The 144,179-nt window shown below is 40.6% G+C and overlaps 3 protein-coding genes, 1 long non-coding RNA gene, 1 other non-coding gene and 2 pseudogenes across 6 annotated transcripts in view; 3 read left to right on the plus strand and 4 right to left on the minus strand.

Annotated features, from left to right (window-relative positions):
* LOC129083846 (uncharacterized) overlaps positions 1 to 5,793 on the plus strand; it is a 5,915-nt gene extending 122 nt beyond the window's left edge. Inside the window, exons 1-3 of the long non-coding RNA XR_008530508.1 lie at positions 1 to 28; positions 4,883 to 5,022; positions 5,415 to 5,793. The exon at positions 1 to 28 is cut by the window's left edge and continues 122 nt beyond it. This is a non-coding gene — a long non-coding RNA (uncharacterized LOC129083846). The remainder of the gene's footprint in view (positions 29 to 4,882; positions 5,023 to 5,414) is intronic.
* On the minus strand, positions 626 to 6,494 carry LOC129083841 (zinc-alpha-2-glycoprotein-like; annotated as a pseudogene).
* A 19,529-nt stretch (positions 6,495 to 26,023) lies between these two features.
* LOC129083346 (gap junction gamma-3 protein-like) lies at positions 26,024 to 26,923 on the plus strand. The gene has a single exon (XM_054589171.1). The coding sequence runs from the start codon at positions 26,024 to 26,026 to the stop codon at positions 26,921 to 26,923; it is 900 nt and encodes a 299-aa protein (XP_054445146.1).
* A 5,706-nt stretch (positions 26,924 to 32,629) lies between these two features.
* TRIM4 (tripartite motif containing 4) lies at positions 32,630 to 54,015 on the plus strand. Of its 2 annotated transcripts, XM_054589843.1 has the most exons (8): positions 32,636 to 33,108; positions 34,115 to 34,125; positions 34,687 to 34,753; positions 40,029 to 40,124; positions 40,783 to 41,013; positions 44,552 to 44,574; positions 44,832 to 44,929; positions 52,056 to 54,015. In XM_054589843.1, the coding sequence occupies exons 1-8, from the start codon at positions 32,716 to 32,718 to the stop codon at positions 52,640 to 52,642; spliced, it is 1,506 nt and encodes a 501-aa protein (XP_054445818.1). In that variant the 5' UTR covers positions 32,636 to 32,715; the 3' UTR covers positions 52,643 to 54,015. The 2 variants fall into 2 exon arrangements, with proteins under 2 accessions (XP_054445817.1, XP_054445818.1); XM_054589842.1 differs by lacking the exons at positions 34,115 to 34,125; positions 34,687 to 34,753 and having other exon boundaries at positions 32,630 to 33,108.
* A 4,314-nt stretch (positions 54,016 to 58,329) lies between these two features.
* On the minus strand, positions 58,330 to 58,836 carry LOC129083843 (DAZ-associated protein 2-like; annotated as a pseudogene).
* A 12,911-nt stretch (positions 58,837 to 71,747) lies between these two features.
* Positions 71,748 to 103,577, minus strand: LOC129083833 (cytochrome P450 3A12-like). The gene is made up of 13 exons (XM_054589836.1): positions 103,393 to 103,577; positions 99,709 to 99,802; positions 97,519 to 97,571; positions 95,892 to 95,991; positions 89,648 to 89,761; positions 89,302 to 89,390; positions 87,523 to 87,671; positions 83,133 to 83,260; positions 82,065 to 82,131; positions 79,831 to 79,991; positions 76,714 to 76,940; positions 74,169 to 74,331; positions 71,748 to 71,962 (listed from the first exon to the last, which is right to left on the minus strand). The coding sequence occupies exons 1-13, from the start codon at positions 103,461 to 103,463 to the stop codon at positions 71,867 to 71,869; spliced, it is 1,512 nt and encodes a 503-aa protein (XP_054445811.1). The 5' UTR covers positions 103,464 to 103,577; the 3' UTR covers positions 71,748 to 71,866.
* On the minus strand, positions 75,076 to 75,216 carry LOC129083970 (U4 spliceosomal RNA). Its single transcript, XR_008530536.1, has one exon. It is a non-coding gene; the product is annotated as a U4 spliceosomal RNA (small nuclear RNA).
* Positions 103,578 to 144,179: the final 40,602 nt, after the last annotated feature.

A 144,179-nucleotide genomic window follows, 5' to 3' on the forward strand; every position in this document is an offset into this window, starting at 1 on the left:
AGTTGTAAGAGACTGAGGAATTTTGAAGGTAATTTGTGGCACCAAGGCTTAAAAACTGTCACATCTACGATCTCTGTTCTGGTCTTCTCATTTTTTGTTTTTTTGTTTTTTGGGGTTTTTTTGCTTTGACCTGTGCATAGCGGCAGGTGACTCAGTGAGACTCTCTCTCTCTCTCTCTCTCAATCAAATGAATCTGGGAGGAGTCTGAGAACCTCCAGCGGATTCTTGCTCCCCTGGGAGTGCATCCTGGAGGGATGGAACCTCCCAAATAAGCTGTGGTTGTGTGTGGCCCCAAGGCCAACGTGGTGTGGAATTGGTGGAGTAGCTGGAGTGGAGGGCAGCGTCACAGGGACGCAAGCAGATGCCAGAAAAACTGAGGTAGAGAAGAGGCTTCAGATTGTACTAAAGAGGCTGCAGAGTTCTGTGACCTTACAAGCGGGGCGGACCTCAGCAGTGAGCACCTGAACAATGCTCAAGGTACCGGGTGGTCCTGCCACGGTAGAGTGGGGGCCCGTGGTCAAGATGGCCAGGACATATTGCTTCCCGTGGATACCACGAATTTCAGATGATTCAAGTGCTTGGGGGCCGCGTGAATGATAGACCCTCTGCTGACATTTCTACAACATTTAACAGCTGAGCAATCTGATTTATTTTGAACATTGACTAGTTGATTAGTGTTGCTACGCCTTCGCAGCCTAGATAATGGGTTCGGGGGGCGGGGGGAGTGCAGCAGTGAGTCAGCACAGTGCCCGGCATTCAAGCCTTGTGTCTCCAAATTCAGCACCTCTGTTCCCTCATGCCTCTCTGGGCCTTGCTGATGGCGATGTCAGTCACTGTGGAGATCATGCCTCTGCTGTCCCAAGGGAGGGGCGGCTCCTGGCCTCCAGACGCCGAGGCGCCTGCAGCCCCTCATTCCTGCCCCTCATTCCATGGGACAGTGAGGGGCTGGGCCACGCTGCTGTGTTGCACGTGGCAGGTGTAGGGGCCTCTGTCCGAAGAGGGGACTTTCACTGTCACCCAGGAGTGGTATGTGCCATTTTCACTAAGCACAATGTCTCCCCATTCATCAGTCTCCACTGGGCTGCCTGCCTGAGTCCAGTACATGCTGACTGGTCGTGGGTAGAAGTTGTAGGCCAGGCACTTGAGAGTCCTGCTGTTTCCTGGGCCCACCTGGCTGGTGATTGACACAGAGGGAGTGTCTGTGGAGAGACAAAGCATGGAGGTGAGGGTCTGGAGGTGATGTTTCCCTGCTGAGTGCCTCCCCAGGCAAACTTCGAGGAGATCGGGGAAGCCGAGGCTTTCCTTGAGCTTTCCCTGTGGGACAATGGAATGTCTGTGGCCCCTTTCTTGCCTCCCAGCAGCCACCCTGCCCACGCACTGCGTATCGACTTCTGATGCAGAGAAACTGTGGGCTTTGGGGTGCCTGTCTCCTGCAGCCTGAGCCCTGCCCCTTAGATCTGCCTGCTGCTCTGCCACGGAGACCCCTCCCTCCTCCCCCCGACGTGGCCCTCTTTCCCATTGTTTCTCACTAAAGTGAAACAGTCCTGCTCACACTTACTCATCTTCACCCTTCCTGGGCAGACATTGTACGCACCACAGCCAAGCCAGGAGGCATATCATACAGAGAAATGACTGCAGGATTTGCCTGAAATGTTCCCCTGAGCTCCTGGCTTGGGATTAGCTTGGTGTTTCTGAGCTCAGTGTGGGGAAGCAGGACAGAGAGAGCACTTGGTACCTTTATGGTCCAGGATTTTCTTGGTGCATTGCAGGTAGTTCTGCAACGTCTGGGGCAGTCCTTTCTGGGTAGGGTTTGGCCCACTGCACAGAGCCTTCCATTTCCCACTTTGGCTTGGTTTTCAGAGGTTCTGGATTCAGGGGTATCCAAACTGGTATTTCCGTGTTAGACTTGATATAGGTTGTCTATCATAGGCAATCATCCAGAATGCCCCGCAGTAGCTGTTATTCCTGAGTTCACAACCAATGTTTTCCTGCATGATGTGGTTTCTCCATCTACCCGGACACCCCAGAAATCTGTCAATCTGGCCAATAATTCTTACTTTTACACAGTTTGCAACCTAATAGGTAGACGTGGTTTTGAAATCTGAACATTCTACCCCTTTTATCTTGGCAATTGGGTTATTAGCTAGTCATAGAGCAGGCAGAGAGAGGGAAACTTAGCATGCTTTAGTGTTTTAGGCCAGTCTGAGATGAGATGCTACCTAGCCAGAGGACTTCAGAGAGCTACAGACTGGGGACAGATCTTCTAGCCCCATGCAGCTTCTCTTTAAATAACTTTGTTTCACTATAGTGTGAGGTCTTAGGAACTGGACACAAGCACATGGAAGTGTGTTGACCAGTTAAATAAAAATTATTTGTAGTTTAAAAAAGATTGTGCAGTCTGTCCTTTTTTCTCATTCTACGTGGACTTGATGTCCCCAATTGAGTCAACATAAGTTGATCAGTTCTTCCCTCTATTGTGGTGTTCGATATGTTCATTAGAAATCTTTAATACTTGTCTCCTTTCCCAACTGGCAACACCTCTTCAAAATTGACCTACTGAGGAAAGGGGGACCAAACCACTTTATTTTGATTATAAAAGTAGGTGTTTACCCAATATTGATTAGTGCTATTGGTACAGGCTCTGATCTCAACCTACTGGGGCTCAAATCCTAGGTCTGTCTTCACCCTTACCTGCCTGTTGCATAACCTTCAGCCAATAACCTGTTTTGCTTCAATATTCTCATTTCTAAAATGGCATTGGCAACTGCACTGTGTTAGAGTGTTATTGTGATCATTGCATGCATTAATACATGTGTCTGGCACATAGCGGTCAGTAAATGTCAAGTCTTATTATTTCCTGATACCCTTGTATTCATCTCTTTATTCTCTTTACTCCTGGTTACTCACATCAACATTTCTGTTCCAGTCAATTAAACTTTGTTCCGGTGTCCTTCCTGGACACCGGTGCCATTCCCTTTCCTACTTCTGAGCACAACTCAGGCTGTTTTCTCGCAAGGGCTTCCCATTCCACACTCTTCAGACTTCTGAGTAACCTTTCTCTTCTTTTGGAAACTTTCAGTTTCATGTAACTTCTTGGGTATATTTATACTCAGAAACACATCTTTTGACACTTGCCCTATACTAACTTTAAAATCACCAGTTAGCCAGGCCTGCGATTGTCTGGCTTGGAGGTTAGGCAGTGTGGTTCAGGAGAAAGAATGTTGGGCTGGGAAACATAAGAAATAGTCTCTGTGCTCCACTTTGCCCTGGCTCCTCACACCTCAAGTCCAGATGACCCCTCCACCCAAGTCTCCTCCTTATGAACAGGAGGGTCTTTATGATTTTATGCACCTTTGACAGTTTGTAGTTTTCAATTCAATCCTTCCTGAGCTGCTAGTATGAGCCATGGTTCATACTAGGCACTTTCTCTCAATCATTCAGCATATTCATTGCCTGTCTTATATTATGGGGCTCCAAGGGAGATCAAGAGAGGCTATGTTCTAGCTTTCACAGAACTTGCCTAGATAAATTTTATGGAATGTCTTGGAGGCAGGACTCGATGCTCCAATCTTTGCAGATTCAGACCAGATAATTAAGTACATGTTCACTGTCAAACAGCCGGTAAAAGGCAGAGTCAGCACCTGAACACTGGTCAAAATGATGCCAAGGTTAGCTCACTCCCCATCCAGCATCCCCTGCATGGGGATAAGTCTGAGACCTTCTAAAAGTGGGATTGACCTCAGACAGGTGGGGGCATGGAGCTGAGAGGTCAGATGTACCTCAGGAAGGTCTGATATTGCCTTGACTGGTGTGGCTTAGTTGGTTGGAGCAACGTTCTGTAAACTGAAAGGTTGTGCATTCAATCCCCGGTGGGAGTGCATACAGGAGGCAACTGATTGATGTTTCTCTCTCACATCGATGTTTCTTTCCCTCTGTCTCTCTCAAACCAGTTAAAAAGTGGTGACAATAAAAAAATAATACAAAGGGCTCACAGGCTCACACTGACTTCACTTGATGTGAGATTAAGGCCTGGGAGTGAGGATGGGGAAAGTAATGGTGAAGGAGGAAAAAACAGGTAAGTTGTGGGGCAGAAAGGTCTGTGGGATGCAGAAATGTCTGTGAATCTCTGAATGTGCTGCTGGCTTCCCTTATGGCATGAGAGTATTTCTAGCCTGCAGATGCCTTTACACTCACAATTGCAAGGCTTCCTCTTTAGCTGTGACCTTCCACCCCAGCTGCCTGTAAGCCACTGACCTCTGTCCTTGTAAGAGTCCATGATGTCTTTCAGATTCTTCAGAAAGAAGTCCCCCCTGGCCTTCTGATGTTACTTTCTTCCTCCCAGTTCTCCATTTCTTCCACTTGTCTCCGCAGGCCCCAGGGCTCAGCCTTTCTGCTTTCACTATCACAGTGGAAGAAGGCCTGGTCATTGAGGTAGCCAGTGGCCTGAAAACTGGGGAAGCCTGGTTTGGGCCTAGACAGCCCTATGGAATGGAAGGCCAGAGAATAGGGCCCTGCAAAAGAGAAGAAGAGATTCAGATGTTGGGTCCACACAAGGGAGTCCCAATATGGGACAACAGAGGACAAGGAAGGGAGATCTGGTCACTGGGCTTCTCCCTTCCCAGCGCTCTCCACCATGATCTCAGCCACATACTATTGGAAGCTTGCTTGAGAGAATGGGTCCTAATTCTATTCTAGGGATATTTCAGAGACTATTTTGTTTCCTCTCTTGGCACACCAAAAAATTGATATTTCTCAGCCTTCTTGTAGGTGTATTGGGACCATGACTGAGTTCTGTCAAAAAGGAATGTGAGGGGAAGTGATGCCTTCCTTCTGGTGAGAGGCTTGAAAGCTTGTTTGAACCCTTTGTCTCTCTTCTATTTAGGTGAGGACTCTGGAGGCCACAGGATGAAGCAGAAGAGACCGAAAATGCACACCGCCTGGATCCTTGAGTCACCATGGAGCACAAAAAAGTTGCCTGATCTGTATTCATCTTTACATGAGCAAGAAATAAACATTTGCTCAGTTAAGTCACTAAAAACTTCCCTTGTTACTGAAGCATTATCTAGTTCAACATGATAAATATATTCAGTTAGAAAGTGTAGGAAGTGTAGGAAGAAGAATTGACTAGAAACCTCAGAAAGTGACTTACGATTGGATCAATATAAGGTAAGAACATGATGGAGTTCAGATAAGCCGGTGCTGTCCCTGCTCCTTTTTAAGAAGAGCCCCTGCGATTTTGTGTGAGTAAGGGAGTGGTAGATGGTTGGAGCATTTTCATAATTAATTTCAAAATGTATTCCCGATATAACTCTCATGGGTATTACTAATGTTAGAGGTCATATAGCAGATTTCCAGTTCCAGTACTGAAGTTAATATCGTTAGTTTCTAAATGTGATTATCTTTTCACTCAGTAGACATCAGGGAAGCAGGTCCTACTTCATAATGTGAGTGAGCCTCCTCTAATCAGTTGAAGACCACAAGAGAAAAGACTGAAGTGTCCAAAAGAAGAAATTCTGCCTCCAGACTACCTTTGGACTTAAGACTGCAACGTCATCTCTTCTCTAGGTCTCCAGTGTGCTGATCAACCCTGCAGATTTCAGACTTCCCAACCCACAATGCTGTGAGCCATATCCTTAAAATGAATCTCTCTTTCTGTACATATATATGTCATTCATTCTGTTTCTCTAAAGAACCCTGACTAAATTACATTTCGGTGGAGAATGTAACAATCTAAATATGATCAATTGTTATAGAACATATATCTGACAGTTTGTGAATGTAATAAATTCTAAACTTGCACAGTTTAGCTTATATCATCATGAAATTTTGTATGCCAAAAAACAAACAAAGGAACAAACAAAAAAACACCTCATTACTCTGTTGTGAAATTGACCCTAGTTCTGCCCAACCTCCATCTGGCTTCTTTCCCAATCACTAGCCTTCCAGGCCCTCTGTCATAGTGTCTAACTGTGGAGTGAGGGAATGGCTTTGTTCCTAGAAGCATTCTTCCGTTCATATGCCTTTACAAGAGCTCTTTGGAGTTGCTGTCTTTCTTCCCGAGAATCAGAGGTATACGTCCAACTACTGGAGAAGGAGAGAGGAACGAAAAGTTCCAGCTGTGTGGCCCCCGCCCTGTCCTGGCTCTGACCCTGGTCAGGTCACTTCACTTGTCTAAGTCTTAGTTTTGTTCATTTGCCTACTAAAAATTTTTAGTTCTAACTTTTTAAGGTCTTATTTAACATGGGTCGAGAGGCTCTCTAAATCCTTCTAGAAATATGTGAGCTGAGTTAGCAGGCAGCCAAGAACATTCCTTTGTATTGGACATTGGGAATCCAGGTTTCATCTGGGTCCCTCTCCCAGCCCGTCTATCCTGTTCATTACCTCCCCTCTGTTCTTCTCCATACCCAACCCTTGCCTCCCAACTTAGCACCTTGGGTTTCTCGGGGGACTGTAGGACCCAGAACAAGCAGGAGGGACAGCAGGAAAGGCAACATCGTGCTCACTGTGTCTGGGTGGAAGGTTCTGGACTTCCCATGTCCTGGAGCTGACTACTTGGAGGGAATGCCAAGTGTAGTTTTGGGAATGGCTTGGCTTTGACCCCTTCCCTGTGAGGTGCAAGGATGGGCTCCTCTCCTGACTGTAACAAAACAGGATACATGGGCCAGGCTGGGTGGGTGATTTTCTCAGCAAGTCTACAGACAGTCTGCCACTGGCGAGCTGAGATACAATCTCGTGTTGGGACTTTGTCATGGGTCCATGTGGTAGCATCTCTGGCCCTGTTGGCAGCAGCATATGTTCACAGAATTAGTTCCATTGTGTGATTTGGTCATGCTTAATTCTGAGTCTGTCCATTGATTCTGAGACCTAACTGGTAATTCTGTGTAAAGTCAGAATAAGGACTGTTTCAGAAACTAATGATGTCACGGCTACCAAAATTGGGACAGGATGTTTTCAGGCAACAGCCACTCAGAAATGGAGGTAGGGGAACCAAGGTTGGTTATGGGGCCAGACTGAGGCTAAAGGCAGTTTAAAAATTTATATTTCATATGTTCTTACAGGCCTGCTAAACAGTGGAGGGTCAAACAGGTGACAGTGATTGACGAGAATAAAATGCTCAGGAAGGCAAAATATTAGGTGCCAGGCAGCTGCTACCGTAAGACAGTGTGAAGGACTTGAGAAATGCAAGAACAAAGTCTGTGATAATCGAGTCCATAGGGCTGGAGAGCTTACAGAAGTACAAAATCAACTCAAAAGGAGAAAGTATTGACACAAAGCACAGTCTGAAAATCAGGTGATTTCTGTAATAGTGCCAAAAGAATCTTTTGGCTTTTCTAGCTTTAAGGATGAAACAGACAAAAACTTAATAGTGCCTAATGATTTAAACCTAAGAATAAGAGAGGAGTTTTCATAGCTTAATTACAAAAACCTAAAATGTCTAATAGCCAAGTGTGATCAAGACGTTCCTTCAAATCTTGCATGATTGATACTAATGGTGGGTGACAGCAAGAGTTTCATCAGAGAAGGAAGTCAAGTATGGAATGGTGTCCAAAAAAAGGCCTCATGAGAGATGTGATTAAGCAAGACATTGACAGGGATGGAATTTTTGTTGGCAGCAGGGGGCAAATTTTAGAAGGACAGCGATAGTATGTGTTATGTTCATTTCTCTGTCCCTAGTGCTTTGCCCAGCTCCTGGAAGAAAGAAGACAATGAATAAACAATAAACGCCTACAAAAATAGATTAATGAATAAATGAGCATCAATCAAAAGGGACAGCACCGGACCTATCTGAGGGTCATTGAGGCCAATATGGAGGAAACAGAGTTCAGGAAGAAGATTGAGGGGATGGCAGGTGGGGTGATATATTCCAAGGGAGTTGGAGTCAGATCCTGGAGGGCCCCTGTCCAAAGAACATCCAGTGTCTTTCAATGAAGGAGGCACATTTTATTCTTGTGCCTTTTCCTTCACAGCCTATATTCTCTACATACCCCATCGCTTTAGATCACCAGTTCTTAGTCTTTTGGTCCATCTAGTCAGTTGCTGAGACAAATTTTATTTTTTCTTAATTTTAAAAGTGTGTTTATTTATGTTTTCCTTATGTTTATCTTTATGGTTTCAAGATAATTTTAATCCTTTATAAATAAAACACATAGAATAAAGAGGGAGCCAGTTACTTGGAAATGTAGGCCTTTCTGTGCATCTTTGTGGCCTGATGGGTTGATTGTAGAGGGGTCCCCCAGATACAGAGCAACATGCTATCTTAAAGTTATTGAGCAATTGTTAAGGAGATAATTTTTGGCAGAGAGGCCCTCCTGGAGTGGGGTCTCCTGAAATTACACTTGAAGTTGGTCCTGTCTGCAGAGGAAGCTAGTCCTGGTGTTCTTTGTTGGAAGGGGGGGAGGTGAGTTTGGAAAGACCCACATTTGGTTCTCTAGACCCCTTTCTCCCTCCTGATATAACCACTAGATCCCCATGGCCTAGTCCCAAATTCAGGTAGCATCCCTGTCAGGACCATGTGACCTTCCCCTCTCAGCTGCCTCACACCCTCCTGTTCAGTAACACTCTTTCTACCTCTTTTTGGCAAGCTATTCTAGACCTTCACACCTCCTCTGAGATTTCAGTACTTTCAGAAAGTTTCTCTGGGTGTGTAAGTGGCTATGTGACGTCTCCTCCTCTCCCATAGCCTGCCAGGACTCCAGTCATTTGAGGTTTCCTCCCTCTTGTCCATGTCTACCCTGCCTCTCCTCTTATAAGTGGGATGAGATCTCGCATTCTAATCTGCCTTAGCCTTGGGCTGCTCATGTGGACTTTTGGTTTCTTCATTGATCTGAAAATGTTCTTTCTTGTGACATTTATCTTTATTTGTTCAAAAGGTTCAAAGTTTTGTTTCGCTTTTTGAAATACCAGTGGCTAGTTTATTTTCTTCTGAGTTATTTGTTTTTCCTCGTTTTCTGTCTTGTTCATGGCATTTTTTTCATCTGTGTTTTTTTAAATTTTAATGTTTCATTTTTAGTATTTATTTTGTCCTATAAAGCTTTAAAAGTAGTTGAGCCTTGAATCAATTCTTTTTATTTTAGATAAACTTCCACATTGTTACTTCCAACTTCCACATTGTTACTCAGCAACTGACTAGATGGACCAAAAGGCTAAGAACTGGTGATCTAGAGCGATGGGGTATACTGTAGAGAACCACCTTATGTGCAAAAGACATAATCTTTTTGCAGTTCCTCCCTTTTCTGTGAATCATTTCCCAGTGAAAATTCTTCGCTTAAGACAGTAAGTATTCTTTTTTACAATGCCTGGTTTATGCAAAGTAATGTGGTTTCCAGACCATTTTTTAAAATTATCTTTCACATCTTTTAGCTGGTTATTTTGGAGCTATTTGCCTCCATGTCTCTAAATAAAATGTTTTCTTGACTTTTCAGTGCTATACATTATAAAACCAATACTTTGGATGATGTTTTACCTTCTTTCCTTTCCCAACCTCCACCTCACATGCCCATTTCCCATGTTCCATCTGCCTAATATAAACACTATATATGAGAAGTTATGTTAGATCTATATTCATTGTTTTCATTATTATTATATATAATTAATACCTTTATAGCTCTGCTATGTAGTAAACTATAATTATTTTACTTTTCCACATAACCTTTTATTTTCAATAGAGCTAATAGTTATTACTTTTTAATGTTTTTGTTCAATTACAAAATCTTCACCAACCATATTATTCTCATTGCAAGACATTCAGAAATCTCAGACTTAGACAGACTGCTCTCCACACCTTCCTTGGATCTCCTTTTCTTATCATCCTGGGAATTCCATATATATAAAATCTTCCTGTCTTAGCTTATATTTCATTTTGATGGACCACATTATCAGGAAGCTTCTGGAGGTGAAATTGTTGAGTGTTTGTATATCTGAAAATGTCTTCATTATACCCTCACACTTGATTGAAAGTTTGGCTAGGTATAGAATTTTAGCTTAGGAATAATTTTCTTGAGAGGTTGAAGGCATGTCTCTGTTGTCTTCTAGTTTTCATTAGTACTTTTGGAATGTCTAGAGCCTTTCTGATTTCTGATTCTTTCATGTGCGATCTGTTGTTTTTTTTTCTGTCCTCTCCAGAAGCTTGTAAAATATTTATTTTTTTCTCTAACTTTTGAAATTTCCTAACAATATGCTTTGGTATGAATCTATTCCTTCTCAATTCTTTATTTATTTTTTAAAAATTATTTATTTATTTTTATACAGAGGGGAAAGGAGGGAGAGAGGGAAACATCAATATGTGGTTGCCTCTCGCGTGCCCCCTACTGGGGACATGGCCCCCAACTGGGGAATTGTACTGGTGACCCTTTGGTTTGCAGGCCAGTGCTCAATCCACTGAGCCACTCCAGCCAGGGCTCAATTTTTTCTTTATGGAACTCCTATTATATAGCTGTTAGAACTGCTGGTCATTAATTTTCTTATCTGTTCTTCCCTACTCTCTCTTTTTCTTTTTACGATAGCTTTGGGGGGATTTCCTGAACTAAGGAAACTTCCCTCCCCTTGGCTGAGGGACTCCACAAACAGAAAGACCCATCCCTCTGCTCCTGTACCTGATGAAAAACCTGGAGCTTTCCAGGGCCAGTGAGAAGGGCTGGAGGGGGATGCCCAATGGCAGGAGGACCCTCCCATCCCTTGGCAGAGAGGGCTACCCACAAGAGACAGAGGGAACCTGGGGAAGGTTGGGGGGGCACCTCAGTGTTCCTTGACTGCACTGCAAGCCTACTGCCTGTATAGCATCAACCTGTGTCCTTTGGAATTACTGTCATGGAGTTAGGGGCCCAGAACAACCCTGGCCAACATGATGCTCATGCTGCTTGTTGTGCCATGATCACCAGCCCTTTGTCTCTATCCCAGAGCTCTCCTATCTTCTGCCAGCATCCACGAAACAGCAGCAGATTAATTTCTTGGCTTGAAAGTAGGGTTAAATTCCAGACGTTGACAAAGTATCTGCACCTCCTCTATCTGCTTTTGGTTCCCCACTAACAAGGGGATTTGGTGTGCCAAGCTGATCAACCCGCCTACGGGTGTATCAAGCTGATCAACCAGCCACGGGGAGAAGGCATTGAGCAATGACAGCCTCTCTTGTATAGATGTGCTGGTGCAATTTTGGGACCCCTGATCAACCACTGCAGGGAAAACAGGATGATTCAGCTCTCGCTGCCAGCCTCCTGGAACTCTGTGGCAGACACCATACTCCTAAGGTCCTCTCTTCAGTAAGGTCCAAGCCAGACATTGACATTTGTGTTTGTGTTTCTTGAGTCTTAGCTGTAATATCCCATTGTGTCACAAGAGGGAACCTATCAGTGGACTGAGAGAGGAAAATCAGATCTGCTGACTCTCCAGAGTCAGCTGAATAGTTTATTATTTTAGTATCTTGTGAATACTGAGGTAACAGACACAACAACACTCACAGCTATTTGAAAACCAAGTAAAAATGACTTTTAATTTTTATATTATTTACAACTTTTCTTTCCACCCAACTTAACAGTTCAACTGCCCAGTCCAGTGACTGACTGTAGAGTGATTATATCTGCTCCTTTATCTTGCTTTTATTATTCTCATCCCAAATTCGTGATGTCCCCATCTCCCTCACCCATTTTCAATAATTCCTTTTTGTTTCCCCTCCCTGAACACCCAGTTTATGGGATCAGTGTAATCCCTATTTAGGGCTTTGACCTTTTTCTGATTATTCAAAGCAGGAATCACTAACTAGGATTTTACCCAATATAGTAAGCGTTATGGTTAATGATCCAGATTTTATAGACCTTGAGCAAACTACTGAATTCTTGTGTGTTTCAGTTTCCTCATTGCTAAACTGTATATTATCTTATACCACCTACTTAATTAACTAGTGTCTCCCTCTTTCTGTCATTTACTCATTACTCCTGTTACTTACAACTTCTGACTACAGCCTTTCTGTTCCAGCCAATGTCCTTCCTAGTCCTCTGTGCCTTAATCACTCCTATTTAGGAGACATAGTCCAGGCTATTTTCCCGATCTCTCCTCCTGGAGATTCCAGATTCTCTGCAGCTTTGGGCAGGGGTGGGGGAGCATTTTGTTTTCTAATCTCATTTTTTATCCCTTATTTTATCAACAGTTCACCAGCTCTGAGGAACTGGCCTCTTGTTTTGCCTCTTGCAGTCTGTATGTCTCATGTAAATTACTTGAGTTTGTTTTCTCCTGTATAAAATAGGGGATCCTTAGTGTCTCATGTAGTTGTAACAGCCTATGGAAAGAAAAAACACATTTAGTGAGCACCCAGCATGAACTATGACCTATGGACTATATTTACTGAGAAAGTTCTAAATGTTGAACAATGTCCTTGGCAGGGTATAGCATAGATCAAGAGGTACACTGTCTCTACCCTCATGAAGTTTACATAGACTAGTTTTTAAAAACTGAATTCTCATGACAGCTATGAGAGGACTGATTGATGCAATGTAGCCTTGATGATTATGTCACTTTATTAAGTCCCTGTGAAACAGTTAGTGACTAGTGGAGCCACCACATGAACCCAATTTTGACTGACCCCAAAGTTGGCTTGCTTTCCACCCAATGTCCCTGAGCATGGGTGAGCCTGATATGTTCTTAAGTAAGATCAGCCTCAGACAAGTGGGGCTGTGGAACTGAGAGATCAGATATGCCTGATGAACAGCTGATTCTGAAATCATTTCCTGTGAGAGCCGAAGCCTGTGAGTGAAGATGCAGAAGTGGTGGGGAAAGAGAAAGCAGCTGTGTTGTAGGGGTAAGGGAATGCAGAAATGTCTGTGTATTTCTGTTTGTATCTTTTGTTGATCTTTTAGGGATCTGATACTTCCTTCCCATTAATTACTCTTTTCACTCCTGTTTGAGACTGCCCCTTGGTCTTGTGAAAACAACAAATATATATGGGCAAAAGTAGGTTAACAGCCATGAGTGCGCAAAACACAGAGTTTATGCTTGTATTACATATTTTTCCATATAAAAAACTGTAAACCTACTTTTGCCCACCACTGTATGTACATTATATCCACAACACTCAGTTCAGTCCACGGGTTTTCTCTGTCTTTGAAATAGTCCACGATACCTTTCAAAGTCACCATGACGATGTCCTCCCTGGTCTTCTTAACTTGGCTTTCCTCCTATCCTCTGTTTCCATCATTGGTCTCTAGGGTCCCAGGGACTTACTACCTTCACAATCAAAGGAAAAGAAGACTTAATTATTAGGGTGGGAAGTGGCCTAAAACCTGGGGAAGACTTGACTGGGTATGGAAAATCTGGTATAAAGGAAGTCAAAGAGCAAGGACCTACAAAAGTGGGAACTACTTTGAGGAGAGGGTCAACCGCAAATCTCACTGTGGGGCAGGAGAGGGTCAAGAATGAATACCTGGTCATCAGGATTAATAGCTGCTTCACAGCAATGCATGCTAACAGAGGCAGAAGGACTTGCTTTTATTTGGTAGAAAATGCAGGAAAGATGATCTTCTAGAAATTCAGATAATGAATCAGATGGCATCAGTATGGAATAAAAGCAGGATGCTGTCTCTTAAGCACTAGTTCTGTGAGTTAAATTGTTGCTAAGTTGGATCTTTCCCATACTGGTGAGAAATGCCTTTTCTGACTATTTGTAAATGTTACTAATTTTAAACTCACACAATCTTAAGAAATTATTAGCTTATATTTTTGTTTCCTCCAGATTTTCATGTGATGATGGGCCCAGGGTTACCTTAGCTCCCCTCTCTCCAAGTCATGTAGTATATCCCAGGCCCAGTACCATTATATCCTTCTCTGGGGTGTATTTTCTTTCTTATTCTTATACTTTCCTTCTGTTGACCCCCCTCAACCCTTGTTCCAGGTGGTGTCTCACTCTCCCCCAAACCAGAGAGGTACATCCACCTGTGGAAAAGAGGGAGAGACAGAGGAATGATATTACTTCCCACTATTGTGGGGTACAGAGATGTCAGGCCTCTGCACTTCTTTTTACTCTGTAACCTTGGGTGATCTTTGCACGCTGGATATCTTGGTGCCCCAGGTCTTGGCACACACCATTAACATATGGCTGTGGGAGGAGGCTGGTCTCATCTGGTGGGTAGAGGAGAGACAAAGAGGGTATTGTCTGGTGGACTAAAGAAGTGGGATGAGAGTTCTCTTTACCCTTTGGGGCTCCTTTCCTGGCACCAGTCCTCAGAAACTTATTGTGAAAGAGAAGTTTGTCTTGGTGTTTTAGGGTCCTGTCAGAAGCTTAGAAATAATTAGGCAGAAATGTCCTCCCCGCAGCCCCCAGCACCAACCTTGGCCTCCTCCCCTGATACCCACACTGACTCGGGCACTGTGGACATTTATAAATGGGGCCATTGAATAATCAGAAGAAATTCATGCAACTTTGAAAAGTATCCTTATTCCCTGGGCCCTGTGCATCTCTCCACTTTCCACCCCCGCTTCAGACATTTGCACAAGGACTTTGGTCACTCTGGCTGGACCATCTGTATAGCCCTGAATGGTGGAGTCAGTGCTCTTGGTTTCCAAAGAGAGTTGTTAGTTTTAAGTAAGTTAGACTGAGAGCCCATCAATTAAAATGTTGAATCTCCATCTGGAAGTACCCTGCAACACCATGTGAAGTGCAAGCAGTAGTGATTTCCTGAGTTCTTCCCCAAAGTAACCCACAGCCATTTATTCAAATAGCCATCCAATGGGGAAGGGGAATACTGAGATCCTTTGAGGCTGCATACATGATTTGAACCGGCACTGAGAACCCTGAGGATCCAAAGCTTCATCATAGCACATGTGGAGGTTTGGTAATAAATTGAGCCCCATTCCAGCTCCCCCTCACAATTATAGCTTACATTTACTGCCTCTAGAGATCCATCTGGTATTCATTTCCCATGTTCTAGAATGTACAGTCAGAATGGACAAACTTAGCAGATGGCTCAATCCCACATAGATTCCTTGACCACTGAAGTAAAGTTATTACATATCAAAGGGCAAGGGAGATCTCTCTGTTCCCCATCACCCACTAGACTAAGAGAATAAATAAAAAACTATATTGCACCTTAGGAAAAAAGCTAGAAATCAGTGGCATCTTCAAATAATTAAGGAATGCTTGGCAGTGGTCTCCAGCATATCTCCAATTAATTCACCAGCCAGGGCCTTGCAAAACAGAATGGATCATGGTAGATGGATTACTGAAATATTAACCAAGTAAGAGCCCCAATGTTTAGTCACTGAGCCAGAGGTAGTATATTTAGTAGAGGAAAATAGCATAGCCTTTGTTATATAGTAAGTAGCTATTTATCTGATCGATGGGCATACTGATTCACTGTTAGAACAATGTGTAAAATTATTATTATTTATTTGTATTTCAAAAAGCTTAAATTTCAACACTAATTCTCATATCTGTCTGTTTACTTCACAAAAAAGTTCTTTTCCTTGGAGCTTCAAATTTACTTTGTTCATCTTAAGTGTGTTATTAGTGAAGAATTGTAAATTACACTGCAAATTCTTGGGGTCTTTGGTTATGAGCCCTTGGTAAGCATTAATTTTGTTTCAGGAAAATCTTGCATAGGAGCTACCAGTAGAGTAATTCTGAGCAAAACTCTTCCACAACTCAATAAACAAGCATTGGTAAAGAACACAAGATCATTAGTTGTTCTCTATTTTTTTCAGCAGTTTCACAAATTGGTGATGACTTATAGTATTTGCAAATATATATTCAATGATTTTAATCAACCAAATTTGTAACAATTTTCTTAGAGTCTGCTGGCACTTGCATAAAGGATTAAATCAGACTTATAAATCCACCAGATAGTAGAAGGCAGTTAAATAATATCTTTAAAGTCAGGAGGGAAAATGACTGTCAATCTAGAGTTCTATGCCCAACGAAATAACAATTCAAGATTGAGGATATATTAAAAGCTTTTTAAGACCAAAGAGGACCAAGAGTTTTCCCTTAACAATTCCCAGTAGAGGAATTACTGAAGGTTGTACTCCAACAAGGAGAAAATTTAACACACCCATGTTAATAACATTTTTTACAATGTCCAAGAGGTGAAAGCAACCTAAATATCCATCAATGGATGAATGGATAAACAAAACATGGTACATGCATACATATATACATACAATGGAATATTATTTGATCTTAAAAGGAAATAAAGTTCTGATAGATGTTAAGACATGGATGAACCTTGAGGACATTATACTAAGCAAAAAAAGCCATTCACACACACAAAAAAATGCTGTATGATTCCACTGATATGAGGTATCTAAATAGTCAACTTCACAGAAACAAAGTAGAACAGTGGTTTTCAGGGGCTAAGGGGAGGGAAAAATGGGTACAAAATTTCAGTTTTGCTAGATGAAAGACTTGTGGAGATCTCTGCACAACGATGTGAATAAACTTAACACTACACATGTAAAAAAGTGGTCGATGGTTAAAAAAATAAAAAAGAAGAAAATTTAACCCTGAAGTAAGGTATGGGGTCCAAGAAGCAACACTGAGCAAAGAAGCTGATAAACATGTTGGTAAATCTAAATAAGAATTGAGTTAGGAATCAAGATGGTGGAGGAGTGAGTGGAAGTCACACTGACCTCCTCCCAGGACCAACCTGGAATTACAATTAAATTGTGGAGAAATCACCGGAAAACACAACTGAACAATAGCGAGAGAGGAACCTTTTAACTGCAGACAGACAGAAGAAGGCTTTAGCACAACCTAACTGGTAAGGAGTCTAGCAGAGACTTGAGAAGGCTGGCAGGGCACCCACAGGCAGCAGCACCAGAAGGATATTGAAACAGCCAATTGTATCCCCCTGAGATGAGCAAGATCTAAACCATAAGCAGGGATCTCCAGGCTACAACACTAGAGCAGAGCCCCAAACGTACACAGATAACAGCCAGCTGTGAAAAGCAGCAGGGTTGCTCTCTGCCAGAGACAGGTGGCTGGAGAGGCAAAGAGCTGTTTAAAGGGCCACTGCATAAATTTTTGTTTGCGGCCACTTATCCAGGTCTCCAACAAAGGCGGGGGCAGAGTGGGCTGGGGATGCCTGAGGAGAGATGGGAAGGCGGCTTTGGGGAGAGAACTGAGAGAGGAGCCACTGGGATCATTCTCCATACGGCAGCAACCATATTGCTCAGGCAGACCACTCCCCTGCATGGCAGCAGTGGGAGATGACCCAATAGTCCTGCCCCCAGGAGGCTCGGCCTAGGCCTTGTAGTGCTAAAACCTGACGGCTGAGTACAGAGTGGCAGCCACAGATAGTGGATACCTGGCTAAAGGGGGCACAGAGTGGTCTGGAAACACTTGCGGAGAGACTGGAGATGGAGGCTCTGGGGAAGAGAATGGAGAGAGTAGCCAGGAGGATCCCAGTGCTGAGTCATCCCCCATACGGCATCAGCCATCTGGCTCAGGCAGACCACTTCCCTGAGTGACAGCAGCGTGAGAGGACCCAATAACCCTGCCCCTAGGAGGGACTCTGCCCTGCCCTAAGGTGTCTCTAAGCCTGATTGCTGAGTGCAGAGTGACTAGATTAACAGCTGAAGGAGACAGCCACAAACAGTAGATTACTGGAACTCTCCAACAGACTGCCTAAGGTCAGACAGGGCCAAAATCTGACATCATTAGAGGCAGATCCAGAAATAAAAAAAAAAACCAACAACACAACAACAAAAACAGCGATCTCCCACCATAGAAGTTCACACCACTAAATCAGGAAGTCAAGACAGATCAATTGAAGAAGCAGAAGCGAAAGAGAAGAGCCCCACAAATAATGGGAAGGCAAAGAAATACTCCTCAGCCAAAGGGAAAGGAGGAATCCCCAGAAAGAGAACTAAATGAAATAGAGGCAAGTAAACTATCAGATACTGAGTTCAAAACAATGGTTCTAAGGTGAGCTCAGAGAGAATTACAAAAACTACAGGGAAACTACAAGTAACTTACTGCAAACTATATCAGCATAAAAAAAGGACATAGAAACTATCAATAAGAGACAAGAGGAAATGAAGAATACAATTTCTAAATTGAAGAACACAGTAGAAGGAATTAAAAGCAGGCTAGATGAAGCAGAGGATTGAATTGACACGCTGGAAGATAAGGTAGGAAAAAGCTCCCAGAAAGAGCAAGAAAATGAAAAAAGACTAAAAAAGAATGAAGAGGTGTTGAGGGAAATGCAGGATAAACTGAAACATAATAATACCCATATAATAGGAATACCAGAAGGAGAAGAAGAGGAGGAAGGGATAGAGAACCTGTTTGAAAAAGTAATGATGGAAAACTTCCCTAATTGGAGAAGAGAAAAAGTCACACAAGTCCAGGAAGCACAGAGGCTCCCATTTAAGAGGAACCCAATGAAGCCCACTCCAAGACACATCATCATTAAAATGGCAAATATCAAAGACAAACAGAGAATCCTAAAGGCAGCGAGGGAGAAAGAGGCAGTAACATTTAAGGGAGCCCCGATACGGCTAACATCTGACTTCTCAACAGAAACAGTACAAGCCAGAAGGGAATGGCAAGAAATATTCCAAATCATGAAAAGCAAAGGCCTGCAACCAAGACTACTCTACCCAGCAAGGCTCTCAATTAAAATGGAAGGTGAAATAAGGAGCTTCTCAGACAAAAGAAGACTAAAAGAATGCACCTCCACCAAACCAGCACTGCAAAATATGCTAAAGGGACTGCTTTAAGAGGATGAAGAAAAAGAGTCTATGAATGCCCAGTTCCTTTCACAGTCACCAATACTTGATATTACCAATATTTTTAATACTTATTAATCTAATTGTGACAATGATGTGTTATTTTAATTGTGACTTTATTATTTGTTGAAACTAAACCTGTTTTTGTATATTTCTTGCCTATTCTATTATTTTTTAAAAAAAGCTTTAAATGACTTTTTGGTATTCTTTATCCATTTTTTGATTAAATGCTTGTAGAATTTTTTTCCCTAAAAAAACAAAGAAAGAAAACCCCAAAACAACTATGAACCCTTTTATAGATGTGTTGCAAATACTTTCCTATTCTATTACTTGTCCTTTAACTTTTTAATATGTATATTACTGTATAGTCTTAAATGTTTAATATAGTCGTATTATCAATATTTTACTTTATGGCTTCTGTGTTTGAATGTGTTACTTCAGGGTAAGAAAAATATTATTTTGTATTTTTGCCTAAAACTCCTTAGATTTTACATATTGATTTTTAACTCACCTGAATATTTCTTGTATAATGTGTGAAATAGGGCGCTATATTTGTTTTATTTCAAGTAATAGTGATCCATGCACATTATATGCCTTATTTTCCCCACTGATTTGAAATATCAATTTAATCATATATTACATTGTTAGACAGATATATACATTTGTTTCTAGAGTGCTCATTTTATTTCATTGATCTACTTGATTATTTCTGTGCAGTTGTCATGTTGTTTTAATTGCTGAGACTTTATAATGGATTTACATTTTTAATATTTTATAATGGATCTTAACATAAAAAATAAACACATAAAATCAATCTGCATAAAAAGAAAGAAAGAAAGAACAAAAGAAAGAATGAAAGAAAGAACTCCTATCTTTTGCGACAACATGGATGGAACTTGGAGAACATTATGCTAAGTGAAATAAGCCAGTCAGTGACAGACAAATACCATATGATCTCACCTATAATTGGAATCTATTCAACAAAATGAACTAATGATCAAAGTAAACCACAGGCAAGGAAACATGGAGCAGACTGAAAGTGATCAGAGGGGATGGGGAAGGAGGACAGTGGTGGAAAGAAGGAGAAGGAACTAAGCAAAGAACATGTATGAATGATCCCTGGACATGGACAGCAGAGTGGGAATTAACTGGGGGAATAGGGGGCTGCGTGGGATGGACAGAGGAAGGCAAAGGCGGATAACTGTAAGAGAATAAATATGATTTAAAAATAAAAACATAAATTTAAAAAAAGAATTGGGTTATTCTTCCTGAAATGCAGAGACTGAATTAGGTGGACAAGCCTAGAAGCAGAGACACTAGGATGGCATTTCATTAATTCAGCCTTGATCTATGGCACCTTCTAAATTCAAGGGACAGTATCGGTACAGCTGGTAGACTGATAAGATGTGGTCATTGGAGGAGATGTCAGTGATGACACCCAAGTATTTTAGTTGGGATCCAGAGTGGATAATGGAGTTAGTCATTAAAATGTGGAACATGTAAGCAGAGAATTTTTATTTTCTTGAGAGTATAAAATTAAAATGGGTTTACAGTCAAAAGCTTTTTAAAGACTAGTAATTTAGATAATGGGGAAGCTAACAGTATAATGGTGTTTTGAGTTTGCCATCTGCAGATTGCTTGTTAATATCCCAGCTTCTCTACTCACTAGCTGGTTAAACTTGATTAGGTTACTTAGCTTCTCTGTTCTTCATTTCTCTCCTTTGTGATAGTACTTACATCAAAAGTTGTTAAGAGGGGTAAGTGAAACAATAGCTGTAGAGAACTTAGAATATCCCTCATTTATTAAGCACTGAGTAAATGTTAGTGTAACAAAATATTAAATTGGAAATCTTGACTGAGATTTTGAGATGCAATGTTTTAAGAATATATAACACAAATAACATTCTAAAGGTTTTGTTAGTCAGAGATGCACTGCTTCAAAGGAAAAGCAAGTTATGTCACTCTTAAACAGTACACCCACATCCAAATTGTATAAAATGGCAGAGTTGTTGAAAATTAGAGGGCAAGAGGATTAGCTTGGGAGAGAGACTATCTTTATAAAGAGATGTGCTGTTAGTTCTCCCCAAGAGAAAAGAATGAGGGTGCTGCCTCCTGCCTCTTGAGCCCAGTGAGAGGAGCTCCAGTGTGCCCATTGACTCCTGCTTGATGAGCCAAAAAGACAAAAGATAGCATATCTAGCAAATGAATGGAAAGAGATATGGCTGCATTGAAATAGGCCTGCATGCCCAAAGTTTGTTGGCCCTAAGGATGCATATACTTCTGATGGACCAGATGTGAACATGCCCAGGTGACCCAATGTGAGGTTATTTTTTTCTGTTGCGCTTAACAGAATCCCCTGGAGAAGTGAACAGGCTTCAAAAATTAAAAAGAAAAAAGAACCCATTTGACAAGCTCTCAAAAAGATCAAATCACTTAAATGGTGAAAGAAGACTATCCAGCTGGACTAAGACTTACGACAATATTAAATGCTAGAAAACAGTGGAATGATGCCCCAAATATTCACAGGGACAGAATCTAGAACAGAGGTTCCCTCCAACTCTCCACCTTGAGGAGTGCAATGTTGGCTCTGGGAGCTGAAACAGGGTGAACAGATCCTGCATTCTGCACTTATGAATTACTCTCCCACCCACCCACCCACCTGTTCTCCCGGCCTTGCCCCTTACCATTCTTCGGAGGGATCCTGGATCTATAAATGGGGGCAGGAATGGGGATGGGGCAAGTGTCACAGTTCTCATTGGGCCAGGTGGAGAGGAGTTGGGCTCCTGGAGTTGCTGAGGGGACAGGAGCAGGAGCCCCACTGTGTTGTGGGGAGAAGACTGTGCTATTTCTCCCAGCCAACCGGAGAGGACATTCTGAGATAAACTTAAGGAAGTTCTATCTGTTGTTGCTGGGAAGCCCTCATGTTGGAAACATGCTGAAGTCATTGCTTACTTTCTGACAATCTGAAAATCCCTGTTTCAGTTCACTTAGGACACATATCCTCATCCTTAACAACAGAGAGTTATTCTCCACAGCCCATTCTTTAACAGCAGGGCTGCCTGCTCCTCCAGCTGCAATTCTTTTACCCTTCACTAAGGCTGCCAGGAATGGAAAGGGGAGGGGGAGAGGTGGGTGGTGGCAGGAGGCAGGGCCTGGGGTAGAGCTGGGACCCTGTGAGCTCAGGCCTGAGGCTGATTTGGTCTCCTCCTCCCGTTGCTGCTTCTGCTCAGAGCTGCCAGGTGAGTGCTCTTGCTGGGACAGGAGCAGCTGGGCTGGCAGGGCTTGGGGTCAGAGGTGGTGGGGGTTGCTTGGGGCTCTACTGCTGCCTTCTCCAACTCCAACGTGCATACCATTGACCTGGGGATGTCATTAAAATTCAGACTTGATTTGCCAAGCTGGGTATGTGGCCTGATTCTGCATATTGGGTGATGCCTGTTTTGCTTCACATGGACCACACTTTGAATAAAAGAATCTAGAATGTTTTCCAGGCCAGGTGGGGTGAGATGGGACCAGTAAGCCAGATCCAGCACTACCCTCATTGGACATCCTTCAGTCACACCTTAACTGTTGGAGATGTATTCTGCCACCAATGGAATCCTGAATTTTTTCTCCAAAAGAATAGAGATACTTAGAAAAAGTCTTACCATAATCATGATAAATTAAAAAAAAATCTATTTACATATTTGAAAATCCCCTTAAACTCTCAGCTTTCCTCCCCCTCTCAACTGTTGAGCTCACAAGTATTGCTCCACTGACTAAAATCTTAACAGGGCTCAGATCCTACCAGTTTTTCCCCAGACAGACTTATCTGCAAACTATTTCTCCAGTCCTGGAAACAGAGATGTGTCCCTTGAGCTGAATTTTACCAGCAATGCTGCGCCCTCAGCCCCCTAGGTCCCAAAGTTCAGCCTGCAGGCTCTAGTCCGTTTATAGCTGTAGACCTGTTTATAGGAGGAGGGTGTGGGTCTCAGAGAATGAGACAGGAGGGCTGGGGATGGCTGGAACAGATAGGGGAGGGGAACCACAGAATCACAGAACGCAGGGGATGAAGGAGGAGGGGCTATGTTCAGGCTCTGGCCTGTAGGAAACTCCCTTTGGTCTTCAGACTTTGGGAGAAAATTTTGTCTGAACATGATGCCCTGGAATGTGTGGAATAAATATTGTTTTGGTGATAACAGCCAGGGGCAAAGGACAGGAAGGTCACTCAGAATTAGATATGGGGGTTCTAAACTAAGGGGTTCTCTGGCAAGTCCTCTTACTCTCTTTTTTCTCCTGTCCCTTCCAAACCGCTAAAGCTCTATGGTGAGCTCTGGAGACCTGAGTTCAGTTCCTAGAGCCTGTCAGAAGACATTTGGTTGTCTGGCTGTGGGTCTGGGTGGGCACAGAGCAGAGAGAGAAGAACTAGAGACAGGGCCTCTGGAAACCACTTGAGTATCCAACACTTAAAATATGCCAGGCTTGCTCTGTGTTAAATTGCAATTCTGCTAGGAATGTGCTAGAATTCTTTAGAGGGTGCTGGGCCTGCACTTTGACATGAGGAGGCTGAGAGCAAGACTTGAGAATTTACCAAATAGAATTTAGCCTGATAACACTCCAAGAGAGCCAGGGCAGAAACTCTCAGAACTCCAGGGCTGCCTCTCCAGGGCAGATCCCTCCCCCCACCCCAATACCACCGCTGACTTATGAGGCAGGGAGGGGCTGCGGGCATCCTCACAGAAGCGGCTGGTTGAAGGAGCATGGCAACCAGCACAGAAATGGGTAGATCATCATGTTCCACTCAACAAAAGCCCTTTGAGATGCTCTGGTATAGAAGTCTTGCCTTACAGAGCTGGTAACTGAAGCCAAAAGTGGAGAGGTGATGCGTCAGTGCTACCCTAAAGCAATGGTTCTTAACCAGGGTGAATTTGACCCCAAGGGACATTTAGCAATATCTGAAGACATCTGTGGTTGAGAGGAAAGTGTGCTACTGGCATCTAAAGGATAGAGGCTGGGAATATTACTAAACATCTTAGAACATGCAGGGCAGCAGTCCCCCACCCCCGCACCCGTGCCCCCAAACAAAAATTATCAGGCACCAGCTGTCAACACTGCCAAGGTTGAGAAACCCCAAACCAGCATTGGAACTTGACATTCCTTTTGGTCCTCGGTGGAGCTCAATACCTCTCCAAACGAAATTTAATTAAACATGGATTGAGAAACTGTTTCTTTCCCCTGGGCACTTCACTAAATGCTTTTTTTATCCAATAGGTAAGCTAATGATTTTGTTTTACTGTCGTCTTGCTTTTCAAATTAGAAAATAGATTTGTTTCCTTATCTATTTACCTTTTATTATCTTAAATTATCCTCTTCTCCTGAATTCTGAAGAATCACCCAATGTTCTTTTAGCACCGCAATTTGATTTTGCTCAGAATCTGTCCTATTGTCTTCAATGTAGATTTTAGTTGTGCTGCTCACAATCTTTCTCCTGCTCTATTTGTGGTGGGTTTAAACATTTAAAGATCCATTTACTCTCACTTTTGAAGAGTCTTGGCAATGAGAGGAGATAAATCTCTATCTTCAATTTGCCATCTTTATTGATGAGGGCAATTTTGCATCTTTCTAAGGACTGAAATAGGTTTCTTCTAAAAATTTTAACCCAATTTTATAGGAAAGAAATTTCAGTGGACTGATATACTTCCGAGTCTTCACAATCTTTGATGGGGATAGAAAGATAGGGACTGAGGAGCAGGCAGAGATTCAAAATCTTGATTTCTAGTGGCTCAAAATATGGTTTCTCACAGTTGGTGATTGGGGACATATTTCTCTGGTCAACTGAAACCTTTGGAAGCGCCTTAATCCGTCCCTTCCGATTATACAGAAGGGACAATTCTGTCTAAGTTTTGGCATATGGCCTGTTCTTATCTATAGTTTATTACACTAACGCCCATTTAAAAATGTTTTATGCATCTTTGTGGGTATCATAATTGGAAAGTTGGTACAGGACAAATTAAGCATGTTTCATTTGCTGCCATAATAACTTAGAAATTCAGGTTACCATTATTGGAGTTAAAAAGGGAAAAACCTAAACAAGTTCACAGTCAGAGAGGAAATAAGGGTGGTCCAAATTAGAGGAAAGGTAATTTAGGGATCAAATCCTTGAAGAAACCAGAAAGGAGAGACCCAAAGACACAGATTTGCAAGGGAGAGTAGACTTGGACAAGTGTAGGGCCACTTCTTTCTCTGAGATGCTATAGAAAGAAGTGACTGTGAAGACGAGAGAAGCTGTAGCCTTGAGGATTCACATCATAGAGTCTATTTTCCCTGGAGAATAAGAGGTTTGTGTGGTCTTATAAGAGCAAGGGGAACCAGGTGTGTAAGAGTTTGGGTTTAATGGTGATGGTTAGAAAAAGTGGCTGAGCATTGAAGAAGACTGCTAATTGGAACAAAGATAAAGATGACAAACTGGGCTGGTAGCATGATGACATTTTATCCAGAGAATAGAGAAATTGCTGAAGTTTGTTCCCAACCATGATCACCTCTCACCGTGAAGGGGACATGAGCCCAAGTAATAATGGCAAAGGAAAATCAAATTTAAATTTTTTCTGATAAATTCTGGCTTTGATCAAACCCCATTACATTTAAGTAGTAGATTTTGCTGTGTTTTCTTTTTTAAAAAGCTGTCCTTTTCCTAGGCTAAAGACCATTAGACTAAAGCAAGCTGTGATGCTCACTCTCTTCATTTGATCCCTATGGAGCACCCTAATGTAACCACATCTCAGTTTTACTTTGTGGTGGGCGCAGAGGCCAGCCTGACGCACCTGTGAGCACCTGAAGGCAATGAGCTGGGGAAAGGCAGAAAACAAGAGAATGCCCATTCCCCCCAAGGTCAGCACTGATTTTGTTCAGATGATGCTGACAGTAGCCTCAGAGCGGGCAGTCATCACCTGAGGAAGTATGTTTTCAGAGGACACTGGCCTCTTACTATTCAGCCTATTTAGAGTGAGAGGGAAGGAGGGAAAGAGAGATAAGACAGACAGTGGTCTCTACCCAACGCTGAGAGTTCCTCTCCCCTGCAGTGGGGAACAGGGGAGGACAGAAGGGAGAGCCACACCCACACTTATTCACTATTATTATTTTACAAAGATGATCCAGTTAATTATATAAATAGGTGCAATCAGAGTTTCATTATTTGATCAACCAGGTCCTTGGAGAAGAACGAGAAGGCTTGCCCTACCCATCTTTGAATTAGGAGTGAAAAGGTGGCCTACGGCTCCTCCTAAAGGACAGTGAGCAACACATCTACACTTATCATTGTCCTGTGCTCCATAGCAGGATGTGTGGCAGTTTCCTGAGGCGGCTGGTGGCTGAGGAGAGCTGGCACTCCACCCCTGTGGGGCGCCTCCTTCTTCCTGTGCTCCTGGGGTTCCGCCTTGTGCTGCTGGCTGCCAGTGGGACCGGGGTCTATGGCGATGAGCAGAGCGAATTCGTGTGTCACACCCAGCAGCCAGGTTGCAAGGCTGCCTGCTACGATGCCTTCCACCCCCTCTCCCCACTGCGCTTCTGGGCCTTCCAGGTCATCTTGGTGGCTGTGCCCAGTGTCCTCTACATGGGTTGCACCATGTATCATGGCATCTGGCATTGGGAAGACTCAGGAAAGGTGAAGAAGGAAGAGGAGACCCTGGTTCGACAAGGACACGGCAGCGCAGATGCCTCAGGGGCTGGAAGGCCCAGGCTGCTCTGGGCCTATGTGGCACAGCTGGGGGTGCGACTGGTCCTTGAGGGTGCAGCTTTGGGAGGGCAGTACCATCTCTATGGCTTCAAGATGCCCAGCTCCTTCGCATGTCGTCGAGAGCCTTGCCTTGGTAGTATAACCTGTAATCTGTCCCGCCCCACTGAGAAGTCCATTTTCCTAAAGACCATGTTTGGGGTCAGTGGACTCTGTCTCTTCTTTACTCTTTTGGAGCTTGTACTTTTGGGCCTGGGGAGATGGTGGCAGACCTGGAAGCAAAAATCTTCCTCTTCTAACTACTTTCCAACTTCAGAGAGCACCAGAAAACACAAGGAACCAAATGATAACTTCCCAGTGGTGGAATCAAAAGACCAGTTCCGAGTAGCAGGTGAGAAAGGTATTGATCTCCCTTTTTTTTCTTTGCCTAATGTCTCTGTCCTGATGATCCCCCTTGGCAAGTCCCTTACCTTCTGGGAAGTCCAACTCCCACATGTTACAAAGTAGAAAAAGGTGAAGGGATTAAGCAAAACCAACCAACCAAACAAAAAACCCTCATAGACACATACAACAACATGGTGATTACCAGAGGGAAAAGGGGGTGGGGAAAGGTAGAAGTGGGTATCGTGGGTATAAATGGTGATGGAAGGAGGCTGAACTTGGGTTGGTGAACATACAATACAATATACAGATGATGTATTATAGAACCGTACATTTGAAACCTATATAATTTTATTAACCAATGTCACTCCTATAAATTCAATTTAAAAAGTAGAAAACCAGTTTCTAGGTAGATGTTTGGTCCACTGCTCCCAGCCCAACCCCCATCTCTGTCAATTTGATGACTCCTTCTGAACCATGACCAGAGTGCTCAGTCAGTTGTAACTCCTTGTCCTTCCACTGAACTCTCTTACCATTTAGAAAAAGTCTCAGCTTCTGCTCGATTCTCTACTTTGCAGAGTTATAAAGACACCTGGCTCGACTCTGAAGGAAACCCTATGACTGGATCTTCTCTCCAACATCCAGTGTGTGGAGATTTACCTCTGTGACAAGTTAGAGGCTATTGAAGCATCTCTAAGGGCCATAGTGGACCATGCTGCCTAAAGCATTTCCTTAAGAACTGCTTGTGCCTTCTCGCCAGAATTCTCTGGTGTCAGCATCACAATTTTTATGGGCTTTGTTCCAGAGTCAGCCAGCAGAAACCTCCATAAAACCATGTTTCTCCTTTGTCCTGCACAATAAAGATTGACTATTGTTGGCGGTATTCTTGCTGCTAAAGACAATTCTCCTTCCTGTCTCAGTGACTCTACTTATCTCTCTCCTGTCATTCCACATTCTCTGCTCCCCCAAATTCAAAGCCCTGTAACCCTGAATATCCCCAAGTCATTGTATATATCTTATCCAGAAACTCTGGCCTTCCAAGCATATATAACACAGTGCCCTTTAATATATAGATTAGATTTATTCAAATACTTCGCCACGACCTTTAGGAAGATTACCGTGAATTCAGAGGATTATGTCCCCTGGACCACTGACAGCTCTGATTTCTGCTCAATTCTCAATCTCTTCTTGTTTCATGACAGCTGATCCCCTGGCTCCAGCACAGCAGCACCTTCTATGTGGTGTTAAGTCTCTACCTTTTCAACTCATCCCCCTCCATACCACACTAAGAAAAGACAAAGTTCTATTGCTGATTCAGGGCTAACAATAAGGGATGTTTACATCACCGTGTGTTTGGCATGTAATTTAAAGCTGAATGAATAGCAGGTTTCTCTTTTCTTGAGTCTTTCAGTCATTTCTGTCCAAGAGTGTTCTAGCCTCCCACCTTTCTGCAGAAACACCTCTCCTCAGTTCTTCCTTGTCCTCAAATTCTCAACAAAGAGCAGTTATCTAGTTCTGTTTTCTCCTTCTCAATCCGAAATTATCCCCAAGTAAATTCAGAAGGTGCATCCCAAAGGAAAGATATTTGGTTCCCCAAGAGACACTTTGGCAATAGCTAGTAAAATAATAATTTTTTTCTGCTACATAAGTGTTTCATAAAGAATCCCCTTATCCGCTATAGTCAGAGCCCAGCCAAGTAACTAAGAATGGAAAAAAAGCAAATGTCACCATTTGTAATTCCTCCTTGCTAGTATCCCTTTTTAAACAGCTTTATTGATATGTATATATTTCAGGTATCATATAATTCATCCATCTAAACTATACAATTCAGTGCCTTTTAGTATAGTCACAGAGTTGTATATCCATTGACACAGTTTTAGAACATTTTCATCAACTCAAAAGGAAACACTATACCGCCCAAAACTCCATAACCCCAAACATTACTTTGGCACCCTTGCGGAAAATCAATGGCTTGTATATATGAGACATCTTTTCTGGATTCTCAATTTGATTTGTGGAGAAGAGAATGTCCCATATGTGACCGCTGTGGACCCTTAAACTAGATCTAGCTAGATCTGGGCCAGAACAGAGATAGCCTCCCATAAATCCCCTCAGAAAACGTCCAGTCAACCCCTACCCTATGCCCCAGGCATGCTGGTTTCTTGAACACGCCTTTGTCCTGCTCTGAGCAAGCCTGTAAGATGGTTTCCCCTTATCTGGGGCTTGTTGCACCCCAGTACTGCCCTGTGCCATAAAACCCTTCAGTGCCTGCCATGTGGCATGGAGGATATCCATGTTGTCTTGCTGCTGTCCAAGGCATGCCTCATATGTAAGTTCTTTTTAAAAACTCTTGATGTAATGCTGGAGTTGTCAGCCGCTTTCTTCAGCCTCCTGGCCCCAGGAAATTTTCCTAACATTATTTCACCGATGTATATTCTATCTTTATGCCAGTACCACATGTTTTGATTACTGTAGCTTTGTAATAAATTTGAAATTGGGAAGTGTGAGTCCTTCTATTTTGTTCTTATCTTTCAAGATTGTTTGGCTATCTGTGGTTCCCTGAAATTCCAGATGAATAAAATTGTGAATTGGAGAGCCTCAATATTTTCAGTAAAGAAGGGCCTTCATCTTAGCAGTACAGTAGGATTGAAGACCTAGGACCTTAATGAGACATAGGGCCTCATTTCTGGTCGCACAGTACACAGGCAGACACACAGACACACACTCATACCACAAACAGTCATGGCAAACATGATAAAGATGAACTGATAAGAACATTTCTTCCTCCTTGGTCCGAATTAAGACTCAAAGTCCTTCTCAATATAGAACATATAGAAGGACTCTGAGTCCTTCTCAATTAAGAATTCTTTCCTAGCCAATTGACAAAGAAATGCATTTCTTAGTTGTATAACTTAAACATTTTAAAACTAGATATTCTGTAGGACTTTTATTAAAAACCCCAAAACAGAAATTGCAGAAACTCCCTTTCCAATCATTTAATCGTACATTCAGTAAATACTCATTGAGCATATTATGGGAAAGGCAGTGTTTGATACTGGGACACGAGAGGAACTAAAGACTTCATTCATAAGAAAAGGAACAATGTGGGAAGAAAAAACCAAAAACGAAGCACCTCAGAAACACAAGATTAAAAATCCATTGAAGAGAAAGAGATAATTCCCTGAAACAGACAAGCATATCATTTGTTGAAAGCCTCAGTGGATGTTGCTTGGGATAGCAAAATGGTGCTGTCTTCAAGCTGGGTACCAGAAGGCAATGCATTTGTGCTTCTGAATCTTAACCATTCCAACGTAAAAAACTTCATTTCCTTTTTACCCACTCTCCAGGTCCTATCAGGTCTTTCACAATGTCCTACACAGCTGCAGCTTCCGCTCCAATCTCCAACCATTGCTCTCACGTGCTAGTCATGACCTACTCCGGGAGGAGGAACAAAAACTGCTCCAGCACCATCAGCTGCAGGATTTGCCCCTTTCCAGCATCTCAGACAACTGCCACTCGCAGCAGATCTCCCAGAGTTGGTTTAGAGCGTCTCATTGCCTGCAGACCTTCTGGGAATTGAACTGCTTAAAACACTGATGGGAAGACAAATCCGGGGAAAACCACCTAACCCTAGATTCCTTCCCCTAATTTAACTACTAGAACCCCTTTTGGCATTTGGTGAATGTGCCCCATGTCCTAAGAATGGATTTCCACTACCTAGAACTTCCTATGCTTGGTAAGAAAGAGAGGGAAATCAGAGTGGCAGGAGATGAGGCTAACCACTCCCTTTCTTGCTTACATCATGGAAAGCTGGCTCTCAGGTTCACTGGACTCCAGAGAGTTGGTGGTTTTTGTTGGTGGAGCAGGATATCTTGCTTTTCTAGGAACTCAACTAGACCCTTGAATCGGATGCTGAGAACAGGTTCCTTTCCCTGGAGGATGAAGCTGAAAAAGAGGGACTTCAGGGATAGTAAACCTAATGGGCCCAGCGCCTCCTTAGTCCCACTCCCGGCCCAGCTACACAGATACATCTAGTCCTCCTGGAGGGCCCACAATGCCCGCCTAGGTGCAGCTTGCTTAGGACTCCAGCACTTAAATCACCAAAGCAGCTAGCGACTCTTAAGCTGACCTCTAAGAACCTGATGGACAGCTAAGACATTTGGAAAGAGAAAATTCAACTGCAATCGTCAAAGCCAAGTTGGTTTCAAATATTTTTATTTAGACATTATTTGGCTGTTACACTTTTCATTTAAAACTGCAATAATTTATATATTTGTATTGCTCTGCTTTGGAACTGTAACTGTGGTAGGTAATTAGACAGACATGAGCAGAGCAAAGACAATGGGTCAGGTACAGAGGGCCACCAGGGCAGAAAGTCCCAGGTGCCTAGCGATGGTCAAAACTCAGAAAATAAGGACTTTGCCCAACAGGGTGATCTTTCCTCCCCATGCACATAGTTGGTTATATGGTTTCGACCTATGAACTTTCTTCCCTAGAGATGACATCTAGGCCTCAATTGTATTTCAGCTCCAGGCTTCAAAAAGCAGTAAAACCAGGCAAGCCACACCATGGCTGACCTCAGGACAAGCTGCACTGACTAATGCCCCCCTGCCCTGGTGCTGACCCATCAGTGGAGACTAGGACCCTGAAAGGACACACCTGGAAAGCTGATGAATATTTCTGGGACCTCCCCTAAGATTTCCACCCTTAAAAGCCCTAAGAAGGACCCAATGCTCTTGTTCTCCTTTCCAGAGCAGTGCTCCACCTCTTGCCTGTCTCTCCCTCTAGACAAGTTACCTTTACCTTCCTCTCTTAAATTCCAAGGGCCTTTCTTTTGCCTCTGTAATTTGTTTCCTGAACTCATTTCTTCTACCTCTGTGACTTACTAAATAATTTTTTTTCTTATAATTTGAGTCTTGGCTCTGAATTCTTTCCTAGCCAGAACTCTGTATGGAAGTAGAGGCTGACCCCACAGGTCTAACACCTGGTGCTGATCTCCTCGGTGCCAACATAGCTATTTATGCTTGCTACTATGTTTTAATTTTACAACAGTAAAATAAATATTTTATTGTATGTTAAATAAAAACTTGATGGACAAGTTAAATCCGTTAGCGCCTCCGGGTTTAGCTGCACTAGCTGTGGCAGCACAGGCTAGTCGCGGCACTGGGCGCCCTCCCCAAACTTAACCATTCCTTGCTTTCTCTATAGGCTTCCCAGGGGGATTTTCTGCAGCTCTATTTTTTTAAAAATACTATTAGACACTTAGCTCCCCCCCCACCCCCCATCGACTTCACTATAGTGTTTGTCTCCTTAAACTATGCATTATTTACTTATGCATGGTTTGGAACTTTATAGAACTGTTAAACATACTGCAGCATTATGTTCCAAAGAATCAGTTAAGTTTTCGCTTCAAGTTACAATACATTCATTTTCTTTGTCTTTTTCCAGCTTTTATTTTTTTGATATTTATTGTATTTTTTCTATTACCAGTCACCTTATACCCCCTCCCCCCAGCAATCACCCCAGTTATCCATGTCCATGAGTCCTTTTTCCTTTTTCCTCAACCCCTCCACCCCCTAATTTCCCCCCATCCTCTGCCCCCCAACTAGCTGTCGCCCTGCTCTCCATCTAGGGGTCTGGCCACCTCTCTATTATTGAAGGGAGGAAGTGCCCATGTCCGGCTATGCCCGGTGTCCAGGCCTGGAGAGCCCCGCACCAACACCCCGCGGCTCCAGAGCCCGAGCGCCGCTGCCCCGCCACACCTGTGCGGGGAAGGGCCGCCTCCGAGCCGGAAAGAGCTGGGACTAAGGCCCTATCCCGGAAGTGCGGCCTCCGGGTTCCCCCACTCGCCTGCAGCTTGCAGGCCACTCTCGCGCCTCAAGGCGGGGCCGACTCTGGCTCTGGAGAAGAGAAGCGTCATGGCTGCGGAAGACCTCCAAGAGGAGCTGACCTGCTCCATCTGCTTGGAGTATTTCCAGGATCCGGTGTCCATAGAGTGCGGCCACAACTTCTGTCGCGGCTGCCTGCGCCGCAGCTTGGAACAGGGCCGCAGCCGGCTGTCCTGCCCCGAGTGCCGGCAGCCGTCGTCGCCCTCCGCACTGCGGCCCAACTGGGCCTTGTCCCAGCTGGCGGAGAAGGCGCGGCGCCGGCGCCGGGTTCCCAAGACCGATGGCCTGTGCGACCGCCACGGGGAGCCCCTGCGGCTCTTCTGCGAGGACGACCAGCGGCCCGTGTGCTTGGTGTGTAGGGAGTCCCAGGACCACCAGAACCACACCATGGCGCCCGTGGACGAGGCCTTCGAGAGCTACAGGGTGAGCTGGCTATGATGGGGCTGCCGGTATTGCCCGGGAATGTTGACCGTTTACTTTATTATAATTTGAGCCCCATGAAGTGCCTGCTAGTCCCATTGGAAGCATGAACCCCCTCCGTGAGGCTCAAAAACGTTATGCCACACGGATCTTAGAGCTCAAGTTAAAACTGGGAGTGGGATGGGGCGGTCCAAGACTCCTCGTCACGGAGAAACTTTCAGGGAACGTTCCTGGGAAGCTTCTAGTTTAAGACAAACACACTGAGACGGCGTTTGTATACCAGTGCTGTCCAGTGGAAACATAAGGCAAACCACATGTGTAATTAAACATTTGTATAGTGTTAAAAAGAACAGGTAATGTTAATTTTTCATAATATATTTTATTTAACCTAATTATCCAAAATGCTGTTTAACATTGTTGTGAAGGATTACCAGTGAGATATTTTTCATAGTAGGTCTTTAAAATCTGTGTGTACTGCATTCATTGCACATATTCAATTCCAGCTCTCACATTTCAGGCACCCCTGTGGCAATTGACAGTGCAGGTCCATCCTATAGGTGTCATTGACCGCTGATGATCTGGGAAAGCATAGGGTGGAGCGATGAGGCTGGATTTTAGTAGCTTCCTTCATCAGTTGGGAAAATCACTTAATGTTTGAATTGTAGATTATTTGTTGTATCTCATGCATTAGTTAAGATTCAGTTGAATAAATCAGTTTATGCTACTCTGCTCCAGCCACACTGGCCTTCTTGCTTTTGTTTCAAGGCTCTTCTCTTTCTTTACCCACACCTTCCATTCTTTAGAGCTTACTTGCGTTTAGCTTCAAGACCTTCCTTGATCATCCTTTCCTGGGTTGCCCGACCCCCTATCATTATGGACGGTGTAACTCCAGTGGTCTCCCGCAGAATTGGTATCTAGTAATTACTGGTCAAATGCATTAATTTAATGATACAAGTTAAAGTATTTTGTAAACTATGAAATGCTGTACAGTTTTATCAGCCAACTGCAGACAGGAAACATGTAAAGCTAGACAATGAAGTATACATTAATTCCTTCATTCAATAACATTTATTAATGCTTACTGTATGCCAACCATTGTTCTAGAGTCTGGACATAAACAAATGAGAAAGATATGGGCCTTGTCTTGTAGGGTATGTAAGCATGTACACCAATAATTTCAGTGTGAGAGTTACCTAGGTTTGTACCAAGTACACAGAAAGTCTGAGGTCAGAGTGCTCAGTGAGGAGTAAGGAGTAGCTTCACAGAGATGTTAAAAATGAGTTCAGTCCTGAAGGATGAATGCAGCAAGGGAGGGAAGGGAGGATATTCAAGCCAAGGGACCAGCATATTCAGTGTGGCAGTGTGGAGTAACGTGTGGTATGTAAGAGGACTGGAGGTTGCTTGGTACTTCTGCAGTGTAGGACATGGGAGGGGGGATGGTGGGAGTTGAGGTTGAAGAGAAAGTCAAGGGCCAGGTCATGAAGGATCCTCTTCACAGCTTTCTCTTTGAGGCCGTAGGGAATCATCGAGGGGTTGATTTAAAGGTAGGGAACGCCTCCGTCAGTGTTTTGTTTTAGAAAGATCACTTTGGTATCTATGGGGATGGAGAAGACCAATTAGACTGCTGTTGCGCCATTTCAAGCAGGAGGCAATAAGGGCCTGAATTTGTGTGGGGCAGGGATGATGGAGAAGAGGGGATGGATTCATTGTGACCTGGAATTGAATGACTTGCTGACCAACCGAACTTGGTAGGTGAGGGGGAGAGAGGGTTCTAGGATGGCAGTCCAGGTTTCTAGTACTCATTTTGGGACATGTAGAGTGCGAAGTAACTGTGACAGGAAGTCCAAGGAAGAGGAACAGGAGGCAGAAGGCATCAGAGGCTTGAAACATTATTTTAGAATTGTCAGCATATCCTTAAAATTGTAGAGAAGTAAGCAGATCAGATCCCCTAGGGGAACCATATAGAGGGCAAGAAAAAGGGGGCATGAAGAGCAGCTTGGGAAATATCAGTGCTTAGTAACCAGCAAAAGAGGTTGAAAGGACCCATCAGAGAAATGGAAGGGAAAACACATTTGTGGGTGAGGGCTGAGGCAAATAAAGTGGATGAGTATGAAAGGGGAACATAGCCCTTAAATCTTAAATCTTCAGCAATAACAATAATATTAATAGTATTAATAATAATATTAATTCATTAATAATATAATAACATAATAATTAATAATAAATATAATAAGTATATAATAATAATGAGGCAACTGAGACGCAGAGAGGTCACTTGCCCAAGGTCACAGAGCTAGGAAGTAGGGAACTTTAAATTGGGATTCTCTAACTCCTGATCCATTGTACTATCCACTATGCCACATCTAATCCAGTCAACAAGACTTCTTGAGAGAGGTGGGATTTCAGGATTAAATAGTATGTCCAACAGGTGGGGAGTGAGTAGAGAAGAGTAACATTAGGATGGCTATCACAGGGTTGACTGGGTGGGTGTTCAGGAGTCGCATCATTAGGCTGAATTCCTTGCTATTTACCCTGCTCTGCACTTTCTGTCCCTACCCCCAGTTGTTAGAAAAACACGAAGTTGCTCTTGGGTGGAGCTACCCTGTTGCCAAGCATACCGTTTCCAGCATATACTCAGATGGGTGGGCTGTGTCCTAAAAGTTGACATTTCCTTAATCCGTGGAAAATATCCCCCATCCTACTCCTACACCTGAGCCTGGCAAACAGTGTGCCAGGTGCTTTCTCTCAGGATCTGAGCTACAGAGCACTGCATCCAGAAAACCGCCTTTGATGAATTCCTAGTCCACTCTGCTTGCTCTCTTTGGGCCATACCATTGGCTCAGGACACACAATAGGATGGCCTGGGAGAATTTTTAAGAAATACCCAAGCCAGGCCTCACCCCCTGCTCCCCTCCCCGTCCACCTCCTAGGCATTTTGATTCACTTGGTGGGGTCCTTGGCATCAGCATTGTTTAAAAGTTCTTTCTAGGTGATTCTAATGTACATGCAGGATAGAGAACCATACACCTACATCTTAATACTTTCACAGAGGGAAATCTCAGAAAGTCTTTTGGAACACAAGTTGTTTTTAAGAGAGGCGTTGGTGGAGGAGGAAAAAAAGAGGGAACAGAAAAAAAGAAATAACTTCATAAACTTGAGGGAGCAGATTGTTTGCCAGAAAAGGCTTCCAAGCACTGCCTTCCTTACCATCGTGCTGCTATTTAGTATGCTGATTCTCAGAGCTAATCCCTCCATTGCTATTAATTCATTTAACAGATATTTCTTGAATGCCTGTTTTGTGTCAGACACTGTACTACAGCACCAGTCATAGCACTGGGAACACAATGGTGAACAAGACAGGTAAAGACTGTTTTCATAAAATGCATAGTCTAGTTGAGGTCAGAGTGGGAGATAGACAAAAGACAGACAAGTAAGTGTATGAACTTTTATTATACTTAAGGTCTATATACAATTTTCTGATGTTAAATGAAGAGAAAATGCTTTTAGAAAAAAGGCCTTCCCAGCTTTGAAATGCTTGGTTTTGCCATCCTGCCATATCCTGGCAGTTTCTGTTATTGCAGGGAAGGAGTTTTCTAATCTACCTGAAGGGTTCCCAAGTTTACTCAGGGACTATTTATATAACAAATGTGGCAAGATTCAGAAAGACTTACTGTATTTTGCCATGTATAATGCGCTCCCGTGTATAATACATACTCACGTTTTTGGCCCAAACTTTCAGGAAAAAAACATCTTTCATTTTAATTTTTTAATTCAGTTATTTATTTATATTTAAATACTTGTTTTTTATATTATAAAGGAATTTAGCATTTATTTTTGAACATATTATGGTACAAGAAATTTTATATAACAAATAATTACAAAACACAAGAGCAGATACAAGGCATTTCAGGGACTGCCAATGTGTAATTGTGCATCCTTATTTTTCCCTCAAAAATTCGGGCAAAAAAGTGCCCATTATACATGGCAAAATATGGTAGTGAGAGTCTTGGGTAATAGAACCAACCATGCAGGATAATTCATGCATACTAGAATTGTTAAAAGCTTTAAAAAGTTGAAAAATTCTATTTAAAAGATTATTTAATTTTTCTCATTATCAAACAAAAGTGAAAACTAAAAAATATCTTGGTCACATTCATAGGAGCTGTTTACCTCGTTACAAGCCTCATGTATACATCAAATTTGACAGTGATCACAAAGTGGCAGTTATATAATTGAATAAAGGAATCAAATTATTTGAGATAATTACTTAGCTTACTGAGTAGCAGGATCATATAACTATTTAGGTGAACAACTAGGGATAATAAATAGATTTTACAATGCTAGAAAACATTGTGTCAGAAAATAGCACAGGTGATTTTGTGATACATAACACAGAACTACTGTATAAACCCCTTTATAGCCTAACGTTATTTTCCCCAACATTTTACTGTGCAATTTTCAAACATATATCAAAGTTGGAAGAATTTTATAGTAACTATACCCACATCTAGATTCTACCATTAACATTTCATTCTACTTACCACCTATTCATCTGTCTATATCCTCTCTGCATCCGTCAATTCTTATTTCCTTTTGACACATTTTAAAGTTAATTGCAGACAGTACACTTCTATATTTTAGTGTGCCTATCATTCACCAGAGTTAACATTTGTTTATGGTATTTTTTGAGGTAAAATTTAATACATTTAAATACACACATCTTAAGTGTATATTTGCTGAGCTTTGACAAATTGCATACCGCCAAGCCCTTCCCAAGATAAAGAACATTACCATCACCCTAAATGGCTCCTTCATGCTCTTTTCCAGTTAGTCTCTGTTCCTTTCCCCTTCTCAATGCAACTAACTACTTTTCTGTGTTTTTTTTCCCCCACCACAGATTAATTTTGCCTGTTCTAGAACTTAATGTAAATGGAATTATATAGTCTGCACTTTTCTATATAGGCTCCTTTTGCTTAGCACATTGATTTTGAAATTCATCCCTTTGTGCATATCAGTACTGCTACTTTTTACCGCTGAGTAGTGTTCCTCATATGACCATACCTCAGTTTGTTTATCTGTTTTCCTACCAGTAGATTCCTGGGCTATTTATAGTTTTTGGCTCTCCTGAATGAAGTTGTTATGAATATTCTCATACAGGTATTTTTGTAGACACGTTTTAATTTTTCTTGGGAGAAGGAGTTGAATTGCTGGACTCTAGGATTAATGTATGTTTAGTTTTATGCTAGACCTTTTTCTGAAGTGGTTGTACTATTTCACATACCCACCAACATTGTATGAGAGTCCTGGTTGCACCACATTCTTGGCACCTTTGGTGTTGTATTTTCAATGATCTAACTTTAAGCATTGTCATTTATAAATAATTGGAAGAAAAGTGATGCCTATTAGTTTTTATTATTCTCCTAAATAAGAATTAAAAAATTAATTATACTGCTTATATCTTTGTTCTATTCATTTTTTTTCTTCTAAGCTTTTAATTTTGATATACATACAAACTTACAGAAAGTTGCCCTAGACCGTTCTTCAGCATTTGACAGTTTTCACCAGTTTTTAATTTAAATATTCTTTTCCTTTGTGTATAAGAAGCCATTATCCCATGGTTTTTCACCAACCACTGATTGCGGCTTCTCTACATGATTTTCATTCTCTGCAGATTCCATGTAGTTGTTCCCAATTTTAGCCTTAATACTTTTTTTTTTTTTTTTAAATGAGGTAGAATTCTCCTGCGTGATTTTTCTCACACCCATGGCTTCAACTGCTTCCTGTGCCCTAATCCCTAAATCTGCTTGTGTAGTTCAGATATCTTTCTTCACTCTTAACTGCAAACTCTATCTGTCTATTTGGATGATCCACAGATATCTCAAACTCAGTTTATTCAAGCTGAATTTATTTTCTTTCCTTCCATTTACATATTGCTCATCTCCCTATGTTTTCTAATTTGGTATATGACCTACAGTCCACCTAGTTACTCAAGCCAGAACCCGGAGGTTTGACTCCTGGGTGCTCCTTCTGGACCCCTTCTTCCTGCAGCCATTTGGTCTCTTGTCTGCCTGCTCTGTCTCCAGTGTCATGTCTGATCTTCTGCTCCCAGGTGCTTCCCTTCGGTAGCCCACTTGGTTAATGCTGACTGAGTCATTTTATTTTTTAGTCCCTTATTCAGGTTTTTAAATTACAAAAATGTCATATGAGTCTTGTAGAAATTCAAACGAAACAAATTTGTAAAATTTCTTGTCTCCCCTTCCCCCAACTTTCAAGGCATTTCTATCCTCCAGAAATAACCAGTGTTAATAATACTTTGTTGTATATTCTCCCATATTTTCCTTGTGTTCAAACACACATTCTTTGCAAAACAGAATGATACAATACTGTTGTTTTACAGCTTAGTTTTAACTTAATGTAACATGTCAATATAGAGAGCGCTAACTGAAATTGATGTAGAGTATCAATATATCATAATTTCTTTAATAATTTCCCATTAAGGATAATAAATAACGCTTCAGTGAATATTTGAATATATATATTGATTATTTTAGGTAGTGTTTTGTTGCAAAGATTATTAAAAGTAGGATTATACACATTGTAAATTTTGTTAAATCTTGCCAGTGCCCTTCAAAAAGATGGCAACTTTAGACTTTCCTGTTATGGTGCTAGAGGCTTTCTCCCTTGCGATGTTGGGTATTTATTAATCCTCTAACAATTTTTAGTTTTTACCAACTTAATAGGAAAACTCTATACAGTGTTGTGACTATTTAAGACCAGAATATTTCTTATTCTGAAGATGCCCTGTGACCATCTTCAACATTTTCTCAATATAATTTCCTGTTTGGATTAGGTGACTTCTGGCTCTTGAACAAAGAAGATGCTTGGAAAGATGATTTCTTTCTGATATGTGTTTCTGCTGACAGGAGAAACTCCTTAAGACTAAACACAGTCTAACGGACAAGATGGAGAAAGCCATGCAGTTACAGGACACGGAAATGAAGAATGCTGCAGAATGGAAGGTAACAGCAGAAGTGGTTGGACATTTCTTGCCTCTGAGGCTCTTTCAGTCTGCAGTTGCATATGTAATTTCTCTGGGATGAGCTTGTAGGATGCTATCCATTGTCAGGCCCCTTGCAGATACGGTGACAGAACAGGAAGTACAGACCTGTGAGTTCCATACACTTCATCCCCATCTCTACTTTAAGGTGGTGCCCCTTCCCTCCTTTTTCCTAAGGCTGGAATTGGTTTGGGTCCATGACATGGTAGAAAGTAAATGGACTTTGCTTTCACAGATGCTGATCTAGTTGGGAGGCATGATTGTGTATGCACACACATATCTAAAGATGATTTAACAAAACTGAACAGTAGATCTTCTGAGGTCTAAACTAAATAGTAGATGTGAACATCCTTTTTGGTTTAGAAAGTATACAAACAAGGCATTACTAGCAATAGGAGAGACTCAGATGTTACAAAGAATGAATTAATGCTATAAAGACAAGTATAAAGATATTAAGTGTAAATAGAGGAGTAGTGGAAATTTGTGGGGACTGGGCAGGAGCTTTTCTGGAGGAGGTGATTAAAATGAAGGAACATGAGTTATTGGGGAGTCATGTGCAAGTAATTTAGAAGTATGGACTAGGCAGAAACAGAAACTGAGCAAATCTCATGTGGCTCTAGGACAAGATGAATAGTCAGCAGTTGACAGTCAGTGCACAGTTCGCAAAGCTACACCACTTCCTGGCTGAAGAAGAGCAACAGTTTCTTCAGAGGATAAGCGAAGAAGAAAAAGAGGCAAAAAAGAAACAGGCTGAGAACACATTAAGGCTCAACGAGATAATCACTTCCTTAAAGAAGCTCATCTTAGAGGTAGAGAAGAAGAGCCAGGGCTCCATCCTGGAGTTGCTTCAGGTGAGACAGGCCCGGGGAAGGTTAGTTAACAACTCTAACTGAACTCTCTTGTCTTTAGAGCCGGATGTCTTGGATTTAATAGAAGAAATGTTTTCTCTCTGTTGATGATTGTATTACTATTGGCATTATACAATTAAATAATCAAAGATTTACTATTTAAAGGAAATTCATGTAAAATGTAGATACTATTTACTTGGTCTAATATCTGAAGATCTTATCTAAGATCTGAAGCACATCTAAGACTTTTCTATTTGTTTTATTTATACACTTGTACAGGGTGGGGCAGAAGTAGGTTTACAGTTGTTCATATGGAAAATAATATAGTAGTTAAGAAATAATAATGCAAGGATAAATTCTGCATTTTGCCTACTCACAACTGTTAACCTACTTTTGTCCCACCCTGTGTATACCAGCAGACAAAAGGGTAAATACTCGTATAAATGAGCTAACCATGCCAACTCAAGAAGGGGGTAAAGAGCTACAGAGCAAAGCCAAGAACTAGTAAGGAAAAAGAGTAATGATAACGGCAGATAATGATTTCACTGTAGCATTATCTGTAGTGGTGATGATGTTGGGGACGGACCACTTCGGTGTCCATTACCGAAAGAGGGAACTGGCAAAAAGTGGACACATGGATTAAATATATACATAGCAACAGAAATGGATGTTAAAAACATAATGCCTAAGAAAAAAAGGAAGAAGCAGAATGCAACAAGAACTCTTAATCATTGCATAAATTAAAAATACATAAACCTGAATAATACTATATATTTTGCAGGAACACATTTCGAATTAAAAAGAATTAAGCTATACAGAATTTTTCTTTATTTTTAGTGTTTCTTTGTTTTTTAAGAAGAATGGAAGTAAGTTTTGAGCTAAAAGTGAAGGAATAAATGAATAAAAGGATGGAAGGACACATATATTAGTAAAATAAGTTCTCTGAGGTTTCGATATTCTATGATACGGTTCCCTCTGCTTTAATCATTTGCCTAACCTCACACTTATGCTGGCTGATACATTTTTTTGTAAGCATTCTAGACATTAAATCTGTATTTTTAAAAGTGTTTAAATGCGTTATTTCAAAGATTCTGCTAGAGCATATATTCAGGTATGTGATTGGAACTTCATTGCCCAAATTGTAAAAGTTCTAAGACAATTCTTGGAAATTATTACATTTAGATACCATATGTATATTTAAGCTATACTTTCATCTTTAAGTATAGCTTAACTGTGTCCACAGATTTTGACAATATTTTTATTATAGTAAAATAAACATGTTTAAAAACATTTTAAGTATAAAATCCATAGAGAAAAGTATATAAATCATAAGCTTGACAAATTATTATGAAGTGACCCACCCATGTAACCACCACCCAAGCCAAGAAGTACAGCACAAGTAGCATCCCAGAAGCCCTCCTCGTGCCCTCAGTCATTGTCCCTTCCCTCCTCCTTAAAGCTAGTCTCCTTTCAGACTTTTCACACTGTTTTGTTTTGCTTGTTTTTGAATAAGATTCTTTCAGTATGCACTCTTCTTGTGTCTGGCTTCTTTTGCTCAGCATTATATTTGTGAGATTAATCCATAGTGTTGTAGGTAGCAGTAGATCATTTGTTTTCATCACTGCAGAGCAGTAATTCTCAACCAGGAGTGATTTTTGCTCCCTGAGTAAGCAGTGTGTTAGAGACACTTGTGGTTGTCTCACCTCAGAGATGGCTACAGTAGTATCGCGTGCGTAGAGGCCATGGATACTGCTAAACATCCTATAATGCACAGAACATGCCTTGCTCTTCAGCTCCCAGCAAAGACTCATCCATTGCAAAGTGCTGATGTTGAAAACCCTGTTGTGTAGTATGTTATCCCTTGGTATCCATGGGATCCCACCCCCATGGATACCAGTATCCATGGATGCTCAACTCCCTATTATAAAATGGCATAGTATCTGTATATAACCTATGCAAAGCCTCCTATATACTGTAAATCATCTATAGGTTACTTATAATACCTAATACAATGTAAATAGTTATTCTGTATTTTTTAGGGAATGGGGAATGATAACAAGAAAAAATGTAAGTGTTTAGTACAGATATATAACCATGTTAGGCTTAATTACATAGTCAGCAACAGTGTAACATTTTTCATCTGTTCATCTGTAGTTGGTCAAATCTATAGATACAACCAACTGCATGCAGATGAACTGTGGACTCAGAAGGGGCAAAAGTATTCCATTATATCAATATATGAAAACATATTATTCATTTTACTGTTAGCAAAATTTGGGTGGTTTCTAGTGTTTACTGTTACAAAAAAGCAGTTTTGAACATGTCTTTTTTGGTGCACATATGTATATATTTTCTGTCAGTTACGGACCAAGGAGAGCAATTCCAGATCACAGAAGTTGTACCAGTTTACACCATAGCTAGCAATGTGTGAGAGATCCAGCTCTCTATGTTCTCATCAATACTTAGAATCCTCAGTTCTTTAATTTTAGCCATCCTAAATGATGTATAATGTTATCTCATGCCTTCAATCAGCACCTCTTCCCTTTTCCCGAAAGGTAGATGGCATTTGATGAATAATGAGGTCCTTTTTCAAATGCTAATTAACCATTTTGATATATTCCTTTAAAAAACCAACTTTCTTGAGATATAATTCACCCATTTTAAGTGTACAATTGAGTGATATTTATAATTTTATCAAATTGTGCAATCCTTACCACAGTCCAGTTTTAGAGCATTTCTGTAAGATCCCTTTGTGTTTGTTTATATTAATCTCTGTTCTTACCCTCAGCCTCAGACAACCTAGTTTCTGACCCTATAGATTTTCCTTTTTTGACTACATCACACAATCATATGATTGTGGTCTTTTGTGTATGTATTTCATCTAGTATAATGTGTATGAGGTTCATTCATGTTGTAGTATATATTAGTATTGCATTTGCATTTCTTACTTTAATTCTTGAATAGTATTCCATTGTAGAATATGCCACCTTTTGTTCATGTTTTCACCAGTTGATGGGCATTTGGGTTGTTTTTGCCTTTTGGCTATTATGAATGATGCTGTCATGAACTTTGTTTGCCGTTGTTTGTGTGGACATTTGTTTTAATTTATGAATTAAAGAGGGCAGCAGGATTGCTGGGATGTATGGTGTATTTATATTTAACTTTTTAAGAAACTGCCAAACTCTTTTCCAAAGTGGCTAAACCATTTTATATTATCACCACGTCCTCAACAACATTTGTTATTGTCTATGATTGAAAGAGAATAGGTGGAGAAGTTGGCAAAAGCAGGAGAGAGTTAACGTTCATAGTGCTAAAGGAGGAAGAAAAGGATTTCAAGAAAAGGATTGATGGACATTGTCAGATAGCACAGAGGGGTCGTGTGAGAAAAAAGGCTGCATTGTGTCAAGTCATTGGCTTTGGCAGCATTAGATCATATGTAACATAAACAAAAGTAACTGACAAAAATATCTGCTCACAAAGTTGAGTACCAGATCTCTAGAGGAAGGTACATAACTTACTTATTTCTTTCTTCTCTTAACAGAATCCGAAAGGTCTTTTGACCAGGTATGAACTCCTTACTTATGGGGATCTGAATGGAATAGTAAAGATACAACTTGAGCAGAACGGAATCAAGGCCAGGCTCCACGGATCAATCTGGGCACATGCCAAGGGGTCTGTGGAGGAGGAATTCTGTTCAATTTTGCAAAGAGAAATAGAAGAGAAGTTGTCTAAGCTTTGGGCTTGGAATCTTCACATGGAGTTGGGGTCTTAGCTGCCCTAGTTGTCTATTAAGAAGAGCTGTCTTCTTTACTTTTTTTTAGGAGTGAGAACCAGGATGTAGACTATTCCCTTGAAGTTCTACAGGTGAAGGTTGAGTGCCCTGTACCAATGATGAAGGAAATGCTGAAGCGATTCCAAGGTGAGCAGAATTTCTAGGAGTTGGAACTCCTTACAAGTCTTTCAAATAAGAGAATAAACAGAAGTCTGGAAAGAAGAGGAAACAGCATATGCAGCTAACAGGAGGGCAGTTACTTAGGAAAAAACAGATTTATGTTTCATTCAAGGAGATTTCTTGAGTTGAGCAGTGGAACTGAGAGTCCAGGGAGGGCAAAAAAAGTGAGAGTTTGCGAAATACTGGAGAGGAGAGAGCTGTACAGAGAGAGAACCCTGATGTTCCACAGAGGCACATCCTGAGTTTTTCAGCAGAGTACCTATCCACACATGCTTGTGAAGAACTGCCTGAGGTTGAGGAAGTTTCGAAATGATTATAAGGAACAGTTCCTGGGGCTCAGCTAGGAACAGTGCCTGTCCCTGCCAGCCAGACTGGAACACTCCTTAATTCATGGGGTACCGGTCACTCAGGGAAATCTTGACTCATTATTGGGGAATAATTAACCCTACACCGATGAGTGCTTTGGAGTCATCTTAAAAATCATGAAAGAAGGTCCCAAATGATCAAATTATTCCCTAGTAACTGCATCCCAGGACAAACTCAAGAGGATAGATTGGAACTTTAAAAAATGAGTACGTACTCAACAATGTAAATGCACAATGTTTCACATCTAATCAAAGATCACCAGGCATACAAAATGGTAGGAAAACATGACCCATAGTGAGAATAATCAATCAAAACTAACCCAAACTTGACCAGAATAAACATAGGGGGACAGTAATACAGTTATAACTGTTCTATAAATGTAAAGGGACATAGAAGATATTAAAAAAGCCCTAGGTCAGACCTCTAGAGATGAAAACTACAGTGACTGGGGTGAAGAAATACACTGATTTGGATTAACAGGTGATTAGATATTGCAGTAGAAAAGATTAATGAACTTGAAAATGGAACGGGAAACTTTGCATAATGAAACACACAGAAAAACTTTAAAAATGAAAAGAGCATCAGTGAGCTGTGGGACAACTACATGCAGCATTATATGTGGTAGTGAGGGTTCTTGAAGGAGAGAAGTGGGATGGGATGAAACAGAAGTATTTGAAAAAATAATGGCCAAAAATTTTCCAACTTGAAAATTGAAAACTGTAAGTACACAGATCCAATGATTCAACAAACCCTAAGCACAAGAAATATGGTGAAAACTACACCAAAACCAGTGATGAAAGAGAAAATTTTAAATGGAATAGGATAAAGATGTCATCACACTTCTCATTGAAAACAATGTAAGTGAGCAAAATCTTTAAAGAACCGAAAGGAAAAACCTAGGATTAAAAGATTGACTGAAATGATAATGACATAACAAATATATACAGGGTCAGGTACAGGTAATACCCCTTTTTATTAAAAAATGGTTTATTACAAAATCATAAGCATGTGATTCTATAACAAAAACACACTCAAGCACACCATATGACATTTAAGATGGAATGTTCAAATTAAAACTATAAATTATTACATTCATATTATTACCCTACCAACCACACTCAAGCAGGGGTTACTTCTGCTTTTGTGTGTGTGTGTGTGTGTGTATGTGTGTGTGTATGTTCAATTATTAAAAGTTAATAGTGATGGTTAATATATGTGTGAACTTGACTGGATCACAAGGTGCCCAGATACTTGGTCAAACATCATTTTGGTTGTTGCTCTGAGTGTTTTGGATGAGATTAACATTTAAGTTGAGACACTTGAGTAAGGCAGGTTGTCCTCCATAATGTTTGTAGGCCTCATCAGATCATTTGAAGGCCTAACTGGAACAAAGGGCTAAACCACCTTTCCCCACCCCGAATAAGAGGAAAGTGCTTTTGAAACATCGTCTGCAGCTTTGGCTTTTCCTGCCTAATGGCCTTTCAGCTGGAGCATCAGTTTTCCCTGGGTCTTGAGCCTGCTCACACATAGCAGATTGGGACTTGCCAGTCACCAGATTCATGTGAGCCAATATCTTATAATCTCTTTTTCTGTGAATACACACACATTCTATTTGTTGTGTCTTCTGGGAATCCTGACTAATACAGTAATTGAATATGTAAAAAGACAAAAATAATATTGTGGAGTTTGTAATGTATTACAAGTAAAATACACAACAACAACATGAATGTTGGAAGGGGAGAATGGAAATGTACTATTAAACAGTTACTATATGTGAAATGGTATGTCAGCTGAAGCTAGATTCTGATAAGCCTCACAGCAAACACTAAAAACAGTTAAAGGAGATAAAGTGGAGTTATAAACAATATTTGATAAATAAAAATGCAGAAAGAGGAACAAGTAGGACAAATAGAAAATATATTGGAGATATACTACCTGATAATCAAACTGTACTACCAGGGCATAGTAAAAACAGTATGATACTGGCATGAAAACAGACATATAGATCAATGGAACAGAACAAGAGAGGCCAGAAAGAAACCCATGCCTATATGGGCAATTAAAATTTCACAGAGGAGGCAAGAATATTCAATGGGGTAGAGGCAGTTCAGTTGATAAATGGTGTTGGGAAAATTGGACAGATACATGGGAAAAAAACTAGACCACCTTCTTACCCCATATACAATAATAAGTTCAAAGTGGATTAAAGACTTAAATAAAAGATGTGAAACCATAAAATCCTGAAAGAAAATATAAGTAGTAAAATGTTTGGCATCCTCTTAGCAACATTATTCTTCCTGATATATCTCCTCAGGCAAGGAAAATGAACAAATGGGACTACGTCAAACTAAAAAGTTTTTGCATAACAAAGGAAATCATCAATGAAACATAACCTACTGAATGGGAGAAAATATTTGCCAATGATACATCCAATAAGGGGTTAATACCAAAATTTATAAGGAGCTCATACAACTCAGCACAAATAAATACCCCAAACAATCCAATTAAAAAATGGGCAGGGGACTTGAATAGACACTACTTGAAAGAGGACATACAGATAGCCAATAGATGTATGAAAAGATATTCATGTCATTAATTGTTAGAGATATGCAAATTAAAGCCATTATCATCTGTACCTGTCAGAATGGTTATCAATGAATCAACAAACAGCAGGTGTTGGAGAGGATGTGGAGAGGAGAAAACCCTCATGCACTGTTTGTGGGAATGCAAATTGGTGCTTTGGAAAACTGGAGGGTCCTCAAAAAATCAAGAATAGAACTTGTCTTAGGACCCAGCAATTCCACTTCTGGGTATATATATCCAAAGAAACCCAGAACACAAAGTTGAAAGAATACATGCACCCCTATGTTCTTTGCAGCATTATTTACAATAGCCAAGATTTTGAAACAAATGAAATGCCCATCAGTAGATGAGTGGATGAAAAAGTAGTGGAATATCACTTGGCTAGAAAAAGAATGAAACCTTACCATTTTGCAACAGCATGAATGGACCTAGAGGATATTACCCTAGGAGAAATAAGTCACTCAGAGAAAGACAAATACTATTAGATTGCACTTATATGTGGAATCTAAAGAACAAAAGAAAAAAATTGAAATGCACTCATAGACACAGAGAACAGAGTGATAGTTGCTAGAGGGGAGGGTGTTCAGGACTGGGTGAAGGGATTAAGAAGTACAAATTGATAGTTACAAAATAGTCATGGGGATGTAAGCTACAGCATAGGGAATATAGTCAGTAAGACTGTATAAGTTTAGCTGTATGGTGCCAGGTGGATATTGGAATGTCAGGGAACACTTTGTAAAGTATATGATTATTTAACCACTATACTGTACTCCTGAAACTAATACAAAATAATACTGAATGTCAACTGTAATTAAAAGGTAAAAGAAAACATATAGCAAGATGATGATTATTATTAATCATATTAAATATGTCATCTGCCGTAGCTGGGTGGCTCAGTTGGTTGGAGCATTATCTGGTACACTGAAAAGGTTGCAGGTTTGATTCCTCGTTAGGGCACATACCTGGGTTGCAGGTTTGAACTCCAGTAAGAAAACCTCAAATTAGAAAACATGGGAGGCGATCAATCAATGTTTCTCACATTGGTGTTTTTCTCTCTCTCTCCACCCCCCGCCCCCGGCCCACAGTCAATAAACATATCCTTGGGTGAGGATTAAGAAATGTGTGTGTGTATATATACACACGCTTCATATATATATAAAATATGTGTATATTAAATTTATATATAAATTGAACATCCTAATTAAAAGATAAAAGTTAATTGGATAAAAAAGCAAGACTCACCTATATTCTGCAAGAAATGCCCTAAATATAAAGATCTGTATATGTTAAAAGTAAAACAATGGAGAAAGATACACCATGCTAACATTAGGCAAAAGAAATTTGGAGTGGCTATATTTATAAGAGGGCAAAGAATATTATCAGAGATAAAAAAAAAAAGGTTATTTCCTAATGACAAAGGGGTTAATTCATCAGGAATACATAAGAATTCTGAATATTTGTACACCTAATTTACAGCTTTAAAATATATTAAGCAAAAATATAATAGAGCTGCAAGGAGGAATAGACTAATCCACAATTATAGCTAGATTTTTAATACTTTTTTCCAATAATTTTTAGAAAAATTAGGCAGAAAATTAACAAGGATATAGTAGGCTTTAAGACGACTAGTAACCAACTTTACCTCACTGATAGAACACCAGAGTACACATTTAAAAAAAGTGTCCATGGAATCCTGGCCAGGGGGCTCAGTTGGTTGGAGCATTGTCCTATACACAAAAGGTGGTGTGTTTGATTCCCATGCAGGGCATGTACCTAGGTGGTGAATTTGATCCCCTATTCAGGCATGCATGGGAGGCAACCGATGGATGTTTCTCTCTCACATCTCTCTCTCTCTCTCCCCCCCCCCTTCCCCACCCTCTCCCACCTTCTCTCCCTCCCTCCCTCCCTCCCTCCTTTCCCCTCCCTCTCTAAAGTCAATAAACATATCCTTGGGTGAGGATTTGGGAAAAAAGTATACGTGGGACTTTTTACTAGATAAAACAAGGGAGGCCATAAAACAAATCTCATTAAATTCAAAAGAATTTAAGTTATACACAGTGTGTTTTCTGATCATAATGCATTTAAGATAGATATTAGTAACAAAAATACTCTTGGAAAATTCCCAAGTGTCAGGAAACTAAACATACTTCTCAATAACCCTAGAATTAAAGGAGAAATCAAAAGGGAAATTACTTTGAACTGAATGAAAAGGAAAACAACATACCAGAATTTGTGGGATGCAGCTAAAGCAATCCTTAAGGAGAAATTAATAGCACTAACCTGTATTAGAGAAGAAGGTTCTCAAATCAGTGACCAGTTTCCATCTTAAGACACTGGAAAAAGATGATCAAATTAAGTAATCAAAGGAATGGAAATAGACATCAATAAAATTAGAATACAGAAAAACAGGAGAAAAGGTAATGAAACCAAAAGCTGCTTTTTGGAGAAGATTCATTTTCTTAAAAAACTTTTAACCAGAATGACCAGAAGAAAACAAGACACTGATTACTAATATCAAAATGAGAGAGGCTACACCTGAAACCTACATAATTTTATTAACCAATGTCACACCAATAAAGTCCATAAGAAAAGAATAACGTCACTACAGACTCTACAGATATTAGTAAGATAATAAGCGAGTATTATGAGCAACTTTGTGCTGATAAATTTGACGATGTACAATAGGTAAAATGGATGAATTCCTTAAAAGACACAAATGACCAAAGTTGACTCAAGAATAGATAACTGGAATAACTTACATTTCTATTAAAGATATTGGTGGTGTAGTTACAACAGGGAGGGAGGAGGATTGAATGTGGGTGGTGGGGGATGGGTAGGGCAGGGAAGACTAAGGGGAGAAAAATGGGGACAACTGTAACTGAACAACAATAAAAAAAATAAAAATGAAAAAAACCTTCCCAAATGGCCTCACTGGTGAATTCACCAAATAATCTAAGAAATACCTATTCTCCAATAACTTAAAAAAAATCAAAGAGGCGAGACTTTCCCAATTCATTCTATGAGACCTGCATTACCAAAATCAAAGACATTACAAGAGAACTATATATAGATCAGTGTTTCCCAGGAATATAGAATAGTTCTAAAAATGTTAGCAGGTTGAATCCAACAACATATTGAAAGGATAATATATCACTACCAAATGGGATTTATCCCAGAATAACAGGGTTGGTTTAACATTTGCAAAACAAATATAATTCACCGCTTACTAAACTAAAAAAAGGAAAACTGATCAATTCAGTAGATGCAGAAGAAGCTTGTGTAAAAACATAACATCCATTCCTGACTTAAAAAAGAGAAAAACTACAGTGGCATGGAGAGTTGAAGGGAAGAGAATTGGAGGCAGGGAGGCCAGGGAGGATTTTATAGACAGAGTTAAAGTGAAAGATGCTGAAGAAGGACTGGGTAAAGATAGTGGCAGTGGGAATAGGGAGGAGGGAAACAACCTGACTGATATTTTAGAGGTAGAGTTGATAGGATGTAGTGACTAAGTAGTCATTGAGGGTTAGAAGGAAAGAATAGTCAAATAACCTCAAGATTTCAAAGTGTGAGTGTTTGGGTGGAGGTAATGCCCTTATACCTTAGAGAACATAGAAGGTGATGATGTCTGCATTTTTGGGAGGACAAGTCTCAAGTAGGTGGGAGGGGACTTAGGATAATGAGTTCCGTTTTTTAATACCTGTTCAGGGTCTGTGGAGATGCCCAGTGAACTGCTGGAACAAGTGGAGAGAAACCTTGTTAACAATAACATCCATGTGTACCTGTGCAAAGAATCAGCTAGTCAACAGCCTTGACCTAGTTCTGATTCAACAAGTCAGAGTTTGTTAATGCTTCTCCAAATTTTATGCTGATTGTGAAGAGTTAGGGCCCTGAACTAATGAGCTCCCCATTTTTTAGGTCTTAGTCTTTTGGAGCCAAAGGGAAATGAGAATTTTAGATTGCCAGAGCCCATATTATGGCCCACTAGGCCCACCTGATGAATAGTTGAGAGACAATGAGGATGCCCATCCCTGACAGTACTCGTTAGAAGAAGAATGGAACTGAAGTTGGAAAAGATGGGTATTTCTAGAAGAGGGCTGGTGGTAAGCTCTGGTATTATTTATCTCAGCTCTCGTTTTCTTTGCAGTGGCTGTGAGTTTAGCTGAAGACACAGCTCATCCCAAACTTGTCTTCTCCCAGGAAGGGAGGTACGTGCAAAATGGAACATCATCCGGTTCTTGGCCAGTACTTTCTACAGCATGGAACTACTTTACTGCACGGAGGAATCCTCAGCAGACCACACAGTCCGTGAAGAGATTTCAACACTTACCCTGTGTTTTGGGAAAAAACGTTTTCACTTCAGGGAAACATTACTGGGAAGTTGAGAACCGAGATAGCCTGATGATTGCTGTGGGGGTGTGTCGGGAGGATGTCTTGGGGATTGTTAATAATTCAAGACTATCCCCTGATGTGGGCATCTGGGCTATTTGTTGGAGTTCCACCTGCTATTGGCCCCTAACAGATAACCCTGTAATTTCCACCAGTTCAGAGCCAGCCCTTCAACGAGTGGGAGTTTTCTTAGATTATGAGGCTGGAGATATCTCATTCTACAATGCTGTGGATGGAGTGCACCTGCACACTTTTTCTTGCTCTTTTGTCTCACATCTCCGGCCATTTTTTTGGTTGAGCGTTTTAGCATCTTTATTCCTCCCACCAGTTACTGGTGGGAAATGAAGCTATTCTTTCCCTGCCCAAGAATCCTGACCTATATCCCAGCCCAGGGACATCCATCCTCTTCTTTCACTTTGTGCATGTTGGTCCTTGGTAGTACATCAGTTTATTCAGACTCCAATTTCATGTTTTGTTCAACTCCTATGTTCTGCACATAGATAGATATGGCAGACCTTGTTGTTGACTTTCTAGTAGCCATTTGCCCCACTTCTCTGCTTTTTTTATTTCTGGCTCATTCTAAATGAACTGTTTGGTATGTGCTCTCTATGTGCGGCAGGAGAAGCAGTCCCATGTCAGGGTATTAGGACCAATGAGATAGGATGGGAAGTTTTCCAAGGTGGGGAAACTTTCTGGAGAATGTTTTCGTAGCTTCTAAAAGGAGGTATTTGGGACGACAGCCCCCTTTCTGATGTTAGCAGTTGTATGGAAACTGAAGAAAGTACAGTAATAAAAGAAGAAACATAGCCTTCATTGGCATTGTTAAACTTGGAAATTTCCTAATCCCAAACTTCTCATTATATGAGATTATTGCTCCCTTTTTGCATAAGGCAATTTTAGTTGCCTTTTGGTTAGTTGCAGTCTGAAGTATCCTTACTGGTGCTATAGGCATACAGCATGGACTCTCACAGTTTAGGCTTAGGTCACTTTTTCTGAAACTTGACAAATTTATAGAATCCAAATTCAGTTCAGTTGCATAATTCCTCTTTCCAGTAAGTACTGAAACCCCTCACTTTTCTGGATCAGAAAACAGACAGTCCTCCCTTTCTCTGCCCATGCTATTCCTCTTCTTCACCTGACCAGGTTTCAGCCTTCAGGTGTTCATTATGCTATCCATTTGTCAAATTCATATATTGTATATACAAGTTTATTAATATATTGAAAATGTTGAAAAACACTTAAGTATTTACATTGTGCTAACCTCTTCACATAATGCTTTCATACGAATCTTGTAACAGCTCGGTGAGATGGAAATTAAAATCCTATTTTTAGAAGTGAGAAAACAAACCTGTAAAGTAACTCACTCATTGCTTAACTGGCAAATGGGAGTGTTGGGATTAAATTCAGATCTGTTTGAGATGGAGGTCAAACACTTTTTTCTGCTTTACTTTTTTGTTTTTTGGATTTAAGTAAATCTCAAATCAACTTATATTTGTAAGCATTTATTGAATGCAATTGTGGGTCAGCATCATCTTTGTTTATTTTCATGTTTTTATCCTATATATGTGTTTTTGTCACTTTACCTTTCTACTCTTGGTTGTACACACTCAAGAGGATTGTGAATTACTTTAAAAATAATGATTGTTTTTCTCTTTATAAAAATTGTGAATTTATTGTAGAAAATTTAGAATGTATAAAAAAGTGTAAAGAAAATTAAAGTCATCAATGATCACAACATTACTAATAGTTTAATGTGTTTTCTCTCAGACTTGCAATAGATTTTCTGGCAGTGATTTAACAAGGCTTCTTTCAAAACTTCCAGCTCTCTTTCCAACTCTCCTTCCCCTTCCTTTGTCTCATCCCATTCGGGCTTGTCTTTCTCTTCAGCCAGCACAATCCCTTCATTCAGTGATTCCTACTTAGTTCTCCTTAACTCTCCAAGATATTTGCTGTTATGAGTTGAATACGTCTTCTTAAAAAGATAATGTTGAAGCGCTACCTGTGAATATTACCTTATTGGGAAACTAAGATGAGGTAATTAGGTTGGGACTAATCCAACATGACTGGTATCCTTATAATTAGAAGGAAATTTGTATATGTGCACACACACATGCGAGGTACCATATGAAGACATGGAAGATGACTATAGAAGAGATTGGAATTATGCTGTCACAAGCCAAGGAATGCCTGAAGCTGCTAGAAGTTGGGAAAGGTAAGGAAGAATCCTCTGGAAGTGTCTGGGAGAGCATGGCCCTTAAATTCAGACTTCTGGCCTCCAGAACTGTGGGACAATACATTTCTGTGATTTTTAAGCTAATCAATTTGTGGTACTTTTTAATGGGAATTGATAGATCCTATCAGGACTTCTTTCAGTTCCTGCTTTGCTAATTTCTAGTTCTTGGGAAACTGATAAGTACCTTTCCTCCACTCTTCCGTCTGGACTGTTGAACCAGCATGATTGGTTCTGCTACAAAGTCTTGCTCTGACTTCAAGAGGTCTCTTTGAATTGCTTGGTAAACAAACCAAATTTTTTATACCTTGACTTCCTCTTACATCTCTAGTGGCAGTGATTGCAAACCTTTTCTCAAACTTTCATAAGCTGCCTGTCATACCCTAGCAGAGGTAAAATTTTACCTCTACTCATCTTAGGTTTTCAGATGAGATTCTAACAAAAAGATTAACAAGAGCAAAACAGTTTATTAACACATGCAGCACACACACAACAGGCAGGAGAACCTTGAAGAGTAGCTCAAATTTGTGGTTTAGCATTCTGGCTTATAAGTATCTTCAACGCAGAACAATAAATTTGTGGAGAAATGACAGGACAAAGGAAAGCAGTTTCAGCTTTTCAAGGGCAGCAGATTGTGGGAAGGTAAGTATCTGTGACGAAACTAATGGAGTACTTTGCAGATACCTCTGGTGCTGTGTTTGGGCTAAGAGTCTGCTTCCAGTAAAAGGAGAATTTATATCCTGCCTTTAGGTGGAAAGGTGGGAGGTGATTTTCCTGAATTTCCTGTTCCTACACTTCAGCTCAAAATAGCTTTTATGTCAGGCCTGTTTTGGGACAACACATTTGGATTCCTTTACTACTTACTATTGCGAAGAACTTGCATCTTTTACTGAGAAAAAAATTTTTTTTCTGGTACTGTACCCATTTTATTAACAATTCTTGTCCTTTTTTTTTGAGTCTTGATATTGGCCTCTCATCTCCTCAGGTATGGGATGGAACCCATGTGTTGTGTTTACTAAAAATCAAATAAGCTCCTCTGATGTACAAACAGGATTGAGAATAAACTTGTAATAGTTTTCAATTTTCCTTAGGGATTTCTCTGAATCTTTACTATGTTAATGTATTATCTAACTCACTAGGAGGGGTGTTTACTATGCAGTTTTTCTCAAGCTTACTCTACCACAAAAACTTTAGCTCTAGGAACAGCAAGTAACACTTCCCAGAAGGCAGTTTGGCAATGACTATTTATCCTACACTTTCTCCAGGTGATCTTGACCATTTGAGATTTTCACCTAGACTTGTGCTGCACAGCCCCCAAAGTTGGTGGGTACATGCATTGGTGCTGTAAGCCACCCACGCTGTGTGATCCTAAGGGCTCTGTTAAAGTCTTTTTCCCTTAGAGACTAGGCTTTTGTTATGGAAAACATCCTGGGCACATTTTCCAGTGATTTCTATTCCTCCTTTCCCTACCACAGCCATGAGGGTATCCTTTTCAGCTTTTGTTCTGAGAATTTGGTGGGGTTCCTGGAGATAAAACCCAAGAATATGTGCCCCTGTCTCCAATACTGTAGCTCTAAGTAAAGTTTCTCACTCAAGCTAGCCCACACTCAACCTCCAGCAATTCATCAAATCTACCGTTTAAGTATTTCCACCAGTTTATGGCTCTGAGGAGTTTTGCTTCAGGTAAGCGGATCTGAGCTTCAACCCTGTATATATCTAGATTTTTGGCGGGGGGAGCGATTTGCCACGCTATGTCTGTTCTCTGATGAGTCTGAGAAAAACAGTGATTTTCAGTTTTCTCATCTCTTTCTTTTAGAGACATGAGTTATGACTTCTAAATTCCTTTCATGTTGGAACTGAAACTGGAAGTCTACTATCATAATATTAAAAGAGGTTTCTTGTAAACCTCTGTAATGGTTAATTTTCAGTGCCAACTTGACTGAGCTAATGTCCAGATAGCTGTAAAATATTATTTTTACGTTTATCTGCGAGGGTGTTTCCAGAAGAGATTAACATTTAAATCAATAGACTGAAGAATATTGCTCTCACCAATGTGGGTAGATATTATCCAATCATTTGAGAACCTGAATAGAACAAAAAGGGAGAGGGAGGTAAATTCATTCTCTGCTTGACTGGGACATCTATCTTCTGCCATTGGATATTGGTGCTCCTGGTTGTCAGCCTTCAGACTTGGACTGATACTTATACCATGGTCCCCTGATTCTTTGGCCTTCAGTCCCCAGCTGGAACTTACACCATTAGTCCCCATGGTTCTCAGGTCTTTGACTCAAACTGAATTGTACCACCATCTTTCCTGGTTCTCCAGCTTGCAGACAGAAGATTGTGGAATTTAGCCTCCATGATCCTGTGAGGCAATGGCCAATGGCCCACCCTATTACTTCTGTTTCTCTGAAGAATCCTGAACAGTACAATCTCAATCTCATATAATTGGGTCTTTTTTTTTTTTTAATCCAGTCTCTCAATTTTTAACTGTAATTCTTTTTTTTATATCTTCAAAATAGTCTTTATTCTACATTTTTAGTATTAAAAAATCCACAAGTGCACCACAGTATAGAGAGAGACATACAACACTGAACTTCCATAACAGTCAATGGTACAGTCAAACATAACATGTACAGAACACAATTTAGATGAACTGAAATTATAAGATAAAATTAAATCCAATTGCTGAAAAATTAAAATATTAAGGATCCCTGAAATCCCTAAAATATTAGGGATCTCTTAACCCTAATGAGATTTCATTGGTCTCAAGACATTTTGCAGTGAGGCACTCGTAATCTGACCCCATTAACCCAGTTGAGGAATTCTTGGGAGCCATGAGTGGCTGCATCAGACACTGGGACAATAAATGGTAACCAATTTTTGATCTGAAAACTCCCCTTCATTTTGGCTCTAAAGTCATCAGGCTTGTGAAATGCATCCTCCTCATTGCCCCCGGCCCATGCACCCATTTTAAACAAACTTGTTTACAGTACAGTTTGTGCTACTATCTCTTGTTCAAACAAGCTCAGTTTTTCTGGCACCAAAGCAAATTTGGATTTGATTCATGTATGAAGAGACAACCTATGAGGAGGGTCCAAAGGCACCCTCCTCTTTTGCCTGAGGAGATATATAAGCAGAAGTAATGGGGTCTGTGCTTGGGCACAGAGTGGGTTTCAGAGGATCCTTGTGAAAGACCAGTTAGAAGATGGCAAGTGGGGAGAAGTGCAAGAAGAGAGGGAAATTAGTCTGACTGGCTGTCTGTCCTGCACCATTGATTCAATGGAGATTGGCGGGAGGGGATGGAAGACAGGCTGAGGGTGGGATGTGGGACAAAGGATGGAAAAGAAAAGGCAGACAACTAATGTATTTATAACAAGCAATATAAATCAGAGACTTAAAGGAGATTAAAGACCAATCAGAATAATTTGGCAACTTTAATTCTTAGGAAGATCAAAGTTACCTCCAGATCTAATCTGATGTTTTATTACTAAAAGCAAAGACCAGTATGATACAGTATTACTCCAGAGGAATTAAAGGAAGATCCTTAGGGCTGCTTCACCCACATTCATTTTATGAATGGATACTTTCCCTACCTCAAAATGCTTTAGGGAGGTACTGCTACCATTACATGGTTCTTTACTAAGTTTGAAAAGTGCCTGAAAGTTTGGGTGCTAGAAACACACCCCAACAACATGTGTCTTGAACTGCAACTTCAGGTTAATATGACTAAAGCAGTTACATTGTGAGAAGTGCTGAACGTATGTGATGTCTTTCCCGGCACCGAGAGGGCCTTGGTTCTTTACCAGATGGTATAGCCACCATTTGTGCCACCCATGAAGAAGTCCCCCTTCTTCTCAGTTATAAGGACATTGGCTCCCTGCATGACTGCAAGCTGAGCAGCATCAGGAAGGCATCCTGGGCATGGAGGAGGAATGTTGCCAGCAGTAGCCCCAGCTCCAAACCTGGCACCTGGATCATACCCTCCTTCCACCAGCACTGTTTAACCAGGTGGATAAATGCGGCCAACTGGATAATTAGCCATAGGGATTGTGGAACCTAAAGGTCCAACAACCACAGACTGGGCCACAGGAAGATACAGTGAGGCGCCAGGAAATGCAGCTGACAAGGTGGGGACCATGGCAACCCCTGGATGCACAAAGCTCAGACGATTGAGCTCTGAGTAGGCAGGTGAAGCATCAGTATAGGGTGGAGACTGAGGAAGATGCAAGTCCTGAGGGTACACCAGATTCCCAGGAGGCTGCACAGGGTACGTTGGCTGCATTGGACATTGACCTTTGCTGTTCATGGTGCCTGCGGGTCCGGTTCGACTCGGCATCGTGGACAGTTATTTTTTTCGTCCTCTTCCTGTTCGTAGTCCTTAACTGTTATTCTTAAATCATTCACCTTTAAACTTATTGTTTGTATAGTTGTGTTGAAATAATACTACCTTGCTAGTTGTTTTCTATTATTTTCATTTTTCTGTTTCTTTTTTCCTTTTTTTTTTTGCCGTCTCCAGTTTTATTGAACCTGTTTTTAAAAAGACATTTTACTTCCTCTACTTAGTATTTAAACTTCTTTTTAAAAACTTTTTCAGTCATTGCCATAGGGTTTACAATATACATTTTGAAAACTATGGAATCTACCTTCAAATAATGCCACTTTATGTGGGGAAAGACTTTATAACAATATGACCTTGATTCCCAGTCCTTGTTTCATTGTCACACATTTCACTTTTACATATGCAATAAATATCAACACATCGTTACTCTTAATACTTTAAAACATTTATTTGCTTTAAACATCTGGTATGGTGAAAAATGTAAGGGGTTATGATATGACAATGTGGAAAAGAGACAATGAAGAAACCAAGGTAAATACTTATAAGAGATTTTGGAAAGATATTTGTCATAGAATACCCCTGCTGATGAATTAGAAGCGATAGACTACATTCAGGCAGCCAAGAGAGACTCACAGGAGAGAAGACAGAAAATCTCTGCTCCTCCTGAGCGTACAGCCTTCAACTGCCGTGACCTGGGCTCAAAGAATGTGGGAAATAGGTAATTCTGAAGTGGTAGAGATTTTCAGAGTCAAAGGAATTAGGGTTCTCTGAATAAAACTGAAAGCACAACTTATTTGTTCTTCTTCTCAGTTTTACCGTTGTTGGTGTTTTGGTGCAGCCCTGCAGAATGCTTATTGACAGATTTTCCTGGTTTTGTTTTTTCATTTAATGTCACACACACATACTTTCAGGTCTCTCTTTGTTATCCACTGTAAATTTTTTGAAGAGGAGATAAGCACAGAAATAACTTGCCTGAGATTATATAGTCAATTAAATAGTGAAATTGGTATTTGAATTTACTATTTCTGGCACCATAATCCTGTGCTTAATCACTCTACTGCCAGAGTTCTTTCAGTAGGCCAATAGGAGATATCTTGTTGATTATGTTGGTTATGTATCTTTTTTCCTTCATTCTTATAATTGTCCATGTGATCTTTCTTAGACCTAAAGGGGTGGGTTAAAGTTTTCTTCAGTGAGTTTCTGTTTCTTCTCCTTGTAGTTCCTATAATTTGCTCTGTAAAAAGTTGCTGCTGTCTCAGTGCTTACATTTTCAAAAGTATTTGGTCTTCATTATATATTGCACCCATTTTTGTAATTTTTTACAGATTTTAGTTTCAATGTTACATGCACTTCAGAGAATACCCATTAACATGACAATGGTTTATTTGTTTTCCATGCTTTTGGAGTTGAATTCCAATTTTTCAAATGATATAATCAAAATCTTTATATTCTAAAATTTTCATTTCTCTGTCGATTCTATTATTTTTGTTTCTGAAATACTTCTTTTTTTAAAGAGACACATTCTTTTCAGAGACACAGAATTTGATTTTGCTTGGTGACTTGATTTGAAAATCCTTTTCTGTGGGTATAACTGGGTTAGGTCAATTTACATTAATAGTCCAGGTATTTTTGTCCTGAATTCTGTCACATTGTACTTATCTATTTTCTGCTCTTATTTAATTTTTTATTTGTTTTTTATGATTTTATTTATTTTTTAGAGAGAGGGGAAGGAAGGAGAAAGAGAGGGAGAGAAACATCAATATGCAAGAGAAACATTGTTTGGTTGCCTCTCACATGCACCCAACTGTGGACCTGGCCTGCAACCCAGGCATGTGCCCTGACTGGGAATCGAACCTGCGACCTTCCAGTTCACAGGCTGGCACCCAACCTACTGAGCACCACCAGCCAGGGTTCTGCTCTTTTTAATATCTTTGTATATATATCTATTTTCTTTGCTCTTTAAAATAGTTCTGAAGTTTAGGAAAGCTTTTTTTTTGTCTTAGTAGTTTCCTATATAATTAATTTTACAAGATACCTTTAATCCTTTGCTTTTTAAAGCACTTTTATTAGTTTCTTATCATGAGGTTCCTTTATGCTCGCTTCTCCACATTAAATCAGTCATAGTTTATGTTATTGAAACATCCTTAAAAATCTTGAAATTATTTATTGCTGCAATCTTAGCCTAAGGCACTATTGTCCTTTTCTTAAAAAACAGCAATAGCCTCCTAATTGGCCACACTGCCTCTATTTTTACCCACTACTATATATGTAATCTCTGCCCTCATACTACCTCTAGTGTGAGCTTAACAATATATAAGTTTTATCTTGATACTCCCTTGCTCAAAATCTTTCTGAGACCTCACATTCTGCTTTGAATAAAACCTACTAAGCCTTGCTTGCTTTTTGGACTTATGCCTACATTTCTGCTTTGTCTTCTACTTCTCATTGCAGCCACTGTCATGTTAGCTTTTTCTTTCCAGCTTCTTAAATACATCATGAATTTTCTCAACTTATGTATTTTACACATGTCTTTGACTATCTGGACCTCTTTTTGCCTTCTCTCAATATTACCTGAATAATCCTTACCTCAATTTAGTGTGTTAGCCTAGGTGCCACTTCTTTAAAGAGACTTTCCCTTAAGACTCAGTCTAATACAGACTTACCTGTTTTATTTTAGCATAATAAACTCTTTTTTAAATTGTAATTTAGTAGTGAATATACACTGTTTTGTCTTCTTTTCACTCTTTCCCTACTTTTGTTATAGTCACCCCTTCAGAACTAACTTCCTTTATAATACTACTCCATTCTAAATCTATGTGATTCTGGTGGTTCTATCACCACCACAACTTTCCAGCCCCTGCAAGGGATGTGCGCCTATTCCAGGCAAGTCCATCATTTTACTGTAGGCTCTGCATACAGTGATTACTTTAAAGGGTGTCCATCAGGCCAAAGCCCTGTTGAGCAGATTTCTTTCCTGGAGTTTTCTAAATTGGAATGTAGGAGTATTGAATTGCAAGCCATAAGTATGACACCAGAGCTTTTGGCTATATGCGTACCCTTCATATAAAAATGCCCAAGAGGGTGAGATCAACACAGAGATCCAAGCCAAGATGAAAAAAGAAGGCACTGACATCCAGGTTACTGGATCTGGCTCATTCTGAGATCATTTTCACCCCATTCATTTATGTGACACCACACCCTTCTTTTAAGATAGTGTATGTTTTGCTTTATGTCTTTGACATTTAGAGTATTCATTTATATAAATTCATAACATAATTAGATATATCATATTTGTTTGCTTTATCTGGGGCACTAGACGCCTGCTACCCAGTTTTGTGCTTGGGACATAGCAGATACTCATAAAATATTTGCCAAATAAATAAATGAATTATATAAATATAATATAGAGATATTATATTCTGGTGAGGAGAGCACCAGGTAAAACATTAGTTAGCAGGCTTTGAAGAAAGTGATGATACATATAATTTATCCTAAAACTAAGCAACAATATGGAGCCAAGGTAAGCTTAGTGAAGTAAGACAATTTAGTATCTGCGTTGAAACAGGGAAACAAAGAATAGTTCAATATATTCTTATAATGGTGAGGAAGGGCAGTGTATAAGAATGACACGGGGGTAAATAAAAAAGAAATGTAAGGATTTGTTTTTTTTTCTTTTACTTCTGTATCTGAAATCCCTGGACATTATTAATGCAATAATATAATAATATTATATTATGTATTTCCATATTTAGCTGTGTGTAATGCACATGTTTTTGCCCAAATTTTTGAGGAAAAAATAAGGATGTGCATTATACATAGGTATAATGATTACATACCATGGATATAATAATGGGTATAATAATCCTGTGTGGAATGTGCACAACAATGTGGATGTGCATGATAGTTGGCAAAATACAGGTATATATAAACATATTATATATACTATTACTGTTATATTACATATTATGCAATACTACATAATAAAATATATAATAATATATATTATAACATAATAATATAATAAAATAACATATATTAATAACATATAATTATATATGTATACATACATACACGTATATATAGTATGTATATACATATATGTATATACATATATGTACCTATATTCACATACTATATGCACTACCCATATAGTATGTATATGTACTATATAACACTATATACATACATCACACATATAGTATGTGCATATAGGTATGTGCAATATCCCACCCATTGCACATACATATATGCACATACTATATGTACATATAATATCTGTGATAGAATACATAATGTAATATAAATAACATAATAAAATATATATTATTTTTAAAATTAATTAATTTTTTTCAAATACATTTGTCTCTGCCTTCCCCCGACCACTTTCCCTTGCCCCCTCCCCCCTCCCTCCCTCAACCCTTCCCTTTTGGTTTTGTCCATGAGTCCTTGCTATATGTTCCTTGACTTGCCCTTTCCCTTCCTTTCCCCCCGCCCCTCCCCCCTCCTTCCCTCTTGTCTCTGTTGGTTTTCTTTCCTTTCAGTGTTGCTGGTCTTATTTTCCTTGCATCTTTGTATCGTTGGTTAGGTTCCGCTTATAGGTGAGATCATATGGTATTTGTCTTTCACCCCCTGGCTTATTTCGCTTAGCATAATGCTCTCTAGTTCCATCCATGCTGTCGTGAAGTGTAGTAGTTCTTTTTTTCTTTCTGCTGCATAGTATTCCATTGTGTAAGTGTACCATAGTTTTTTGATCCAGTCGTCTACTGATGGGCATTTAGGTTGCTTCCAACACTTGGCTATTATCAATTGTGCTGCTATGAACATTGGGGTGCATATGTTCTTTTGAATTGGCATTTTGGGATTCTGAGGGTATCGTCCCAGCAGGGGAATCGCTGGATCAAAAGGCACTTCCATTTTCAGTTTTTTGAGAAAATTCCACACTGCTTTCCACAATGGCTACACCAGTCTGCATTCCCACCAACAGTGTACTAGTGTTCCCTTTTCTCCTCAGCCTTGCCAGCACCTATTGTTTGTTGATCTGTTTATGATGGCCATTCTGTCTGGTGTGAGGTGGTACCTCATTGTGGTTTTGATCTGCATTTCTCTGATGGCTAGTGAAAGTGATGCCGAGCATGCTTTCAAATGTCTCTGGGCCCTCTGTATCTCTTCCTTGGAAAAGCGTCTGCCCAGGTCCTTTGCCCATTTTTTGATTGGATCATTTGTCTTCTTGGAGTGGAGTCGAGTGAGTTCTTTATATACCTTGGAGATCAAACCTCTATCTCATGTATCATTAGCAAATATATTTTCCCATATGGTTGGGTCTCTTTTTATTTTGCTGATGTTTTCTTTAGCCGTGCAGAAGCTTCTTATTTTGATGAGGTCCCACTTGTTTATTCTTTCCTTTATGTCCCTTGCTTTAGGAGACATATCGGTGAAAAAATTGCTGCATGGGATATCTGAGAATTTCCTGCCAATGTTCTCCTCTAGGACTTTTATGGTGTCCTTGTTTTTTAGGTTGAGTTGTTGATAGTTATGAGTTTGTTGTCATTTCACTGTTCATAGTTTTGATCTTTTTTTTCTTAGGTAAGTCCCTTTAACATTTTATGTAATAAGAGCTTGGTGATGATGAACTCCTTTAACTTTACCTTATCTGGGAAGCACTTTATCTACCCTTCCATTCTAAATGATAGCTTTGCTGGATAGAGGAATCTTGGATGTAAGTGTTTGCCTTTCATGACTTTGAATGCTTCTTTCCATCCCCTCCCTGCCTGCAAGGTTTCTTTTGAGAAATCAGTATATAGTCTTATGGGCCCCCCCTTGGTAGGTAACTATCTCCTTTTCTCTCGCTGCTTTTAAGATTCGCTCCATATCTTTAATCTTGGGTAATTTAATTATGATATGTTGTGGTGTGTTTCTTCTTGGATCCAACTTGTTTGGGATTCTCTGAGGTTCCTGGACTTGCATGTTTAGTTTCTTTGCTAGATTGTGGAAGTTTTCCTTCATTATTTGTTCAAATAAGTTTTCAATTTTTTGCTCTTTCTCTTCTCCTTCTGGCACCCCTGTGATTTGGATGTTAGAATGTTTAAAGTTGTCCCAGAGGTTCTTCAGCCTCTTCTCATTTTTCGAATTCGTGTTTCTTCATTCTGTTCTGGTTGTATGTTTATTTCTTCCTTTTGTTCTAAATTGTTACTTTGAATTGCAGTTTCCTTCCCTTCAACTGTTGGTTCCCTGTATATTTTGCTTTATTTCACTTTGTATAGTCTTCATTTTTTCCTTTATTTTGTGACCATACTCAGTCATTTCCGTGAGCATCCCAATTACCAGTGTGTTGAACTCTGCATCTGATAAGTTGGCTATCTCCTTGTCACTTAGTCCCTTTTCTGGAGTTTTGATGTGTTCTTTCATTTGGGCCATATTTCTTTGTCTTGTCACACCTGTTACATTGTAAGGGGTAGAGCTTTAGGTATTCACCAGGGTGGCGCAAGCCTCTTTGCTCTGATTTGGTGCTGTATGTGGGGAAGGGGTCAGAGAGTGAATAATGCTGCTTGTTAGCTTGCTTGGCTCTTGCCCCACTTTCTGTCACTTCCCCAAGCAGATTGTGCCCTTTCCAGTGCTGATTCCCAGGTGGGTGGGCTTGTGTATGTTCTAGGACCCCATGGGCCTATCCAACAGACTTCCCTGTGAGATTGGGAGTTTCTCCTGCCACCCCCACAGTTTTTTAAAATCAGCAGTTTGAGGCTTTAGTTTCCAGCGCTGAAATCCTGGGTTGTGTGATTTGTCTCTCTCCCCAGTTGTTCCTCCCAGTTTATCTGCACAAGAATGTGCGATATCCTGGTTCACAAGCTGTTGCCTTGGCTGCCCACAGTCCACTGCCTTGCCATGCATACTCTCCACACTGACTTCCTGTCTCCGCCTTTCCTACCAGTCTGAATCAATGTTTCTTTTTCAACTCCTTGGTAGCTGGACTTCCATATAGTTTGATTTTCTGGCAGTTCTGGTTGTTTTTTGTTTTTAAATTGGTTATTATCCTTTTGGTTGTGCGAGGAATTGAAGCATATATACCCACGCCTCCATCTTGGCTGGAACTCCTCTATGTCATTTATTTCTGCTCTAATCTTTGTTTTTTTAATTTTCAAAAAGATTTTACTAAAGAAATAGAGGGAGAGAAACATCGAAGTGTGGCTGCCTGTCATGTGTGCCTCCCACCCCCTGGGGACCTGGCATGTGCCCTGACCGGGAATCAAACCAGCGACCCTTTGTTTCACAGGCTAGTACTCAGTCCACTGAGCCACACCAGCCAGGGCTCTGCTATAATCTTTATTATTTCTTGTCTTGTACTTGCTTTTGTTTGTTGTTCTTTTTCTAGTTCTTTTAGGTGTAGGGTTAGATTGTTTATTTGAGATTTTTCTTGCTTCTTGAGGTAGACCTGTAATGCAATAAATTTCTCTCTTAGGACTACTTTCACTCTGTCCCATAGATTTTGGGTTGTTTGTGTTCATTTTCATTTGTCTCAAGGTAACTTTTGATTTCTTCTTTGATCTCGTTGTTAACCCATTCATTGTAGTAGCATGGATCAGTGACATGTTATTTAGTATTCATGTATTTGAGTGTTTCTAAGGTTTTTTTTATTGTAAAATTTCTAGTTTCATTCATTGTGGTCAGAGAAGATGTGTGATGTGATTTAAATCTTCTTGAATTTATAAAAAGCTTCCCAGACTCCCCCCCAAAAAAAGGCTAAAGAAGTTCATTACCACCAAATCAGTATTGCAAGAAATGCTAAAGAATAAAATGTCAATAAATGAGTACATATCGATAACTTTAAATGTAAACAGATTAAATATTTCAATCAAAAGACATAAGGTAGCTGAATGGATAAGAAAACATGACTCATATATATGCTATCTAGAAGAGATTCACTTCAGAACAAGATACACACAGATTGAAAGTGAAAGGATGGAAAAAAATTCCATACAAATGGAAATGAAAAAAATAACTGGGATAACGATACTTATATAAGACAAAATAGACTTCAAAACAAAAGCCGTAAGAAGAGACAAAGAAGGACATTACATAATACTAAAGGGATCCATCCAAGAAGAGTTTATAACCCATGTAAACATATATGCACCCAACATAGGAGCACCTAAATATATAAAGAAAATCTTGGTGGACACTAAGAGAGAGATCAACAGTCATACAGTCATAATAGGAGATTTTAACACCCATTGACATCAATGGATAGATCTTCCAGACAAAAAAATCAACAAGGCAACAGTGACCTTAAATGACACAGTGGACCAGATGAGTTTAATTGATATTTACAGAATATTTTATCCCAAAGCAGCAGACTATATTCTTTTCAAGTGCACATGGAACATTCTCTAGGATAGATTACTGTTGGAAACCGTTTTGCTTGGTTGGTTTCAGGGACTGTAGCTTTGCTGACAGGCAAGAGGGCCCCAAGGCTGGAACTGAGCAAGGAGGCCTTGGGAAAATAGGCCATTGAGGAGACAAAACCTGTTCCCCTCGCAGGGGCTCAGCCCTTGCCTCCCTCACATCACCCTGCTTGGCCCCGGAGGATGGCTGGTTAGTCAATGTGCCTGTCTTAGGATGCCCTGATGGCAGGGGCATCCTAAGACAGGCACAGTCTCATAGAGGCCATCAGGGAAGGACTTGGGGGACAGGGAGAAAGGGCAGAAGACCCTCGCCCCTTGGCTTTGTCATGGCCAGAGTCCTCATTCTATCTGAAAGAAGTCTCCTTTTCTCTTGGCTACTCTGCTCCACCTGCCTGACTGGGCCAGTGAAACAATACTAAAGGCAGGTACAGCCCTAAACTGGATCAGGTGATTCCCGGGGGAAATTAGGCACAGAAAAGTAATGATTGCATTAAATCCTATGAAACTTACTTTGCTAAGAATACCCTTGAGTTAACGAGTACTGATGTTCGGGTCGAGCATAGAATGTGATCAGTTTCCCAGATTTCAGGGCTGAATGGGAGCTACCCTGTCTACCAGACCCTGACCTGAGGCAAATCTCCTGTGTTCCTTCAAGTGTTATCTATGATCTCTATCTGTTTTCTATAGCTTTTTGACATTGATGGATGAGTTTTGTATTCATGCTGTATACCCCTGCACAAATCGTTCTCAATAAAGCCACTTGAAGAGAAGGGATCAGGGCATTCTCCACTAGAGGGAGTCACCACCCCTTTTTCCTGACAGATCAAGAAGGGCCTGGAACGACTTATTTTATTTTTCTCCATCCGCGCTGACCTGGGGGGACTCTGTGAGGGATGTGGTACCCCCCTCATCTGATGCCTAACATGGGGCACCCATCAGATTACATGTTAGGACAAAACATTTTTAAATTCTCTTTCACTGCTCTGGCCTTTTGGACCTCTGTTGGCCCATGGGAAATGGCCTGTGTTCGCTGGGAAGATGGGCATATTTTTTGTGTCAGGGGACCAACTCTTTGGGGGGAATGTGGTAAGTGATGGAGTTCCAAATCTGTGAAATCCCAGTGCTGTCCCCTGAAGCCAGACACTGCCAGCAGTGCAGCTGTGATGTGTATGGGTGGGGTGAACTATGAGAAGCTGACCCCTGCCTTTGTTGCTTTGCTCTCCCGGTAATGGTGACTGACAGACCTCTGTGGCCTCCCCTCTGTGTCTCCACCCAACCTTGGATTTAATCACAGATTGTGCCTGCTGCTCAGGGAAAAACCATTTCTGTAGTACCAGTTTTTGGGTTAGCAGATAATGTGCTCTGCAATCCAACACATACTGCTACAGCTTCTTCTGGTGCCTGCTGCTAGCTCTGGGAGGTTGAGGGGAAGAAGCCATGCTCCGTGGCTTTGTTTCTCTGTCTGGAAGCCAATAACCAGACAACTGTGGCCACACCCTTGTGCTTCATCCCTGTCCAGGTCTCTGGATTCACTGCAGCTAGCACTGACGACTCCTGCAGGAATGCCTACTGTATCTCTTTGCTCCTCTTGGCTGAAGGGAGTTCCAGCAGCAACCTGATTCCTCCCCTCTCCTGGAGAAGACCTTCAGTGAGCTCCAAGCTGTGAGCTCTGAGTTGCATCTATGGCACCCTCTCAACTCTTTTCCTTCTCACCTCCCTAGTTTGCTCCCACTTGCCCACTTTCAGATATTTCAATGTGTGGCTCACTCAGATGTGTTTGTGCATTGGACAGGGAGTCCTTTGTTGAATAAAAGTTGTTCAAATTGTTGAAATGTCAAGAGGAGGTACCAAGGGACCTATCATGCTACCATTCCTCTGACATCATTCAAAAGATTGGTTATTTTCAATAGAAGCAATTAAGCCTTTACAATATTCTAGTATGTCTGCCTCACTTTACTAACTGCAGATTGAAAGAAGTGGGAACAAGTATCCAGTAATTTTCTTAAAAGGTGAGATTTTATGAGCTCCAAATGAGGATTTAAAAGGACCAGTGGCAATGCTTATGGGGGGGTCTCTATAAATTTTGCCAGTTGGACCTTAATAATGCCATAGTACATTTGACTAAACCTGAGGATTGAGGAAGGTTAGCACAATGAAAATGTTGTAAGATCAGCTACACAACAAAGACTTGGTGAAGTACTTTACCGGTCAAATGTGTTTCTCAATCATTATGGAGTTTGAGAAGGGGTTCCCCAGGAAGAGGTAATGTTTCCTAACTATATTAAGATTTTAGCTATAGCAGAGGCAGTAGCTTTCACAAGAGAAAGCTTCAGTTCACTAAGAAAGCATACAGATTATGACTAAAACATATTTTTATCTAAGAGATGGGGAAGCAATATAAAATCTATTGCAAAGGTGATGGTGAATTCTTTTTATTGTGCCATATCAGATGATTCAGGATTAGTTCATTTTACTCTTGATGATGCCCACTCTGATTACTTGATTAAGGAAGTATCTGCTAGTGTTCTCCACTGTGAAGCTACACTTTCCCCTTTGTAATTAATGGGTATTTTGATCAGTAGTATTTGGAACTGTGTAAATATCTTCACCTAGTTGCAATTTACCCATTTATTGACATATGGCTATATGTACTCATCTTTTCCTACTTTATTCAATATGCTATAATTTCTTACCATCATTAGTTATTTTGATGCTCAAATTATCCTTGATTTGGTCAGCGAAAGACCCTCAGTCTGGTTTTTATGTCCTTTTGACATGCTCCCCTCAATGTTTAGCATTTTCTTGCTTTCTAGCACAACAAGATGTTCCAGGCTCATCTTGTACTTTCTTGATCCTGGCCCTCAAATCAGCCACTTCTCTAAGGAGCCTGGGTCCCTTAAGTGGAATATGGTATTTAAAAGCCAAGATCTAGGCATGAAATGTACTCATTGCTTCAAAGTTTTTAAGCTCTATCAGTCAAGAGATGTACGGAGTATATATTTTTATACATAGCATACACAAATATCTATATGTATCTATCGTCTATCTCTATGTATTAATATTTATCTATCTATGCAGCTATCATCTATCTGTATGGAAAAGCATAAATTTATATAATATATTCAGTTCCAATCTCTGAATGCATATGGTTCATTCTGTTTTTCTCTTTTTCTGAATCAGTGACTCCCTTCTCCAACAGTGGGAAACCTGGTTTTCATTATCTTTAATATGTTTACTTCTTTGATCAGTCTCCTTTTATGTAGCCAATCTTCACTCCAACCCTTTCCATTAATGGATGTCCTTCTCATCCTACTTGGGATCTTCACACAGTCTTTAGGCTCTGGCTGCTTTTGCCAGGCTACTTGTCTGCATGGACACATTTCTCATTTGGGCTCCCACACTCATACCAGGCTGCCCCTTCAAGTGGATGCCGTCCCACCCTACTCAGTCTCCAAGTTGGAGCCACTGTGACTTCCCCCTCTGTCTCTGCAATATGTGCCTGCCAACCATGATGTGCCCCACCTATTGACTAGAACTGAATTATTCAGAAAGGGAATGGAAGGGAAGGAAAAGGAAGGGAAAGGAAGGGAAAGGGATGCAAAGGAAGGAAGTGGAAGGGAAAGAGAAAAGGAAGGGGAGATAGGGGAACTAAAGGGGAGGGGAGGGGCAGAGAAAGAAAAGGAAGAACACTGTGCACTTCTGAAACTGATGAATGCTTGTAGCCTTTCTGCCCAATCAACTGACTAATCAACTGTCTTTTATTCCATGTTTACTGTGTTAAGACAATTGGGAGCTGAGGATGAAATACAGAGACTATATGAAAAAATGTTTCCTGTCTTTCAGAATCATCAGGAGATGAGATGAAACATTAAATCAAAACTAATAATATAATAAGTGTCTCAACTGAGCGTTACAAAAAAATAAGTGTTCCAAAAAAGGTAGAATTAAATTATGAATGTACTTTCTAAACAATGGGAAAATTACAGTAGATTAACGCTCATCTATCTTAATATATCAAATTGGAGTTCTGAAAAAGGCCCCACCCAAACAGTGATTGTGATGGTCAAAAACATTGTCACTGGTTCCCACTGATTTGGTTATTTAGATTCTCCCTACTGTACAAGAAAGCATTAGAGAATACTATTGTGAAGAGGTATTTATTGAGTTACTATATAATACACAATATAGAATATTCAAAATAAAACATGATAAAAATGTCATTACTGCCATTTACTACAATTAATTCTTGGTTTCATTAAAGTTTGTTGATAAAATTGTAGATAAATTTGTATTCTTGATTAGTGCTAAGGAAGAGTAGATAATACTAAGTAGGGGTGGATGAAGATAGTATAATAAGAACCCAATAAACAGGGCCTCTACATATCACATTTATTTAGTCACCTCCATTATATTACACAATATATAATACTCTGTACAGACACTGGGAAAACTAACCGAATAAAAAATGTATTTAGTTATCCATCAAGTGCAGTAGGTTTAGCCCATCTTTATTTCTGGGTTTTATTCACAAAGTACATTGAGATCTCCAGTGTCAGGGACGCAGCTCCCTTGAAGAACAAGGTGTAAGTTCACAGGGAGAGTCATGCTCCCCTTACGGTCTTATTCCTCAACTCAGCCATTAGAACAATGGGATTTCCTGGTTGAATAATTCCTTGAGATTCTATTTTCAGAGGGATCTGCAAATGTTAAAAAAGTATATGAGAACCAGTTAATGAAGCGCTGTCAACAACAGAAGCAAAGTAGATGAGCTATATTGAGGACAATAATGCTTTATAAATATATGCAAATTTCTTTTAGCATAATATATCTTTGATTCTTTATTACTTATGGGGTAAGCTGTCTCCAGACTGGTCAGTGACAGCATTCACCAATATATTCATTCAAGAAAATATCAATACACCTACTTAGTACCAGGCCAGAGACAAAACCATGTTAGTTTATGTTTGTTTTTGGTTTGAATTTTAAGTAAAAGAATGAATTTTTAAAATTTAAACCAGATTCTTAGACATTATGGCAAGCTATTTGGAAAAACCATACAGTATAAATTTTGTGCATGCTGGAACTTGCAAGGTAATCTTGAATACATGTTATACAGTTTAATTATTTGAATCATCCTTGACTTCTAGAGTCAGTCACCTCTCCCAGTGGAATCCTCTCAATTTCATGATGGGAAAAGCTCTTTCTGAAGCATTGTGCCTGTTTTATAACATCTCCTAGCTTCCAAGTGTAGTATAAATGGTGAACTTCTGAAGACCTATATAGTGTTTTGACTAATTTTTTTATCTCCATTCTCACTCAGTCACTCCCTCAGTGTCGGGGGAGCCACCCACACGGTAACCTTCTGATATCAATTGACTGAAGGGCAAGAAAATTGTCATGAGGATGAGAAGCACCAGACTTCGATGACTGGGAGCTTGCAGGGAGTGTCCGTCCCACCCCCGGGTGTGCCACAGGCCCACTGTCCCTCAGGGCTGAGTCCCCCATTTGTACACACTCAAGGACAGCTACACAGCTGCCCAAAGCCACAAATAAGACTCATCCATTTCCATCCTCCTCCTCTTCTGTGATAGAGCCTATTTAAGGAAAGGAGCTACATAAGAAATGCACGAGTCCTAGAAATAAGCCCTATTAAGGGGCCCTGCTTGACATGAGCTAATGGCAGCTGTTCTGTATGTTCTTCAGAGGAGAGATTCCATATCTTTCTATTAACATAAAACATTTCTATTTTAAAATTTCTAATGGAAAGTATATATATCCCCTGTGTACAAACCAACACACATAGAAAATGCACACTGCAAATGTCATTTGTTAAATTTTTCAAATTAAATCATTTAAAATTTGTATCCAAGTCTCCAGCTCAACTGCAAAAAACCAACCAAACAACCAAACAAAAACCTCTTTAAGCATTTCCTGCATGACTGCAAGGCACCATGGGGAATTTATGTAAGGAATAAAATGAGGTGCTAGAGTTAAAGACATTCTTAGGTACAAAGAAAACACAGAGAACCAAACTGGATAGTTTGATGATAAAGGTTTAGGTTAGATGGTATGACAGATGATACCAGCCTGCAGCAGCGATAATAGAAGAGAGTAAAGAACAGACTCTGGGCTTGATAGGGAAGGCTCCTGGAGGGGCTTTGGGAGTGAACTAGGACTTGAAGGATGAGAACAGAATGGGGGGGCGAGCAGGAACATCACAGAGCTCTTATTAAGATGTAAACAATCCCAACTTGATTGCAGCAGGGCTCCCAGAAGCGGGGATCAAGTAGCTAAGTGGCCCTGGACTGTGGGAGTTCTTCACATCAGGCAGAAATGCTCTAACCAGTGATTCTCAACCTCCGCGGCACATGAGAACCAAAGGGGGTGCTCTGAAAGCCACACAGGATGAATTATTTTAGAATCTGGGATTGCCTAGGCATGGCCTCTTTCAAAGCTCCCTGCTGATTTCATTGTACAGCCAGGGTTTGAGAACCACTGTCACAAGAGCTTCTGTAACTTCTGGGGGAGAAGAGCAGCATTCAAAGGTCGTGACCCATTATTATCACTGCACTTCAGGGCTGTGCACTGTGCTTCCCCTTCCTTCCAGTGGACTTGAAACCACATTTAAAACTTTTCTCAAAGGACTCTGTGTCATCGCGTCACACTAACTGCATTCACTCTAGATGGCCTTTGCGGTTGGGTATTTATAAATCACAGACCTAGCACTCCAAACTAATGGGATCTTAAAGGCCACAGGCGACTCCAAACAGATTCTCTGGCTTAGAGTATAACTTATTAAATGATATTCATAGATAGATACATACATACATAATCTCAGTTTTTAAAAAAGAAATCTCAGTCAAGCATTATTTATGCAGAGTGGTAATGTGTTAAGCGTCTGACCTGTGTTTCTTTGCAAGTCTTGAAGGAGAAGTTCTGCAGAACTCTGATGACAGCAAGTTTCATGTTCATGAGAGCAAACCTCATGCCAATGCAGTTTCGGGGTCCATTTCCGAAGGGCATGTATATGTAAGGATTTATGCTGTCCTTGTTCATCTTACTGAACCTGGTTCCACAACAGTAGATGAAAACAATTATTGAAACATAAACACCACAAGGGCTACACACTTGTGGTCCTCACTTAGGTGCCTCAACCAGTAGCATACAGGCTACTTCTGTGGGTTCGTCAGGGAGATCCTGTTACGGTTATTTTGCTGTGAGAATTGTAAGCTACAGATCCTTTCCATTCCCCTTACCCTATAGGAGATTTCAGTCTCATTGAAGAGATGATCTGAATGCTGTTTAAAGGAAAATTTATCTTTAAACACTAAATTATATTCAGGGTGTTGAGAGGTTCACACTCCGAAAGGTAAAACAGAAATGAAGCTAATTGAAGGAAAAGTAGGTTCCTACCGCCGTCAAACTCACGTTGGTCACGGGCTCATGCAGGAAGGGAGCAGGAGTAATACTTCCCTTTAGCGAAGTTGCTATTTTTTCTTTCCCTCCCCTCGCCGCCCCCCCTTCTCTGACCTCTCCTCTTCTGCCCCTCTCTCTCCCATTGAATAACTTAAATCAGATGACTTACATGGGTATATGACGCTCCTCTACTCTAGTGTCATCACTGGTTTTCTTATATATCAGTTCCACTAGGCTATAAATTACTTGAGAGTTAGACCAATATTTTAATCAAATTTGATTCCTCAACGATTTGACTATATTAAGGAAAAAATGAGAATTTGGGAAAGCGATCATGGCATGACTGTTTTTATGTCTGTCTGTCTGTATGTATGTGTTTGCTTATTTATTTCAGTCTCCATAGAGACTGTCAAAAATTGCCAATGCCAACTATATTTCAAGTCACCATGCCAGTGTACTGGGAAATGTTTTCAGTTAGTAAAAATCTTGTCTCAGGTAAACCTCATTGGTTCCGATACTGCCACTGTGCAAAGCTGGTTATGTGCTTTTAAGAGATTCGTATATTTTGGAGAACACTGGAATATTTATAGACGGTGTACATTAAAATAATACGTGAGTCAGGATGATGGTAGAACCGGTGTTGGATAGTGCACCAGATGTAGGCTGATGGCTGTAGGGCAGGTGATGGGTACACATAGACGCATTAAAAGTATTCTGTGGACACAAGTAAACGTCGTATTTTTTCTATGTCAAATATACAAGTATTTGTATAAATGTCAACAATTTTCCATGACAGGCATTTTTTAACATTTGGATTTCTAACTGCCTTGCCCACTTCCGGAAACAGTGAGCACTTACTCTTTGCTGATGACTGAGTGATCAGAGAGAAGTACAATCAGTGATCTCTGGTTTCATGTTCATGAAGGTCCAGGGGAAAACTGCTGAGCTTAGAGGAACCACAGGGTCCCTGGTCCAGAAAACAGAGGATCTGGTCACCTCTGACTTCTTTCTACAAGTACTTTGTGTAGGCATTAGGCTAGAACTAAGAACACTGTGGCAAATGATACGAGGTCCCTGACACTAGGGACCTTATAATAAGGCTAATGAAAAGTCTAGACCCTGGCTAGGGCCCCCAGTAGTTCATCCCAATTTTGCTTATCGATACAACAAATGGGAAACATCAGCTCTTTCTAGAGTTCAAGCTGTGCCCAAAGCCAGAACGTGGCTCTGAATTTCCCGAAGAACAAACTAAAGACCACTCTAGGGGTAGTACCTTAGGCATAAAGAGAGCAGATGACTTCCCTTTGGGAGTCACCAAATACTGAGAGGAGGAGCAAGCTCATGCAGGACTGCAGCCAAAGACAGCACTGGGTACCGGTGTTCACCTCTGCCCTCAAACAGGCTGCTTAAGCCATCGGGGAGAAAAACCTCTCAGGTTGTCGGCCTGCGCTCTCCCCATAATGCTAAAGGAATAGCAGCCAGTGTGAAATAAACAGAATCTGGGAACACTGGTGGTAAATTCAGAGAGCTAAGGAAAACAGAAAACTTAAAGAAATAAAAAGAGCCTGTATCTATGAAATCAGATAATGGTTCAGTAGTTTATGGCATATGCATACCGTTACTATATATATAGTTATATACTATTTATACAAATATAGTGATGGTTATATATAATGGATATATATAGTCCAACATTAGTATAGTTCACTGTTAAAGCAGTTCAAAATAAAAAAATTCCTACTTTAGTTTTAAAAAATCTATATATGCTTAGAAAAATGTCAGTAATGACATATATCATATTATTAATGAAACCGATCTTAAGATATTAGGGCTATGGACAAATACAATTTTCTCTAGTCTCAGTTTGTAAAATTTTGACAACAATGATCACTCTTGTAATAAGAAAAACAAACTTCTAAAAATAAAAAGGTGTACATATAAACGATTGCATGACCGTATGTGTACGAACAGACATCAGAAAATCCCCCAGCCGCCTGGGTCAGGGGGGTTCCCTTCCCCGGGGGCGCAGTACCTTTCGGGACGGAACTCCTCAGGCTCTGCCCAGTGTGCTGGATCTCGGTGAAGAGTGAAGTTTGGCACCATCACCACTGTGCCTTTCGGAATGAGCACCCCATTGATTTCCACATCCTTCTTACAGACTCTCTCAATTCTACCAGCAACTGGGAATAATCTGAGAGATTCATTCAACACCATGTCAAGATACTCCATCTGGACCAAGGCCTCATATGTGGGAGGTGCCTGGAAAGAAAGAAATAGGTTTTGATACTCTGAGATTTGGGATCAAGTTTCAATTCTGTCTGTGCAGTTAGGAGTGTTAGGAGCACCAAAGAATACCTTATTTTGGAAACGGGTCTTCGGATTTATAGACGTTTGAATATCTGTAATGTCCTTGACTGACTAAATGGCCCACTGAGATGTGTGGAGTAGTTAGCGGATGGGTGACCTTTGGGATAATCCTCTGAACAGGACCTGGCATCCCTCACATCATGTGAGCAGATGTGACTAAGAGCCTGTGACTCTCACTCTTAACTGAAACATGCTGAAGTCACCGTATCCTTCAAAAGAGAGGCCAACCTTCTGTACCAAGGAAAGAGAATGTGTAAAAGAGCAAAATCCCTATCTGACATAAAGTTTGTTAGTGGAAAAATTCTGCTTGCACGGGCATGGACAAAAGGGGGGTATTGACTGTGGGAGTGGGAGTGGGCATTGGGCAGGGGGGAGCAATGGGGACAAAGGTGGAACGACTATAACTGAACAGTAATAAAAAAGAAATAAAGTTAAAAATTCTGCTTCCTAACTCTTTATATATACACAATTTGGAGAGAAACATTATATTGTAGAGAAAGTATAAATAATTTGGAGAGAAACAAGTTCCTTTCTAAACCAAATATGGCAAGAGAAGGGTAGGACTGGATGCTCGCTCCCAGAGCACACGATTTCATTCTAGTGAAAGTTAGAAAGAGGCCGAACCCCACTGAGCTCCACGCTGCCTTATTGGAACTGTCTGCTAGTTGTTGCTTCAGGCATTGACTGGAAGCTGTGGCGATCTCAAGCAAGACTCTCCAGGCGCAGAGGCCAGTCTCTACACCACAAGAATTCCAGTTTTGTCAGATATCTGAAAACAGTGTGGGCAATATCTGGTATCACTTGGTGTTATGTTGAAGGGGCAATGTTGTAGAGGTGAAACGTGTGGCTGGTGGCTTCTTTACCGCTCACTACACGACTAGTGTATGAAAGCTATTTCACCTTTCCCTTGCTCCGTTTTCTGATATGTTACATGGAAATGATTAGAGTTGACACTTCATTGGATTGAGTGGCAGAGATATTTACTGCTGGCCCAATACCCGTGTAGTCTCCACATCGCGCAGCCCTTTTGAAGTTAGGGAAAACCAGCTTTGGGAATGGGCTGTGAACTGAGGTGACAAATGTAACTTCAGGGCCAAAACATACCAATGTCTAGTGAGCAACACTCTAGTTCTTTTTTCCGCAACAACATGAAGGCTTTGTGTTCCAGAGAGTGAAGCTTTAAGAGTGCGGAGCCTTTTTAGCTTACTTTTCCTAGTAACTACGTGGAGCAGAGATTCCCACTCCCATCCTCCTCTAACAATCCATGTTTGAACATAATGTCATTTGGAACTAATCCTTTGCTATGTAAAGCCACCAAGAACTGGGTGCTAATCTGTAGCTATGGCATGACTTACTTTGTCCTAATACATAATTTTAAAAATTGAATTTACTGTGTGATGTTGCTTAATAAAATTATGTAGGTTTCTGGTGTACAATTTATATCATCTGTATATTGTACTGTGTGTTGACCACTGCAGGTCCAGTCTCCTTCCATCACCATTTACCCCCCCATAATACTTTCTTCAACCCCCCGCCCCCTTACCTCCTGGTAATCACCATGCTGTTATCTCTGTGTGTCTGTGTGTGTGTGTGTATGTGTGTGTGTGTGTGTTTGCTTAATTGTTTTGCCTTTTTCACTCAGTCCCCCGACTCCCCGCCCCTCTGACAGCTACCAGTCTGTTCTCTGTGAGTCTGTTTCTATTTTTAATACATAATATTTTTAATGATTAATTTATAACTGAATTTATAAAGGCATTTAGAGCAGACATATATAGTAAGAAGTATATTCCTACAGTGTTCTTGTTGTTGTCATTGTAATTATTAATATAAGAAAGGGAGAACATAATGCTTTAGCTAGTCTCTGTTGCTTAGTGACCTTCTCATCTTATTGCAATAAAATGAATCCCAGTATAGGCTTACCCAGAGAAAAAAGACAATCTCCTCTAGTTGGAGTCTAAAATATACCTTTTACCTTGGATCTGAAGGGCCTATTACACGGAAGGGTCTTAAGACCTGCCCAAAACCACACTCTGGACTCAAACTTATGTCTTCTATTTCCTACCCTATGTTCTTTCCTGTATACCAGGCTTCTCCTAGGCTGCAAAATTTGCCCAGAGAGGGAGATTGCAATAATGGTGCCCGTTATCCACTCATCCTGTATCCATGACCTTAGTCATCTAATTTTGGCCTCTTACATTATGATGCTGGGATTGGCCATGGGGCATGCTTTCCACCGACAGAATGTGGCTAATTGTGATGCAAACAGAGTTTTGAAAGGCACCCGTATGATTGGGCTTCTTGCTCTCTCTCTCTCTGCCATCGGCTGAGAAGAACACACCCATGCTAGCTGTTTGGAGTATGGGAGGCATGTGGAGAATGTGTGGCGCTGAATCAGTCCAATCAGCTTAGCTATGGCCATTCTAGGTCAGCCGAGAGCCAGACCAGAGCAAGTCCAGCCAATATCAACAGAGATAACTATCGAGACACTTGAGAAATAAATGTTTAATGCTAATCGCCGCTGTAGTTTTCAGATTTTCACTTGGCATTATTGTGATAACAGATAACTCATACACCAAGATCAACACTTTTTTCAAGAGTCTTACGTATTTGTGAATAGCACACATTACCTGTATTTCTTTTTTCTCTGTACATCCTTCCTAAATAGCACAGGTAAAAGAACTGATGCTTATGCTCTTTGCAAAAATTCTCCTGGGAAGTGGTGAGGAGGCATTCTTGCTAAGGTTTCGCTTTCTCCCCCGCTCTCCAGGTATCACCCACTCACCTTATTGGGAAACGTGGCATCAATCTCCTCCTGCAGTTTCTGCTGCACATCGGGGTGAGTGGCCAATAAATACATAAGGAAGGAAAGAGAAGTGCTAGTGGTCTCATAGCCAGCAAAAATAAAGATAACAGATTGGGCCACAAGCTCCAGATCAGACAGAGCTAAAAGGAGAAAAAAATGTTATAAAGAAAGTCAATGTACAACATCACAGTTTAAATGATGAGAAGTCTCAATAAAACTCCCAACCCCCTAATGGAAAAATTGGAAAAGCAATTCAGTTTAGATTGGGAGTGTTTTGCACTCTGATGTGTATGTTACAGAGCCTTTTTGTAAAGGCAAAAGTTGTCTTAATTTAGTTTTTCACAATGTCTCCACTATTCTTGACAGTCTGCATCTGGCTATGCACCCTCTCTACAACATTGCTGTGCCATTTTGCGATATAGCATTTTTGTGTAACATGCAGTTTTTTCAGCATGTCCATTGCAGAATCCTAAAAGCAGTTTAGCTACAAGTAATTTGGGATGGGATTCTAACCCCGGGAAAAGTTTAAATTGTTGTAGATAAAATATACCTCGAAAAATTTTGAGGGACGTTGCCCTAAGGATTATGCAGGGAAAAATTAGAGGATCTTTCATCCCAAGCATGTTTGCAGAAACTTAAGAAGACAATATTGGGCTACACATAAAACATGGTTACTCTAAGTATCACCATATCTTCTCACCTCTATGAGGAATCTCATTAATAAAACAGGCTAATGAACAAAATAGAACCACAGGCATGGAAACATGGAACAGACTGAAAATTACCAGAGGGGACGGAGAGGAGGATTATGGTGGACAGAAGGGGAAGGGACTAGACAAAGGACATGTACGAATGACCCACGGTCATGGACAACAGAGTGGGAACTGACTGTGGGAGTGGGGGATGAGATGGATGGAGGAGGGCAAAAGGGGAAAAATCGGACAACTGTAATAGAATACCAAGAAAAAAGGTTTAATGAAAAAATTTTTAAAAATACACTCGGAAGGTAATTAAAAGAAGAAAAAGAGAGAAACCTAGAATTTTCTCCTTCCAGAAAGTAAGGAAGTGTCCACAAAGTAAGATAGGTAAAAATGATACAGGACACTCTGTACTATAATGGTGGGTATATATCATTATTCATTTGTTAGAACCCTAGAATGTACAACACCAAGAGTGAACCCAGATGTAAACTATGGACTTTGTGTGATAATCATGTGTTAATGCAGGTTCACTGATTGTAACAAAGGAGCCACACCTGTGAGGGATTTTGGCAGTCCGGTAAGCTGTGCATAGGTAGGGGGTCTATTGAAAATCTCTGTACCTTCCATTCAGTTTTGCTATAAACCTAGAACTGCCCTAAAACTAAAGCCTATTAGAAAAATAAAATTTTAAAAAGAAAAAAGAAAGCCAGAGCCTACTTAAAAGAAGGACTCCAGTGGACAAACCGAGAAAATTTGACCATCAAAAAAGAAAAAGAATGATTTAAGAGAGTCAATTGATAATATATGAGTTCATATTGATATATATATAAACAAATAAGTCTATGAGGGAGAATGGGATGCTCTTCCTTACAATGAAACATAAATTCATAAATGTAGAAGAAATGATGGATTAGAAAGTCATCAGTTTTGCAAGCAGCATAGTAATAATGATTTCAGACAAAATCCAATAATGGATGATAAAACTAGTAGGTGGAAGTTTGAAGAGGAACAGAATATCTACTTAATCTTAAAGGCTCCCTGAAAAGTTACTTATTAATAAGGAAAAAAAACCTTTACAATTAAGCCAGTGAATACAATTTCAAAGGAGTGTTCCAAGTTAAGGGTACTGACACCGGAGCAATATGCCGCCTAATGTGATGAAGTCTTAATGCAAATCTCCAGGCAGAGATTCTGAGCCAAGCAGCTGGGGGAGGCCAGAGAGGACACAGTGGAAACAAGCTCCCTGGAGGTTCCGATGTTAGCAATCCGCAGACAACAGACTGCCTTCTAGGTAAAAAGAAATCTTGTTTATGGTGCCCTTCAAGCTTTGAATAAAGTTATGCTCACATGTTTCTAGAAAGTGCCTCTGGCTACCATTTCTATCTGAGCATCTCTCATTTTTCATGTTGGCAGAAATTCTTATCTACATAGAAAACTTTATGCACATTTTTAGAACCGGTGCCTTCCTCTGAGCCTTCCCATCACTGACCCTCTGAAGTGTGCCTTCTTTACCTTTATGGGAGTCCGTTTCTTTGGAATTCTGGGAATTAATCATCAGCTGAAGAAAATCCACTCGGTGCTGGAAGTCGAAGGAGAAATTTCAATGTTAGGAATAAATCAAGAGTCTAGTACTTAATTCCTTTCCTGATAACATGGCTCTTTCAGATCCAGAAGTGTGACTAGTGCAGCTTGAGTCATCAGTGAACACAACCTGGAGAGCAGGATGTTTCCCTGAGAGAAATCCAGCCATTAGATCCAACCGGTTCTTGGTCCTCGCTGTTTCTGATCTTTGGCTTCTCTCACTTCTGAACATAACTTTCTGGTCAAAAAGTTGCCTGCTTCCTCTCTTGTCACACCTGCTTGCTCACGAAAAAGTCCCTGACCTCATTATTTTTTCTGTAGCCTTAATTTTTAATGAATGGCCACACAGATTAATCTCCCAACGCTTGAAGAATTTATCGGCACTTTTTCTGTCATCATTTTCAAACGTCCCACCATCCCAGACCTCTCCACAATGTTCAGCGCAAACCTGGGGTACCTAACCCTATCACCGTGACTTGCAGACATTCTTGTACTGGCCTCCAGGTCTGAGAAGGTAAAGCTGGGTTGGCCAGCTTGTACCCTCAAGTCCCAGAGAAGACTCCTGCCCTCTCGGTCTCTGAGCAGGCTCAAATTTAACATAGAGTGCACTCTCTCAGGTGCGTCATGGGGCCCTCCATTGCAGAGTGTGTAAAGTAAGAGGCTTGGAAGGGATGTGATTATGATTTTTTCACAGTAATTTTTATACTCTGACATTTTATTGAAGGGAACTGGTAAACTTTTTATCTCAATAATATTCATGCAGTGATATACCTAGCTTTGTGTTTATTCTTACATTTTAAACAATGTCTTTCTGACTCATTTTTAAATTTTCGTTCTTAACCTCCACCTTCTTCGTTGCCTACAGAATGTTATAACTTTCCTCCTATTAACAAAGAGTCTCTATCTACCTAAAATAAGAGAAGTACACAAATCATATGCATACAGTTTGATAATTTGGCAAAAAGTAAACAAACTCATGTAACCACCGCCAGATTTTACCTTTTGTTTATCTTGGAGGCGACTTTCTTTCATCCTTTTGACAGATTTTATGAAAAAATCAGTAACGCTTTTTGGAAATAGAAAAATATTTAATGATTCAAAAATTGGGCCAAAGAATGGAAAGAGTGCTGTAAGAAAAAAAAGAAGGCACAGTGACAATACAAAATGCACCTGGAGCAATCATAATTTTCTCTGCCAATCAGAAGTGTAAGAGACACCAGGCTTCTCAACAAGGAGCCATTCTCTCTATGACATTTGCTCAGACTTCCAAGCCTATGACTGAGCAAGGAGAAGTCCACATATAAGGGCCACCACTGTAGCAGAGAGATCAGTGGCCCCTTCCTCATCTTTTGGATGACCAAAAAATCCAGGATTGCATTCCTGAATGGCTTTGTTTTTTATCTATTAAACTACACTGTCTTTGAATAAACCACTTTGAAGAAAATACTTAGAAATAAATTTAACAAAAGAAGTACAAAACTTTTAGTCAGGAAACTACAAAACATTATTGAAATAAATTAAAGTAGGTCTAAGTAAATGGGAAAACAGCCATGCTCATGGATCATAAAACTTCATATTGTTAAGATGGCAATACTCCCCAAGTTGATCTATGGATTTAATGCATTTTCTACCAGACTCCTAGCTTGGTTTTGTATAGAAATTGACAAGCTAAATTTAAAATTCTTTTTAATTTTAAAATTTAGCCAAACCTGAAAAAAACAATAAACTTACAGAACTCACAATTCTCAATTCAAAACTTTACTACAAAGCTATAATAACTAGGGCGATGTTGTGCTGGCATAGGGATAGACATATCGATCAATAGAATACAATTTAAGAGTCCAAAATAAACGCATGTTTCTAAGGTCAACTAAATTTTTTAAAACTTAATTTTTTCATTGCAGTTGAGATACTATATTACATTAGTTTTAGGTGATCAATATAGTGATTAGACATTTATATGTGTATATCTTATGAATGATCGCCCTGAAAAGTCTACTCCCCATCTGACACTATACATATTTATGATATTGTTGACTGTATTTTCTATACAGTACTGTACCTCCCTATGACTTTTTTTATAACTGGCAATTTTTACTTCTTAATTTATTTTACTTATACTCATCAAACCCCTTCCCATTGGCAACCATCAGTTTGTTTTTTGCATCTATGAGTTTGTTTCTGTTTTGTTTGTTTTTTTCAGATTCTGCATAGAAATGGAATCATATGGTATTTTGTCTTTCTCTGTCTGATTTATTTTACTTGGAATAACACCTTCTAGGCTCATTCATGTTGTCACAAATGTCAAGATTTCAGTTTTTGTGGCAGACCAACATTCCATTGTATATAGGTACCACAACTTTTTCACTCATTTGTCTATTGATGGACACTTATGTTACTTTTGTATCTTGGCTATTGTAAATAATATTGCAATGAACAGTAGGGGTGCAAAATCTTTTTTAAATTTTAGTAAAATTTAATTTCACCCCCTGGCACTTAAATCTCTTACAAGTAAGTGATGCTTCTTGCTCACTAGACCCAATGTCATCAGAGTTATTAAGCAGTGTGATAGCTCATGGAAGGGAAGGGCAATCAAATTATGGCAAAGGCCTGGAAAATTGGTTAAGTCTGTGCAGTAGGAAAGCCTTCAGATGAAAGTGAACTGTTCTGGGTGGGCCCTTTTGGCAGGGATGAAGAAAATAGCATTCACCAAATTAATAACTGCATACCAGGTTCTAGGGAATATGTTAAATTATTCGAACAACAAAACCATATCTGATCAAGCAGCCACAATTGGAGTCACCACATAGTAAAGCTTAAATAATCCATTCTCACTCTCCAAAATTCATCTTCCTTTTGCACAGGCCAAATAGATAAGTTGAATGGGGATGTGGTGAGATTCACTACCCCTTCATTTTCATGTCTAGGATGGTGGCACTAATCCCTCCAGAAATGCTGTCTTGTATTGTGTTTGTTATATTTCTGATGGTAGTGACAGTTCCGGTGGCTTCCACTTGCCCTTTTCCATGGTAATAGTCCTCACTCCATAGGTCAGGGTACAAGTTTGGGGATTCTGCCAACTGCTGAGTGTATCTATTCCAATTATTCATTCCAGAACTGGGGGAATTACCACAAAATGCATGTATCTCTTTGAATTAGTGTTTTGGATTTCTTCAGAGAAATACCTGGAACTAGGATTATTGGGTCATATGGTAGTTCCAATTTTTATTTTTTTGAGGACCCTTCATACTGTTTTCCATAGTGGCTACGTTAATCTACAATCCCACCAACAGGGCATGAGGGTTCCTTTTCCTCTACATCCTCACCAGCAGTTGCTGTTTGTTGATTTCTTGATGATAGCCATTTTGACAGGTATGAGGTAATATCACATTGTGGTTTTAATAACCTTTTTCCCAATGATTAGTGATGCTGAGCATTTTTCTTATGTCCATTGGCCATATGTGTGTCTCTCTGGAGAAATGTCTATTCAGGTTAAGATCAGCTGAATTTTGAGAAAGGTTCTAAGTCCAGTCAATGGGGAAAAATAGGCTTTCTAATAAAAGGTTCTGGGACAACTGGATACCCATATGCAAAAGAATGAAGTTGGACTCTTACATTATACTATATACAAAAATAAAATAAAAAATGGGTCAAAAAATTGAACATAAAAGCTAAAACTCTGTATTCTTAGAAGGAAATCTAAGGGAAACTATTTGACATAGTTGGCAATGAATCTTAGACATGATACCACAAACACAAGCAACAAAAGAAAAAAATGCATAAATTGTAGAACATCAAAATAAAAAATTTTGTGCTTTCAAGGACTCTGTCATGAAAAATAAAAGATGTCTAGAGAATGGGAGAAAAGTTCTCAACTCATATATCTGATAAGGAATATATAAAGAATTCTTACAAGTCAACAACAGAAAGACAACCGACCCAATTATAAGTGAGCAAAGGATTTGAATAGGAATTTATCTAAAGAAGATACAGAGATGGCCAACAAACATATAAAAAGTTGCTCCACATCATTAGTCATTAGGGAAATGCAAATCAAAACCACAATGAGATACCATGTCATACCACTAGAATGTCTGTAAGCAAAAAGATAGAAAAAGGTCATTCAAGTGTTGGTGAGGGTATGGAGAAACTGGAACCTTCATACATTGCTGGTGGGAATATAAAATGGTGCAGCTAGCATAGAATAAAGTTTAGCCGTTCCTTAATAGGATAAACACAGATTAACATAGGATTTAGCAATTCCACCCTAGTGTAGAAAAATGGAAAGTAAAAGAAGCCCAAAAGACTTGAAACAGGTAGGTAATATAAAAAACTTTGGGCAGGATGTTTATAGCAGCAGTATTCACAATAGCCAAAAGGTGGAAACAACCCAAATGTCTCTCAATTGATGAATGAATAAACATAATGCAGAATGTTTATACTATGGAATATTATTTTACCTTAATAAAATATAAAGTACTGACACATGCTACAACATGGATGAAACTTGAAAATATGCTGAATTTTATAAAGCCAGACACAACAACCCACATATGTGATTCTCTTTATACAAAGTATCCAGCATAGGCAAATCGATAGAGACAGAAAGTTGATTAGAGATTTTTTTAGGTTAATGGGATTGAGATGTTAAAGTCAAAAAGTATCATATATCTAAGTTGACAAAAATGTTCTAATAATTAATATGATGGCTGCACATAACTAAATTTACTTAAAAACATTCTTTTTCAGTTTCATTGAGTTATAATTGACATGCAGTACTGTATAGGTTTAAGGTGGCCTGATATACCTATGTTGCAGAAAACTTAGCATAGTAAGTTCAGTTAACAAAAATCACCTCATATAGTTAAAAATATTGTTTTTCTTTCCATGTGATGAAAACTTTAAGAATCTGCACTCTTGTTTATCGTATAACTGAAAGTTTGTAACTTTTAACCACCTTTATCTAATTCCCCCACCCTCAACCTCTGCCTCTGATAATCACAGATCATTTCTTGTATTTCTATAAGTATTTTTTTTTAGGTTCCACATATAAATGAGAGCATACACTATTTGTCTCTCTGTGTCTGACTTATTTCACTTAGCATAATGCCCTAAAGGTCCATCCATGTTGTCACAAATGGCAGGATTTCCTTCCTTTTTATGGCTAGTGTCCTATCATATCTATCTATACCACATTTTTTATTCATTTATGTTGACATATACTAGGTTGTAAAATTGATAGAAGTGTATATTTTTAAATGGATAAATTATATAAAATATGAATTATATCCCCAAAAACGCTTTTATAGATAGTGGTGGGGAGAGAGGAAGAGAAAGAGAGAAGAGGACAGGAGAGGTGGAAGATAAAGAAATATAATAGTTTACATACTCATGCAGAGGATGAATGGATCGAAGAATGTAAATCTTAAGAGCTTTTTTGTTTTCTCCACAAAGGGATCTTGTGGGTTGTTGAGGGAATCCACGTTCACTCCAAATGATGTGCTAGTAATCACATCCATGCTGTAGGCCCCAAAGATGCTGAGTAGAAAAAAAAAGACTTAAATCAGCGACTCTTTACTATCCTTATCCAACACATACAAGTAGGGCATGTAAATTCACATACTCAGGAAAGACAGGTAAAGAGCCACACAACTGTCAAAACCATCAGCTGGATCATCTGAAAATCTATGCCCCTGTCACACAATCATAAGATGTTCATCAGGTGCCAGTGATGCAGCTGGCCCTGTGCTGGGGTTATGGGGACACCAGGGCAAGTTAGACCCACCTGTGAGTGCAAGTACATTAGTCAGACGGATGGAGACCCATAATCAGACAAACTACCGTAGTGTGTTTTGAGTCTGGACAATAGTTGTTCCATGTTTGAGCAGAACAAAGGATGGGTAATGAACTCTTGCTAGTGGCAGCAGGAAAGGTGACATTGACCTAGGTCTTGCCTCACTGCGGTATCTATACTCAGAGCTGACTCCTCTTGAGCACCTTACAGAACAGCAGCGCACTGGTCTGAGTTGCCAGGAATGTCATTACTGCTTCTCTACACTCCTGCTAAAGCCCTGAAAGACCCACCCAGCTCAACTCCAGCAATCTGAGGTTGCCCTGAGGGTGGACTCATTCCTCTGCAATGTAAGAGCTAAGAATGTTTCTGGTTTAGAAGGCAGATGAATCTTAGATAATGTGTGAATTACTGTAAACTAGCTAGAAATCTCAGTGGCAGTTATGCTTCAGATCTAATGTCTTTACTGGAGCAAATCAGTATAGTCTCTGGCACCTGATATGAAGCTTTGTTTAGAAAATGTCCATTTTTTTCCATCCTACTGTGCAAGGACCTCAAGAGGAGGTTATTTTTAAAAATTTTTGTCTGTTTGTTTTAACCCTTTTTAAACCTAGTCAACAACTTATATCTAGTTAAATTTTTTTTATATTAAGATGACTCTTAGATTTAAAAAAATATTGTTTCTGGTTTAAAAAATAATAAGAAATCACTCCAGAATGGATTTGGGGGAATCTCACTGGTAAGTAAGCATATATCCCCAGTTTTCTCAGATTAGTTCCAGTTTGCATCATTTGTTCCTGCATGGTTTTTTAAAAAATGTCTTACTTTAGACAATTAAATGACATGGTCCCTCTATCCACAGCCCGTACAGGACCTTCTCTCTTTTGAGACTAAAGAAAGGAGACGTGGTGGTAAGATTTAATAGTTAGTATTTTTCTGGTATGCTCACCAAAATCATGAAGGGGTTTAAGTTGTTCAAAGTTCCACTTTGTAACTTCCCTGCCCCACCCAATGCCCACCAATATGTACCAGCGCCTTCCTCGGCCACTATATTTCAGTCTCCACACTGAACCCTTTGGCACAATCATGTTTCTTATTCTGGACGATGCATCTTTGTCTTCCAGAATATCCATGGTGACAATCAAGCAGACACATTAATCCTGGTCCAGGTACACAAGAGAAGGCATTTCCCCCCTGGCTGCCCTGCCTTTTTGGGTGAGCCACATCTTCTTGGGTAGCCCATTGCAGTTCTAACGCCACACACCTACTTCCCTTTGGTCACTAGAGTAACTCAACAGTGGGAATTTGGGCCCTGTGGCAGGCAGCTGAGGGCCTTGGGGCAGAGCTCAGAATCCCAGCCTCTGGCCTCCTACTTACTCTTTCAAGTTGATGGGTTTGCCTTCCTCTGCGTTTTTCCTCATGTTCCTCACCAACACATCTCCGTACTGGTTAATGATGGGGAACATCTAGACACAAAATATAACACCACCCAAAGTTAAATGTGATGATCCAAGTCCTAGAAGGACCTAGTTTTCACACGCACGGAGCAGTGAGTGATATTTTATAATGAATCTCACAATGTCATTTCTAGGACATAAAGATAATACCATTTTTAGGAGGCTCAAATTCACCAGGTTACCCTTGGAAAGAAACGATCTTATTTTCTGCCTGTCCCCAGATGCCTTCTTTAAGTTTCAAATTAAATGTCCTCTTATATTCTTACCTCCTTGAGCTTTCCACTAGTGAAGGTTGGAGACAGCAACGTTCGTATTCTCTTCCAAGTTTCATCCTCAGCTATAGAGATGGCACTTTTCATAAATCCCAGTGGACCTATAGCCTAGAGTTGAAAGCAAAAGTCATTTTCCCCTACATATGCTGTAGAGGTCTCCACAGTTGTAGAAAATTCATTAAGTGGTTATCGGTTAATCAACAAATATTTAGTGACTGTCTACTTCGTATCAGGCCTTAGGCTAGATACTCAATAAATACTTATCTTAAATGTCTAGCATCCTGTGAGGGTGGAGGAGATATCCAGCCACCTGATGTGTTTCCCAGTCTTTATTCCAATCTCTTTTTCAAGGCAAATGACCCATGTGTTTGGGAAACTGCTATTCCAGTGGAATAGATAGGAATAAGACTCAGTACCTCCTCCAGGGCTGTGCAGGATAGAAGGAGATTCTTGACTGATATCCAGACAACCTTGGCAAACTGTATGTTGCCTCAGACCAGTTCTATCTTTACTCGTTATATCTATAGTATGAGCAACTGGAAAAAAACATGTCTTGGTATGGTGATTTTAAAAAATGTAGTTAATACTTAAAAGATTAGGAATCTATTTGCTATTATTTTAAAAAGATACAATCACAGGAGAATTCTTTTCTCATACATTTTCCACTAGGGATAGAAGAAAAAAGAAAGAGGTAATTCCATTTTGCAGGCTGGCTTGATAGGCCGGTCCCAAAAAAATGGGACCGGCCTATCAAGCCAACCTGCTTGAGACTTTCTTCCCACTTTTAATACTGTATTTTGCTTTACAATGAACATCTCTACTACACATTCATGACAAAAACTCACCAGCTATGAAGAGAGTGAAACTTTCTCAACTTGATAAAGAGCATCTACAAAAAAATGTACAGCTAACATCACAGTGAATAATGAAAACCTGGAGTAACAGCAGCAAGATGGCAAAGTTAGAGACTCTAGCATCTGCTGTCCCACAAAGAACAATTAGATGGCTATCCACGAACAAAAATAGGTCTAGGAGAGTTCGGCAGTTCACTCAAGAAGCTTCAGAAAGAGAGCGCATCAAACAACCCTGAGAATAACTGTACAAAACCAACAGGGAGTATAGTGTATTTTACCTGCATGATCTCATCTCCCAGGCCAGCACTGCTCAATGCCAGAAGGGAACTCCCAGCTTGGGAGACTTGCCCTTGCTGAGGAAAAAGCAACGGGGTGCCTGACAACTTTCCTAACTTTTCAGGGCACTGTATAAATGGCCTGTTTTGGTTTCACTATGCCCACTATACACTTTGCTAGGGACAGCAAAGAACAAAGAAAAAGAGCAGGAACTACTAGTAATAGTCGTTTGTCAGAAGCTGTCATGATTTTCCATGTCCTGCTCTCAGAAGACCCCAACAGACTTTGCTGCTGGGAAACCAATAGCCAGCACAGCCACTGTGAACACCCTGCTGATTTTGGTGCTGATAGCTCCACAGGTTTTCACATGTGCAGATTCTAGCAGCCTGAGTCCTGCCCTACTGCCCTCCACACCCCCCAGAGCTGCCCCAAGTTGTGCTACCATCCCGAGCCTCGGGATCCACTGCAGCAGCCAGCCCTGGTGTATGTGACTGGGCACGTGTGTAATACCTGCAGTTGTTCGGAGACCTGAACGTAGCCCTGACTCCTGTCAGGATAAACCACATCTGCCCACAGCTAACCCGTGCAGCTGCACGCCAGCACACTGTCCACCTCAACCCCACTCACTGCAGTGCATGTGCCTGCAGCCTCCCCACGCCACCCATCACTGTGCACTGACAGCCCAAACACTCCAAGCTAATTCTGTGCCCGCAGTTGGCCCCAGTTCCTGCCACTGGTCCGGGCCCTTACCATGAGGCATATGCCTGCCATTAGTGCCCGCTGATAAGCATTTCATACCAGCAACTTTGGCCACTATTACTACCTGACTGAGTCCCTTGTCACTGGCCCCGTTGATGCTGTTGAAGACCCCAGTAGCCCTTGCAGCTGCTGTGGAACCTCAATAGTTCATGATGCCAAGGATCATGCAGATGATGATGCTGTGAATTTCAACTGCCTAAGCCAACCATGCTCTCCTGACCCGGAGTCCCCATGCACGCCCACACTAGTACTGAGGGCCAAAGGACACTCCAGTATGTTCCAAAACACAAGTAAATTCTTTACTTATTTAAATTATTATGTAAAGTTTGGAAGAATTGATGGCTTCTTCAAATACAGACACTCATGAAGGCGACAGGGTTCACGAAGAATCAAGGAAACAAATTCTGGCATTTGGAACAACATGCATGAACCTGGAGAACAACATTCTAAGCAAATTAAGTCAGGCAGAGAAGGAAATAGATTGCATAATCTCACTTGTACATGGGGGGAAAAAGTCAACCAAGAATAACAGGATAGAAAGATGGTTATCAGAACCATCTTTCCTGGGAGTGTGGAAGAAAGATACTGGCCAAAGGCTACAGACTTAGTTATAAGTAAGTTCTGGAGACCTAATGTGCAACAGGGTGACTTAAATGGATAGTACTGTATTGTATACTTGAAATTTGCTGAGACAGTAGATGTTGACTGTTCTTACCACACAATGATGGATATGTCCATTCGTTTGTGATAATCATTTTCCACTGTATGCATATATCAAAATATTACACTGCATACCTTAAATATATCCATTTTATTTGTTGCAAATAAATATATAAATTAAAAATGGCAAAACCCAGAAGGCTTTCTCCTAAGATCAGGAACAAGGCAAAAATGGTCATTCACACCACTCTTTTATAACATCCTACTGGAAGTTCTAGCTAGTGCAGTAAGACAAAAACAGAAGTAAAAGGCATACTAGAATGAAAAGGAAAAAATAAAGTGTCCCTATTTTCAGGTGACATAATTGTCAATTTGGGAAATCTCAAGGAACATTAAAAGAAAACTCTGGAACTAATAAATGAGGCCGGCAAGGTTGTAGAATACATGATCAACAAACAAAAATCTACCACACTTTTATGTAATAACAATGAATATTTGAAAACACGATACCATTTACCATCATTCCAAAGAAAAGAAAATATTTTAAGTGAAAAATTTAACAAAAATTTAATGTATAGGATTTCTCTGCTGAGAACTACAAGATATTGGCAAAAGGAACAAAAGAAAACCTAAATAAATGGAGAGACATTCTGTGCTTATGGATTGAAAGACTTGACCTGGTAACGATTATAGATTTTCTCCAAATTGATCTATATGATTATTTTCAATTCTTATCTAAATCCCAACAATTTTTTGTAACATAGATAAGCTTATTCTAAATTTGTATGGAGAGGTAAAAGACATAGAATAGCTAAATCAATTCTGAAAAAAAGTGGAAGGAATCATTCTACATGCTAAGAATTACCATGTAGCTATGGTAATCAAGACTGCGTGGTACTGCTAGAGGACAGATACACAGATCCATGAACAGAACAGAGAATGAGAGACAGATGCACACAAATAGGCCCAACTGATTGTTGAAACAGTTCAAAAGCTATCCAAGGAGGAAGGATAGCCTCTTCACAAACGGTGCTGCAGCAATTAAACATCCATTGGGGAAAGAAAGAACCTTGACTTACACTTCACACTTTGAACAAATATTAGAACAAAATAGATCATAGATTTAAATGTAAAACATAAACCTATACAACATTTAGAGAAACAGAAGGAAATCTTTTGTCCCTAGGGCTCAGTGAAGAGTTTTCAGAATCAGAACTAAAGGTGCAACCTGAAGATGGAGGCATAGGTAGATATGGCTGGCCTCCTCCACAACCACATCAAAATTACAACAACCTACAGACCAATGATGACTCGAAACCCTCAGAAATTTAGCTGAATGGAAATCCAACAACTGTGGAAGTAAAGAAAATACATCAACCCAGAAAGGTAGGAGACCCAGAGACCCAGAACGGGTGGGTCACACACCCACGTTTGGTGGATAAAACCTCGGGGGGGGGGGGAATATCTTAGAAGCAAAGGGTCCCAGCCCCACAGTAGACCCCTCAACCCAGGGAACAAGTGACAGGAAGATAAGCCCCCATAACGTCTGGCGGTAAAACCCAGCGGGATTGGAGTTGGCAAAAAAAACTACTGGACTCCCCGGCAGTTGCACGTAAAAGGCCCATGCTGGATTTACACAGATGCACTCCCTCTGAGCTCCAGCACCACTGGGGTAGCAGTTTGAAATGCAACAGTGGCATACAGGGAGGAACTGAAGTGTCAGGGTGAGAGCTGGGGGACAGCTCTGTCCCAGAGAGAAAGGAGGGCAGAAGCCATTGTGCCTTTTCTGAGCCATACCCCCACAGTGCCACAGCTTCAGCAGGTGAGAGCCATATATGAGGCTCCATCAACTTGGCTTACACTGTTTGCCCAGCCCTGGCAATTACTTGAGCTCCACCCCATCCAACTTGTGGGCCTGCCCCCAGCCCTGTACCTCTGGTAAGTGGCCTACGTCCTGCACTGGCAGCAGCCAGCTTTGCCTCAGAGTTGGGCTCTGCCCGGGAACCTCCAAACCCAACACAAGTAGCATCCGGCTGCAGATCACTTCGTAGCTCACGCAGAGTGTCCTCCAGTGTGGAACTCAGGGCCAGGTGGGGGCTGACCCTGTCTGGCACCACCTGGGAAACCCCAGAGCCTGCACACCCAGCAGGCAGCTACAGACAATGTTGAGCACCATCACCGTGCCCCTGCAAGGCTGATCCTCCACAGAAGGTGGACGTTGGTAGTCAGTGGTCACAGCCAGCCCTTGCATCTGACTAGCCTGGGTAAATCCCTCCCATTGATCTGCCAACAGCAATGAAGGCTCAACGACAAAAGGAGTGTGTACTCAGCCCCCATGAGTGGCGCACCTCAAGTACCCAGCTTGGGTTACAGTGGGGGCAGTGCCACTGGACCCTACAGGCCATGCTACCAAGAAGGAGTTGTACCAGCTCTACCTAATATGCAGGAAAAACATCACAGGGAGGCTGCCAAATGAGGGGACAAAGAAACATGGCCCAAATGAAAGAACAGCTCAAAACTCCAGAAAAAGAACTAAACAAAATGGAGATGAGCAATGCAACAGATGCAGAATTCAAAACACTGGTTATAAAGGTGCAAAAGAAACTCAGTGAGTATTTCAACAGTTAAAAAGGAGCCAGGCAGAAGTGAAGGATATAAAATGGAAACCAACAATTTACAGGGAATCAACAGTAGAGTGCATGAAACCAAGACTCAAAACAATGATATGAAACACAAGGAAACAAAAAAACAACCAAACAGAAGAACGAGAAGAAAAGAGAATCCAAAACAATGAGGAGTGCAAGGAGCCTCTGGGACCACTTCAAGCAAACCAATATTTGCATCATAAGGGTGCCAGAAGGAGAAGATAAAGAAGAGCAAGCAGTTGGAAGTCTATTTGAAAAACTAATGAAAGAAACTTCCTTAATTTGGTGAAGGAACTAGACATGCAAGTCCAGGAAGCACAGAGCGTCCCTAACAAGATGGATGGAAACAGGTCCACACCAAGACACATCATAATTAAAATGCCAAAGGTTAAAGCTAGGGAGAGAATCTTAAAAGCAGCAAGAGAAAAGCCATAGTTACCTACAGGGGAGCTCCCATAAGGCTGTCAGCTTATTTCTCAAAAGAAACTTTGCAGGCTAGAAGCAATTGGCAAGAAATAGTCAAAGTCGTGAAAAGCAGGGACCTACAACCAAGATTGCTTTAAGTACAACACTTGTTAAAAACGTACAGCCTGTTTAAAATGGAAAATTGGCTTCATCAATAGTAAAAAGATATTTGCTCGGCTAAAGATCCTGATTCAAGGGAAAGACAAAGTACACACTGAAGCTATAAAAGAATAAAAAGAGGGAGACTTCTGGTGATAAAACAGTTCTGAATATCGATTGTGGTGATAGTTACACAAATATACATATATGATAAATTTTTATAAGCAACACATAAACAAATGAGTGCACATAAAACTGATGAAACCTGAATAAGCTCGCTGTATAGCACCAATGTCAATTTCCTGCTTTGATAGTGTACTATAGTTATACAAGTAAAAGGTACTATCTGGGGAAACAAAATGAGAGGTATGGGCTATTCCTGGATTTTTTTGGTAACTTCCTATTAATCTATTGTTATTTGAATGTTAAAAATTTAAAAAGATATATAAACATTTAATTTAAACAAAAATGGATACCTACCCGCCGATTTGTGAAGACAGAATAGCATTCTTTCACCAGCACTGTTTTGATCATGTCTGGATCGGTGATAGCCAACACAGGCTGTCGACCGTCATAGAACCTGTGTTGGGAAGACAGAGCTGATTAAATCTAACGAGTCAGTTTCTGCAGCTGGAGCCACTCCTGGAGGTCCAGACTTTCATTCTGATGTTACATAACACATACTTCTTGTGATCATTGTCAGAAATAACATGAGAACACTTAAGCCTACGTGGCTTACTTGGGGATTTCCTATACTATTCTTGATCATTTTTTGTATGCTTCAAATATTTCATTATCGAAAAGGAAGTTAAGTTAGTAAATAGATGAAGATGAGTAAACAATCTGAGAACATGAAAATAGTGAGAGCCTACCCATTCAGTCACTTAAAAATACACTCTTGGTAATGGGAAAAATACAATAAAGATAAAAAGGAAAAAAATACACTCTTGAAGATACATCAAAAACAAAAAATGCATATGACAGAATATTAGATGAAAAGTGTAGATATAATGATCACAAATATGTAAACCTGGGTCTGCAAATAAAAAAGACTTAGAATGCTCAAAAAGATATAGCAGAAATAGGAATGATTTCTTTGCCTTATTTTCTAAAATTTAATTACTAGTTTACAACTGATTAAAGGGAATATTGTAACTGCTAAATAGAGGCCCTTGGTAGGATCCAGTTTATAAATATTTAAAATAAATGACAAAGAGAATAAAAAATACAGAAGAGGATATATAATTCATTTAAAAACATTTTCTGTTCACCACTTGTATTTATTCTCTATGTGGGCCCTACGTGGGCCTCAGGCTCCAAGCAGGCGACATCTGTCAGCAGCAGGGCATGTCCTCTCCTGCTGCTCTCACACCCCCCCAGCAGGCACGGCCACTGGTACTGGCCAAGGCCACTTTACAAAATCCTCACGTCCCTGAGCCCACCAGGGAACGGCGTGGTTTAGAAATAGCCTACCTAACTTAGAAGTCAGTAGAGCAGCATAGATAAAGCAATACTTACATAAACTAAACCTCTATTGAGAAGTTTGGCCTTGGAATTTTTTTAAAAACCCAAACTCCATACTTGTAGAGAAAGCAAAAAAAGAAACTGAGCAGATATGGTTTCCCATTCTGTTTACCTATACCTACAGTGCTTTTACCAAAAGACACAACAAATCCAAGTTTAAAATGAAGCATTTTGGCTTTCAATTAATAGTCAGTCATGTGGGAAAGGAGTTATCATAGTCATATATTAGAGGGGTCTGAAATGATGCATAGAACCCAGTTAAAGGAGACCTAAGGGAGGGAAGCTAGAGAAGAAGGGCATAATGAGACACTGGACAGAAAGTGGTGCCAGGAACCCCTGGGCCGTCAAAGTCTAGAGAGTAATGGCAACATGCAACTCTCCAACTTGATTCAGAATGCAGACCTGGACACCTGGGGACATCTGGGATCCCTGGTGGGACAGGCCTCCAAAAGCTTTACAATAGGTGGCTTTATCCCGAGAGGTCCTGGGCTGAGATTGTCCTCCACTCCAGGGGGCCCTCATCAGAACAGCAAGAAACTCCAGAAACATCAGAAACTCCAACGGGAGTTTCCCGAATACTCACCCCCACATTTTTCCATACTTTTTATAACATTCCTTGTCAAAAGGCACAAAACCCTGCAAGGAGAAACAAAATAAGACCATCAACCTGAATTCCTGACAGCTACCTCTAACTGGGACCAAAATGACTCAAATCCCATGAACTCAGATTTACTGTATTTCACTGGCTGGTACAGGGAAGCTCTCATTCAGCAGTGTCTTGGGGAACAGAGAAAATAGAGGAGATATTCGAAATGGAGAATTTAAGATCACTCTTGAAATTTCTCCAAGTAGCGCTGACACTTGACTTACCCTTGCCTACGATACTAAGTGATTCCTTGTCTTTTGGAAGCGTTTTGTTTTTTGTTCTGTGTGTGTGTGTGTGTGTGCTGTCTCTAAAATCCCATTACCCCCGGGAATTATTACCTCCAGAGACTCCACAACGGAAGCCAAGGGAGAATTAAGAGTGGCCTGCACACTCTTTGATCTCCTGCTTAAGCATCTTTTCATTTCTCTCATGAGCCCTCTCTGAATTCCAGCAGAATGGGGAACTTTAAGACACCAGTACCTCTTGTCGTCTAGGAGATTTGAAAGAGCAAGAGGCATGTGTGTTCAGCCAGAAAATTAAGTGAATGAATGACAAAGTACTCGCTTTCCAGTGTCCCAGCTCAACACGGAAAAGATGGGGAGATGCCTGCACTCCATAGGACACAGCAAATCAAAACACTTTCTCTGAGTTCTCACTTCTTTTGTTAACACTTAAACTTTTTAAAAAATAATTACATAGTCCTGCAATTCCCATTAGAAATAAACTTACTCAAAATCATTTCTAAGTAATTAGGAAGTTCTTTTCTTCTTGGACAACACATTTAAGGCCAGTTCTAATGGACTGTTATACACATGGTTGTTTTCAAACTTTCTTGAGTAGGATTTGCAAGAGTAAGTAACAAAATTCCAAACCAAATTCTGGAATTAAAAAAACACATCTTCCTGTAGGTAAATTTCAGCTGTGATATTTGATGTTTTAACTATGCAAAAGAAGTTCCAGAAATGTGGGTCTTGGGAAGCATCTATAAAGAGTTGATCTGGGAAATATGGAAAGGGAGCTATTACCTCCTCAGAGGCAAAAATGTATGGGATTTCTTGAACTAGATGAGGCATGGAAGACCTCAAGTCGGAAAATTAGAATCTGAGAAACAAGCCCTCCCTTGCAGGAAAGAAAATCGAGGGCAGAGAGCGGCCTGCACACAGGCTCTGCCTGCTGGCCTAATGAATGAGAGCTCATAGCTTTCCGTCCAAGGATTGGGCCCTGGACGACGCATCAGGACGGAATCAACCACAAAGACTCCACCAAAATTCACAGTCTACAAGGTAGTACATTCCATTCAGGTCATTTAATTTTTAAATGGTTTTGTCAAACCATCTTCTTTCTAGTGATTCTGTGTAACTCTGCTTTAAAAAAAAAACAAAGCATACAACTCATTTAGAGGTTGAATACGTGTAGCTGAGAGACAAACACCATCTTACTTCAGTTATACCTGCTCCCTCTCAGACTCAGCCATGAGGTGCCTCTTTATGAATGCAGAAAAGTAAGGCAGAAACCTCTTGTTCCATCTCTCAAGTCCCACAAAGATAGCATGGGGACCAAAGGACGAGTTAGAGCCATGGAAATAACAGCAGGGATTTAACCATTCTTGAGAGAATTCAAGGGCGTATGTGCAGATTACGCGATGGTGAATACTTGGGCTGCCTCCTACACTGAAGTTTCGCAGCTGTCTGGGAGGAAGAAAAAGAAAGGCTACCCAGAGTGTATCCTATGAACAGCAAAGACTGAACTTTAGCATATGCAGCTTCATGAGGCGCCCTTTCATGCTTTTCTCCTCATACTAAGTATGATTGTGTCTTCCCGGGAACCTGCACCCGGCAGAAGAAAATGCTCCTCTGGATGCTCGCAAGTAGGAACTAGAAGTCGTTCCCTGGATCAGCCAGAGAGCTCTGCAGCCTGACGGAGGCAACACCTGAGGCTCCGGACTGCTGACATAGACCCCTGGGGTGACTCTGGCACTGTGCTGGGTGGGGCCTATGATGCCCTTTCTGGAAAGTGTGAAACCTCAGGACTTCCTGCCCCCCAACCCCAGGATGGCCCTTTTACTATGGAAATCAGCTATGGTTTGTAATCGTGAGAAGCAAAACAGGTAGCTCAAACACAACTCACCTGGCGATAGCTCAGAACAGTTCCCACAAAAGGCAGGGGTGTCGGCCCAGGAATTCCCAGCTTCTTAAAACGTCCATGTGTATAGGTCCCATATCTTTAATGTACAGGAGAAAACCGTGTTATAGGGTTAATGGAACAGATGCTGAGGCTGGCCAGTCACTGATTCGGAACTGGACCAGTCAACCTCGGGAATGAGCTCGTAGGCAATCAATAATAACAGCAACTCCATCCGCAACCATTGCGTTCACTCAGGGTCTCCTTTCCCACTTCCACTGTGAGACCCACAAAAAGTAATGATGATTAGAGAAAAGCAGCTGAAGTGCATGGACCCAATCCCCGAGTGAACACTTGATAAGTGTTTCCAAATGTGAGTGCCCCTGAGAGGTTCAGTCTGGAATTCTTCCAGGAGACTCGCTCATGTCTATTCAGTAAGTTAACTTTTTCATAACGTTGGATCTTCTAATTCTTGGTAGAAAAAGAAAAACAGAAATCTGCTCCAATGATGAGATTTTGCTAAACTGCACTCACTCAATGGCAGAGAGTTGCTGTGAGCCTGCTGGGACAGTGTCCTTACAGTTTGCTCATTGACTTTTCAGCTTTACTTGCCTCTATGCCCTGACTCTGTTTTAAGATCTGGCTCTTCTTACATACTCGTGTGTCATCACAGAAAGGCCTTGTAATAGCTACAGTGACCTTGCCTCCAGAATGCAAAGTGTGTTCGAAGCTTCCACTGGCCTTGTGGAAACGCGAGTGCCTTTTGGCCTCACCCAAGTCTCTCTTGTGAGGCAATGTGATTGACTTGAGCTCTAGAGAAGGGTGATTGACCCATGTGTTTCCCGAATTAAACTGTATAAAGGAACCAATGAGTAAAGAATCCGTTTCCAGACCTTTCTTCCCCCACGGTATCCGGTCCTTCAGCCTGTGATGCTCACCTACTAACCACAGTGCCAGGCTCACTCATTTTTTCAAGATGGCCAGTCAGAAAGCAGTTCGTTAACTGCCTCTGTGCGTCAACTATCTCAAAATCCCATAAGGCTGGTGCCTCCCCTGGTAGGCCTGCCTGAGGCTCATCTTTCCTGTGTCCTGTGTGGAGTTTCCAACCGGGGCTTCTGAATCCTTGCAAGCCTTCCCATGTCAATGTTGCTGGAAGACGGAAGGGTGGAGGACAAAGAGAGGCTGAGGAAAGAGGCTGCTGGCCACCATTTTAAGGATGAAGTTGGTGGGCCTAAAGGCTCACCCCACAGAGGCAAATGAGAAAAGTAGGTCTGAAAAATAGGCCTGTATAACGGTTCAGCTTGCCCCACAAGCACTTGCAGCTAAAAGGGGCCTTCCAAACTCCTGCACCTTCCTGTTTATTGCAAAAAAAGATGCGCTCTACAACATAAAATGTTTCAGAAAATTGAATTAAGAGTTTGTCTCCTTTACTTTGAAGGTTTGCCTTTAAGAAAGGATAGGTTTCTAACATTCTGTACCATATTAATAATCTTACAATATGTGATGAAAAGAAGTAAAAAAAAATTCCTGAAAGGACTCATGCGCAATGACAACAGAGGCACCTGAGACAGGCCCAGGTGGGTACTTGGATCCTTCCTGCAGGAAGTTGGTGAAGTTAGGTGCACTGAGTATGAAGACCTGGGGTACCCGTGGTTAGTCCCACCCCAGTTCCTTCCTTTGCCATGACAACCATGGCAGGTCAATTAAACTCATTTCTGCTCCTGAACTTCAACATGTTCCATGAACTCTCAAGTGAGGCCAAGCACTTGAGTGAATGTGTTAGCAATGTTGATCCCCTCAGGTGATCTGCTCTGGTGTCTAAACTCACAGGGTTCCATAGCAAGGCAGGGGATGGGCTGGGTGAATTCCGTGGTTTCTTTCCAGCTTCCCTTCTTTTGGTAGAGTAGCGCTGCTTTTGGTAAAGCCAGTCATACTATTGCAGTTACATGTGTTGCCATAAGAGGGCACTGTCTCTCGGCAGCAACTGACTCACAGCTGTACCAGTGTCTCCTAAGGCTCCAATGTTGTTTATCCAGTGACGACAGCATCTAGTGAGAGGCCCACTGCCACACAGACCACACAGCGTGACTTCGATGGTGTCCCTATCCCCAGATTTCAAGCGGAAGAGATGCCTACCCTGCTGCCCTGTGAGACCAGGGTATCTGGGAGAAATATCCTCCCAGTCCTTCCAGAAGACCTCTTTAATCATCACTGCCTCACAATCTTGCTTACTCACCTGCACTGTGGGATTAAAATAACCAGTTAGGCAGGGGTATTTAAAAATATGTACACAATCTACGTTACACCTATATGTATTTGTACACTGGACTCATACTCCGGACATTATTCTAGTTGGGTAAGGTTACTTACACACCTTTGTAGTTACAAATCCTGGACCCAAACACCCTCTTTTATTCTACAGAGAGAACATGCTAGAAATAGTCTTATCTCAGTAAAAGAAAAAAAATCTAGTATTAAACACAATAAAATTAAACACTATTAATTATTCTAAAATGTCATTGGACAGAAAATATGTTGCCATGATAGTCAGTATTCGTAACATTTCTTCAAAGAATTGAAAGAATGCTTACATTTTCTGTATTCATGTCATCATGATTCCTACTCTTAATGAAAGTGAAGTTGAGATAGAGGTCACATGGGACATGGAGGGAGCCTTCCCTACACACAAGTCCAAAATACCTCCGATCCCAACCTGCTCCATGATGCCGGGGATCCCATTCTTGAAAGGAATTTCTCTGCTAGATGGTTTGGTTTGTCCTCCTGTACTATAATTTACTGGAAAAATATTTAAATATATATTTTCTTGTCTGTTTGTGCCTTTACAGGCTGTTAGAGATTATGTCTGCCGGCGTGGGGGTGGTGAATAAATCTCTATAATGATGTCAACCCTCTGCAAACTAGAAAATAAAGATGAAATAAAAGAATACAATGTCAAGACTTCTGCTAAGTTTCTTTTGCTCTAAAGTTTTCTCATAAAGAGGGAAATTCTTCAATAGTTCTGTCTATTATAAGGTGACAGAGCTGAGTTGTAGGAGGAGAGTTTCAGGGGAGAGATACTGAATAGAGGGAAGAGCTAGTGCAAAGAAAAGGGGGCTTTCTCCAGCCCCCCATGGTCTCTGGTGTGCACCCTTACACATGGTATAAATTATGCCAGACAGTGGGAGGGAGGGGAGTAGTGACAAACCTAGTCACAAGGGTTGATCCTTGCATGCATCTTTTGCAACAAACACTGAACTTGGAAGGTGAAGATTATAAGGCAAAAACGCCAGGCCACTTTATTTTGCCTCCAGGGTCCCCAGAACTGAAAAGTGGGTGAGGATTTCACAGCACAGAAGCCCACTGTTTTTAATCTGCCTCTGCTGAATTCTGATTAGTTTGTGTAGGTAGGTCTACCCATACTGGCAGTTATTCAGAAGATCACCCCTAGGAGCAAATTACACTACAGCATGTGGGCTACAGAAATTGGGAGTTGTGGGCTGATGGGGTATTACTCCTTCAAAAGATCAGGGTAAGATCAATAATGACCCCTTTGGTGTTTGTAGCCCCTAACACTTAAGCAACTTCCCCCTTACTGACTGTTGGGTCTATAAAACTGATAAGGGAAAGGGGGGCCTGATGAGCTCCCCAAGTCCAAGGTTACAGAGAACATGAACCTGAACAGTTACTCACAGATAGAAGAGCACCAGGCTGGTAGCCAGGAGAACCCAGGTTTCTGTGGAGAAGCTTGGAATCAGGTCCATGGCCACTTTCCTCTAGAAATTCTGTCCTCTGAATTTTCCTTGCAGCAGCATGTGCTCTTCTTACCAGGCCTGCGTGTGAGGAATTTCCCTTCTCACACAGTGAATGTTCAGAGAGACTGGATGTTTATGTACTGGAAGAGGGGGTGGGGCCAGTAGAAAGGCTATCTGCGCTCACTGCAGGTGACCTCTCACCTTGACAGTTGGCAAAGCATCATGGAAACTCCTGCTTTGACCACCCTTGAGTTCGTCTTTGGGAAGAAATCAGTAAACAACTGACTCTGTTTGATATCAGTAAGCCCAAAGGTTACAGAAACCTAGGTTAACCTCTGGTCTGAAATCACTAACTTGCCCTTGACTCCATGGCTGCCTGAAGTAAGAAATACTTAAAATCTTTCAAACAATCTAAGTCCCCAGATCTTTACTCACGCAGTTTCCTCTGCCAGGAAATGACTGTGCTGTAGAAGACTCTTATTCGTTCAAAACTCAACTCAGGCAGAATCCCCTCTTTTGGAGTCTTTCCTAAAGAATCTCCTTGGGCAGATATCACTTCATCTTCCTCTGGGCAAATTTTTAAAATTTTCTATTAAATTTATTGGGGTGACAGTGATTAATAGGATCATATAAGTGTCAAGTATACATTTCTATGATACCAGATCTGTATATTGCACTGTGTGCCCACCACCTAAAGTCAAATCATCTTCCATCACCTTTGGGCAACATTTATTCTCTGCAAGCAATTTTTTTATTATCCTTATAACCAACCCACCAACTTTATAATGTTTCTTATAAAGTTCTTATAAGAAACTTTAACATTGTTTCTGTAAATGCTGACTTGTAAATTTACATGTAGCTATGGATAAACAGCCTGCTCGCTTAAAGGGTTCTAGGAAGAAAGGAAGTAGATTCCAGCCTTCGGGCATTTTGGCTCCAGGAATTTGCTCATCTTTTACCATAGAACCAGGATGACGAAAACTAGACCACCACTTGACTGGCTCCAAGATAGTTATTGAGCACACGGTAGTGACTCACATATAGCACCCTCAACAGCAGGCCCACAGCCCCTGACCTCCCTTTGGTTTCCTTTGTTCTGCTTTCCCCTTCTCCACTCATAAAAACCCTTGCCTGCACTGAGATGTTAAGATGGTTTTTGTGACATTAGCCCATTGTCTTCACAGGCTGCGGGCTCTTGAATAAACCAACTTCCCTTGGCTCTCAATTATTGGCTTTCAGGTGGCAGGCATCTGAACCTGGATTCAGTATCATCTTCCCTACCATCCAGCACCACTGTTGGTCTCTACACAAAGTTCCTGTACCAGATAGGAGCTTCTCAAGGGCACAGTCCAGGTATTAGTCACTATTATGTCCCTAGTACCTAGCAGAACACTTTATGCATACTAGGCATTGAGAAAGATTGGCGGAGTTGAGTTGCTACAAGTGATATTGCTGAGTCCCCTGTATGTCTCTTCCCTGTGGCTCTTTGGTGACCACTCCATATTTCTGGATTGTTAATTCAACAAGAGGGCCTGACTGTGTCTTGGTCAACATTGCTTCATGTTCAAGCTAATCAGTTAGGATTTTGTTGACAAGGTGCCCCCAAAGGTAAGGCATGACATGGGCAAGTTGGTGATAGCTACACCAAGCTTATCACTTCATCCTGCTTCCTATCCCACCCCTTAGAAGGTTCTGCCATAGGCAAGCAGTTAGGCAGATTCATGACCAACGAATAGCTCCCCCTCTCTGGAAAGACTGCAAGTCCAAGAACAATGGATGTGAAGAGAACAGCAGCCCAGAGGGCCAAGTGAACCCTGAGCACCTTAGCCACCACTAACATGGCAAATGTCACTCTCAGCAACACGCACAGCACATAGGACTCCAGAAACATGACATGAGCTTTTTTTTTTTTTTTTTTCCTGGAGCAAAAGGGGTTAGAGAAGATGGCTTCCTTGTTTTTTGGTCAGTGGGGGATTTTCTAATGGACTGTGAGGAGCTGGTAGGAGGAGGGCTGTAACAGCAGTCAGTGCCACCTGTGGCCTTTCTGCCACATTCCCGATGGGAGAGGTCCAAGTACTGAGGGTCTGGAAATTCCACCAGTTTATTATCATTGCTCAGGCCCATGTTCTGTGTCTGCTTCATATGAGAAGAAGCAGTGGATTATATAAAAAATGAAACTTTGACTGTTCTTAAAACTCAAAGAAACAGAAGACATTTAAGCTGTGTTTGTGCATTTCCTTCTCTCTTTATCTTTTACATGTTGAGCCCTTCTGCAGAAAGTGATACTCACCTGTTGCCAATTCTTTAGGTCCTTCTGGCCAGAAATTCTTCAGTGTTGCATAAAACTGGACTGAATAGGTAGACGTCTCCTTGGTAAACTGTATAAAGTCCCAAATGTCTCACCCAATTCCTTTTATTTACTTGGAAGCTTGTCATGCAGCCTGAAATTTCTACCATCAAAGTTTGTCATCCTTAAATTAAGATTTTCTCCAGGAGGCATCTGTTAAATTCTATAGCTGCAATTGGAAAGTGTAGTGCATGAATACATTTATTCATCTGTGCACTGATTCAAGGCCAAATGAGTAACTGTTATGTGTAGTTATCTCACCAGGCTGTGGACTAGAAGCCATGTAGTCCCATTTCTCAGGAACAGCCTCATAGTGGCAGGAGGGAGGCACATAGTTGTGCCCGGAATGTAACGAATCCCTGGAAGATCTGGGATAACGGAGCTCTACAGAGAGGAAAGAAGAAGGGGCTCCAAGCTTGCATATCATCAAATGACAGGCATGAGAAGTTAGAAGTTGATTTACAGGAAAAGTCACATAGAAAGTCCCAGGAATTCCAATTAATCTGCCCTCTTTTGCTGCCCACCCCTTAGCAATGTTAAACAGGGTCATGCTCGTATCTCCAGTTTATAGATGTAAAAACTGAGGCTCAGCAACTGCAAGTGGCTGCATAAAAACTATTGACCACCACAACATTTTAACTTATTAGAAATAATAAGCTAATAAATAAGTTAATAAAAAGAAGAAATAAATGTAGAAATAAAATGAATGGAAACTGAAAAGTCTTATGCTGCTCCTAAATGCCAATACTCAACTTTTGCTGTTCCCTAATAAGGGTCACTATGAGAAATAGTGAGACCCAAGGCTGCAGTGACAATTGGTTAAAATTCTGGGTCTCCATGATGATCCCCACAGTAGCATCCCCCTGGGTCTTCCAAAAGAAAGGGCTCCAACTCATTTCAGCACAAACAAAAACAGGTGCAATCATGACTACTAAGGGTAATATTGGTTAGGACCTCCCCTCTGTGCCCCAAACCAGAAAGGTTCACAGAATACATCCAAACAAGGAAAGAGTATGGTTCATTTGATAACTATTGACAATTTAATTCACTCACCTAAACACAAAGCCTTTATTATTCTTTTCTGAAACAAAGCTTCTGTGGAAACTAATATATTTTATTCTTCCTCTAAAATCATACTTAGCTGCCTTTATATCATAACTAAGCTGAATAGGACCACTCCCTGGTCCTATTCACCATAGGGACTAGTCCAGCAGAGTGGAATATATGCCGACAGCCATAGGCTAGTCATCTCCTAGGACTAACATGTAGCCTGAACCTTGTCCTAAGCAATGCAAAGGGCCTTGCTCCTCAGGGGAATTAATAGAAGGCATGATCATTGTGGCCCTTCAGCTCACAGAAGGAAACATCTAAAAAGAAAAGACTTACATACTAAAAGTTGGGCTGAAGTGTGAAAAAATACACTGTGTGTTGGAAGAACAGCCCACACAACCCATGTCTCTCATCCACTCATTCGTGTATGTATGTGCTCATCATCTACTTTCAGAACTCTGCTCTAAATGCTCAGGGTACAAATATGACTAAGATCCAGACATTATTCAGGTTGATATAGAGGTAAATTAACAGATAATTATAGCACAATCAAGTTAAAGTAATTATACAGGTATGAAAAACATAATGTCCTCTTCAGCAGAGAATGGTTTATCTGCTTTCTTGGTCTCCTTAGCAAATAGTCAAAGTTGAATCTCAAATAACATTCAAGGAAAGATTAGGCTCAGATATCAGTATAAGAAAACAGGTTGTCAGGGTTTCAGTGATACAAGGAGTACCATTAGTCTGATACTCCTGTCCTTTTATAACATTAGCTCAAGTGGCACCTCTTCTGGGAAGCCCATCCTGACATCCACTCACCAAGAGATTTGCTCACAGTATGAGGAGACAGTGTTCTTCTGAAGTGATTTGTGCATTGGCTTCAAATTTCATAGGTCACTATCTTGAGTATGCAAAAAATGAAAGCAAGATTATGTGTCTGTAACTCAGCTCTCAAGCTTCCATACTCCTCAACAGGGTAAAATTTGATATTGCCAATTCACAGTAAGCAGTTGGTATTTAAATTTTGGTGGCTCTGCTTATGGTTGGTGGAGAAGTTGATTGGGTTCAGTCCATGTTGATTGGGTTCTATGCCTGCTGGGTTCAGTCCATGTGCCAAAATTGAATATAAGAGTTGGGATACTTGCCCTCATGAAGGGAAGATGGGTATACACTAAACAATTAACCACATAAATAAATATTGAATTAAAATCTGGACACATGCTATGAAGTCATAGTATTTGGCATGGTGGACCTTTCTTTCCTTAAACTATCTTCTCCTTTGAAAGATATGACGACAACAGAATCAACGGGACTTGATGCATTGAAAGTGTATGACCTTGAGCATGTCTGTACTTGTTTCCTCATCTGTTTGTAAGGGAAATTAACCAGAACAGACCTAAAAAGACCTTATCCCAAGCACAAGGCCACCTCACTGTCTGCTTCTCTCAGGTTCTATGTCGCTCTAGGATTTTCTAAACCTGCCTTCATCCTCTCTTACTCTTCTCCCTGTCATTTAGGGTCCATAAGTCCCCTAGCCAAGTGAGGAACTAAGAGTACCAACTTGGAGAGCAAAGATGAAATAGCATAGACCTGGAAGAAGGCAAATGTCCTTTTAAGTCCTGAGCTGCTAATTCTAGACAGTGTCACTACTGGGACTCCAGAAAAAGGGACACCCCGCACACATACACATACTCACACACATGCATACATACATGCACACACACATAGAGATACCAAGACCTAACCTTAGAAAAAAATACCTAATATCTATTATTCTGAGTACTTAGCTGCATTAACTGATTCAACCCACCCCAAAATCCTCTGACATAGATAATATTATGATCTCTATTTTATATATGAGCCAACTGTGGACCTAAAGTTTAAGTGACCATACAGGTCTCATCACTAATTACTTGCAGAATTGGGATTCAAATTTTAGAGTCCAAGGTCTCAACTTTAACCAGGCTTAGCCTTGTCCAAGAATTAATGGGACAACTAGGACTAGAGCCCAGGCATTCTGAGAGGATTGTGACCAGCATTCTAGCCCAACAGAGACAAGGTGAGTCACCTTAGTAAGCCCATCAAGAAAAGCAAGGATGAGTCAGGGGTATGTCCTTTTGATCCACACACATTGCACCACACAGAAAGTCCCCCTTGCGCCACAGTGGAAGCACTTCCATAGACTTCACAGCAAAGGAAAGAGGAGGAAGAGGACTCCTCATGGCTGCTTACCTTCTGCTCCACCCCAGAGTGTCTCTTTCATCATTAACAAACCACTAACATCTCTACCACAATGCACAGTTTAAGAAGTCTATCTCTGTCTCTTTTAAATGACCCTGATGACAACTCTGTGAGATAAGTAGCGTTGGGATTATTGTAATTCCTGCCTTATAGATGTGGGAAAGGAAGCTCAGGATGGAGGAGGGTATTTTCCAAGCAATTAAACCATGAATTCTGGGCATGGAGCCAGAACACATGATTCCAAATTGTGCCAGCATCATGCTTGCTTCGATTCCAAGGGGTCTCCTAAAATAACTTGGTACATTGTTAAACTCACATAGGATAAACCCTTTCTTTAATACCACCAGCACCCTTCCACTGTAGTTGAAAAACACTACAAAGCTGGTTGTGACGCCAAAATAACATGCACATCCTTGTATCCATTACTAAATTGTGTATTCACTGAAGTCATGGTGTCAGCAGAAAAGGGATGTTGCAATCAGTTCTGACATAATGCAATCATAGTAATTCATGTTTCCAAGGCAGAAAGTAGAAGGTGATGAAACCAATGAGTGAAACAGGAATCAGAGAATGGTGGGCAAATTTCAGGCCACTTGAAAGGCAATTGAAAAAACAAGAAGGGTATGATGAAGCAAAAGGTAAGTGTCTCAGGGTATGTTGCAAAAGACAGACAAAGCTTTCACTGTCTAACCCCATTGTTGTTGTAATCTCCTAATGGGTTTTGTCTCTCCGTAGTTGGCCTCATCCAGGAAATCCTCTACTGGCCCACCAGAAAGAGCCTGGTAAAACATGGATCTTGCCACACTTCTCCATTTTTCAAATCCATTCAACTGCTCCCATTACCCACAGGATAAAATCTGTACACCTCAGGGTACCAATGCAAGACACTTGTCATAGTGTCTTCTCTCAGACCACTTTCCATGCGTACACTATGTTTTAAAAAAAATAGTTAGATTTGCCACTCCCCAAGTTATCCAAATGAGACATGCTTTTAATCTCCTTGTGCTCACACAGACTGTTCTTCTGCCCGGAAAGGGCCTAAGCCACTTTCCATATGATGAATTCCTAGCCACCCGCCAGGAGTCAACTAGGGTGTCATTCCACTGCCTCAGCAGGTAGGTGGTGGGGAGCCTCCCCACATCTGCACATTTACAGTTCTTACAGCAGAACAAGTAGTGACTCTCAGCCCAGGATGCTGTGGAGAACAGGACCAATAAAATAGCATTGGCCCAATCAAGGTAGGATAAAGTTTAAAAACAAATGTCAACTCATGTCAGCCAAGATAACTGCCAGTCAGCCATGACACTATTTGTTCAAGAAGGAAACTGCCTAAGTCACACCAGACATATCGGGCAAGTTGGCACATCTAAGATATCTGTACATGTGACCAGAACAGCCATATCTGCAGAGCAGTACTACCCACAGATAGGCTCCTGGGGAAATTCTCCACTTGGCATCAGGGGTGCCAAGACACTTTCCAAGAGACCCACAGGGATGGAGTACACCATCCTCAAGGGTATAACTGAGGCAGGCTTCAGAGTCACCACCAAGACAGCAAATCTCCATGTACCAAGGTGCTGCTCCACACAGTACTGATCTCTTGACTGCCATGCTGCCTGAGGCTCTGCCCTGCTGGACCGAGAACTTCATTTGCCCTGCTGCTGACCAGGCTCAGGAGGTTCTGCCTTGTAAGATGTTGGCAGCTCTCCTGCCTACTGTGCTTTCTCCCAGGTGCATAGGCCAAGACTCTGGGACTTGGGCTCATTATCTCCCAATTCCCTTGTGTGATGTTCTTACTGATTGTTACTGAGTGATTATTATCGTTATTAGGTTAGTTATTGCTATTAGGCTAGTATGGCTTTGGACTGAATCTGCATTAATAAAAACCAAGTGATTAGCAGAGTCACATGTGTTGGCTTCCTCTTATTTCTTGGTGCCAGTGTCACCTGGAGGACTGGTGGTCAGACAAGTGGCCGAGCACTTTTGGTTTCTAAGCTGTTGATCAGATGACCTGAGCAGGACCAAAGGCTGGCTTGTAGGAAAGCCTATATCAAGAAATCCATGCTTGTGACAAATGCTCATTACAATCAATGTGCATGGGAGCTTTAAAAAACATGGACACCTGGACCCACCAAAGTATCTGAATTTTGTTCATTTAAAGAAAGGGTCAGTATTAAAAAAAAAAACCAAAACAGTACCAAAGTAACAAGTTTCTCCTCCAAGCCAAGCTAACACGCAGCCAGGGATGAGAAGTGCTAATGGAGACATGATATATACTGCATGAGTTCTCTCCTTCAGAGCAAGAACTTTATCTCCTTGATTCCAAACCCCTGGCTCAGCACACTGCCTGGCATATCACAGACACTTAGTAAATGTTTGTTGAAAGAATGTAAGGCTGTCTGGATGAATCAAATTGATGAAGGTTAATAAGAGTCAGGAGGCTAGCAAAGGACAGCCTGGAATCCCAAAGGAAAACAGTAGCAAGGGTGACAATGAATATCTCTGAAGCTGGTAACCACCTATTAAGCTAGTAATTTGGGAGATAAATTTGGAAAATGCTCAAGTAATGAGAACAATAAACCAAGAAGGATCTGACTGATCAATCACCTGTCACAACCATCCAAGTCATGTAAAATAATGGAAATATCATTTAGGGAAGTGGTTTATTTAAGGGGGTGTTTATTCCAGGGGTGGGAAAACAAAGCAGTTTCCCATGTAAAATAAATTTGTCAGCACTGTGACCTGAGAGTCTCTGGAGACCTCTATTAGCACTACTCCCCAGGGCCAGACTCAAAGCACAGAGGGAAGGTGGATGGCAAGATTTGTTCCCATCCTGGCCACACAGCAGAGAAAAGCCAGCAGTTCTCAAGACTCATTAGGAGGCAACTGTTTCTAGATGTCATGAGTCTATTTTCATGAAATGTTGACATTTTAATTCTATCATACCAATAACAAAATACACTACTGAGGGAAAAAAATTGTGAAATATCACTTGGAATCTAAAACTACATCTGCCAGTCCACATGTCTATAAGAAAAAAGGCATGATTGGCCATTCCTCAATTTTTTAGTATTTCTTGCTGCTTGTGCATTAACTTTGTCAAATGCAAGAACCCTCTAGCACTTAATGAGTAGTACATACTGGTAATTTTTAAAAAATTTGTGGATAAAGACCTAAACTCAAGAAAATCATAATTATTGCTAAGAATTATGAAAAATATTATTTGAAGTATTAGAAGTAATGTTAGCTCCTAGGAAATAATAATTTACCAAAACAACCCAAGGAGAAATAGAAAACTAAATAATCTAAAAGTCCTAAAAAAATTTTAAGCAGAGGTCAAAATCTTCCCACGAGAAAAACATCATGTCCACAGGATTTTATAATAACCTTCAGGGAACAATTATGCCTCAGTCTTGTTTCCAAGAAAAGTGAGCGAGGGGCAGATTTCAGTGCTACTATTTTACTACAGAATATGATTTCAGGGGAGCATGAGTGAAGGAAAATGGAAATGAAGCATGGAAAGAAAGAACCTACCAGAGGGCTTCATACCAACCTGGCTAACACATGCTACCAAAAACAACCGATCTTGAATCAACAGAGACCATCTTTGGAGAGGCCACATGACCACTACATCTAGGACTGCCCATCCAAGGGAAGGAAAGGGGAAGAAGGTATCTGCTAGTTTCCTCCTCCCATTGGTCAAATGTTCTTCCCATGGGGTATGAACTCTCCCAATAATGCTGAACTACAGATGATTTGGTAGGTTAGGAAGCACTATCAGGTTATGTATGTGCATTTTAAGTTAAAATCCATGCAAAAATGGTTCCTGCAGTGGTGGCTGAAACCAAACAAGTAACCAAAGACCAAGAGAGGTAAATTAGTTATTAATGCAGTGTCACAAATTATCCCAAAAGAGAAAAGCTTAAAACAACAAACACTTATTCTGTCACCGTTTCTTCTTTAGGAATCTAGGTGTGGCTTAGCTAGAAACCTCTGGCTCAGGCTCTCTCATGAGGTTACACTCCTCCTGTCAGGATGGGCTGCAGTCCCATCCAAAGACTTGACTGGAGGAGGGTCTACTTTCAAGTATACATAGGTGGTCATTGGCAGGTTTCAGTTCCTGCGAGCTCACAGACTCAGTTCATTGCTGCATGTTGGACAAAGACTGCCCTCAGTTCTTTGCCACATGGGTCTCTTCTTAGGGCTGCTTTCAACATGGCAGCTGGCTTTCTAAAGAGTGAGTGAGGGAGAACAGATGCCAGGCTGGAAGCCACAGACTTTTTATAACGTAACCTCAGAAGTGACGTCTCATGTCTTTGGCCATAATTTATTCATTAGAAGCAAGTCACATGATCTGTCCCTCACCAAGAGGACGTGATTAAACGGGAGCATACCTACTAGGAGACAGGAACAATTGGCTGCCATCTCAGAGGATGTGACCACAGTGTGAAGCCAAGAGAATCTAGAGGGTATAAGAGGGATAAATGGTAATGGAAAAATACAATAAAAATAAACTATTAAGAGAAGAAATTATAAAAAGAATAAACTCTGTGTTTCATGTAAAAAAAAAAAAAAAAGGAGTCATATAAAATCAATCCAAAGAATTGAATAAGAACAATTCATACCCAGCTCATTCTATGAGGACAATATCAACTTAATCCAAATCAGACAAAATGGGACAGGAAATGAAAATGCCAGTCACACTCTCAAGCTTCAGTGCAAAAATCCTAAATGAAACAGTAGCAAGCCAGATCCAGAAGTGGCCATATACCATGAGCAAGTTAGATTTGATCCTGGAACTGAAGGGGAGTTAACAGAGAAAATATAGAAATATCAGTTATCACATTAACTGATTAAAAAAGAAAAGTCCTATTATTTCAATAGTTGCATTTGGTAATACTCAACTTCCGTTTATGATACAAAATAATTTAAACTACTCATAGCAGGGAGTTCCTTAACCTGATAAAATCATCTATCCCCCAAAATGCCATTCTTCATAGTATAAAACCATTATCCTCATACCATTTTTATATTTTACCTTGTGAACATATGGCCTTTTCAAAAATAGTAATTTTTCTCAAATAAAATCCCATCAATTAACTTGATTTTTGTTGTAAATGGAAAGAATATCGTTACATGCTTTTTGAAAGAAATCCTGCTTTTGCTCCCAATGCTTTTGTGGAAGGAAGTCACGGAATCCGTCACAAACACTTGCCAATACATCATGGGAGCACCGATGCTGGTGACAGCCCTGTTGGCACCACCACTGCCACCAACCTGGAGCCGCCTCAGGTTATTCCCTCTCAAGGTGAGCTTCTGGGAGACCTTTTAAACCTAGACCTCGGTCCCCCAGTCAATGTGCCACAGGTGTCCTCCATGCAGGTGGGAGCAGTGGATCTCTTGGGAGGAGGACTAGATAGTCTGATGGGACAGTCCTTCATCCCGTCATCGGTGCCTGCAACCTTTGCTCCTTCCCCTACCCCTGGCGTGGTCAGCAGCGGCCTGAACGATCTGTTTGAACTCTCCGCCGGGATAGGCATGGCCCATGGTGGATATGTGGCTCCTAAGGCTGTCTGGCTGCCTGCAGTGAAGGCTAAAGGCTTGGAGATTTCCAGAACATTTACTCATTGTCAGGGGCACATCTGTATGGAAATGAACTTCACCAACAAAGCTCTGCAGCACATGACAGACTTCGTGATCCAGTTTAACAAGAATAGGTAAGAAATATGAGTGCCCAGCTAGATCTCGAGACAACAGTGTATACCTTGTGCCCAACAAGAGAATGTTCCATTAACAGTGGGTGAAAACTCTCCTGCTGGCAGATGCCAGATGAAGAGGCGACTGTGGGCTTTTGCTCGTCTTTTTGGTTGTCACCTTCAGCTCTTAGGCCCCATGGGATTTTGTGGAGAAACTCATTCAGGTGGAATGAGGAAACCTTAACTTAAGCCTTCTTAAAGGATCCTAGGACTAGAATGTTTTACTAAAACAGTTTATTTAAAAACTTTTTTTTTAGAAATCTGTTTACTCATTCAACAAATAATTGTTTAGCCTCTGTGTGCTAGACATTTTGAGGTACTGAGGCTAGAGTAGTAAAAACAAAAACAAAAACAAATAAATCCATGTCCAAAGCTCACATTTTGGTGGGAAAAAATGAATAGACTTTGGTTGATGTCATAAATGTAGAAGACAGTCTACCTACCTGGTTAGTTGAATAACCACAAAAATGCTACCAGTCTACTTTTAGCAGTGAGTTCTCTGCTTTCATGAGGAGAGCTTGAAGAAATACAATGTTGACGTCCTATAGTTCTAAGATGTCACTGGTGTTTATTAATTGTGATTCAGGAGACTGACTGTTAGACTTTGATGGCAGGTTCATTTATTCATAAATAGGAGGTGATTCAAGCGTGTTTCTAACAACATAGTAATTGGACCCCTAAAATAGATTTAATAAAATGTGTCAGTAACATCCTGACTGGTGTGGCTCAGTAGCTTAGGTTGCTGGCCAACTCTCCAGCTAGGGGAGTGTGAGAGGAAACCTATGGATATTTCTCTTATACATCACACACTGATGTTTCTCTTCCTCTCTGTCTCCTTCCCTTCCCCCTCTCTAAAAATAAATAAAATCTTTCTTAAAAAATAATAAAATTTGTCAGTAACAACTTAAAAAAAAAGAAATCCTGCTTTTGGATTCTGGGTGAATAGTTTGAAAATCACTGAAGAAATTAAATAATTTTCTTCCTTATGAAGCTATGTGAAATTACCAGATTAAAGGGCAGGAGGTGGGAAGGGTGGAGGAAGAGGCCAGCAATTCATTCAGCTGAGAGCACTGCAGTTCATGAGTTGGAGTTCTTGAACTTTACTCAGAGAATTGACTCCTCTGATAACTAGTTAAACGTAATGAACAGTCACACCAGAAAATAAACAAACACTATTCGTTCTCTATGCAGTTCCAAGGGGTTCCCAAAGAGGCATATTGCCCTTGTGCCTGCCAATCCCCGTAACTGTTTCCAGGAGCCAGCGAAGTTCAGCACACCCCTGAACTCGAGCACAAGTTGCTCGTTTTCAATCAGTCACAGGATTGTCCCCAGAGCCATGGGGCTCTGTCTGTCAGTCTTAATTGCGTCTTCACTGTGCCCAGTGTTGTGATGCACTATGGAGACAACGTGTAAACAAAACCAACACAAATGCCACTTATGCAGAGGACCTAGGTGGGGTGCTCCCCTGAAGGCAGACACACCCAAAAACATTGAGATCTTGAGGAAGGCAACGATAAGTGGGTTCTGGAGCCACCTGGAGCAGTAGGTGGGTTTCCCAGAGGAGGTGACACCCTGCTTGCACTGCCACGGACAGAGGAGTTTTTTTATAGTAAAGGAGAGAGGGTATCTCAGGCCGCAAGAATGACCTAGCTTACCATCAGTATCGTTGCTGAACACGTACACCATTTCTTGGTTGCAAAGTACAGTGTCTGGAACATGCCAAACTTTATTACGGCTAATAAAGAAGTAATCACTTCATAGGCACAGCTGGGGATCTTCTGCTTCTAGGGCCAAGGCTCAGCCCTGACCAGTCAGCAAGGTGCTGAAGGCTGGGCAGGTCCTCTGGAAAGAGCCACTGGGCTTGGCAGACCCCATTTTGATCTATATTGCACTTATTAGGGTATATTTATGGTGTTTTAAAAAAAGTGACTGAGGTAAAATCCACCTAACATAAAATTAGTCATTTTAGAATAAACAGTTCATTATCTTTTAGTACATTCACAATGTTGTACAACCACTACCTCTGTCTAGTTTCAAGACATTTTTATTGCACCAACAATAAAATCCTGTGTACATTGAGCAATGTTCACCTGCTTTCAGCTCTCCCTAGCCCCTGGCTACTACAAGTGTACATAGTGGCTTTATGGATTTAGCCTTTCTAGATATTTTACTTAAATGTAATCAAGTGTATGTGGCCTTTTATATCTGGTTTCTTTCTTTTTGGGTAAATATTTAAGATTTGTTCTTATTGTATCATGTAGCAGTACTTTGTTCCCTTTATTTTTTTTAAATTTTTCAGTTACAGTTTGCATTCAACATTATTTTGTATTGGTTTCAGATGTACGTAATAACAGCAAGACAATTATCTATCTACTTTTCAAAGTGGTCCTCCTGATATTTCAGGTACACACCTAGCACCATACATAGTTACTACATATTACAACATTATTGACTGTATTCTCTAAGCTGTATTTTACATCCCTATGACTCTTTTGTAACTACCAATTTGCACTTCTTAATCCTTTTACCTTTCCATCCAGCCGTAACCTGCCTTCCATCTGGCATCCATCAGTCTGTTCTCTGTTTCTATTTTGTTTGTTTATTTTGTTCTTTGTTTTTTAAAATGTTTTGTTTTTATTTTATTACGGTTGTCCCAATTTTCCCCCCTTTGCCCTCCTCCACCCAGCTCGTCACCCGCTCCCACAGTCATTCCTCATACAGCTGTCCATGTTCATGGGTCATTCATACATGTCCTTTGACTAGTCCCCTACCCTTCTTCCCACTGTTATCCCCCTTCCCTCTCCCCAGTGGCCCCTGCCAATCTGTTCCATGTTTCCATGCCTCTGGTTCTATTTTGCTTGCTAGTTTATTTTGTTCATTAGATTCTTCTTATAAGTGAGATCATACAGTATTTGTCTTTCACTGACTGGCTTATTTCACTTAGCATAATATCCTCCGGTTCCATCCATGTTGTCACAAAATGTAGGAATTCTTTCTTCTGCATAATATTCCATTGTGTAAATGTACAACAGTTTTTTGATCCACTCACTTACTGATGGGCACTTAGGCTGTTTCCAAATCTTGGCTACTGTAAATAGCGCTGGTATGAACACAGAGGTGTCTAAGTTCTTTTGAATTGGTGTTTGGGACTCTTGGGGTATATTCCCAGCAGTGGAATCACTGAGTCAAAAGGCAGTTCCATTTTTAATTTTTTGAGGAAATTTCATACTGTTTTCCACAGTGGCTTCACCAGTCTGCATTCCCACCAACAGTGAGCTAGGGTTCCCTTTTCTCTGCATCCTCACAAACGCTTGTTGTTTGTTGAGTTATTAATGATAACCATTCGGACAGGTGTGAGGTGATATCTCATTGTGGTTTTAATTTGTATCTCTCTGATGGCTCGTGCTGTTGACATCTTTTCCAATGTCTACGGGTGATCTGTATGTCCTCCTTGGAGGAATGTCTATTGAGGTCCTTTGCCAATTTTTTAGTTGGATTGTTTGTCTACCTGATTTTGAGTCATATGAGTTCTTTATATGTTTTGGAGATCAAACCCTTGTCTGATGTATTATTGGCAAATATGTCCTCCCATATGAGGTTCCCTTTTCATTTTTATGATGGTTCCTTTAGCCATGCAGAAGCTTTTTAATTTGATGTATTCCCATTTTTAAATTTTTCCTTTATTTCCCTTGCCCTAGGGGATGTATCTGTAAAAATATTGCTGCATGGGATATCTGAAATTTTACTGCCTGTATTTTCCTTTAGGACTTCTATGGTGGCACAACTTATAATTAAGTCTCTTTTCCATTTTGAGTTTATTCTGGTATATGGTGTAAGTTGGTGGTCTAGTTTCATTTTTTTACATGTGCCAGTCCAGTTATCCTGACACCATTTTTGGAAGAGGCCATATTTTACTCCATTGTATGCTCATTCCCCCTTTGTCAAATATTGACCATAAAGACCTGGGTTTATTTCTGGGTTCTCTATTCTGTTTCAATGATCTATGTGTCTTTTCTTACACCAGCACCAGACTGTTTGGAATACAGTGGCCTTATCGTATAGTTTGATATCAGGTATTGTGATCCCTCATACTTTGTTCTTCTTTCTCAAGATTGTTGAGGCTATCTGGGATCTACATTTAAGGTTATTATTGATAGGTATATATTCACTGCCATTTTCCCCTTTGTATCTGTGTTCTTCTCTCACTCTTCATTTTCTTAAAGCAGTCCTTTTTGCATCTCTTGCAGTGCTGGTTTGGTGGAGATGTACTCTTTTAGCCTTTTTTTTTTTCTGTTTTGTTTTTTTGGTTTGGGAAGCTCCTTATTTTGCCTTCCATTTTAAATGAGACCATGCTGGTTGGAGTAGTCTTTGTTGCAGACCCTTGCTCTTCATTACTTGGAATATTTCTTGCCATTCCCTTCTGGCCTATAGTGTTTCTGTTGAGGAATCAGCTTGATAGCCTTATTGGAGCTCTCTTGTATGCTACTTGCTGTTTCTTCCTTGCTGCTTTTATGATTCTCTCTTTTTCTTTAGATTTTTCCGCTTTAATTATGATGTGTCTTGGAGTGGATTTCTTTGGGTTCACCTTGACTGGGACCCTCTGTGCTTTCTGGACTGCGTGACTTTTTCTGTCACCAAATTAAGGAAGTTTTCTGTCATTACTTTTTCAAACAGGTTTTCTATCCCTTGCTCTTTTTCTTCTCCTGCTGGTAACCTTATGATGCAAATATTATGTTTCATGTTATACTACAGCTCCATTAAACTGCCTTCATTTTTTTTAGTCTTTTTTTGTTTTGTTTTGTTGCTCTGACTGGGTGTTTTTTTCTACCTTGTCTTCCAACACACTGCTTTGATCCTCTACTTCATCTAGCCTGTTCTTGATTCCTTCTGGTGTATTTTTCATTTCAGATATTGTATATTTCATTTACTTCTGGCTCTTACCATAGTTTCTATGTCCTTTTTTATGTTGACATAGTTTCCTCTAAGTTCCTTTTAGTTCCCATAAAGTTCCATGTAGTTCTCACTGATTTCCTTGAGCATCCTTATAACCATTATTTTGAACTCTGTGTATGATAGATTGCTTGCCTCAATTTCATTTAGCACTCTTTCTGGGGACTCCGCCTTTCCTTTTGACTGGGGGTTGTTTCTTTTTCTCCCCATTTTACTTGACTCTTTTTGTTTGTTTCCATATGTTAGGTTGATCTGCTTTGGCTTCCTGTCTTCATGGGGTGGCCTTCTGTGGTAGGAGATCTCTGGGACTCAGTGGTGTAGTCCCCTTGATCTCCTGAGCTTGATGCTCTTGGGATGCCCTTATGCCCTTTATGTGGGCTCTTGTGTTATAATTGTGTTTTAGTTTTTGTTGGCTCATTCGTTGGTGGGTTCTTTCCTCTGGCTGGTTGACTGAGAGTCACACCACCCACCATGTCTTTTACAGTTATACAGGGACTGCCAGAACAGAACAAAACAACCCAGGAAGCAAAACCCACACCTGCAAAAATATCCCCCACCCACAACCACACTATCAACAACAAATGAGCAGTGATTATTAAAGGTGGAAAGAGGTTAAGACTATTATAAGAAAAGAAAAATGAATATGAGAATGCTTTTGAGAGGGTAGAAGGAGGAACAATCGTAGGAGAGGGTATAGAAATAAGGTGAAGAAAGAAAATAAATTATACAGTGTAAATTAAAAAAGGGGGGAAGAGGACAAAATGGAGTAAGAAAAGGGAAAAGTATAATAGGAGGCTTTTAAAAAAATAGTGGATAAATAGGACCAAATTAAAAAAAAAAAAAAAAGACAAACCTCACAGCAATATCAATGACCAATGAGCAAAGATGAATAAGGGTGGAAAGAAAATAAGAAGGAAAAAAGGAAGAAAAAAGATTATGAGATGTCTAAGGAAAAGAAAAGTGATTTTGAGAAGCTGGAGGTAGAAGAAATAATCAGAGTAAAGAATGAAAACTAGGCAAAGAGAGGGGGAAAATTAAATTTTAAATGAAAAAGGAGCAGGAGGAAGGCAAAATGGTGTAGGAGAGAGGAACAGAAAAATTTGAGATTTGAAATACTAAAATAGTGAACATCTAGGCATAAAATTAAAGAAATGCAACAACAACCACCATATCAGCAACAAATAAGCAGAGATTAATAAAGGGGGAGAGAGAATAAGGATGTTATAAGAAAAAGAAAAAGAGTGAGATGACTAATGGCAAGAAAAATAGTTTTGAGAAGCTAGAGGAAGGAGAAATAGTAAGAGTGTGGAGTAGAAACCAGGCACAGAAAGGAAAAAAATAAAATTTAAAACAAAAATAAGAAGAGGGAGAAAGAAGGCAAATTGGAGTTAGAGAAGGGAAGAGTAAAAGATAAGATTTGAAATAAAATGCAGTAAAAAAAAGTGAAGTAATAGGAATAAACTTGAAGAAAAAGAAAAAAAATATTAAAAAGCTATGCCAGAGGAGAAATAATGCAAATAATTAATAGGACCAAGGTAGAATTCGTCTCAGTGGTGTCTAGTGTTTGCCATTGTCTTCCCTTTCTGGATCAGCCCATGTAATGTCAGATGGTGTCCTAGTCTAGTCCTAGGTAGCCTGTTTGCAGCTACAAGCGATCCACAGTCTGTGGCTGTCTCCTTCAGGCCTGGCTGGTCTTCCTTGTTCTGTCCTGATAGCTTTCCATCAGCACAAGGCCCAGGAGTGGTTCATCTAATGTCTGAGAGCACAGCCAGCACCACCTCCACCTACCTCCAGAGGGGACCTCTGGTGCGATCAGGAGGGTTGATTCCATGGGTCAACCCCAGGAGGTGCTATTCAGTCTTCAGGGAAGATGGAGGGAGAGTTTCCCCACCTCCCACCCCCACCATTTGTCTTGGCCTGTCCCAGATATTTCCAATAATGTATATTTTCTGATGACTTATCTGTCCATTTCCTGTGAGGGGTCAACCTGTGTAAAAGGGTCAGCTTTCTCTGGCTTGGCTCTGATGGTAGCTCTGTATAGGAGCCAAGGGTGGTCAGGACCCTGAATATCCCTTGCTGTGCCATCTCTAATTTCTCTGCTCTGCGGTTTTAGTGGATCAGGGCCCAAAGAAGAACCAGCCTAGCTCGTAGTGTCTGATAGAGGTTTAGAGAGGGCCCTTTCAGAGCTTCTCCTTCTTTACCCTTTGGTACTGAGTAGGGGCCTCCTGAGCCTGGTCTCACTGATCTGCAGAGCCTGCAACCCCGCAAGTGGTGGTTGGGCACGCCCTCCTGTGAGGGGACCTGCCTGGCTGCAGCAAATCTCAGGCGCTCACCTCTTGGCCATCCAGCCCCCAGCCTGCCACTCTCACTGGAGACTCAGACCCAAACTCTACCAGCCACACTGAGTTGGTACCCAGAATCCGTCCGGTGTGCCACTTTCTGTTCTTCCTGCACAGCTGGACTCAGTGGGAAAGAACTACATTTTCCTTCTGGTTTCTTTGTTGGCAGAGCCATTGTGCACATGAGCACAGGTTCTCTGCTCTGCCCTGCCTCAGTTTCCCTTTTAAAAAAGTCTCTTGACATGCAGCCCCAAGCCATGGGTTGGCTCACCATGTGCTCCACCTTCCCCAAAATCAGAGTCTCTCTCTGTCAAGGCAGTCCACAACCTGCTAGTGCCTCTGACAGTTTTAGGAGATAAGAGTTTCTCTCCGGAGCTCTCCTGGTTGGTACCGCAGCTATGGACATGCTGCTCACCGTGTATGTACAGACTAAGTTTCCCAGACTTTGTATATCCTTCCAAGCCTCTTCCAGTTAGGATTGTGTGAGACCAGGGTACTGTTTTTGGAGGGGAGGGAGCCACTAAGCTGTATATTCTGTCTGCTCTCTCTGCTGCCGGCGCCTTGCACAGGGCACTTCCACCTCAACTTACAAAATTCCTTACAGGGTGGTGCAAAGCATACTCTGTACATACCCCTGGCTTCAAAAATTCATTGTCAGCTGAGATTCCATTGATTGTTCAGCTCACTTGTCAGAAGATCAGCTGAAAATCTGAGCTGGAGGCACAAGCAAGTGGGCTCAGCTTCCACCTAGTAGGCCTCCATCCTCATTCCCTTTATGACTGAATACTTCTGTGTTGTATGTGTGTACTATGATTTGCTTATCCACTAATCATTGTTTCATGTTGTTTTTACCTTCTGGCTATTGTGAAAAATGCTTCTTTGAACATTTAGGTACATGTATTTGTTTGAGAAACTGTTTTCAGTTCTCTTAGGTATATACCCAGGAGTGAAATTGTTGGATTGTATGGTAATTCTATGCTTAACTCTTTGAGGAATTACTAAACTGCTTTTCATGGTGGCTATACCAGTTTACATTTTCATCAGCCATGTACAAAGAATTCAATATTTCCACATTCTCACCAACAGTGTTTTGTTGTTGTTATTGTTGTTGTATTTGTGTGTGTGTGAGCACCCTACTGGTTATGAAGTCATAATTTTTCTGAGATTTTAACTTTGTGCAACATACTGGGTATGAAACTTTGAGAATGTACCAGATAGAAGGGGACAAGGAAAGGCTGGGGTGGAAAGCCAGCCTGGTTGGTCCATGAGCTTTCTATGGACTCCAGGGACACATATATTCTCTGTTGTCTAGACAGCCAGCTTGTAGGGATCCACATAATGTGACTGACATGCAAGTACTATAGGAATTATTTAAACTCCCATATATGGTTGCTGAATTTATAAAATAAGCATTAATAGTTATGTCTTTACTCCCCAAAGGAGCCCTGACCAGAAAAGACCCTGACTTGTGAACTGTAGCAGCTTGAGGCCTAGATCTTTAAGTCTGGCTCACAGTGGCTATGACTAAATAGAGTATGTGAAAATCTTTAGCCAGATATCCAACCCTCTGCAAGGTTATCTACACATGATGATTCATGTGAACTCATAAACAGTTCAATTGCTGTCTGAGAGAGGACAAGAGTTACACAGTAATTTAAAATTGTGTAATGTATTTTCTTTTAGCAAGAAGAGGAGATGTAAGTTCAAGTTTTAGTTGAAAAAATAATTAAAATGTTGGGAGTTTGCTGAGTGTGGACTGTTTGCTTTTTTCCAGGTCATTGATTATGTTTAAATGGCTCTTTTTGGCACAGAGTAATGTGTTAGATTAAAAACAAGACCCAACTATATACTCCTTTGGGAGACTCATCTCAGATACAAAGACAAAGATAGGCTTAAAAAGGAGTGGGAGATAATACCTTATACTAATGGAATCTAGAGAAAAGTAGGTGTAGCAGTACTTATATTAGACAAAATAGATTTCAAGATGAAAAGGTAGTAAGAGACAAAGGTGGACATCTTATAATGATAAAGAAGACAAGTAATCAAAAAAGACATGCCAGCCCTGGCCAGTGTGGCTCAGTAGATGGAGCGCCGAACTGCAAACTGAAAGGTCACTGGCTTGATTCCCAGTCAGGGCACATGCCTGGGTTGTGGGCCAGGTCCCCAGTTGGGGGCATATGAGAGACAACCAATCAATGTATCTCTCACACACTGATGTTTTTCACCCTCCTTTTTCCTCCCTGGCCCTCTCTCTAAAGGTAAATAAATAAAATCTTTTTAAAAAAGACATAACATTTATCAATACCTTTGCATCCAACCGGGGTGCACCAAAATACATAAACCATTTAATGACATACCTAAAGGGAGAAACTGAAAAAAAAACCCCACAATTATAGTAGGGGACTTGAATACCCCTGTTGTAGCAGTGGTGCCTCATGCAGAAAGATAGTCAATAAATATCAGCCTTAAATGACACAGTATACCAAATGGACTTAACTGATATTTCTAGAACTTCCCATCTTATAATGACAAAATACATATTATTTTCAAGTGTATATGGAACATTCTCAAGGATAAACTGTGTGTTGGGGCCTAGAACTAGTCTCAATAAATTTAAGAAGACTGAAGTTATACACAATGGTATGAAATTGTTAATTAACTACAATAAGGAAGCTGGAATAAATGATAAATATATAGAGATTAAACAATATGCTACTGAACAATTGCTGGGTCAAAGAAGAAATAAAAGAAGATCAAAAGACACAAAGAGACAAAGGAAAATGAAATTATGATATATCAAGTTTTGGGAATGCAACAAAAACCACTAAGAGGGAAGTTTATAGCACTACAAGCCTACTTATAGAAACAAGAAAAATCTCAAATAAATAATTTAACATTATACCTTAAAGAACTAGAAAAAATAACAAATGAAACCTAGCATTAGTGGAAGGAAGTAAATAATAAAAACTGGAGTAGAAATAAATGGAAGAGAGACCAAAAAAAGAAAAAGAAAAAAGAAAAAAAAAGAAAAAAGAAAAAAACCCAGAAAAAGAAAAGAGAAAAATTGATGAAACGAAGAGCTGGTTCTTTGAAAATATAAACAAAATTGACAAACCTCCATTTAGACACTCTAGGGGAAAAAGAGAAAAGGCTCAAATAAATAAAATCAGAATTATAAAAGGAGAAGTTACAATGGATACCACAGAAATATGAAGATTATGCAAGAATACTATGAAAGGCTATACACCACCAGACTGGATAACCTAGAGAAAATGAACAAATTTTTAGAAGACTGAAACCTTCCTACACTAAATCATGAGGAACTGGAAAACCTAAATAGGCCCATCACTTGTATGGAAGTTGGAACAGTCATCAAAAACCTCCCAAGAAACAAACTCCAGGAGCAGATGGCTTCACTAGTGAATTCTACCAAATATTCAATGAAGATTTAATATGAATACTTCTCAACCTCTTCCAAAAAATTGAAGAACAGGGAATACTTCTTAACTCAGTTTACGAGGGCAACGTTACCCTGATACCAAAACTAGGAAAGGACATTTAAAAAAGAAAATTGCAGGCCTCTGTCTTTGATTCCCATATATGCAAAAGTCCTAAAGGAAATACTAGCAAATCAAATACAGCAATAAATTTAAAAGATCATCCACCACAACTGAGTGGGATTCATTCCAGGGATGCAAGGATGATTCAACATTCAAATATCAACCAATGTGATATATCACATTAACAAAATAAAACATAAATTAGACTTCCTGTCAAGAAGTAGGTAAATAGGGTAGGTAAATGTGCTCACCTCCTCTCATAACCACATCAAAATTACAGCTAAATTATAGAACAATCACCCTTGAGAACCATCAGCAGTCCTAAGGATATAAAGAAGAAGCCATGTTAAGACTGGTAGGAGGGGAGGAATCTTGAGATGGGCTGGTCCCATACTACTTGGAATGGTTAAGAATCAAGAGGAATATCTCATGTGTGGAGGTTTGCCCTGGGGAGTGAAAGAGTCCCAGCCCCACACCAGGATACCCAGCCCAAAGCACCAGTGCCAGGAATAGAACTCCCCACTATATCTGGCTGTGAAAGTCAGCAGGGATTCCTTCTGGAGGTAATGGAGGGCTGCTGTAGATCCAGGCATCCTCTGAAGGGGCCCTAGCACAGACTTGCCTGCTCACAAATACTCACCCTAAGCTTCAGTGAAGGAACAGCAGCTCAAAAAGTACCAGGGACATAAGGAGAAGAAGTGAATTGTTTGGTTTCAGGGCAAGGCCTGGAGAGACAGCTCTCTCTGGGACAGAAGTGCTGGCACGTGTGATTGTTTCATTGTTGAGCCCACCCATCACAGAGCTGGCAGGCACAGGTGGAGAGGCTGGCAGGCTCCATTGTTCCTTTGAGCCCTCCCCTCACCCAAACTTTAGACACAGAAGGGCTCCAAGTCTGAGTTTTCATTAACCTAGCTACACTGCTCACCCCATCCTGGTGATCCCCTGAGACTCCACCCCACCCAACTCATTCATCCCCTCATTTTTGAGGCTGTTCCTTGCAAACAGCCAGCCTTGGCCCATGCTTCAGACTTTCCTAAAATTTCTCAAGGGCTACAAACCCTAAACAAGCAGCAGCTGGCCTTCTTGTGCCCTGTACTTCTTGCTAAGTGGCTGTGAGCCTGACACTAGTGGCAGAAAGCCTTAGTTCACAGCATAACCTCCCCTAGGAATCTCCAAGCCCAGAATAGGCAGCTACCAACTGCAGGTCAGGTCGTAGGTCCTATCAGTTAGCCCCATGCCAGGCACAGACAGTGGCTAATGTTGGCTTGCACCAGAGCCACTCCCAAGAAGCCCCAAAACTAACACACCCAATGGCCAGCTTCAGACCAAAGGAGAGTACCACCAAGTTATCTTCACAAATGACACACCCAAAGGCTGGACTCGACAGGCTAGAGACCCGCTAAAGAGAATCCCCCACCGTGGGGGTCAGCCCTTGCATAACAGCTTATCTGCTCTAGTAGTGGCTAGTATTCACTGCCAGCAGCCTGAGGACAATCCCACCAGCTGACGTGCCAACAGCAATTAAGTCTCAACTACAACAAGAGGGCGCACACACAAGGAATGCTCCTGAAGCACCCAGAGATACTGTGCCACAGGGCCCCACAGAACATCTACTGCATAAAGCCACCCTGCCAATACTGGAAGATGTATCAGATCTCCTGAATATGTAGAAACAAAAATAAGGAGAGAGCCAAACTGAGGAGATAAACATGTCCCAAATGAACATGTTTTCATTTTCCTGAACAGGACATACCTAGAAAACGAACTAAACAAAATGAGGGCATGAAATCTATAGATACAGAATTCAAAACATTGTTTATAAGGATGCTTGATGAGCTTAGGGGAAGAATAGATGACCTCAGTGAGAACTACACAAATAGACAGAAACCATAAAAAGAACCAGTCAGAAATAAATAATAAGAATACAATAACTGAAATAAAGAATACATTAGGTGGAATTAACAGCAGATTAGATGGGCAGAAGATCAAATCAATGATTTGGAGGACAAGATAGTAGAAAACAGCCAACTGGAACAGCAAAAAGAAAAAAGAATCCCAAAATTAAGGATAGTTTAAGGGACCTGTGGGACATCAAGCATACCAACATTCACATCATAGGGGTTCCAGAAGGAGAAGAAACAGATCAAGTAATTGAAAACCTATTTGACCTGGTGAAGGAAATAGACATTGAAGTCAAGAATGTACAGACAACCTCAGACTAGATGAACACAAAGAGGCTCACACCAAGACACATCATAATTAAAATGGCAAAGGTTAAATACAAAGAGGGAACCTTAAAAGCAGCAAGAGAAAAGAAGTTAGTTACTGACAAGGGAGTTCCCATAAGATTGCCAACAAAAAATTTACAGGCCAGAAGGGATTGGCATGAAATACTCAAAGTGATGAACTCTAAAACCTGTGACCAAGATTAATCTACCTAGCAAGGTTATAATTTTAAATTGAAGGACAGATAAAGAGCTTCCCTGACAAACAGAAAAAATAAGTTCAGCACTACCAAACTAATATTACAAAAAATGTTAAAGGAACTGTTTTAAAGAAGATAAAACTATGAATAATAAAATGGCACTAACTATATACGTATCAATAATCACTTTAAGTGTAAATGGATTAAATGTTCCAGTCAAAAGACATAGAGTAGGTCAAATGGGGAAAAAAACAAGACCCATGCATATGCTGCCTACAAGAGACTCACTAAAGATGGAAAGACACACACAGACTGAAAGTAAAGGGGTGCATAGAGATATTTCATGCAAATAGAAACAAGAAAAAGCTGGGGTACAATAGTTGTATGAGACAAAAATAGCTTTTATGTTATTTTATTTTTTGTTTTTAAATCATGTTGTCTCAATTTTTACTCCTTTGCCCTCTCCCACCCATCCCGCCCTGGCCCCTTCAACCACAGTCAATTCCCACTCGGTCGTCCATGCCCATAGGTCCTTCATACATGTTCTTTGTTTAGTCGCTTCTTCTTTCCACCATTGTCCTCCTTCCCCATCCCCTTTGGTCACTTTCAGTGTGCTCCATTTCCTTGCCTGCGGTTTACTTTGTTAGTTTATTTTGTTGAATAGATTCCACTTATAGGTGAGATTATATGGTATTTGTCTTTCACCGACTGGCTTATTTCACTTAGCATAATATTCTCCAGTTCCATCCATGATGTCGCAAAAGGTTGGAGATCTTCCTTTCTCTCTCTCTTTCTTTCTCTCTTTCTTTCTCTCTTTCTCTTTCTCTTTCTCTTTCTTTCTTTCTTTCTTTCTTTCTTTCTTTCTTTCTTTCTTTCTTTCTTTCTTTCTTTCTCTCTTTCCTTTTCTGTTTCTCTCTCTCTTTCTTTCTTTCTTTCTTTCTCTCTTTCAATGCAGACTGATTCTATTTATTTACTTTTTTAAACATCAAGATCCATGATAAAATATTAAGAAATTTAAATCCATTATAAAGTCTCAGCAATTAAAAACAGTATGTCACCAGCACAGAAATAATCAAGTATATCAATGAAATAAAATGAGTATTCTAGAAGCAAATGTATGTGTGTGTCTGTGTGTGTGTGTGTATGTCTAACAATGTAATATATGATTAAATTGATAGATCAAATCAATTGGAAAAACAAGACTTATTCAACAAATAAGGTGCATGGACCACTATTACTTGAAAAAGTATATAGAGCCCTAATTCACACATTATACAAGAAATACTCATACGAGTTAAAATCAATATGTAAAATCTAAGGAGCTTTCAGAAAAAAATTCAAAATAATATTTTTCTTACCCTGAAGTAACATATTCAAACCCAGAAGCTATAAAGTAAAATATTGACAATATGACTATATTAAACATTTAAAAAAGTTAAAGGACAAGTAATAGAATAGAAAAGTATTTGTAACACATCTAAAACAGGGTGAATAGGTTTATTTTTGTTTGTTTGTTTTTTCACTTTTGTTTTTTAGGGCAAAATTTCTACAAACATTTAATCAAAAAATGGATAAAGAATACCAAGAAGTCACTTAAAGCCTTTTAAAAAAATAATTGAAAAAGGCAATAAATATACAAAAACAGGTTTAATTTCAACAAATAATAAAGGAAAATTAAAATCATTGTCACAATCATATTAATACGTATTAAAAATATTGGTAATATCGAGTATTGGTGACTGTGAAAGGAACTGGGTATTCCTAGGCTCTTTTTCTTCATCTTCTTAAAGCAGTCCCTTTAGCAAATTTTGCAATGCTGGCTTGGTGGAGGTGTATTCTTTTAGCCTTCTTTTGTCAGGGAACCTCATTTCACCTTCCATTTTAATTGAGAGCATTGCTGGGTAGAGTAGTCTTGGCTGCAGGCCCTTACTTTTCATGACTTGAAATATTTATTGCCGTTCCTTTCTGACTTGTAGTGTTTCTGTTGAGAAGCCAGCTGCTAGCTGTATTGGGGCTCTCTTAGAAGTTACTACCTCTTTCTCCCTTGCTACCTCTAGGATTCTCTGATTGTCTTTGATATTTGCCATTTTAATGATGACGTGTCTTGGAGTGAGCCTAATTGGGTTTCTCTTGAATGGGATCCTCTCTGCTTCCTAGACTTGTGTGACTTTTTCTCTCCTCAGATTGGGGAAGTTTTCCATCATTACTTTTTCAAACAGTTTTTCTATCCCTTGCTCCTCTTTTTCTCCTTCTGGTATCCCTATTATGCAGATATTATTATGTTTCAGGTTGTCCTTCATTTCTCTCAATGCCTCTTCATTCTTTTTGAGTCTTTTTTTCATTTTCTTGCTCTTTCTAAGAGCTTTTTTCTACCTTATACTCCAGCTCACTGATTTGATCCTCAGCTTCATCTGTCTGCTTTTGATTCTTTCCACTGTGTTCTTCAATTCGGAAATTGTCTCTTCATTTCCTCTTGTCTCTTATTGATAGTTTCTATGTCCTTTTTCATGCTGATATAGTTTTATGTAAGTTCCTCATAGTTTCTCTGCAGTTTTTCTGTCACTCTCCCTGAGCTCACTGAGGTCATTGAGCTTCCTGAGAACCATTGTTTTGAACTCAGTATCTGAGTTCTTCCCATTATTTGTGGGGCTCTGCTCTTTTGCTTCTGCTTATTCAATTGATCTGTCTTTATTTCCTGACTTTGTGGTGTGAACTTCTATGGCAGGAGACCACTGTTTTTATTTCTCTCTGGATCTGCCTCTAACGATGTCAGATATTGACCCTGTTTGACCTTAGGCAGTGTGTTTGAGACATCCAGGAATCTACTGTCTGTGGCTGTCTCCTTCAGCTCTTAATCTAGTCACTCTGCACTCAGCAGGCTGGCTTAGAGACACCACAGGGCAGGGCAGAGTCCCTCCTGGGGGCGGGGCTATTGGGTCCTCTCACACTGTTGCCACTCAGGGGAGTAGTCTGCTTGAGCCAGATGGCCGCTGCTGCATGGTGGATGACTCAGCACCGGGATCCCGCCGGCTCCTCTCTCAGTTCTCTCCCCAATTCCTCCTTCCCCAGTCTCTCCTCAAGTGTCTCCAGCCCACTCTGCCCACGCCTTTGCCAGAGCCCAGGGTAGGTGGCTGCAAATAAAAATGTATGCGTTGGCACTTTAAAAGGTTCTTTGTGTCTCCAGCCGCCTGTCTCTGGCAGAGAGCAACCCTGCCACTTTTCGCAGCTCAGCTGTTATCTGTGTAGTTTTTGGGCTCTGGTGCTGTAGGCTGGAGATCCCCAGTTATGGTTTAGACCCCACTCTTCTCAGGGGAACCAACTGGCCATTTCAATATCTGACTGATGCTCCCACCTGTGGGCTCCTGGCCCGCCTTCTTGAGTCTGTACTGCACTCCTCACTAGTTAGGTTGTGCTAAAGCTGATTTTTCTGTCTGAGGTTGTAAGGCCCCTCTTTCGCTATTGTTCACTTGGTGATACTGAATAAGTTGATAAATCTGATAAGAGCTTAATACCCAAAATGTATAGAAGAGATGGCAGTATAAGTGAACACAGCTTGCCTCCTCACACATCTGCATCAAAATTACAGCTAAACCATAGAACAATCATCATTCATAACCATCATAAATCAATTTGAATGGAAGTCTGACAAATACAGAATTGAAGAATCCACATCCATCCAGACTGGTAGAAGGGGTGTAGACGTGGTACAGGCTGATTCTACACCCATGTGTGGTGGATAAAAATTCAGACGGATATCTTGGGAATGAGAAGTCCCAACCCCACATCAGGCTTCCCAACCCAAGATTCCAGTGCCAGGGAGATAGGTCTCCATAACTTCTAGCTGCAAAAACCAGCAGGAATTGACTTGGTGGAGGAAACTCCTGGAGTCCCAAATATTTCCTCTTAAAAAGCCCACACACAGACTTTCTCAGACCCACTCCCTCTGAGCTCCAGCGCTAAGGGAGCAGCTTGAAAGGCACCAGTGGTATATGGGGAAGAACTAAAGTGTTTAGCATCAAGGTGAGAGCCGGGGAACAGCTTTCTCCTAGACAGAAAGGTGGGCAGAGGCCATTGTTCCTTTTCTGAATCCTCCACCAACAGAGCCACAGAGCCAGCAAGTGGGTGCCATATCTGAGACTCCATCAACCTGGCTAACACTGTTTGTCCTGCCCTGGTGATCCCCGGAGACTCTGCCCCACCTCACAGGTGGGCCCACCCAAGCTGTTAACAGTAATTTTCCATATGAATGGCTGCTCTTTGTTTATGCTTCACAACTTCCAAAATCCTCTCAAACAAGCAATAGCTAGGATCAGTAAGCTCCCAGTCCCATACTTCTTGCTAAGTGGCCTCAGGCCCAGAACTAGCAACAGCCAACCTAGATTCACAGCTTGGCTTCACCTGGAAATCCCCAAGCCCAGCACAAGTAGCAGCCATCTCAGATTGCTTTATAGCTCATGCAGGGTCGCCCTGGGCAGAACACAAGTTGGGGCTGACCTTGACCTGTAAGCACCCGGGAAAGGCCAAAGAGTGCACATCCAGTTGACAGCTACAGACCATATTGGAGCACAACCACCATGCCCCTGCACAACTGATCCTCCACAGAGGGTGGAGGTGGGTGGTCAGCGGACACAGCCAGTCCTTGCAGCTTACTAGCCTGAGTAAATCCCTCCCATTGACCTGCCAACAGCAATCAAGGCTCAATTACAAGAGGATGAATCAACAGTAGAGTAGATAAGTCAGCCCACATGAAAGGCGCACCTGTACTATCCAGCTTGAGTGATAGGTGACGCAGTACTACTGGTCCCTACAGATACCTACTTCTTTGGACCATGCTATCAAGACAGGGAGTTCTACCTAATATATAGAAGCAAGCACAGGGAGGCTGCCAAAATGAGAAGACAAAGAAACGTGGTGCAAATGAAAGAACAGATCAAAACTCCAGGAAAAGAACTAAACAAAATGGAGATAAACTATCAGATGCAGAGTTCAAAACCCTGGTTATAAGGATGCTCAAGGAACTTAGTGAAGATCTCAATAGCATAAAAAGATCCAGTCAGAAACAAAGGTTACAGTAATTGAGATAAAGAACAATTTACAGTGAAACAACAGTAGAATGGATGAAGCTGAGAATCAAATCAATAATTTGGAGCATAAGGGAGCAAAAAACAACTAATCAGAACAACTAGAGAAAAAAGAATCCAAAACAAGGAAGATAGTGTAAGCAGCCTCTGTGACAACTTCAAGCATCCAGCATTTGCATCATAGGGTTCCAGAAGGCAAAGAGAAAGTGCAAGAAATTGGGAATCTATTTGAAAAATAATGAAAGAAAAATTCCATAATTTGGTGAAGGAATAGACATGCAAGTCCAGGAAGCATAGAGAATTCCAAAGAAGATGGATGCAAAGAGGCCCACTGCAAGACACAGCATAATTAAAATGTCAAAGGTTAAAGATAAAGAGAGAATCTTAAAAGCAGCAAGAGAAAAGAAGTTACTTATGGGGGAGTTCCCATAAAACTGTCAGCTGACTTCTCAAAAAGAAAACTTTTTAGGCTAGAAGAGATTTGCAAGAAATATGCAAAGTCATGAAAAACAGGACCCTACAGCAAAGATTGCTGAACCCAGTAAAGCTATCACTTAGAATTGAAGGGCAGATTAAAAGCTTTCCAGATAAGAAAAAAACCCAAAGGAGTTGCCATTACCAAATCATTATTATATGAAATGTTAAAGAGACTTACTTAAGATAATGAAGGTCAAAATTATGAACTATAAAATAGCAACAAATACATATCTATTAACAATTCAATCTATAAAAACAAACTACACAAAGAAGAACAGAGACAGAATCATGGATATGGAGAGCATTTTGATAGTTACCAAATTGGAGGGAGTGTGGGGTAATGAGTGAAGACATGAGGGGATTTAGTAGTACAAATAAGTTGTTACAGAATAACCATGGTATTGTAAAATACAGCATAGGAAATGGAGGAGCCAAAGAAGTTATATGCATGACCCATGGACAATGAACAATGGTGTGGGGATTGCCTGGGGGAGTGGGGGTGCTGGGTGGTGGGCGGGGCCAAAGGGGAAATATTGGAACAGCTGTAACAACATAATCAATAAAAGATAATTTTAAAAAAAGGAAAGAAAAATGTATAGAGAACACATACCACTTAACACCAAAAAACCAAACAATTTAATTTAAAAGTGGGCGGAGGACCCGAATACATACTTCTCCAAAGGGGACATACAGATGACCGATAAACATATGAAAAGATGTTCAATGTCACTAATCATCAGAGAAGTGTACATTTAAACCACATGAAATATGACCTCACACCTGTCAGTATGGCTATCATCAATAAATCACAAACAAGTGTTGGTGAGAATGTGGAGAAAAGGGAACCCTTTGGCACTGTTGGTGAGATTGTAAATTGGTGCAGCCACTGTGAAAAAAAGTATAAAATTATCTCAAGAAATAAATGTAGAATTACCACATGATCCAGATATCCCAATTTGGGGTATTTATACAAGTAAATTCAAAACATTAATTTGAAAAGATATATGTACCCTTAAGTTTATTGCAGCATTAATTACAATAGCTAAGATATGAAAGCAACCTAAGTGCCCACTGATAAACAAATGGATAGGGAAGATGTGGTACATATATACAGTGGGGTATTGGCCATAAAAATAAAGGAAATTTGCAATTTGTAACAGCTTGGATGGACCTTCAGGGTATTATGCTAAGTGACAAGTCAGACGATGTGGGGGGACTCCATCCCATGGAATTCTCCGGTTTGCCACAGATGAAATAACGAGTCGTTCCAGACACCAGTTGTCTGTCGAGGAAAGGGGAAGGCGATTCCCTCTAGAGAGAGAATGCCCTGAGCCCCTGTGCTTGATGGCTTTTATTGAGAGGGTTACAGGTGGGGGATAAGTAGCAGGAATGTAGAGGTAATCTAATTACATCAGTAGTTTAAGCTTACAGAGAATAGATATCGTTTAAAAACCACAATGGCAGGAACACACCAAACTGCTTTGGGTCAAAGTTGAGCAAACATTATGGCACCAGGTGGGATTTGGGTCAGGGTCTAGGAGTTTTGTATATTTCTTTCCCAGCCATGAGCTGGTTATCTGATATAAGATTAACTAAGCTGGAGAGAGAAACAAAGCATACAGAAGTGTAATTTACTTCTAAGTGTGATTTCCCCCGGGGGCCCTTGGAGTCATTATCAGGGTCTGTCCTGCCTGCAGCTTTACTGGTGTTCTGACCAAGACTTCCAGGTCCTTTCCCAGGCCCCAGCTTGAATGGGGCTATAGGACCCGATACCACTCAAAGCAGCTGCCTACAAGACAAAGATAAAAACCACCTGACTTCATTTATGTGAGGAATACATATATATATAAAATGAACAAACAGTAGAGAAACCAACTAATAGATATGGAGAATATTTTGATTGTTGCAGGTAGATGGGGGTTTGGTGGTGTGGGTGAAAAACAGGAAAGTATTAAGAAGTACAAATTGCCAGCAATAAAAAAAAGTCATGGGGATGTAAAGTACATCACAAGAAATATAGTTAATAATATTGAAATAACTATGTATGGTGTCAGATGGGTACTAGAATTATTTGGGGTAATCATTTGATAAGTTATATAAATGCCCAATCAGTACGTTGTACAACTGAAACTAATATATTATTGTATGCCAAATCATATAATCATCTTAATAGATGCAGAAAAAGAATTTGACACGATACAACATTCATTTTTGATTTTAAAAAATGCAATAAAAGGGATATAGAAGGAAAGCACCTCAGCATAATAGAGGCCATGCATGATGACCCCTCAGCTAAAATTATATGCAGTAGAGAAAAACTGAAAGCTCTTTTTCTAAGATCAGGAACAACACAAGGATGTACACTATCACCACTGTTACTCAACATAGTAGTGGAAGATCTAGCCAGAGGAATCAGAGAAGAAAATGAAATAAATAATGCTGCTATGAACATTGGGGTGCATCGGTTCTTTTGAATTGGTGTTTCAGGACTCTTAGGGTATAATCCCAGCAGTGGGATCACTTGATCAAAGGCACTTCCATTTTTAGTTTTTTGAGGAAATTCCATACTGTTTTCCACAGTGGCTGCACCAGTCTGCATTCCCCCCAACAGTGCACTAGGGGTCCCTGTTCTCCAAAACCTCACCAGCATTTGTTTGTTGATTTGTTTATGATGGCCATTCTGACTTGTGTGAAGTGGTACCTCATTGTGGTTTTAATTTGCATCTCTCTTATGGCTAGTGATGTTGAGCATGTTTTCATATGTCTCTGGTGCCTCTGTGGAGAAACATCTATTCATAGCAGTGCTATTTGCAATAGCCAAGATTTGGAAACAGCCTGAGTGCCCATCAGTAGAGGAGTGGATCAAAGAACTGTTGTACATCTACACTATGGAATAAATATAACCAAAAGAAAGAAGAAACTCCTACATTTCAGGACAGCATGGATGGACCTAGAGAGTATTATGCTAAGTGAAATAAAAAGGCAACGGAAGACAAATGCCATATGATCTCACCTATAAGTGGAACCTAATTAACAAAACAAACAAATGAGCAAAATAGATCCAGAGACATGGAAAGAAAGAACAAACTGACAGTGACAGGGGTCAGGGAGGGGGATAACAGGGGAAAGAAGGGGAAGGGTCTAGTCAAGGAACATGTATAAAGGACCCATGGACATGGACAACAGAGCGGGGATTGACTGTGGGAGCAGGCAGAGCAGGGGGAGCAATGGGGGAAAAATGGGACAACTGTAACTGAACAGCAATAAAATAAAATAAATAAAAATAATAGATACATAACAAGTCAAAAAATAAAGGGTTGTTTTTAAGCTTAAAAAACAAAGAAAATGAAATAAAATGCATCCAAATTGGGAAGGAAGAAGTAAAATTGTCACTATTTGCAGATGATATGATTCTTTATATAGAAAACCCTAAGAACTCTTTCAAAAAAAACTATTAGAAATAATAAATAAATGCAGTAAAGTTTTAAGACATAAAATCAATATACAAAAATCTGTTGTGTTTGTTTATATTAACAATAAAATATCAGAAAAAGAAACCAAAAATCTCATTACAATAACAAAGAAAGGACTAAAATACCTAAGAACGAACTTAACAAAGGACATGAAAGACCTGTGCACTGAGAACTACAAGACATTGTTGAAAGAAATTGAAGAAGACACAATGAAATGGAAAGATACTCCATGTTCATGAATTGCAAGAATTAACTTTGTTAAAATGTTCATATTAACTAAAGCAATCTGCAGACTTAATGCAATTCCTAGCAAAATCCCAGTGGAAATAAAACAAAAATCTTAAATCTGTATGGAACCACAAAAGATGCTAAAAAGTCAAAGCAATCCTGAGAAAAAAGAACAAACCTTGAGGTATCACACTCTCTGACTTCAAACAATACTACAAAGCTACAGCTTTGGCAGAAAACAAGACACACAGACCAATGGAACAGAATTGAGAGCCCAGAAATAAACACACACATGGAGGGAAAACAAAGTTTTGACAAACAAGTGAAGGCTATTCAATGGAGAAAGGAAAGTCTCAGAAATAAATGACATTGTAAAAATTGAAAGCCACATGCAAAAGAATGAAACTAGATTATTATCTTACACCATACACAAATTAACTCAAAATGTTGAAGACTTAAACACAAGACCTGAAACAATAAAATACAAAGAAGAAAACATAGGTACTAAATTTATGAACCTTGGTCTCAGAGGGGTTTTTGGAAACTTGGTTCCAAAGGCAAGGGAAGCAATAAATAAAATACATGAATGGGATTACATCAAACAAAAAAGCTACTCCAGAGCAAAAGAAATCATCAACAAAACAAAAAGGCAACCAACTGATTGGGAGAAGATATTTCTCCCATACCTCCAATACGTGGCAAATATCCAAAATGCAAAAAGAACTTACACAACTCAACAAGGAAAAAACACCACCTGATTTAAATGATGGGCAGATGACCTGAACAGAGACTTTTCCAAGAAAAACACACAGAGGGTCAACAGACTTATGAAAAGATTTATAAAGTTTTCTCAAAAAATTAAAAATTGAATTACCATATGATCCAGTAATTCCTTTTATTGGTATTTACTCCACAAATATGAAAACACTTATTTTTTAAAGATGCCTGTATACCTATTAACTGCAGCATTATTTCCCAAGCTGACATGGAAAGAACCTAAGTGTCCATCGACAAAAATTTGAAAAAATAAGTAGTGACACACATACACAATGGAATATTACTCAGCCACAAAGAAGATAAAGTACTATCAGTCATGACAATATGAATGGATCTGGAGGGTGTTATGCTAAGTTATATAAGTTAGATGAAAAAAGACAAAAACCATAAAATTTTATTCATATATGAAATACAAAACAAAATATAACAAAATAATCAAAACCAGACTTATAGTATAGTGGTTACCAGAGGGGAAAGGGTAAGGGTAAAGGGTCTCAAATGTATGGTTATGAATGAAACTAGAAGCTGAGTGTGGAGTATGCAACAGAGTACATGGATGTCCCATTATAATCTTGTACACCTCAAAATTATATAATGGTATTAATCAATTTTACCCAAGTAAATTTAATTAAAAAGAAATAAAATAAACGTGTTTTTTTGTTTGTTTGTTTTTACCATTTGCTGTGTGAGAAGCCACTGAACTCATAAATGTTTAGAGTCTTAATTTGCTGGATTTCTAATTAGGGCTGATAGTGTCTGTGAGCTGTGTGAGCACAGGGTCTGGAGCAGGTCTACCATGCCCCACCTTTTCCCACCTTTTCACACCTTTTTGGGAAATCCCTCTCACCCTCCTCAAGTGGGACAGAATTTGTTTCTAAACAGTTCCCAAAGCTGTACACTTTGTAGGCGGAAAAAAAGGCAAAACCCAAAGGAACCGTAGAAAGGAGCAGAAAGAGCTCATTCCATTCTCACCAACACAGATATTCATAGAATGCAGTAGGACTTCCAAGCAGGACCAGAATAAAAACAAGAAGAGGGAGGCATTCTATCTGAGCATAAATTTCTCAAATATCACAGTGATTATTATTAATACATTCTAATGCAACATTTAAAAAATCAACAGCAATGCAAAACAATGAGAAACAAAATTTCAAAATTTTAAATAAAGGCAGAATGAGCAGGTTAATTTTATTTACACACCAAAGTTCATCTAGGTTCAACACACCTGCTGCACGGACTAAGTGTTCTCATTCTGTGACTTACACTGAAATGCATAAAAAAAAAAAAAAGAGTTGATGGGTAAATAGAGGGGTGGATAGATAGATACAGCAAATAAAGAAATGCTAATTATAAAGTCTAGGTGGTGTATACATGAGCATTTACTGTAAAAATTTTTTCACCACTTTGTTCAAATTTTCTGTATTTTAAAATTATTTATACAATGGGAAAATTAATATTAAAAGTATTATTAAGAGTTTAAACATTCTTTAAATGTCCCCACCTCACTCCCATGCCCCCATCCTAGCCAGACCCTCTTCATCTCTGACCTAGACTATAACCGGAGCCTCCTGGCTGATGTCATCGCAGAGGGCAACCTTTGCACATATAATCAGGGTGTTCCCAGGATTGACTCTCCCACGTTGGGCACTGCCAGTACCTCATCTAGGTTAGAGGTGTCTGCCCCAGGAGAGGTCCCAGTCTCCTTCTCAGACCCCACCCTACATTAGACTGGAGTCTTGGCAGCTCCCTGCACACCCCTGCTACCTCATACCTTTGCACTTTGGCTCACACAGCTCCACCTGCCTTATTCTCTCCCAACTACCTCATCTTTAAGGTTCTTCTCAGAAACCTGAACATGGCATTTGAACACATGCTTTTACCTCTGAAGCCTCCAGAAGCCCCATGAGATGCACTAAAGGGTTTTCTTAAAAGCCACAAATCCACCGGGACAAAGGCAGCCAGAGGAAACAACTGCCAGCAAACATTTGAAGCAAGAAGTAGAGGAGCCAAGAGTCATCACAAGCTCTTCATGCCAGACAACTTTCTATGCACTCCCCTTACTCCTCAGAATAACTGTATGCAGCAGGTACTCTTATTATCAACTCCCTTTCACAAATGAGCAAACTGAGGCACAGAGAGATCAAGTCAGTTGTGCAAGGTAACATAGCCACAAAGCCAAGATTTAAACCCTGCCGATCTGGCTTGATGAGTCTATGACCAATGACGATTGTATATCTGCCATGAAAGGGCAGAACAGAGAAAGCAGAAGCTGAGTCTGCAGGACTGAGGAGACCAGGGCAAGCAGAACCAGGCCACTAGGCCCAGAAAGACTCAGGAACAGAATGCACAGCTACGTTTGAAATCCAGAAGTGTGAGACTGAAAGCGAGATTGTTTAAAGCCTGCATAAAAAAGACTTAGACTTCCAGATTCCCTCCTATACTGGTTAGAGTGGTGTTTCCCTAAATACATATTCACTGGCTGTCTCAGAATGTGACTTCATTTGGAAAGGGAATTTTTTTAGATGTAATTAGTTAGTATGTGGTCACCCTGGAGTCACCACATATTGGCCCTAATTCGATGAACTGTATCCTTGTATTATAATAAGAGGCACACAGTCACACATGGAAGAAAGACAGCAATATGAAGATGGAGGCAGAAGTTGAAGTGATGCTGCCACATGCCAAGGAACACCAAGTATTGCTAGCAACCACATACTAGCAAGGGGCAGGGAGCAGATTCTCCCTCAGAGCTCCAGGGAACCAACCCTGCCAACACTGTGATCTCTGACTTCTGGCCTCCAGAACAGTGAGAAAATAAACTTCTGCTGTTTTAAGCCACTCAATTTGAGTAGTTTGTTGTAGCCACCTCTCCCGCCACACAGATGTCTGTGAACTATATCGCCCCCATGTTGAACTGGACACACTCTGGGCTTGGGAAACCTGGCGGAGAAAAGAAGGGACAGTGGACTGAAAGAATGAGGAATCATAAGATTTTCATTATCCTCTACCTTCTGGGTTGAAAACCAGAGAATTCCTCCTTGGGAAGCTCAGTAATCTAAATGAACTGATCCTGGATTTAGGGGCCAAATGGCTCTGCATTGAAGCCCACCATTGACAAATCCCACACTCTCAAATATAGGCAGAGAGGCAAGGACCAGCCTGCATTTAAGGGAAAGACCAGAACAAATGGCGATAGGAGCACAAAGGAAAACAAGCAGTGTTTGGTTAGGAGGTCAGCCTCAGGATACTGCCGTAGTAACCTGAGAGCTGTGCTCACATAAACTCAGAAGACGGTAAAAAGGAACTCTTGGAAATAAAAAATATAACAGAAGATATATAGCATTCCATAGAAATGCAGGAAGGTGAAATTAACTAATTCACTTCAAAAGAGATGGAAAATGGAAGACAAAAAATAAAGCTAATCATTATAGTAGATTCATCATCTGTCCGATAGGGGTATCAGAAGAGAAAATAGAAAAAATTAAAAATAATTCAGGAAAATTTCCCAGAGTTGAAGGGTGGGAGTAGCCTCTAGCCGCATAGCTGGTCAAATTTAAGTATAAATTAATTAAAATTAAATGAAATCAGAAATATAATTTAAAAAAATTTTTTTTTATTGTTCAAATACATTTGTCTCCATTTTCCCACTACCATTTTCCCCTGCCCTTCCCACCCTCAATCCTCCCCGACTTTGGCTTTGTCTGTAGGTCCTTTATACATGTTCCTCAATCTGACCCTTCCCCTTCTTTTCCCTGTTACCCCCTCCCCTCCTTCCCTCTGGTTACTGCTGGTTTCGTTTTTTCTTCAATGTTGCTGGTTATATTTTCCTTTTTTGTCTGTTTTGTTGGTTAGGTTCTGCTCAACAGCCTCGTGTGGTTGGAGGCCAACTATTAGACAGTACAGGTAGAGAACACTTGCATCATTACAGAAAGGTCAATTGAACAGCTCTGGCCTGGAATAATAGATAAAAACAGAGCACCAAGTCACATCATAATAAAATTTCAGAACAATGGAGACAAAAGGAAGATATCAAAGCTGGCAGGAAATTTAGGGGAGTAGAAAATAGGTCCCATACACAGGCTCAGAATACAGAAGGTCGTTAGGCATTAAATTTCTCAATAGCAAAACTAGAAGCAAGGCTATGTGTCTTTAAATTCTAAGAGAAAAGGTGGGCCAGCCTCAAATTCTATGGCCAAACTATCAATCTTGCATGAAGATTTATACATTAGATGTGTTCAGACATGCAATTGCTTTAAGAAATTTACTCCTTTGCTTAATTCCTCTAAAAGTTACATGATAATTCTTCTGCCAAAAGGATGGAGACCAAGAAAAAGAGACACGTAACAGATCTGTGAACAGATCATTCCCCCCCTGAGACGCAATGGGAATGCCCGGGACAAGACTGACAGAAGCCACTATGAGTGAGCAGCCTAGACAGAAAGCAACTGAGAGCCTCTGGAGGACCGGAACATGTGGGAAGAGACGCTTCTGGTGGATGATAAGGACAAAGAAAACTCACCAAATTACAAAAAGAATACTGATTTCAAGGAAAATGAAAATTTGTCAAAAATATAAATGGAAGTATAGAAATATATGTGGTTCAACTGTAAATAATAAGTACTTAAGTCATATTGATGCAAAGGCTGAATTAGAAATCAGCTTCCTATTCTTGAATAAGGAAGGCAGTAAGTGGGGTGAGGCAGAGGAGGATAGTAGGAACCTAAACTCGCATCTTCCACAGTAATCAAGGAATAGTAATATAAGCACATTATATAATGTTAGGACAGTAAACACCAGAAGAAACTACTAAACAGCTTGAAAGTGGACATTGGAGAGAGAAAACAGAGTGGGGATCAAGTAGGGAGGGCAAGTTGCCACTAGTTTTGTTAGAAACCTTGTAGGACTGTCTTACTTTTTAAAGCAAGTTTATCTATTAATTTGATTTTTAAATGAATTTTTTTAAAGCCTAAGATCAGGTGTCACCTCTTTCTAATCTCCTTTGGGGTCAATGCCTTTTTCTGTGCTCCCAAACCACCAGGCTGACCTCCCACCATATTCAATCTGTTCAGGGGTTTGACATTTGCCCACTGAGAAATGGGGGGGCTCTTTTGTTTGCCAAGAGTGGGCTCAAGAAATGTTTGTGGATCTAAACAGAAGGCCAGCCAGGAGCCTGCCTGGTCCTAGGTGTGTTTCAGGTATAGATGAACTTACTAATAGCAGAGTTGGAAAATCTCCAAATGGCATAAAGTTGAATGATGCTAGTAGGAGTCCACATGCTGTTTCCAATATGTGTTCCACAAACAGCCATGAGAAACTTTCCCTGAAAGCCTGCCGCGACCCACACGGATTGGTAGTCCCTGAGTGGGGGCAACAGGAGATTGAGAAAGACACAACACAACAGTTTAGAGAAAAGCGGGGGCCAGGTGGGGCATTGTCCTCTGATGGAGAGACAATGACCCTTAACACCGTCTCTGCGTTTATTTTATAGGGGTTGGTTAGATAAAACTCCACGGAATTTTGCAGACTTAGGGGAACACTGTGGGCTTGGATTTGTTCCATTCCCAGCCTATCTACATGATAAAGCTTTCTTCTGCAAAGGTTGCAGTCACCTTCAGCTGAAGCTTGCAGTTAACTATTTCCTTCTCAACACCTCCTGCCCCGCCCCCCCACACCACCCCCCTACCCCTGCCCTGGTTCTGGCTGCCATCAGCTGCCAGCTTGCTCTGCCTTGCAGATGGGAGTGGTCAAGCATGACCTTGCCAAGCACTTATCTTGGCTTTTGACTTCAGTCTTCACCGTCCTCCACAAAAGCCTTTTGTGCTCAGCAATGTGATAGGCTCTGATAGGACATAAGTGCGGAAAACTGAGCCTTAAAGCCACCCCTGCCCTTTGGGTGCCTCCTGGACTCCATCCCAACAGTAGGACTCATGAGGTTGTTTGGCAAGAGCACAGCATATGTGAAGGCTACAGAGCTTTTCTGGTTTTCTCAATGGAGCAAATCTTTAACTTCACTGTGACTCA

This window comes from Pteronotus mesoamericanus, unplaced genomic scaffold, assembly GCF_021234165.1.
Source record: "Pteronotus mesoamericanus isolate MK-2021 breed Mesoamerican mustached bat unplaced genomic scaffold, CSHL_Meso_final scaffold_167, whole genome shotgun sequence".
Taxonomy (NCBI): domain Eukaryota; kingdom Metazoa; phylum Chordata; class Mammalia; order Chiroptera; family Mormoopidae; genus Pteronotus; species Pteronotus mesoamericanus.

What these genes read in the sequence shown, in the direction of transcription:
- LOC129083833 (XM_054589836.1), bottom strand. Translation starts at nt 103,463, where the DNA reads ATGGACCTGATTCCAAGCTTCTCCACAGAAACCTGGGTTCTCCTGGCT. An exon ending in AAGTATGGAAAAATGTGGGG is followed by an intron (nt 95,992 to 97,518) that starts GTGAGTATTCGG and finishes TTCCCAACACAG; the next exon opens with GTTCTATGACGGTCGACAGC. An exon ending in CTAGTGGAAAGCTCAAGGAG is followed by an intron (nt 89,391 to 89,647) that starts GTAAGAATATAA and finishes TTTTGTGTCTAG; the next exon opens with ATGTTCCCCATCATTAACCA.
- LOC129083346 (XM_054589171.1), top strand. Translation starts at nt 26,024, where the DNA reads ATGTGTGGCAGTTTCCTGAGGCGGCTGGTGGCTGAGGAGAGCTGGCAC.
- TRIM4 (XM_054589843.1), top strand. Translation starts at nt 32,716, where the DNA reads ATGGCTGCGGAAGACCTCCAAGAGGAGCTGACCTGCTCCATCTGCTTG. An exon ending in TGCGCCATTTCAAGCAGGAG is followed by an intron (nt 34,754 to 40,028) that starts GCAATAAGGGCC and finishes TTCTGCTGACAG; the next exon opens with GAGAAACTCCTTAAGACTAA. An exon ending in AATGCTGAAGCGATTCCAAG is followed by an intron (nt 44,930 to 52,055) that starts GTGAGCAGAATT and finishes TTTTCTTTGCAG; the next exon opens with TGGCTGTGAGTTTAGCTGAA.